At 39.9% G+C, this 144,179-nt stretch overlaps 4 protein-coding genes across 11 annotated transcripts; 3 read left to right on the forward strand and 1 right to left on the reverse strand.

The window, feature by feature from the left end:
* Positions 1 to 55,099: 55,099 nt before the first annotated feature.
* ppp2r2d (protein phosphatase 2, regulatory subunit B, delta) lies at positions 55,100 to 67,372 on the forward strand. The gene is made up of 10 exons (XM_064320770.1): positions 55,100 to 55,311; positions 55,531 to 55,605; positions 60,938 to 61,035; positions 61,210 to 61,375; positions 61,574 to 61,689; positions 62,216 to 62,393; positions 62,841 to 63,005; positions 63,675 to 63,844; positions 64,567 to 64,658; positions 65,328 to 67,372. The coding sequence occupies exons 1-10, from the start codon at positions 55,305 to 55,307 to the stop codon at positions 65,605 to 65,607; spliced, it is 1,347 nt and encodes a 448-aa protein (XP_064176840.1). The 5' UTR covers positions 55,100 to 55,304; the 3' UTR covers positions 65,608 to 67,372.
* A 716-nt stretch (positions 67,373 to 68,088) lies between these two features.
* bnip3 (BCL2 interacting protein 3) lies at positions 68,089 to 72,988 on the reverse strand. Its single transcript, XM_064320771.1, has 6 exons — positions 72,761 to 72,988; positions 71,196 to 71,394; positions 70,829 to 70,907; positions 70,381 to 70,487; positions 69,756 to 69,905; positions 68,089 to 69,301 (listed from the first exon to the last, which is right to left on the reverse strand). The coding sequence occupies exons 1-6, from the start codon at positions 72,801 to 72,803 to the stop codon at positions 69,256 to 69,258; spliced, it is 624 nt and encodes a 207-aa protein (XP_064176841.1). The 5' UTR covers positions 72,804 to 72,988; the 3' UTR covers positions 68,089 to 69,255.
* A 2,763-nt stretch (positions 72,989 to 75,751) lies between these two features.
* jakmip3 (Janus kinase and microtubule interacting protein 3) lies at positions 75,752 to 121,066 on the forward strand. Of its 7 annotated transcripts, none has more exons than XM_064320772.1 (24): positions 75,752 to 75,944; positions 77,229 to 77,972; positions 88,638 to 88,881; positions 95,797 to 96,282; positions 101,832 to 102,047; positions 104,569 to 104,688; positions 106,389 to 106,535; positions 107,170 to 107,301; positions 108,020 to 108,055; positions 108,929 to 108,988; positions 109,366 to 109,485; positions 109,879 to 110,007; positions 110,466 to 110,549; positions 111,843 to 111,905; positions 112,008 to 112,106; positions 112,500 to 112,598; positions 112,701 to 112,754; positions 114,884 to 114,949; positions 115,264 to 115,332; positions 115,425 to 115,502; positions 116,321 to 116,524; positions 119,036 to 119,101; positions 119,831 to 119,872; positions 120,052 to 121,066. In XM_064320772.1, the coding sequence occupies exons 3-24, from the start codon at positions 88,747 to 88,749 to the stop codon at positions 120,130 to 120,132; spliced, it is 2,586 nt and encodes an 861-aa protein (XP_064176842.1). In that variant the 5' UTR covers positions 75,752 to 75,944; positions 77,229 to 77,972; positions 88,638 to 88,746; the 3' UTR covers positions 120,133 to 121,066. The 7 variants fall into 7 exon arrangements, with proteins under 7 accessions (XP_064176842.1, XP_064176846.1, XP_064176843.1 ...); XM_064320776.1 differs by having other exon boundaries at positions 104,575 to 104,688; positions 112,701 to 112,760; positions 119,800 to 119,872; XM_064320773.1 differs by having other exon boundaries at positions 75,753 to 75,944; positions 112,701 to 112,760; positions 119,800 to 119,872.
* Positions 121,067 to 128,601: 7,535 nt separating this feature from the next.
* On the forward strand, positions 128,602 to 143,507 carry dpysl4 (dihydropyrimidinase like 4). Of its 2 annotated transcripts, none has more exons than XM_064320779.1 (14): positions 128,602 to 129,027; positions 133,039 to 133,127; positions 133,999 to 134,183; positions 134,810 to 134,974; positions 136,357 to 136,418; positions 136,870 to 136,950; positions 137,851 to 137,919; positions 138,569 to 138,689; positions 139,069 to 139,225; positions 139,644 to 139,785; positions 140,376 to 140,546; positions 140,881 to 141,060; positions 141,723 to 141,894; positions 142,216 to 143,507. In XM_064320779.1, the coding sequence occupies exons 1-14, from the start codon at positions 128,656 to 128,658 to the stop codon at positions 142,305 to 142,307; spliced, it is 2,058 nt and encodes a 685-aa protein (XP_064176849.1). In that variant the 5' UTR covers positions 128,602 to 128,655; the 3' UTR covers positions 142,308 to 143,507. The 2 variants fall into 2 exon arrangements, with proteins under 2 accessions (XP_064176849.1, XP_064176850.1); XM_064320780.1 differs by lacking the exon at positions 128,602 to 129,027 and adding an exon at positions 130,378 to 130,728.
* Positions 143,508 to 144,179: the final 672 nt, after the last annotated feature.

Here is a 144,179-nt window from a genome sequence, read left to right on the forward strand (position 1 = left end):
ATTTTCCAGTTACACCTATTTGGGAAGGTTTATTTTAATAAATATATTTTGTGTTTTTAAAGATTCTATGGGTTATAAACTTAAGGTACTTGAGATATTTGAATTTAAAAAAAAATGTTCAACAAAATGATTTGCCGGCCAGAGATAGCCTTGTTAGGTTATGTAATGCTTACCTAATTAACAGAGCTGGCTGCTAGCATAAACAGTCTATGCAGTTATTTAGGGCAGCAACCACAGTTTGGCCGCACAATTCAGGTTTATTTTATTTATTTATTTATTTTTTTGAAAGACATTTTAATATTCAGAAGGTGCAAACAGGTTTTTTCTCTCTTTTTTCTGATTCTTTTGTTCTTGTGCCTGTCCCCTAAATCCTAGAGCCGGCTCTGATAATTAAACATGATTGACAATGTTGGTGTTGGAAGCAGGTAAAGAGACTGACGTCTGAATGGCTCACATGCATATTTATGCTATCCACCTGAAAAGACTGGATGGTGCAGTCACAATAGAGTTGGTGTAATGGTTGGGGAGGGGTGTGTGTGTGGAAGGAGGGAAATTTCCCAGGATTTATAACATAAATACCTGTAGCTGTGCACTGTTGGTAAATTATTCTTCTGGATCCTTTCCAACTCACTGCTCAAAGGAAGTTTATAGTGTTTCATGCATTATAGTGATGGTTTTAGGACATTTTAAGGGCTTATGGATTTGTGAGGCTAGGCACTTGTTTGCACCCATTTTCAAATAATCACAGACAAAAACATTGCACTTTAACGCTTATGCAAGGCACATATGCAAAACATGCTGCTGTGGCATGTGGGGAACAGTAAACAGAGCGGGTGGTGATTACGACTGCCTAATGATGGAGGAGGCATTATGGCTTCCAATCTATATGCAAAGCAGTCGGCATGCCACTAGAGGTGATTTTCTAATTAAGAAAATGTAATATTGAGCAGTCATTAACAGGTTAAACAAGAGACTTTGAGATGCGATGGCAATCAGAGCTATTTGTCTTTTATTACAAAAATATTGACCTTTCATGTGAGGAATACTTAAAATAATAAGGGCATATTTTCTTAATGTAGATATAACCCTTTTGGCATGGATGACATTCAATATGTTTTAGTGTTTTGCAGCTTTGGACAGAATTAGAATGGCCTTCTGTACGCATTTTTCTGCTTCCTACATTGCATGACATTTAAGAAGTTGCCTGCAGTTGATAAACTGAAGACTAATTTATATTTTGGTGATATAATTCATAATTCCTTGTGACATCAGTAAAGCCTAGCTGTAGATGACTTTCCGAAAGCTCTCAGCTAAACCAACAATGAACACCAAGCCCTGTGAGGTGAAAGAGACTTTTCCCAAAATATTTATATGCAGTGCTAGAAATTGTAGATATTTAACAGGGGGACTCTATACGTGTACGGGGGGCTGGGGCTTCTTCCCCTGGGAGAAAATTTCCACAACTAAATGCATCATTCTGACACACTTTGAGAAGGTCACCTAAACTTTTTACATTGCTGTATTTAGATTATGTACACACACACACACACCTCTTCCCAATACTCTTAAATAGTTTCCTCTTCTCTTTGCCTGCATGAGCATTGACCTGAAAGGACATGGAAGGTGACAATATGGCACCGACGCTATCTAACTGACTTTAACCTATCTAATTCATTTCAGATCAGTGCTCATGAAGGAAAGGGTGAGAAAACAAAAATTATTATGGGGTATCGGCATGATACCACAGATTACTGCATCACTTGCCAAGTCTAGATAATGAATATTTCCTTTTCAATTATTTCAAGTTTATTTCATTTCATTTTCATTTTAACTATTCATTTAACCATTTTTCCTTTTAAACCATGCATATTGTATTTTATACAATTTAAACTCATTTCACGTCAAGTTCATTCAACAGAGACCAGATCTTTTCTCATTTTCAGTCTCTTTATCTGTTTTTCTGAAGACTAAGTGGTCTGCACTAAGTGGTCCAAAATCTCACATAGATCTGAGGTTCAAACAGAGTCAATGACATTAATAGTTGGCTAGCTAGTTAGTTAGGATCAAATAAAGTTGCAAATAAACTTGCGAGCGTTCGATTGCTAGTTATTGGTGTTAGCTAGCTATCAAGTGTAGATCACCCACATAGTTTGCAAACTAGCAAAAAAAAATGATCTTGGTTTTTACATAGCAGGGACAATATGAAGCTAAACAGTTGTTAATCATCCAAAAACATCACAGTCACCCACAGCAAAATACAGCAGTATGCCAACAAAGCAAAGAGTGCACGGGGAGCAAAAGGCTTGCATTCCTGTGGGCTGTGTGTATTCAACAAAAGCAATGTTGAGACCAACTTACAGCTTTTGAAATGAATAGCATTTCAGAACCTGCCGCACAAGTTGACAAACTGAGCCAATTTGAAATGGAATGGCGTCCACCCTTAATATTTACTACCCAGACTCCGTCCCCTTGTGTCCCCCCCATTTCCAGCCCTATTTATATGGCTCTGATGTACCACAAATAAGAGAGTCGTCCATATAGAGACTATGTAGATAAATAGATAGATAGATAGATAGATAGTTGGCTGCCCCCTTTTTGTTATTTTTAGTTCCTTGAGTTTAACTAAATGAAAGGTTCATGAAATATGAATAATACACAATAACACTCTCAAAAAGGCATAACCAAAGCAGCAATCAGACGGTGGCCCAACATAAAAAAAATATTTATTTATTAGACCTGAAAGCAAAGCCTTTTTATGCAGGCCTCAGTCTAAGCAAAGAACAACTGCCATAATTGAGTACTGGCTACAGCAGTTGCCATGTCTGAGAGTCACTGTCCAGGGTCCTGCAGCATGTCTGCTTGTCAGGACTGCTAGAGGTTCTGACTGGACAGCTCCACTCCGGCACACAGGAGGAGGCCTATAATAATAATAATAATAATAATAATAATAATAATAATAATAATAATAATAATAAATACAACAGTTTTGGCAAGTATACAATGTCAAATACAGTACAAACATACTTAATAAATAAATAAATAATCTGTTGTGCCATCAACTAATTCCCCATCCCTCAGTAATCAAGTAATCAGTGTAGCCCTGTAATCAATATGCTTAGGAATTGTATGTATAAATAGATCGATACAGTGTCACAAACCTACTGAGAAGGCCAGGTTCCACAACCTCTGTGACTGACCAATGATGATTTTATTTTTTATGGTTTGTCTTCTGTATTGATATATGTCTTGAATGGAGAGGGGGTGTCTTAAGAGTTGCAGGTGGATGTTGTAGATAAGAAATAAATAAATTTGTATGAATTGCTTCTCCTGAAAAAAATGACGGAGTAATGTCCTTGGGGGTACATTAACAGTGGTATATTTATTTTTTATGCATTGCCTATCCTCTCCATTGATGTTGATAAAATTTAAAAAAGAAAAACTGATGACAGCTCCAGCTCCTTTGTGGTTCTGGAGATCTTTGTGGGTCTCAGCTATCAAATGATCAAACTACCGATTTTGATTAAAAAATGTGTGTTAACACATTTTCACAGAAAATGTTATATTTTTTTGTTATGGATGTGGATGTAGTACCTAGGGTTAAATACTTGCAAAAGGCCCAGACCTTGCAAGAACACATTTTCTTGCGGTCAAAAGGTAGCACTGCATGGCATTTTTATGTTCATGGTCTGATTCGAGGTGATAGTGCAGATGACTTATCAGTCACATTTTGCTGTTTCACCATCAATATGCTGTTTCACCAGTTGCTGTTTCAGTTAATATAAATCAACATCATAGGCAAAAACTTTAATATAGTTGGACCTGCATAGAACTAGATGGGCCAGTACTACCTTGGTGGGCATTCACAATTGGGTGTGTTGTTTTGGCCAAGATAAATAGGTGGGCAAGGATTCTCTTTAGGTGGCCATGACCCACACTGGCCCAGCCATCCCTATGTGGTCATTGTAAATACACTGTTGATCTTACATCTGAACATATAACCCTGTCTCTCATTTTAGTTTTATGGTAGAGCTAAACTTCACCTTGTGTTGTCTATGTACAGTGTTGTGAAAAAAGGGCATTTGCCCCTTTGTGATTCTCTCTATTATTTCATATTTGTCACACTGAATGGTTTCAGATCTTTAGACAAAGGGAACCTGGATAAACACAAAACACATTTTGAACACTTTAATTAATTTAATGAAATAAGTTATTGAACACCCATATCCCCCATGTGAAAAAGTAATTTTGGCCTTAAACTTAATAAGTTTATCTCATAAGTTGTTGCACCACCTTTATCAGTAATAACTCCAACCAAGCACCAAGCAATACGCAATAATAGAGGAAATCAGAAAGGGGCCAAATATTTTTTTCAGAGCAATGTATGAGCTCAGGTATCTTGAACAAATCAAAATGAAAAACCTTACATCCTTGTGCAAATTAATTGAATCACTGGCTGATTTCTGTTTTCCATTTGGTGAGTTCCTATGTCTACCCTTTGATTTTATATTTTTCTGAAGCCATATAAAGATGGATATACTGTGTCATATTGCATCACCACATTACAGAGAAAAATAAATTAATGTTTTAAGTCAGATCACAGGAAATGGAGGAATCTAACAGAAGTAGACTATAATAATTCAGGAACAGAGGCAAAAAATAAAAGGGGTGCGGGGGGGGGGGCGGGGGGTGATGATGCAATGCATGAACACACCTGAATGAGGATGGTCTGGAATTCATGCAAGTGAGGATGTGTGGAATTTATGGTTGTAATGGTAAACAAAGATGGCTGCAAATTAAAATCTGAATTATGCTTGATTCAGTTGATTTTCACAAGGATGTAATGTTGTGGTGTTGTGGTTTTACAAGTAATCATTGTAGTAACAAATCATTCCATGTGTATAGTGCTTTTCACAGGATATTCATTTAAAACTTTACCGTGAAACTTTGTTCAGTGACCACTGATGTGCAGCACCCTCCTGGGTATCCAATACCATTGGATGGCAATGTGGTAGAGTGATAAAGGGACTAGAGTAATAAACAGAAAGTTTCAGGTCCAAAACCTGGATGGGATATTGCACTTGTACCCTTGAAAAAATGTACTTGACTGGACCATTTCAGTTCATCGCCAGCTATATAAATGAAAAATATAGTTTTTTTTTTCTTTTCCCTTGATAAATTCCCCTGGATAAAAGGAAATATTAGACATGTACTTGGGTTCATGCTGGAGACAAAAAAATGTATGTATATGAACAAATGTGCACATTACAACATCAGGATTTTCTGACACGTTCTGTCATGTGTATCGTGTGTTTACTCAGATATCAGGGATATTCATTCTGAGGCATAATAGAAAAAAAATAAATAAATAGCAATGGTCACTTTATTAAGAACACCTGCATATTAATGCAAATAGCCTGCTCATCCAAACAGCAAATTGTGTGATTACATGTTGCCCATGTTCAGAAATTGCTACACAAGAAAACATCTACCCTTATTAGCTAGCAAGTGAGACATGTGCCAGGCTAATGCAATGCAATTACGTTTCATTTGTGATGGCCTCAGTGGTATAGAAACCACAGTTTTTTGTAGGAAACACTCTGGTAGCCTTGGTAGCACAACCAAGATTGACAGGTGACTTCTTCATCCCGCGCATAAACATGCTGGCCTGTGAAGGGGGGGTAGAGAGAGAGAGAGAGAGAGAGAGCAATGAGACTGAGAGTGAGGGATTTGTGCATCTACCCGAGAACCTATAGGATGCAACTCCTGATTGGGCCATCGATCAATCCAGCTGTGGCCTTGGATACAGGCCAGGCTGGGAGCGTCTGGCTGAAGGGCAGTTCTGGAGCTGCTCTGTTTCTCAGGGAAAACCATGGAAATTAGTTTGCGGTCTTGCCGCATCATCGTCCACTCAGAATCTAAACAGGCCTTCTTGTTTTGAATTTAATATGACTAACAACAACAGCAATAATAATAATAATAATAATAATAATGTATTCTTCTGCAGGCAAACCAAAACCCTTACCTAATCATCAGACATTATAGCAAACTCAGAAGCAGGCCAGTAGTGTGTATACAATAGGCACTCAATCATTGTTAATTTTCATATTTTTATGCAACGCTTTTTCTCCCCAGTTTGGAATGGCCAATCATGATCACCCCGCTGCGCTCGCTGCACACTCCGGTGTCAGTTCAAGAGAACGCATACCGACATGCTTTCATCCTCCGAAGCATGCGATGTCAGTCGCTTCCTATCACTCTGCGGTTCACAGGTCTGGCTTACACAGACATGAGTTGGAGGTCGACAGGGCAACTTGCGCGTGTTTAGCGGGTGCACGGGGTTAGCGGTGTGTAATGAGAACCTGTCATCCTGACTGACTGAAACCCTCCCATACCGCGCGGTGCTAAAGCCAACTGTGCGTTGCCCTGCAGGGTTGCCAGATGCAGTCAGTAACGGCACAGTCCAGATCCAATACCAGACCACGGGGGATATCATCCACTGGAACAATGCATCATCAGGATAACAATGCCTTGAATTCAGCTCCCTTAATAGAATGTTTGAACAATGGTTTTTACACTTTCAACAAAATAAAATTAAGCTATTTCTCTGTGAATACACACTGTACCTAGATCATAGACATACATAGATTTGTAGAAATACGGGAGCTACATTCATGCCTTGCATACCCGAAGGAAATTGTTCCAATGCACCAAGCATTTAATAGACAGACCATCCCGAGACAGTTTCAGCATGATGGAAACCAGAGCGTATAAGTATTAGAGTGCATTCTAAAGCCTGGCCCTGGTGAGCCGTTGGTCACATATCACTGCCAAGGGAAAAAGGGGCGGGTTTGGGATGCAGCCAGATTCACCTATCACTAGGGCACACACTATCCAGACCTATACACTCAAGCCAAAACTCGAAACCAAAGCCGGTTTACAAAAAGCAATTACAACATGACCTCAGAAATCACAAACAGCAGAAACAACAAAACTTTAAACTTTATATTTCTTGTTTGAAATATTGCAAGAGTCACAGTTTATGGACAGTTTTCAATATTATGGCAAGACATAATTCCTACGGGTTATAAAAATTCAAGTTGAAGGCACAAGGTCAATCAGGGGATCACTATAGGTTCACTGGAGGGCAAAATTCACTCACCAGCCCAGAGCCTTAGTCCGTTTCTAAAGCCTGATTCTTTACAACTAGGTCAGGAATTTGACGAGGTACCTGTGCACTGAACTGGTGATGAAGAATCACTTATTAGCTGGGAAAGGAGACATCATTTAGCAGGTGAAAGTCTGCTATAGGATGGTAAGCTAATAAACTCTTATTTACTTCACATTTACTTCACTGCAGAAACAATAAGAGCTTAATTAGTTCCCTTAGCAGGGGAACATTGGTCTTTAGCTCGGTAGGCTAATCATATCTCTTGCTGTGCAGAGCAGCAGTGGTTTGAAACTGGCGGCAGAGCTAGCCCCATTATCTTGGGAAAGTTTCGTTCTGCCGCTATAAATTCACGACAAATGAAAGAGCCTTCATTTGTTTTTTTAATGTTAATGATGATAATTTTTCAGTAAAATGAAAGCGTAATATAATTTGAAACTGTGTTTCATTCCTCTTCAGTTAATGTGAGATCTTGATGCAAGTCTGTCACTGTTCTGGTCATATCTCAATTCAAACTAGCGTTGTTACATTTTACAGAGTTCTGTATACAGAAATGGAATGACATACAAACTCTAAAAGAAGCATTTAGAAATGATCACCCATGAATTTATAAAGTGTATTTATGAAGTATAGCAAGCATTGTTTTCTGAGCATCACTCAGAAGTTAACATGGTATCACTTAAAATATACAACAAAGCATGCATTTTATTTATTTCATGAATTTTTATGTTTGAATTTTCTTTTTTTGACCTTTTTCATTTATTTTTTTTTTCCTTTGCCTTAAACATAATACAGTGCACATTGTTTCGAAAAGCATTGTACTTGAACCAGTACATTTTCTGACCACTTTCTCTCGGTATTCACAGCAGGTGTTCAAGTTATAAACATAGATTTAATGTGACATTACCTGTCTTTGCACTGTTGCTATTTGTGTATGAATGCGTACATTGTTTTGACCTTTAGCTGAAGTCAAAAGCTCCTGGCTTGCTGTTCTTTGCTCGGGGCTTTGGTTGAGGGTATAGATTTACATGCGACCGGGGTCTGTTTTACAAGTAGCTGCAAAAACAAAAGCAATTAAAAGTATAAGGCAGATAAATCAACCTTTTCCCTTGAGGTTTCCTGCAGCAGCAGCAGTGCATTCTGGGGTAATATCACTCATTCTGCTTTGTCTCTTTACAGCATGCCCATCTCCCTGCTTTTCACTCTGTGTTTATAGGGGTGGCATTTCTCACCTTTATCACTGGCATTTGTCACTTGATGACATAGTGATTGGCTGCATGAGTAAAGTATCGAAGAAGCACTTAAATTTTAAATTGGTGGCAGGGGGCAAGTGGGCGAGTTCAATATTTGTCCATTGTAAGCATCGCATTCGTGGAGATTTGGTTTCATTGCTTGTGAGGGGAGAATCACTGACACTCGCCGCGCCCGGGCGTCGAGCCAAAGGGACGGCTGTCAGACGTTTCCCACAAGCCACCTGTGCAGTCAACAAGCCCACCAGGAGACAGCACTAATTCAGGCTTTCCCCTTCGCACCGTCAGCCTAACTGTGGTACAGTACCATGTGGCAAGGCTGAACATTAAACACAGGACTAACTTTCTTCTAATTAAAAAAAAAAAGAAACCGAACCCAGTGAAATATATGAAATATATTGAAAATACATTTTTTTCAGACTGCAAACAACAGCACAGTGGTGTAGGGTACAGCACTGTCACCTTACAGCAAGAAAGTCTTAGAGGAGAACTCCATGTGTGGAGTTCTCCTCTAAGTTGAACTCACAGGGCATTGCGGCAAAGCAGCATGCTTGCTCAGTCAACCTACCTGCCATAAATAACGGTAAATAAATACAATAAAAATAAATACTACAGTTTGTCATTTTTATGAGACATGTTGTGTACCATAGAGGAATATACAAAGCGAAGGCTAAAAACGAGTCCCTTAGCAAAGGATAATATAATATCCAGGAAATAATGCTTCCAAATGCTTTGTGCTGGCAGTGTTATGTATGTATATAAAGGTTGTCTTTAACTTGGAAGCAGTTGCTTTTGTCAGATGAAGCCAAAATGTAACTTTCATTTGCACCAGCAGTGACATTGGCATCAGGAGAAGGACGTGCATGTTGAAAAGGACATCATGCCTATTGTGAAATATTGGGGTGGATTTTTGATGTTATGCGGTTGCTTCACAGCCACGGGCTGTAAGGTTCTTGGTAAGGTCAATGAAATCCAGAGCCCCAGGAAGTAATGGCTAACTGACCACAAAATTATTGTTTTCCACCTCACCCTCCAGACGTGAACCAAAATGTTAAAAAAGTGGGGTTTGAACCGAAGAGGACACATACTGCACTTCCTAAATATCAAGGGCAACAGTGCTTACCTAATATCAATGAATAAAATACATGTATGTATTATTCTCTTATCACATTTTACAATGAATATTATGTCTATATTTTTATTTCAAATACCCTTACTCTTCAGAAGTATAGCACTGGGTCTGAATATATATGCAGTATATTGCTGGCATGGATAATGTACTTGCTTCCTCTAACACAAACAAACTGCATGTGCTTTACAAGGAGAAAATAGTGAATATTCCTGAGAGTCTACATAAATAGAGTATTCTAAGCCAGTCTTGTAAAGGTTGGCCTGATTCCAAAGAACGCATCTGTCAGCTCTCTGTTCAATGTACCTGTCCTGTGTAAAGAAGTCCCTGGAGACGTATCTGGTTTTTGGATGATTCAACCTTGCAGAACTTAGTTAACAGCACAGGACTGACAACAAGAAGATTAAATTTTTCATGAGTATCCATTTTTCATGAGTCAACAGTGAACCTAGTCAATCAGAAACCATGTTATTGTTACTGTTAAAACATCTTGGGGTTTTTCATGCAATAGGATTAACCAGTTAGTCAGCTATCATTTATATTAATAATACTACTACTACTAGCACTACTACTACTACTACTACTACTACTAATAATAATAATAATAATTATTATTATTATTATTATTATTATTATTATTATGAGTTCTGACTACATATTAATGTAAGCCAACATTTACAGACCACAATAACCTGCTCTACACATTCAATTTCAACCTCCCTTCTACCCAGTCCCTCTCTGTTCCTTTGGCTAAGTTAGTTTCAAAATTCCAGTCCGCACACTGAAAAGTGAAAAGTTTACCTTAAACAATCTCCGGGAACCATGGCTCAAGGGGGGGGTTTACCTGCACCCAACCAGTGATGGGCTAGGATGGGATGAGTAATGAGGATGGACTGGGAGAGGCTGCTGGCCGGATCCCTGCATCACCCCCCACCCCCACCCAAACACCCACACCTTCCACCACCCCCACACCCCCCACCCCTGCTCAGATCCCTGAGTCTGACTGCTGTGGTGGCGCTGCCTTTGATGTGCTCCTGTTCTGATGGCTGCCTCCTTCATTTCGCCAGCATAAGCAATGCGCCGCCCCCTCCTTTCGTTTCCCTGCCGAGGGTCCCGGAGTGAGCCGCCTGCTATTTATAGACAGCGTTTGTTCACAATGCGCGGGCCGGTAAGTGAACTTTTCTGTGCATTGTGTCACAAGGCTTCGCCAGCAGAAGTCGGCTGATCCTGAGAGAATGTGACTCCTGCAACCTTTGGCGGAAATAATAAAGGGAACGCATTGCAAACAGCCACAAATAAGCAGGACAAACTTTTTATCATTATTTTGGAAGGTCTCCAGGAATTTCCAGAGGGACATGTCGATGAAATTTTAATACGCAAAGAAAAACAAAATGGCCACGGGCACGAAAAAGAAAAAAAGAAACAGAAAGGAATATATCATCGCGCATATTTGAAAAGCACAGGGCACAATGCTTGCATTCATTTATCCTGCAAAATGCATAGAAAATATAGCAACAGCGAATCGAGTGCTGTGACTCCAGTGAGCTGCTTACTTTGAATGCTCATGTATAAAGACCAGTGTCATTTGGGGATGAACATAAAACAAGCAGCTTTAATTATGGCATAAATTCATTTTGTTCACATATTTTCCAGACATCATAATTAGGCTCAAACACATCCCGACATACTGTGTAAATGCAAATTGGCTCTGTGCTGTGCAGACCAGTCTATGCAGTCTTCCACCATGTATTGCAATTTCTTAGTACCCAGGTAGCACATGCTGCCAAAAGTTTTTCAGCACCAAGATGTATAAAGAGTTTCTTCAAAGTGTAATCTAAAGCTAGGCTTTATGAGACTCTGGCCAATGGTGACATCGGTGCGTCAAAGCTTTTGATGTAGGAATATTGCAATCATGGAAATGTCACAGTCAATATTAGGCGTGGGAACATACCACGTAATTTCAGAAAATGTTAAAGAAACATTTCATTTTGATTTCACGGTGACTACAGGTGGAATATCGTCAGCCTGGAGGCTCTGTTACCCACAGCAGAACCCTTCTCCATATTATTTGCGGCATATGTGGAATTTTGTTCTTTTTTGCAATTATTTTTTTTTTCCATATCTGAGCAATTAATTTCATTAAATGATTAGAATCAAATCACTTTTGAAATTGCTATGGGAATCAATTGAATTGCTAGCTTCGTATCAGCACAAGTGCTGTTCATACTAAGCTAATTCTGCGGACACTTCAACAGAGTACTGCAATGGTTCCAGGTGCAGAGAATCCACAACATCCATGCTGAAAGGCCCGGTCTGAACCAGTTTCCTTATACAGTAGCATGTTTGTTGAGTTGGACTCACCACTAACTGCACACCAAGGGATTTTACTACCTTTGACAATGAAATCACCCCTTCCTTCAGTATCCCTGTATGCTTATCTGTTTCAATTCCAGCATTTTGGATTTGTGCCCAGACTGAAGAATTTATTCAGATGCCGCTCCCATTGTCAAAGAGTGGACGACACATGAGTTGTACATGAGCACAAGTAAACGGCCTCATCAATGTGCAGACTGCTGCCTGTGATTATGTGACATACTGTAGGTGGGTTCTGCGGTTTTTGATAAATTGATATGAGCCAACACGAACAACTAGTGGGACTCAGTTATGAATATATCTTTCTAGGGGGGAAAAAGGTTGACCATTAAATTGCACCGCTACTTTTTCTTTTTGTCACTAGAACCAATTGGTGTGGTGCTTAGCTCAGAGTCCTCCTAGTATTCCCAGGTGAGGAAAGACTTTGCTTGTACTTTGCCATAATTGAACCACGGGATATGAATACAGTGCGGTAGGTTCAAAGCCTATTTTATTTATGTAATTTAGCATGATAAATGACATCAAAGTGTCTAATAAGCAAATTCATAATATTGTTATATATCATATGCGGCGGTATCTTATGTCATATATACTGTATAGCACTTCATAAAACAAACGTGAAATATTCTGCCATCGGAGGTGGGGGAAAAAAAGCTAAATGGAGCCATCTAACTAGCCGTCCATTTTTTTTTTTTTTTAGTCTAGAACCTTGTTGGGCAAACGTTTTATCAGACTTCCCAAGAGAAATTGTGTTTGGGAGAGAGAGAAAAACTGCAATTTCCAGTGCATTTGTTCTATTTGAGATATTGCCGCGTATGAATTCGGCAGAGAGGACAGACAATAGGTGAAGGAACAAAAAAGCCCAAGTGTAATTCCACTGAGATACTGGCGCCTTTAGCAGTGAATCATTGGCCACCACCGATCTCTCCTGGCCTCCCATTACCACTGATAGTTAGAGCTCTAATTTGGGAGTGAGCCATTCGCTGAAGCCAGTATTGTCTTAGGGCATTTATTGTTTGCCATTTGCTTGTTTGTTCCACAGCCACTGGCATAATTACTTCCTGCTCTTCAGCTCTCAAAATGCAAAACAAAAACGAAAGGTTTTTTTTTTTTTTTTGGCAGTTTACAATTTTTACCATCGTTGCAAAATCATTTGGATAGCGGCATTTATAATTTGAGTTACCTTACAGACATTGGAATTTATGCAGGGTAATTTTGGCAACAACCCTCTCTCTCTGTTTTCGGTTTGTAAACAGTTTATAGCAGCATTGAAATATGTTGGAAATAAAATATTCTCAATGCCTGTTAAACGTTAAGCATGCATATTAACTACCCCTCCCCTCTCCTCACACCAGGTAAAATGTTTAGATTACAAATTGTTGCACATTTGTTCAATGCTGTGTTATTAATTTCTGGTCTGTACATATGCAGACTTATATTCCACGAAAAGTACAATGACCCACTTTTATGTGTATGGAGACACTGGTGAAACCCACCAGATGACTACAGGGACATCTGCAACAAACTACCAGAATGCCTTTCAATGTGTAATCCTCTTTACACTATTGCCCCTGAGTGACAATGTCTTCCATTGTGACATGGAGAGCAGCTGCTGGAAATGTATTATTATTTTTTTAAAGTTATTTGATACATATTCTATCAAAATCCAAACGGTTATTTGTATCAGAATCAACATGATGCAGCAACATGGCTTCACAGAGACTCACAGTGAGCTAACATTAAAGTGACCGGGGTCCTCAGGTCATCTGACATTGACAACTACAGCTATTTAAGTATAAAGATTAACCTTTAATATTATAATATGTGCACTCTTGGTGCCTTTCAAAGATCTTTATAAAACCTGCCTTCTGATATTCAGAAATTCAGCTATTTTTTTCTATTAAACTTAGTCTGAAGAGTGTGGCTAATCTTGTGATTTTACCCTTCTTTTGCTCAAATTGAAGTAATTTAATTTCAGCTCCATTTCCTACCTCTCGATTAACACTACCTCTCGATCTGAGAACATGAAACAGCCCTTTTAGAGTGTTTCCACTGCCAACAGAATTCACCGACTTGGAAGTTAAGCTTTTTGCAGTTAATGAAAAAAGAAACAAGTCTAAGGCCTTGAGATCTGAAAGTTTCTGTCGGTGTTTGGCTGCCCAAGATGGCACTCGCACTTGTTAACAGGCCTAATTTTAGGTTTTCATAAACCTGCGAATTAAACAAACTGCGTTGTTTGCTACAGGCTGGATTTTAATTAGAAATAAAATCCCTCCTTGTGTAAGGTCACAGGCAGAGAGAGACGTATCCCAGTTCTGGGCTTAGGCGCTCCGAACTGACATAACTGCTGTACTTCTGCACTTCTGGGAAACAGTGTATACTCAGAATTTCCAAGAAAAAGGCACAAAAAACAAGAGCTGATGTTGAGTAAACATTAACCACAGGCCCCTCCATTCTGATAATATTACATCAGCCACAATACCCAGTACAAACCCCAGACCTGCCATTACTGGTTGAAAGCAACACATTATTTCACACAGGGCTTGCAACCATATAAGAATGGATCGTTATAGTTCATCGTCAACATCAACCACCAGCATAAACCCTTCTGAGCAGCCATTACTGGTTATAAGAAACAAAATACTTAACGCAGGGTTTTCAACCATTTAACCCTTAGATTCATACGGGTCAAAAATGACCAGATTGTGTGTGTGTGTGTGTGTGAGTGTTTTTAATGAAAATATCTCTCAGAATAAACCAGGTCAACAACTTTTGCTCCATAAATTATCTTACAAACATGTCTTTTATTGGTAAAAAGAGTCATTTTTGTTTTATCTTTTTTACAATTTGAGTAAAGCTGAGTTAGGCTGCGTAATTGTTGACCCATATTGAATCCCATTGATAATTTATACATTATATTGAAACAAGTGTTGTGTCTTACTGTCTTTCTCAATATACCTAAAGAAATTAACCAATATTTTATTCAAATATATTGTTTGTGATGTTCAGAGAATGGGCAAGATGTATAATCTAAGCAACTTTGAGCGACTTTTTGACCACGCTGGGTCCCACTCCTGTCAGCTAAAAACAGGAAAGTGAGGCTACAGTGGGCATGTGATCATCAAAACTGGATGACAGAAGACTGGAAAAACACTGCTTAGTCATGCAGATGTTAGAGTAAAAATTTTGTGTAAACAGCATGAATCAATGGTTCCATTCTACCCTGTGACAAAAGTGCAGGCAGGTGGTGTTGGTGTAATGGTGTGGGGAATGTTTTCTTGGCACATATTAGGCATCTTGATACCAGCTGAGCATCATTTAAATGCCACATCAATTCTAAGCATTGCTGCAGAACATGTGCATCCCTTTATGGCCAGTCTACTCTTCCAGCTGGATAATTCACCATGTCACTATGAACAAATCACTTCAAACTGGTTCCACAAACATGACAGTGGCTTCAGTTTACTCCAACGACCAGCACCGTCCCCAGATCTCAATCCAAAAGAGCATCTTTGGTAGGTGGAATGGGAGGTTGGCAACATAAATGTGTGGCTGAAAAAACTACAGGAACTGCATGGTGTTATTGAGTTAGCATGGACCTGAATCTCTAAGGGATGTTTCCTGCACCCTGTTGAATCCATGCTGCAAGGAATACAGGCTGTTCTGGACACAAATAAATAAAGGGGAGGGCCTAAAGAGATTTAAGTTATACATTTCAGTTCTAAACCAATGTCAAATTATACACAATTATACAACAATATACATTGAATATAAACAAATGACATGAAGAAATATAAGTTCATAGTCATTTATGACCCCCCTATGCATTAAAAGTGTATTAAGCAGCCTATACATGTAAGGGTTAGGAATGGTTCATCATAGTTCATGTTTTAAGTCTGCCAAAATGCCCAGTGCAAGCCCCATTATGCCACCACTATTGGTTAAATGTAACAAGGCTTACAACTACACAAGAGTTTTAATATCTGAGAAAAAAATCAGCCACTCTAGACTCGAGCTTGTATTGCCTCACTAGAGGACATCTGTATCCCAACCATAAAATAAGAAGATCCATCTTAAACAATCAACCAAACTGTCTCAAAGTATGAGAAACAAAGGACAGTCTGCAGAGTTTCCTGTAGAGGATGGAGGCTGAGTTTCAGAAGGCACTAGAGAGACAAAGGAAAATCAAGTTGATTTTGAAAGGGAAAGAAAGTAAGGCCAAATCCACTTAAAGCCAAGCCCTTATCCGGCCCAGAACAACGGCAATAACCGCTGCAGCCTTTACTGCCGGCAGAAGGACCTTCCCCTCTCCCCTTATCTTGCAGCGGCACACAGGCAAGCAGGACGGTAATAAAACGTCTGACAGAAACACATGGATCATCGTTCCTCCGGAGAAGAGATGCAACGGGGAGTAAACGCCTTCAGTCAAAAGGCCATATTTAACCCCAACCCCAGCGCAACGCACCGATCGCACGTCATTTTGTTTTTGTTTTGTGCGCGTTTTTTTTTTTTCTCTCTCTCTCTCTTTCCCCTCCCGTCACTCCGATTTGTTTTAAAGATGCAGAAGAGGCGCGGGATCGTATTCGGCCGTTTGATTCATTTCACAAACAAACGTATCTCCCAACCGCAGCTCCGCGCACCCCAGGATGCACTTCAGTCGGCGCCTGCGGGATAAAGGAGAAGATGCGCTCGCAGTCGGCTGCGGGAACCCTTCCAACTCGTGTGTTCTTATGTCGCGAATCAAATCACCACAGGCGGCGCCTATTTACACTCAAATTCCATTTCATCATCATCGTCATTATTATTATTATTTTTTGCAAAGCTCTCTAATGGATTTATGAATTTGCTGTTGTGCAACAAACAAACAAAAAAAGGATAAATGCAAGCTTTATTTCACGTGCAAACACAAACATGCGCGCATAACCGCAACACACCGTGGCTAGAATGCGTTTGCTTTTGAATGCGAATGAACGCATTCGGAATGGCATGCATTGCGAGTGTTCAGAATCCTACCATATGGTGACTTTGGCAGCGGTTATGTTGTCGTCAATACTGGTACCCAGAGTAATACAGCCTGTGCTGTTTGCAAGCATTCAGGGAACAGGCATCCGCATCACACCACATGTTGATCAGTATTTATTTATTTATTTGTTTGTTTATTCATTCATTTTTTGTCCGCATATGACATGCAGTACATGGCCATCACGATGACATTTGTAAACAAGTTTTACACACATCAAAGGATAAGTGAAAAATGGCAAGGAAGACATAAATAAAGTTTGCATGGCACTGCCTACATAAATAGCAGCCAAAGTGATCACATAGTTATTTTCTTTATTTATTATGTATATAGTATTTATAATTGGTTAAGTGATGTCCTTAAATGCAACGCATTTACTTATCATGCTACTATGCACAGAGCACATTATCAATGTCCCTTAAGAAGAACATTTCATTAAAGGATCAATTTCAAATGGTGCCAAGCAGCGATCCATAAGAGCAATCACAATGATGTACCGTATCACTAATTCCCAAAGATGGTCTGTAAGAATGATGCACCACTCTCACATCACACTTCATTCAGATGTGTGGAGAGAGGATGGAGTGTTGCGTACAGAATACGTCTTGCTCGTACATTTACATCACATTTACATTTAGGCATCTGACTCTTATCCACAGCGACAGTTCTCTAGCTTTAGGCAAAGAGCAGAGGCTGTACCTGGTAATTCGGTGTCACGATGGTGAAACTAACGTGAGGTACAAACAGGTTTGCGATTGGCCGGAAGAGGACGAGCAGCGCGGTGATTCTGATAGGTGGGGAGACCTAATGGAGGATGGGCCCAGAGGAAAAGGAACTAGTCTGAGATGTGCACTGTAGAGGAGAGGAGCTGTCAGATGACCCGAGGACTCTGAGGAGAACTCCGCAGTTGTGAGAAATGATTTAATGCTCGAAGGAGACTGCCCCTCGCCGCCCATGTAAGCGATCATTTAGCATAATAACCGACGTGTCATTAAGACAATAGCCCAGAAATCATTTTTGGCACCCTGGGAAGAGGGCTGTCTCTCCCCGTCTAAACAAATAAACAAATTCTTTTGCAGACCATCATAAGGCCAGTGAAATGCCAAAATGATTTTGGAGAGTTGCCATGGAGACATAATAAATGCACTAGGAAATCAAAACAACAGCACAATATTGATATTACAGTGAATATATACGGGGAGACATTTGAACAGTTTAAAGCATATTTTGCTCTCGATTTTATTTATTATGAACAAAAGGTACTTGTCAAGCTGATATGCTGCGCCGGTAATAATGTACACATAGCACCTAGAATTGAAAATAATTTTTTTTAATGCATTCAGAGGACTTCAGTCAAGCTAGAATTGATTATTTTAAAGCTCCCACTACTTTTGTCCATTTTCAAAGCACGGAATATGCGGTCTGAAGATTCCAATCACTTGGTTTGTGAGAGTACTTCATTCCCTGCCTGTGTGAGAGGAAGGAAAAAATGCATAAAGCCACCCACCATCACACAGTGTGGATGTGAGGGGATATGATCTTTCAAGTGGACCACCGCCAAAAAAAAAAAAAAAAAAAAAACACTTCTGATGTCCAGTCCAACAGGTACCTTCCTCAGATAAAGCACAGCAAAGCAGGAGTACAGAGCTACCTGTCAATCAACAGCAATTCAAAAAGCTTCTTTTTTTTAATAAACAACTTACGATCCCCAGTCATTCTTTTTTCTCCAATTTTGCACATACACTCCTATTCATAGGCCCACTCCATTGCTGCAGTGCCAGCTTCAGAGTACAGGCATCCCAGAAACCAGGCGCAGCCAGTCTCCTCTCCCTCTCACCACGCAGTCCGCCGGCCGAGCTCTGCGGCCATTGCTCGCACAGCGGGCACAATCGGGCCCCCGGAGCTCAGTCAAACGGAGGAGTCGCGCGATGAATCGCCGCCGAATGAATGAATCCCGCCGTCCCGGGGAGCCGCGACGCCCAGAAGCATTGTGCTTCGTTCTACGGGACCGCTGGCCCCGGGTCAGCGCTCACACGGTTAGCATTCGACCGCGAGCGGGGTTCCGACGTGGATGATTGCATATGGTAATTAACGGAGCTAAAGCCAGAGTGTGGTTTGTTTGCCTCCAGCCATCACGCTTTCCACATTTCATGATTCCACAGTCTTCTCTTGCACTCACAAGTTCTTCAGAAAAATCGATTACATTCGAAGAGAATTTTGCTTGGAACAAAAAGCCAACAAGGAATTTGATTTGCAATGATGCAGCATCTTCCTTTATCAGCAACATACAACTCACCTCACAGGAAGAAGCTTGTGGGTTTGAATCTGTGGGTTTGGAAGGAAACTCACGTGTTTGCGTGGGTTTCCTTCCACAATCCAAAGACATGCAGGTATGCTAATTGGAGACTCTAAATTGCCCATAGGTATGAGTGTGTGAGTGAATGGTGTGTGTGCCCTGCGATAGATTGACGGGCTGCCCAGGGTGTATTCCTGCCTCTCGCCCAATGCAGGCTGGGATAGGCTCCAGCACCGCTCGTGACCCTGCTCAGGATAAGCAAGTATAGATAATGGATGGATGGATGGATAGATGGATGGATGTCTTGTGAGGGCTCTTCGTATCCCATAAAATAGTTATGAGCAGCAGGACTAGTCTGTCGTTTGTCTCTCTGCTTGATGTACAGCACATTCTGGGTCACTTGTGTAAAGGAGATATTGTCCCTCCTGGAGGGTCCTGTTTCTTGTATATCAGACATCACTTCACCCTATGCACTTATGGAGCTCCTTACAACCCCATGAGAAGTTTAATAACTTACATTTATTGACTCTGCTCAGGGCCTTGTTTATTCCCCCTATAACAAATTCATGAATTCTAAAAATACCCTTCTCTTTATTCCTTCTTTGGGACAAGGAGCTCTATGCTTTAAATATGAATTGAGACTGGGGCGTTATTTGAATTATTCCATGAAATTTATCCTGAAGGGCTGCTATGCATTCTTGGCTGTCTTTTTCCATGAAATTTGAGTCAGTGCATGGTTGCACAAGGCTAGTTGCGGCACATTGGCTAGTCGATCAGGCACTTCTTTCCCAATCTTATTTGTGACATATAGCTCACCTTTCTGGATTTTGTACTCAACTACTTTACCACCCCTGCCCTGCACCCCCAAATATTTGTGATATGTTGTACATTGTGTGAAAAATAACTTTAACTTGTTAACATAGTATACAATAAAATACTTTAAAATAGGGGATTAAGGAGCACCAGTTTTAAAAACCGTCTGTGACCAGATAAAGCAAGGAGTCTGTTTAAGAGGAAATTTATATTTAGGGAGAGCAATAATTGTTGTATGTGGAGCCAAGAATCCAAATGAAAAACCACCTTTGAGTTTCCTCCAACATTCGCATTCACTTTGAACAACAGTTGGGTGCTAAGGTGTGTGCACTTGGAATAAAGTATTGTGGCAATGACATTTGAAACATGGTTTTAGAGCAGAGGAAGGAAAAATATAATTGTTTTGTGAGCTTGTAGAGGAAAATGTCCACTAATGGACTTAATGGACTGAAAAAAATATAAATAAATAATAAATATAGTTGAACTGATAGACAATGGACACAAAGTTATGAATAAATAGAATGCATTCATTTATTTAAATAAAAAAGTTTAACATTTAGTTATTAGCTATTGTATTCTCTTATTCTTCTCATTTTGGTCCTTCTCCAGACAAGAGCATGGACCTAATAGACTGCAATATTAGTAAAAGAAGAGTAATATGTGTGAAGTCAAAGCACATCATTCTTTGATGTGTCGTATCAAAGGAATAATGCATGCCAGCAAATGATTGGTGTGATCACAGTTTGCAGAGAATTAAACAGGGCTGTCTTATCTGCAACCAGAGAACTGCATAAGATTACCATATCATTTAACTGCATGCATCTAAAAATAGTGAAATTACATCTGAAATGTCACACCTTGAAAAAGAACAATTTGAACAGACTTATTAATGAGTGCTTACAGAAATGTGCAGTTTATAATTGTGCTTTCGCTGACAACTGGAATTGTCCTTCATCTTAAGATACTGGTTAATTTGCCAGTTTAACTCCCCTTCCCTCTTTGCATTGATGGATTGTGCCATGTCTTCCATTTTAATAAATAGGGCTCAGCTGATCAAAACAAGCTCAAACTAATTACATTTATGGTTCCCTCTGAAATAACTAGTATGAAAATGTAGAGCGATAAGACGTTACAGAACACTGCATTTTCTACAGCACACTCTCTGAGGACAGAGAAGGCATCGCAAGCTTAAGTAAGGCTTCCATAAGGATCAGCACACTATCTGCTGTTTATGCAGAAAGTGATGAAAGATTAATGAACATGAATATTCATCTCCTTAGAATGATCAAATAAATATCATTCAATTTAAAGTGTTTCCTTCTCCGTTTTTGAAATTGGAGTTGTTCACAAGTAGAATACCAAGTTGGTATCAAGTATCACAGCTGGCTAATCATTAGTTTTTTTTTCTCCCACCAATCCCATTAATTATACATTATTCCATCTAGTTTTTCTACTATTTACATTGTTTGCTTAAATAGAAATCCAATTAAATCCAAAGTAAAACATGTAGTCAAATATGCCCCTGACCCTGTCTTCCTTTGAGGAGTATGTGAAGTGCATATCAGTTTGATAATTATTCAGAGTAAGGAGTTATTTCAGCCATAATATCAAAAACCTCTGGTCTCTTGAAAGCTTTTATTTATTTATTTATTTATTCAGCATATTTTAGGTAAAATGGCAAAAGTTATGGAGTGCAGAGAACCTACTGTGGATCTACTTTTTTTTCTGCTGTTCTAGGAAGATGTACGGCAGGAGAGAAGGGACATTATTCAACTGAGAGAGCTGCCCAAAAGCTGGGAGGGAGTGACGTATTGAGACGGAGGAGAAGTGACAATCAAGGGCTGGAAAGCCGACTCATAAATAACAAAATGTCTGCACCGGGCAAGACACCACAATTCTGCCTTTGATATTTATTGATGCCATTACATGACATCACGCAGCATTATATCATTCACTGGTGTATTATTATGTCATTTAGCAGATGCCCTCGACCAGAGCGACTTGCACAGCATACCATCAATTACAGGAACTGATACCACATCAAGCTAAAATCTAGAGTAAAATGTTACAGCTGTATTAAAGTCATATATTCATATATATATATATATATATATATATATATATCAATGATGATAAAATACCAATATTAAACTTCATGTAAGGACATAAATATTGAGTAATATAACCACTTCTGTGTAAATAAGTCTTTGGAGCATTGAAAGCTGAGCAAAGAATGATGGGTAACTAAAGCAAATGGGTAAAAACCAGTTTTGTGGGTCCATATTAAAATATCTTAAGGCAGGGGATAAACCACACTTGTCATGATATTTCAACTGGAAAACAGGCAGCTTCCATATGTCCAGTAAAGTGCACATTCTTGTGCCCTTTATTTTCCGTGCAGCAGTCGAAAGACTATGATCGTATGAGAGGAGAAAAGGTCATGCTAATTCATGTGGAAATCTGCAAAAGCTCCGTAAAACCAAAAATAAAAGGGGTAAAAAAACACCCAATAAGCCTTGTTATAAACCTTCAGCTTATATAACGTTTTTTAGGACATAAGTTCAAAAGTTCACAAGGCACAAGTTTGATATAATTTATCCCCCTCTCCACAAAAGATTAAGTGATGTGAAACACTTCTTCAGGATCGTTATCCAGTTATTTGTTTTTGTTTTTTTTACTCTCTCTAGTCTCTGTGATGTAGGTCAAAATTTTAAGTCAGTTCTTCAACTCTTAAATGTAATTCTACTCCAGTCACTACATTACAAAAGGCAGGTGAACACCATTTGACTACAAACACCTTTCACCTCATTCACCAAGTACAAATCATGTATTATGAGAACAGACATGGTTTAAATACACGAAAAATAATAGATGAAAAATAATATGATTTCCTAGAATGATTGGCACTTCCTTGGTAAAGATGAGGGGGGAAAACTGTGAGGAAAAAAAAATGTTCCTGTTCATTATCAGCTTGATCTTGCAGTCAGAGTTTGAGAGAAATATAACCTTCAATCAAGGTTATATTTCAATTCAAGATGTTTTTTTTTTTTTTTTCCCCCACAAAACAAATGTGTAACATTTATGGGAATCGCCAGAAATCCTCATGAATAGAATCTAATAGGAGTATATTGCCATTTAAATACATTTTAAAGTTCATCTGAGTCTTTAAGAACTCTTGAGCTGCCATCCATGACTTACTGTTTCACTTAAGAATAAATATGAGGTGACAAATATGCCAAACTCCTGTAGTCATTCGTCAACATAAGGAAGGTCAGATAACACAGGAATGAAATGAGATTAAAAAAAGGTTGTAGACCTTCATAAATCAGGCAGTGGTTATAAAACTAAAATGGCTATGCACCTGAAAATACACATCTCCATTATTAGGACAATAATGTTTTGAACAACCCGAGCTGTCATTAATCTGTCTTGAAGAGGATGCAAGGGTATTTTGTCCCTACGTGCAGTGGGGAGGATGGTTTGAGAGCCAAAAAATTCTCCCAGAATCCCTGTTGAAGAATTGCAAAGCCGGTTGCAGCTTGGGGTCACCAAGTCCCCAAAACTGCAATTAGATGTCATCGCCATGCCATCAAGCTATTTAGAAAGCTTTGCCAGAAGAAAGCCTCTGCTGTCATCAAACCACCAATGTAAATGCCTGGAGCTTACTAAACATCTTTGAAAGGCCGATTGGAACTGGGTTCTACGGCGAGATGAGACAAAAATATAGCTTTTTGGCCACAAACACTAGCGGTGGATTTGGCATAAAATGGGAGATGGTCATAAATTAAATAAACCAATCTGCACTGTGAAGTATGGTGGTGGATATGTGATGTTGTGTTTTTGCTTCCAAAGGCCCTGGGTGTGTTTTGTCTGGATACATGGCATCACTGACTCTGTCAAGATTTTGATGATCCACTGACCACAAAACCAGCGTTTGCAATGGCCATTCAAGTCCCCTGACCTAAGCCCAACTGAAAACCTGTTGGATGAATGGAAGGGGAGACTCTAAAAGCACAAAGCAAGGACTCTGGTGAATCTGAATCATTGTGATCCCTTCCAATGTGTTCTCCCACCTCATCAAGCATTGTAGGAGAAGGCTCAATGCTGTTATATTGGCAAAGGTAGGGTACCCAAAGTACTAAACGCAGGGGTGCCAATGACACAAATGATTTTTTCAAAATAATAATAATTTAAAAAAAACATGCCTTTAAATATATTTTTTGGTTCTTCTTCATGTAATTGGATATGACTATATAATTTCCTGAAATTGCTGAGCATAGAAAACATTTGATAAACAATAAATTGAAATTTTCCCAGCACTTTCTTTTTTAATTGAGGGTGCATTGTATTTGGTCCTTCTAATGTGTCAACACAGACTCGCTAAACAGTTTGGTTTCATTTAAAAAAAGCAGACTAATTACTGACAGTTCACTTAATGCCCATTTAACAGCATTGTGTGTGTCTGTGATACACCCTATCATTCCCTTCCCTCTGTAAATGAGAACATGAGAGAAGCTGCCTAGCAGCCTATGTACTATAATTTCGATTATGTTCTCCTGTGTGCGCTTAATACAGCACTCCCGGTGGACTAAATTGGTAATGGCGTTTTTTGTTCATTATATGTTGGGCCTAATGATTGACCCTTCTGTGTTTTTCACTGCAGTGGCCTGTTCAGCATCTGTTTTATTTGGGGAAACAGGATTTACAAGGACAGGCTTATGTTCCTGTCCAGAACTGTACTCCCTATGTCCACACAATGTGGTAAAAAAAAAACAGTTATTTACCAAATGTTTATTTTTTTATTTATGTTCTATTTATTTTTTGTATTAGAGAAAGAAAGACATATTCTACATAGCGCTCCACATGACGTGTTGTTTAAATCTTTTAATTTTTTTTTTCTTTTCCTGTTCTTTTTTTTTTAACAGAAACTAGGCCGTATTGAACAACGGAGCGCGAGAGTAAAGAGGACAGACCACTCACTGTCGCTCCAAACAGTCCATCAGGAGCTGTAATAAATGCCATCACTAAATATTTATCAGGGGACATGTGGAATTCATCAAGCCTGACAGTTGTTTTAATCAGCAGTGTAGTGAAGTGGGGCAGAATGTAGAACAGTGGTTAAAAACCCCAGGTGGGACCCTGATTTTACACCCTTGAGGGCAAATACTTTACATCAGTTGCTCCAGTGACAATCCAGCTGTTTAAATCCACAGGGTGGAAGGCATAAAATGGCAGACTCTTGCACTGCTGTTCCCTGTTTATGGGTGCCTGTTAAGCAAATGGATAATAACAATAAGAAACATCCAAATAAGCAGCAATCAACACAGAGCATAGAAGAGAAATACGCCCACCCAATACATTACAAGACATATTAGACCAATTATAAGAGGAGGCATGAAATACTGCAGGCTACTTCCGATTTTTCATTTTCGCAGTGAAGGCTTTATATAAAATTAATACCTCCATTAGTAGCCATAATTTGTTCACTTTTACCATTGAGCTTTTTAAGTAGTGTTTAAAAAGTGTGATTCATTCAGTCCAAAGATTGAATGTGAAACTTTTAACAAAATACCAAGATGGTGATATTGTTACATATGAAGACCATTTTCTCTTTGTCTCCACACCACAGAGGCCGAGCTCTTACCCTGATAGTAACCATTGGTCTCATGTGATTTCCTTTTCTTTAGCTTGATTAACAACGGTGCCATTTTCTAAATAATCCAAAAAGCAGAGGCTGAAATCAGTACTAACCGTTGGTCTCACATGGTTTTCTTTTCTTTAGCTTGATTAACAACCGTGCCAATTTTCTGAATAATCCATAACCTTTGTCAGGTAATCTCCTTTGTCTAATTATGCACCACGCACTGCTGTTTTCTTCAAATCACATTAGAGACTGATTGATAAGAGTTTAATTTAGTAAAATCAATTTAACCATTACAAAAAAATATACTTTTCCTTGAAGAGGTAAATCACTCTATTAATCGCTTGTAGCAGCTTTGAGAACAACACACAATAAAAGCTAGCAATTAAACTTCAGAAAATGCTATTGCATGGTAATTTAAGCCATGATGGGTATGGAGAATGATGTGTCTGTTCATCCACAGGTTCAAAATATATTATTATGAGACCATCTTGCGCAAAATTTGCGATGTAAAGGAAACACTGAGTCACAAGGTAATCTACCAACTGGTAAGGATTATTCAGCTAACAGCTCATGCACATTATGTTGGCTGCCTGTCTAATAAAGTTCTTGAATTACATGGGTGTGTAATTAAAACAATGGCACCCCAGAGTGACACAAGAGAATTGTAATTCACTGTACCTGATACAGCAAATTGCAATTATGATGCTAATTCTTAAACGCTTTTTTAATACTAACAAGGCCCTTGAGATAAGATATACTAATGCATTTCGCAGGAGCAATAGGAACAACAGGCACATGGGTGGAAAATAGCAATGCCATGATTGAGTATCAGCCTAAAAAGCACAATTTATTATTTTGCACATACATAAATACATTGTGTAATATGTCCCCTCGTATCTTTAAGGAGGTGTGTATTTATCATACTGACATGCAAATGAGCCTAATGAAAGAGATGCAAGCAGCTCTGCACGGCATCAAGCTATGTTAATCTCTATCACATTTAATATTTTCATTTTGCTCGTGGTGTGATGCATTAATCTCGGGCATGCTCTTGCAGTGTTCTATCAAATGGCAGGGGAAGATATGCCATGCACATGGGATGACATATATGCCATGCACATGGGATGACATAAATTTAGTCCAACTTTAGCCAAAGTATTCATATTCAATAGAGTTATTTTTTCCATTTAATTTTTTTACCATTTCCCGCCAAAACCTGTCGTAAAATCGTCGAACAACTGTTCCGTTCTGTTTTCGTAATTATTTATGTTGTTTAGACTAAGGCCAGAGACAATGCAAGGCAGGCAGAATGGCTGGTTCCTGTCTGAAAATGGTCTAATGAGACTTTGCTTCTGTTTTCCTTTAAGGCTGATATTGGTGTGGAGTCAAACCGATGGGAATAAAGGCCTTGCAAAGCATACAACCAAGAAGAAGGTCCAAAAGCCAAGGACTGCTTGAAATACGCTCATACTAACAGAAATGTAAATAAGCACAGGATGCACTGACTCAGCTTAAATGCTATTTTCCAAGAATAGAGTTCCCTAAAGTGAGGACTCATGAGATGTATTGCTCTGTGCACTGTACAATTCTTTTTAAAATGTCAGAAGCAAGTACTTCACACGGCCAACATAAATCAGATTTTAGGCTTTGATGCATAATTGATGTATATAATAACTGATATAGCTTTGATCTCTAAATATTTTGTAAATTTATAATCATGACTGATCAATTAAACAATAGAGTTTCTAGAATATACAGTACAAGAGGTGCTGTTCATTGAAATGCACATAATTTCCGTGATATCAGACACTTCATAACTAATTTATCAACAATTATTTATGTAATTTCTTAATCGTATTTCAATAATTAATGTCTAGCAATTTGATACAATGCATGCTTGCTTTTATGGCAATTACATTAATTTAACCTAAAAGCAGATTTAATTTGTCTTGCTGAATCACTGAAAAGTCAGTGTAATTAATGAAGTCATTGTGAATTTCTACAAATTTGATGAAAACCCTTAATGTGAATAAAATTAATGGTTGCTGGGTCTTTAATAATGGTTAGGGACATGCACAGAGCATAAATCAAATAAGATTATGTGATTTCATTTCCAGAGGGCTTAATGTGTGTAATATTCATTGCCTCAATCATTAAAACTAATCTAAACCCGTGTTCATATCTGAAGTAATATTTATCTAACCTTTCTCAGATGTGGTCACCCATTACCTGAAATAACCTACTATGCATATCTCTCTTCGCTTGTCATTGGTTTACGGTTGATCGTTATCTATAGTTTTCAAAAACTTCCCAATTCTGAATGCCCAATTAACTCCACAAACCCGTCTCATCACTAAAACTTCCTGTATTGATTTGAAGGCAGCTAACAAGCACACATGCGTTGTTTTTCGTGCTGTAGGATGCTGCTTCTTTTCACACCACTGTCCACCAGCTCAGCCATGCAGTCAGCAGACACACACTGTTCTCCCCTTAAGCAAGATACTTAAAGGTGAAGTTAGCAACTCTTTTTCCAATAAAATATTGTTAAATGACCATGATAAACAGAGAATGAGATTTGGCGGGAGAAATTGAGCTCTTCAGATTGTGTTTGTGTCCTCTAAATTCACATTTTAAATTGGTATATTCAGATCGAATCATTATTTAAAGTGTCTCTGACGTGCCCAGCGCCTCACAAAATCTCCCTGGAGATAATGTTTGGTAGTCCAATCACAAAAGCTGACAGTATGAGTAAGTGACCTCTTCCCATAAAGCCACTGGTTTGTGAGACAAAAAAAAAGAAAAAAAAAAGATTTGTCAAAGAAATAACACAGATAATTATACAGAGCAGCCTCCAAGACAATAGTCAAGTATGGCTTTTCCCAAGATGGCAAAAACTTAGGGAGCTAAAGAGAATGAAGCCTGACAGTAGAAATGTTTCTACTCAATATATAAATGGCAATACAATTTAAGCACCTCAATTTTACAGCTAGATAGGCAGATAAGAATTTTAGCCAGCTTTCTGCCCTGCATTATGCAATCAGAAATTGTTTTTAGCTGCAAACATACAACATTATGGCTACCATCATATATTCATTTTCAGTCTCAAGTCCTGAATAATGTCAGCTAGCAGGGGCGTCGCCAGGGATTTCTGGCCCCACGAAAAGATCTCACATTGGGCCCCACCACCCCTGGCCACCCCATCCCTGCACAATTAATGTACAATTCCTTGAGGGCCCCTGTCAGTCATGAGTCTGAGAATTGTCAAAACTCCCAAGTGAATGATCAAGATAATAATAATAATAATAATAATATAATAATAATAAACTAATAATTAAAAAATAATAATGCATTTATCATTTATGAAAACCCTGGACACACCTCATAAGTGCTCTGCTATCCTTCCTTATGACTTCAAGATACAGACAGTCAAGTTGTGTATGAATCACTCATTCACTAGGACAAGTATGGTGCATTACATTTTTTAAGACTTTTTTTCTGTAAATATCCTGCGATTGTAAATGATACAAGACATATAAGTTGCTTTATGTAAACTACGTATGCTATGTTTGTCAGCTAGGATGCAAACTCTTAACGTAAACTTTCCAAGTTGTGTTTAGGACCTGTGTTTGTTGTGTACTGTATGCTAAACAGGATAGAAGCTGTGTTAGTAAGCTGTACAAGTTGTTTGTAAACTGGGACACAATGTATGCATGCAAACTGTGCAAATTACCTTGGATAAATTATATTTCTAATTCAGTTCGCCCCAAGCCGTCGCAATCTCTGCAATCTCGCCGTAATCACACCTCGTCCCTGCTCCTCCCGGTCTATTCATTACCGGCGTGAAACTCCTCATTCCTGCCGCTCACCTCGTTCTACGTCCTGCAGATTATCAGGACTCTGAATAATAAAGTGCCGGTCCTGCTGCACTCAGCATGCTGACAGCGGAGCTAAGAGTTGATGAATATTTCTCTCTGTCTGTGCTCGGCATTGTGTTTCGATATAGCGCATTCTTATTCTCATCTGTGTGTGTGTGTGTGTGTGCGCGTGTGCTTGTGCATGTGCATAAGACAGAGAGAGTGTGAGTGTGAGAGTGGATTAAAAAACTGTGAGAGACAGAGTGAGTGTGAGAGTGAATTGAGAGAGAGAGAGAGAGAAAGGTCCTTGCTAGACCATCAGGAGTGGAATATCATAGCTGGATTACAGAGGTTTTTCAATGAATATGTTGATATTTCTGCTTTTATGATGGACAATGCACTTTCCCCTGCAGCACCACTCAGTCTGTGCCTTCTGTGCCAGCTCTTGTCTTTTGACTTCACCACGACAGAAAAAGGGCTGCCTGAGACTGTAGAGTCAATCAGGAGAGGAAAACAAATTCCCTGAAGCATCAGAGAGAAGCAATCATAGGTGACACAGAAATGGCAACCTTCAGATGCCACCTGACAAAAGGACAGAATCAGAAGCAAAAGATAGAAAAAGAGAAGTCTGGATACGGTACACAGCACGCACTCTGGGGCCTCTGCGGTAAACATCTGAGGACTGCTCATATTTTTTTTTCATTCTAACAAATTGTTTTATTCATGCGCAAACAACGACGACCGGGCTAAAAACTCGGCATTCCAAAAAAGAAAGAGTTCCAAACGGCTAAGCCGGGCGTCGCGCCCCGAGTCTCATCCCGAAAACCTGACCGCGCGTGAAAAACGCTTTCATAATTTCACGCGAACTACAGCAGCTGCGGGCCCGCCCGGCCTGAGTAACGGTTTCATAACTCCCCGTAAAGCAGAAGGAGCTCCGGATCTTCCCAGGAGAGCAATCCGCAGTCCTCTAAATGGGTACCTAAGAGCGGGGAGGAGATCGCGCCTGGAGTCCCCCCCCCCCCCTCCGCACACCCCCCCCCCCACTGTCGGGAAGCCCATCTGTCTTCTCTCCCCGAGACGGGAGCGGTCCCTCATGTTCGGAGTCCTGGCCGATGCTCGCGCGCTCCAGCCCCGGGGCCGTCGCGTTGTTCACATCGCGGCGTTATTGATGGCTGGAGGCGCCATTGTCTCGGAGAGAACGGCGACGCAGACGTGGTATCAATCTCGCGCCATCTTCCTCGAGATGCCAGGGCGGCACATGCGGGCACCTGACTTTTAAGGGCTTTGGTCTGATCAAGGCATTCAGTCACCTCAGTTCATTATGATTAATCTAAACCAGGGGCTGAACACAGTCTTCAAAGCTCATATGAAATGAACTGAGGTACTGTATAGGTACAGTATGGTACATTTCAGGCAATCTGTATAAGAGGAAGTGTATAATTTCACCTTAATTTACATTTCAAGATTTTGTACAGTGTGGTATAACACCTGCAATTTAAACTGAATTCTCTACAGCATGCAAAATCAGTATTTAAAACCATCCCACTGTATCATTTAAATTTTTGATTTAAACTGTGTCCTCATCTTCTTATATCATGCATAATGTAGGTGTAGTTAACAATGATATATGGTATAGCAGTTACATCATTCATGTCAAAATAATTCAGACGTTCATAATCCTGAGCAGTGAACCAGGTTTACATGCGAGGAGAACTGCAGTTCTTGAGTAACTTCCACTGTGATGTATTTCTTCCAATCCTATCTTCCATTAAAGCAACAGTCACAGATGGATTAAATGAGTTCTGACCCCAAGACAGGCCATTTTTCCAGCCAAATAACGCTCACCTCCACTCTCCCAACGCCGATCTGACCCTTATTGCAGAAAAGCTTAATATCCTCTACTGCTGACAAGAACAGGTTGGGCCCTGAAGAAGAAGAAGAAGAAAAAAATAGGCCTTTTCCTTTTGATGAACTGTACAAAATGAGAGTTCTTGTCTAGAAGGCTGGGACTTGTCTCTCCAGTAAGGCACAACTCCCTTCACTCCATTACTTGTGACAAATGATTACAAGAAAGCCTGCGGCTGAGATGCTCATTTTTATTTATTTATCTGTTGTAGGAAAACAAAGCCAGAAGGCCTCTGCCCGAAAAGAAAGGTCAGATTTCCCTTGACGTCAGAGCACAGCCGAAAGACACCACCCAGACATAGAGGACCCGCAGAGAGATCCCCACAAATTTCTTCATCAAGGAGCCAGACAGACCGAGTATTACAACCACAAATCAAAGACTTGATGGAATAAAATTATCAAAGTGTTAGTGCTTATTATATATTATATTTTCTTTTAATCCTTCTCTGTTTCTATACTCAATTATTTGTACATAAATTATTTTTGTTATAGTTTGACAGTTTATTAAGTGGGCTTTAATTATTAAAATTAACTCACATTAAAAGTATTGGTAGTTTTCTTCTTAATTACTGTATATGGCAATGCTATTAGCTTCTTCCCCGTTACAGTTGGGAAAACTTGAACAACAGCTGAGGTACAGAAGGGTGAAGCCATATTGTCATGTCCAACACCACTTTAATGTAGATACTATTGGTTTTAGTCATTGCAAAACTACATATGTATTTATCTGGTGTCAGGTGATGTCGGAGAAACTAAAGAACTAAAGTTAGAAGTTGTCAGAAATGTCAGCAAGCATTGCCAAAAATCTCCCAATTAATCACATTGCCACTTCTCCTCTTGGATTTTTTTTTTATCAGACAACATATGCACTTTATTCCTACTATAACAACATTATCAGTCATTGATATACTCTAACACATTTGCAACCATTTTGATAATATTAACCCGCTAAAGCTGACTTTTTGTGTTAAAGTCAATTGACAATTAAAAGGCACATATCACAGCTAAACTATAAATGTATTGTGGGAGATGTGGTTTAGTTCTATGACAGGCCATAACCAGGCACCACACACCCATTGATCAGTGAGAGATGACAGCATGTGCACTCACAAAAGTAATGTTTTAACTGATTTCCACAAAACTCGCCAGGAGGGTGAAGGGGATGTATGCACAGTGTTCAATATACAGGGAATATCAAAGGAATTCTCAGCAATTCAACTTAATAGCATGTTCACAGATTGCAGGTTTGCTTTGATATAGTATAACAGGAATCAGAATATGATCAGAAAGAAAATGTCAGCTATAAAACACCATACATTCTGCATATAAATATAATTATCAGATGAAAGTATTCCATGCAGAGTAGATTTTTATTTATTTTATTTATTTATTTATTTATTTTTTACCATTCAAAGCCGTTATTTATAATAAAGAATGAATGGGGAAAACATCTTAAAAAGACAGTGCTGTTTTTGAACATGCAGTTACCCCAGTACGTGTACTGCATGAACATGGGCAAAAAAAAAGATACAGATACATATATATATATATATATCCAGAAGAACTGTTATGATGTAAGATGCTCAAAATCCTCTGGGTGCAGAAGAGGGAAAATGGCCGCTGTGATCAAAGCATCCTAGAGGATAGCTGCTGATGACTTCAAGGAAATCTATCACACAGCCAAGGATATGACAAACAGCACGCAATAGCTATGGGAAGAGTATAAAGAGACATGAGTGGACTTGAGAGTGTAGGAGGAATTAAGGACCTTGACAGTGTGGCATTTTCAGAATGGGGATACGGGGTGGCATTTCTGAAAGGTATTGTCTAGCACACTGACTATATTATACAAGGGACTTTATGAACACTGCACGTGGAAAAGAAGCTTCCTTTGGTATAAACTTAAAATCCCAGGAATCCAAGATGAGACATGATGTTACCAGGTAACTGTTTAGCAACTAAGTTTGCCTTTATCAAAGACAGATAAAGTGTTCAGTTGGTCCAGAACTTTGTGTGCTACAAAGAATGAACAGGATACAGTAATCCCATTTCAAGCAAAAAGAATGGAAGAAATAATTGCAGATGTTTTTTTGTTTTTTTTTTCATTTATTTTTTTTATGCACACTCAGAAAAGTCATGCCTAAACTTTTGCAAACTGGGCCAAACCCAGTGGCAGTGGACCAACAGATACGTGTTGTTTAGCAGTTTTGAAAGTAAACTTGGCTGGAACAAGTTTTTCTTTGCCGAGATATTTATCTTACAGATACTTGCATATTGCTTATGTCTGCTTTTTTTCTAAGCAATAAACCCATCCTTGCATCTGTGTTTGACTCAGCATTCATATGAAAGGCAGTTTACTGTTGCAGTACTAAATAAAACAATAAAAATAGATGCAGTTGTTAATTGAAATGGCATTGCATATTGTAACTTTATTTGGAAAATCTCCGGTTTCTCCAGGTGGGTCAATTTTCATTTAAGCAGCGAAAACTCTTAATGACACCCAAATTGTCACAGCGGTGTCTTTAATGCTAGTCAAATACATGTATTGGCCAGAGGCTGCTGGGTAATTTACACAGTCAAATATTTGCGTAATTAGATGTTACCCATTAATGGTAATGTCGATAAAAGTCTGACTGTGTTGTGCGTTCGGTGACACAGACAGTGAGAACAAAATGATAGTAGCAAATAGCTTATCTGCTGTCAATGCACCGTAGTTTCACATCGTTATCATGTTTGTTGCAATTTGACAGCACACCCCACCCCGATTCAACAACCATCTTTTCCCATCAGCTGTTATGTAGTATTCGACACAGTTCCTTGAATAATTTTGATCATCATGGGAAGTTTGCAATTGCAAAGTACATATGAGAAATAGATTGCTATTGAAGCTTCGATTCTTCTCCAGAGGACTAAAGGAGGAAAGAATTATCATGATTCATAGCCTTATTAGAGTCCACATGTCTATAAGCATTGACACTCAACTGTCTACTTTAACGGTCAATAGATGGAGCCAATATTGTTGCATGCCCTTCTGAACCATCTTGTGTGTCAGCTGTTTTGCAAAAATAGATTTGGTTCATTAATAAACTGAAAATCTTGTCTGAATAAATCCACTTATGGGAAGAAAAGATCCTTGCTGTTCTCTGGATGGTGCCCCACGCTGTCCTTGGATTTTTATTTATTTATTCTTTTTGTAGCTCTTTTGTTTTTACATTTTATCATAGCTATGCAGTTTTTAATAATGTTAGCACTTTCCTCCAGTGGCCTTTTGCAAAACTGGGCTCTGTATAGCAAGCCATTTTTTAGATGTCCCCTGGTACTCATGGTACAGTGTGGAAAACCTCACATATTATTCCACTACCTTAGAAACCTTAACCTTAAAAGATTGTAATGATTTCCAAACTGTGGCTCTTGCCTCAGTGGTGTTAATGAAATCACTGGAGAGTAGTGCAGTTTGTGATCTTCTGAAAACTCGGCAGAGGAAAATAAACTAGACTCAGTCTCAGGTACCAAGAAAATAGTCTCAGGCTAATTAGAAGATGGGGCTGTGGTAAAACGACGCAGTTGCTTTCTGCCTCCTTAACATCAAACAGATTGAAAAGACAAAAACCAACACCAGAGTACACTTTTTCATTTTACATCCATATTTCATAATGCTTTGTTAAATGTCCTTCTTGGTGAGATGCAACGGTTGCATGCCAAGACCCATCTCATCTGTTGGTTCCATTATTTTTTTCACATACAGAATCCAGATAAAAGTTGATGACCGTTTCCTTCTGACTTTTAACCAATCATAGGTCTCAGCGATGGTTTAGCTCACCTATCCTATTGACTGTGTTAGCCCTGTGTGGAATTGCTCTATTATTACATGTCCCCATCAATCTATCTTGCTGGGTCTCATGATATATGGAAAAAAATATATTGAAAAATAAATCTTGCAAAGTGACATCAACAAAATTGAAGGGGTTGTTTTGTGCCCCGGCTCTCAGGCAAAGAATTAATTACAGCCAGCATGCACAATAAGGCTATTAATCAAACCAATATCTAGGAGTGGTGATGGAACAATATCATGGACATATTTTGGGATTATGAGTTTGTGCCAGCAGCCGAATCAGGAAGCTGTGTGTCACCCAAGTGTGCAATATGTAGCTTATGAATCCGTTAATGTCAGATAGGACCAGTAAGTACAGAACAATAAATCCTTAAAATCGTATTTATTTTTAATTAAATTTAATTCATCAACGCTGACATCCACATGTGTAGGGAGGTTACAGCAATGCATGTTTTTACAGAATATGAAAATTTAGTCTTCCAATTCCTTATAATAACTGTTGAACAAATCTGACGGAAGAAGACAAAGACATCTCGTCATAACGTTTACGCATTTAATGATCTGGCAGAAACGTAAGTTTGGATAATAGATTGCACGTAAGAAGAGAGCGCTTCTCTTTCTGCATTACAAACAGGCTTGCATAGATTTCACTCTCACAATTTACTGTGCTCACAGTAAAGTCACTTACCCAGGAATTAAATTGGGTGAGGAGGGAGGTTGCTGAACGCAATGCCTGTTGCAAGCCACACGCATACTAGAATAATAATAAAGAAAAGCATTCCCTGCATCGCATAAACAAGCCAGCTGTCTTGTCTTTGCACAGAAGCCATCCAGTAACTCAGTTGTCTTCAGTCATTTGAAAGTGCACTTTCTCTTAGTTTTGCTTAGCCTTGAAAATCTTGTTGGACCGTAAACAGGAAGTGTTGAGAAAACACAACTAGGAGATCACTAGGAGTGTGCAGAGATACCACTGATGACCTTTGACCAGAGAGTAGACGAACTGTCGGCCAAGGTGTGGCAGAGGGCGGTTATCAATTTGCCAAAATTATCATTGTTCAATTTTCTGATTAATGTTCACTTAATCTTATCTTCAATAATGTATAATCTGTGCATCTCTGAATATTGTATTTGGGTTCAGGCACACCCCCCAGTGAAACATTTCCAGAAACATGGCAACAATAATATTCCATAACATGCAACAATTCATAATGCATTAAGAATTTGGGAATGAAGGGCTGTTCGACTATGGGTTTCCCCTTTATAAGCGAAGAGGATAATTATGCATCTTTTTTTTTTTTTTTTTTTTTAATTTCAATGCCACAAGCTCAGCTTTCATTTTGGGAATGTAGACAAGTATATTTTTCCCTGTGAGGTCAGTCATACTTTCTTATTACACTACCTGTTCACAAGTTAGTCTAGCACAGACATGAGTGAGAGAAAGACCCTTCACGTTCCTATCAGGGGTCCCCTCAACCGGGCGGTGGCAGGGCTGCTGCGAGGCATTGTCTTGCCGACCGGCTGATGCCCGCCTATCCCTGCTTGAGGCTAAAACCAATTGTAAGTCGCTACAGTTGGCACTGGGACAATCCATTTTGAATACCAGACTGTGGGGCCCATCTGCGCACTAAAACAGCACCTTAAGAGGATGAGCTGCCCTAACAGCTCCCTAATCATCCATTTTAAACATTGAACGGAAGCGCTACGCATAAATGTTCTCAAATGCTGACAACTGTCTTTTATGATGAGAAACAGATGTCCTTTCATTGGATGCTCAACTTTCGCGTTCCTCCAGAACTTGCACCCGGGCTGAGATATAGATCATCCAGCAGGCGCACCGAGAGTTGCTTCCATTTGTTTACTTCAATTACTCTCCTCTTCTTTAGGCGTCCTCTAGTTTCTCAGACGCATGAAAAGCAGTAGTGGCACATTTTCTCCCCATAACGTTTGCTTTCAAAGCCGAACAGAATTATTTTTAGTGCCGTGGCAGATTCTTAATAGTTCTGTTGAGCCCTTCTAATGTGTCACTCTTGATTTGCTGTTTCCTGCTGCTAGTTAGGTCCCAGGAGTATAGGTTCATTGATTTAATAGGCGCGCGGAATCTTTAATGCCCTGGTTCTCAAGCGATTCAAAGAGGATAATGGAACACTCTGCAAGAGGTAAATAAAGGAAGAGGTCTTCTGAACCCAGGCCAGGCAGCTACTTCTCTTTAAACTTGGGATAATAATAAATGTACATTACAGTGTACTGGACCTTCAGACTCAAAGGGTCAACAAAGTACCAATTAAAACAACATTCTCTGGGAAACGGGGTCATTTAAAGAGCCAATTGAATCCACTTCACGGACCTCTTCTCATTACAGCATCCTTGGTTGTGACACACCTTGACACCTTTGCTCCCAACAAGTGTCTGTGGAGCTCATAAGCCGGTGCAAGTGTTAGAGGAGCACAAGAGCTTTGTGATAGAAACTCAGACTTGACATGCTTCATTAGAGCGTGTACAGCTCTCCTGCAAAGAAAACAGTGGGAGTTTGCCAAGACATAAATAATGATCTCAGGTTCTCAGTTTAAAAATATCAGAGAGGCCAGATGAAATATTGGTGCAGGTAAAATGGATTTGATTACCCTTGGTTTAACACACTGCAAACTGTGGACTTTCAACAGCAATGCAGAGTCATCTGTCTAGGCCACTGACAATTAATCTTTTTTTCATATGTGTTTTTATTAGAAAATATTTTATTGGCCGTCATGTTTGTAAATACTCGATTGTTCATTTTAGCAAAAATGAAACAAAATAGCACAGTTGAATATGAACATTGTTCTCCTGAGTGTCAGGCTGGTTTATGGTAGAACTTTCCCACTCTCCAGCCCAAGGATACACAGCTTTCTTCCAGGTCGTATGGGGGGCGCGGGGGTATAGTGACGGTGGGTCTGCAGAGTGAAATCACCCACCGCATGGCTTTGTGGGATTGGAACTGCTGAAAACACAGACCGCCCCCCCCCCCCACCCCACAAGGGAGGTGGGTGATAATATCGACACTCACACAGAGCCTGTGGTTGCGAGATAGCAAGTTACAGTCAGATCCAGTTGACGAGCCAAGTCAAAAGTCTCTTTATTATTAATTAGGCGCATCCAAATATAGAGCTCAAGCACATGTTCATCCAAAAAAATAAGTACACAATAGTGTTTAATAGACTGTAATGCGTGAAAATCCCAGGCACCCATTTTGAGATGCTGGCACCAACAATTATTCCACAGTAAAAAGTTATTTAAAACGCAGAACTTGCCCATTTCTAATGTGAATTTGAGCAATAACTAAACTTCACCAAGTCTTCATGCTTTGTATATGGAGTTGCAGCCACACGGTTCACTGTTTGGAGGAGCAGGGTATTTGTGTTCATGAGCAGGTATACCTAATAAAGTGGCCACTCAGTGTACACATATAAACCCCTCTATCATCCACTATGTGCTCTTCCAAGTGCTTGGAATTCAGACAGGTAGACTCACCACCACAGGCCATTTCAGTTGACATTTATGTTATCACATAAATAATTTGGTACATCAAAGCAAATTGTTCTGATATTTCAGAATTCAGCGGTACCTCCCTGTTGTTTGAAAGCCATTTATCACGGTGCCTCGACCCGGTGAATCTGTAACTCATGGATCTAGGAAGCAGAATTCTTGGGCTCCAGAGATGGCTGGACATTTAAAACGTTCAAAACCTGAAGGTTTTACTGGCCACTAATAAAATCCCGGCACCTCCCTCTATGTGTAGTTCTTTCCAGCGGAGCTACCGAACAAACAAGCACAAACTGGATCGGTCGGTGGCTGCTCTCATCCTGCCAGCGTTTCGCAAATTTACACTTTGGCGGTCAGCTATTGGCAGGACCACGCACCTACTATTTTGCATTTTGTTGACGACTGATCTACACCTCCACTGCCTCATCTTAAGTGTGTGCTAATTGACAACGGTAGCGGCAATTTGCTAACTGCTGTGGGGAGTTTCTAGACCCTGTATGTTTAACTGGGTACTGCTATATTGCCCCAAGATGTAGGCTACATTCTTTCATTTCTGTATTTCTTTTAATCGGGCTTATGAAAACATGTATACCTTTATTTTTTTTATTTTTTTTAAACTAGAATTAAGAATTGTTCTTACAAACCTTCTCTCGTAAAGCCTTAATGTAGGTGATTTTTAAGTTTTCCATCTTGGCATAACCTGCTATCTTTCCAGGCCACGTAGTGTAGCAAGTATAAAAACGGAATTTGCAGAACACAGCGAACGATAAGTGCTGCACATTTAGGAGGGAACGGGAGGTGATTTTAGCTCCTCGCCTCTAACCCTCTCCCGCCGGATGGTGAAATGACTGACACGGTAGAGGGAACAGGCAAACAGTTCAGCTGGAACTACAGTATGTAACCCGTCTAATGAAGGCCGTGGGAGAGACTTCCACAGGCGGCTGTTTCGCCCACAATTTGTTTTAATAATTGAGCCTAAATCACTCCTAGGTCTTCAGCGCTGTAAGACCTGCTTGTGCCTGCAATGATGCAGATAATTTGTAATTGGTTCCCGAGAATTGGTGTTAGACAGTGTGAATGCTGGCAGGATATCATAGGCATTTGCTCATCACTGTTAAATTATTCAGTCGAAGTACATCAAGGTTTATGGTAGAAGTGACTCTCTCTGTCTCTCTCTCTCTCTCACTTCCTCATTCTCTAGCAGGTTTCATTATATTACTGCTACAAACCACATGCAGAATGGTAGCCATTATTTCTCTAATTTGCTGTTTCCCATTTGGAAGTGTCAGTTGTACTATATTTTCACATTACCACTATTTCACCTGTAACAGAGGGCACTGCATCTGAAGCGTGTGCAGTCCTCCAATACACAATATGCTATACTAATGGAACTGCAACAAAATTACTCCAATAAACATCACATACTGAATCTGAATAAAATTAAATCTATCAGTTAACACAGATCATTTTATAGTGTCCTCACCTTATGACAGGGACTATTTTTCATAGAGGACTATGACCTTTGCAGTGTACTATAGGATAGTTAGTAAACTGTAGGTACCCCAGTTTACTAGCCACAGGGAGATTATACAGCGGTACCCCGGAAAATGCAGACTGAGCTTAACCCACCCAACCTCACTTGAAGAAGACCCAGTGGGTCCCACTGTTGCATACTCTCAATCATAAGTAATGATACATCCCTTACCTAGCAATGTTCAGGGTAAGAGATTTTACCAACGAAACCTCTCTGGGGCCATCATTTCTGTTCTTAATTGGAACTGAGAGTTAACACAGTACCACTCTTTAATAGTACATCCACTTTAATAAATTACTCTTCCCATCACATTTAATTGCTCTCTGCTCCCAGAGATCTGATGCAGGGGTCATAGCCCAGCTACCTCAGATTCCCATGAAATGGTTATCTCTCAGTGCTCCTCCAGATATGATAAAGGTAGACTGACTCCTCAGAGGGAGTATTTTTTAAAAAGAAGTCCTTCAGATCGTGCAAGCAGTATCTCCATATTCACATTTGGATCTGTGGTTAAAGCAGGTGTGGGATACGGTATTCAAAATCGTACAGAAGTGCTCTACAGCATAATAAACACGACAGCGTGACATCACCACATTCTAAATTCCGCACTCTGACCGCACGTGTGGCGACTGCTAAGCGCCAGGCCGGTTTCTGCTGATCCGGCAGCTCCGCTTCCTCACGCTTTGATCCCGTGGCAACGCCAGCTTCCTGTCATAAATGTTCTGATGAGGCTCCTTGTTGAACCGACTCGCCGCTCTCTCACCGAGCCCTCGCTGTGTAGCTGTGTACGGAGACCTGTCACGAGGCTGACTTGAAGGAGATTTTAATTGCGAGCATCAATCTTTGTCCTTCAGCACAACACGGAGGCAACCCACACACACGCACAAAAGCGCAAATGTAAGCCCACACAGACACACGCGCAGACACACTCACACACAACCATAAAACTGCCAATAATTAAAATGGCTCCTGTCCGAAAAATATACAGTTAAATATGAATGAGCTGTTTTTGTGTACTGTGGATTTCTATCGACGTGGGATAAAAAATAAAAAAAAATCTATTCTGAGAAAAGCAAAACATAAATGGGCAGTTATAATTATTCCAACGTCCTTGTTTGAACTTGATAAGAATAGCACTTAGAAAGGCCAGATTAATACTTTATGTGCTCAGCAAAGAGAGTCAGAATATCAATAGACTATGGCTGATCATTAAGAGTCACTCGGAGTGGGCCCCTAGTGACCTCACGCATAAAAATTGCACCGTATTTTAACAGCGTACGGGTCCCCGACTTCTCCTTTATTTGAGCTCATTTTTGTTTCGGTTGTAAAATCATGTCATGATGTTCCACACAAGTCTGCTACTGGGAACCGAAGGTCAACTATACTGCATTTCTCTTGCAAATAAATTGCATTATTTCGCAAAGAGAAATAGAGAAAATACGGGAGTGAAGACAAGAGGGTTTCATTCAGCAGAATGCCTGTTACGCTGCTGTTGCAGGATGAAGTGAGCTACAGGTGCATTCGGTTACATAAGAGCCGTTGCAAAAGGTACCTTCGATGGCTGAAATCTACAAGCGGGCAACTCAGTACAGCCTGGCAGGTTTCCAAATGCGCTAAGGGTGTAAAGGATGGAACGTGTCATAACCTGGTTAGCTGGCGGTAGGAAGAACAGAGAAACAAAGATCACTGATTAAACACAGGGGGCATTGGTGACTGACCTTTTAAAAGTTAACATTTAAGCAAAAATGTTACATAAAAGAGTAAAACTGACGCAAATATCTCCCTTGAAGAACTTCCACCAAAGCAATTGTGAAAAGGTTGAATGTGCCAAACATCTATTCACCTCAGTGAATGCTTAGTTCATCTGTCCAGAAACTTCCTTTTCAAATACTGTTACTTCAGACTTTTTTTTTTCCTATCACAAAACTCAAAATCAATATCAAGTTCCGATTAGAGGCGTGTGCTGAACGATTACTGTAAGCGAAGGTACTAATAATGTTTTTGATAACGTCCCCATGGGCCCTTAAACACAATCCAAAAGATCAGTCATATTGTTTGAGAGAGACTCCAGCAAATGGATCCATAAATCTATAAACCAATCAAGTCATCAAGTTAAGGCTCCACAAAGTCTAATCGGCTGTCATCAGCTGATTGGCGCAATGGCGACATAAAATGGTAATAAAAACAAAACTGACAAACAGGCAATTGTCGAAGCCTGTCAGTTGGAGACAGGACGTGATGGAGAGTGTTGTTGATATCAGTTATTTTGAGGCGTTTCTGTTGGGTTTCCTCTGCGTCCATCTTTGCCGAAATAATCTGAACACGGCCTTGCCTGTCGGAAAGGTAACACTAGTGAATGTTTTAATCTCTTAAGATAACACAATGAAGAGATTTTCTCCAGACCCTTCAGGGGTCTCCTCTTAACTGGAAAGGAAGATCGGGAGCTCTCAATTTTTTTCACATTATAGGTTCATATTTCCCGAAGCTACACATATATATATATATATATATATATATATATATATATATATATATATATATATATATATATATCTACATTTCAGTCTACATTTCCTACTATATCAAAGAGGCCAACTATGAAAGAATACAGCACTCGATATTGTGTCAACAATGTAATCTTTTCGTAAATGTGTAGGATATTAACAACAGAGTGTGCTGGCTTGGGGGGGTCGGGGAATGGGGTCTGTATGAACATTGTTTGTACAGCAATAATCAGCGCTGCAATGCGTTTCAATCTCGGCTTTACAGAAATAGACATTTCACTGATGAAATGCAAAATAGGCTGTTTATGCTTCCTGTTAATAGTATTCAAAGTATGATTCATTTGTAAGCTAGCGTCTGATGACAGAACGCATTTATTTTGCTATTTGCATAACAATGATACCGTGTGCTCGTTCTATAATAAGGGTTAATGTTAATGAATGAATCGGCAGCATCAGAACACAGAGATTTGAATCGCCACTCCCAGAGAGTTTCAGTGGCTTTCAAGACTAACAAGCAAATTGGACATGGCATAAATAATGTATAGAGCAAACAAAGCTTCCATTTTAAAATGCTGTTATCAAAGCAAACCATAATTAAGTTGGAAAGTATTTGTTTTTCATGTATTGAGCAAAAATAAAACATGCACAAATGGGCATTATCTTTTCAGTTTTGGAGGCTTGAATATAGTAATTTAAACAATTTTATTTGGTCTGATTAGCAAATATGTGATGCTCATTTGGTTGCCCTTCATTAGGGCTCGGGAGCCCGCTGAGAAGAGAGGCGGAATGAGACTGCACAACTCGGCCCTTGCGGTCATTGCCGGCTCAATACTGCCATCTGCTGGCTGCATTCAAGAGCCTGTGCTCTTGCATATCCCATGAAATTTATGTAGGCTAACTGTGCAAGCCTGGCCCATAGTCAGTTAATACTACCATTGGTTCATCTTTAAATTAGTAGGAAAGCAAATGGGTTCCTTCTTTGTTTGGATTTAATTTTATCACTCCAAGGATACCTCATTTTGAACTACCATTTTATTGAGTGAAGTGATTGCTGCGGACTGTAATTACACTTTTTTTAAGACTATGGCTTTGTTAGCTGAGGTCCACTCTGGGAATCAGTCTCACTAGCAATATCTTCCTCAAAGCGTGACTGGTGTTAAGTTCAACATACACCACTGTCTCCTCCATGCCAATTCAGAAGCAGGAGTCATCTTTTCCTGTAGTGTATGTCCCAGATATCCCTCTGTTTACCTCGCAGCAACTTAACCACAATATCAGAAACAGCTCGACCAGGACATGAAGATTGACAGCTTGTTCCAGAATGCATCAATTCCAATGAGGTATGCAGAACTAGTTATGGTTTTCAAATAAATTACACAGCTATGGCCCAGATTAAATCTACATTTGTCGTACGTTCTATACTTGCCGAGAGTTAAGTGAGTTCAGTGTAAACCAAAATTATTTTTTAAAAGCTATGAAAAGAAAATTGACACTTTCATTTATTTGAGAGACAAGGGCAAGTGTTGACTGAAAGCAGGAAAGCCTGACATGTCTTGGCTATTTCCCTGGCATTTACAAAGGTGTGTACACATAAGTATTGAATGTCTCAGAAGACGAAGCCCCGAACAGTGAAATCATTTCACACCACTAAAGCAGCGGGTCAAGAGAGCCAAGAGGAATCTTAGCATGGGTCAGACTCGGCTTTCTGACACTTATTTGTTTCTACTTAATAAAATTCCACATCAAGGAGGCCTTGTCTGGAGTAGGGAGATAACGTTGAGGGTACTGAAGTTGACCTATTCTGTGATAGAGTGTGCGTGCGTGCGTGTGTGTGTGCGTGTGGTTTACTGAAGTTGACTTATTCTGTTATAGAACGTGCGTGCGTGTGTGTGCGTGTGTGTGCGTGTGGTTTACTGAAGTTGGCTTATTCTGTTATAGAGCGTGCGTGTGTGTGTGTGTGTGTGTGTGTGTGTATGCGTGTGGTTTACTGAAGTTGGCTTATTCTGTTATAGAGCGTGCGTGCGTGCGTGCGTGTGTGTGCGTGTGTGCGTGTGTGTGCGTGTGCGTGTGTGTGTGTGTGTGTGTGTATGCGTGTGTGTGCATGTGTGTGTGCGTGTGTGTGTGTGTATGTGTGTGCGTGTGTGTGTGTGTATGCGTGTGCGTGTGTGTGCGTGCGTGTGTGTGCGTGTGTGTGTGTGTATGCGTGTGCGTGTGTGTGTGTGTGTATGCGTGTGTGTGCGTGTGTGTGTGTGTGTGCGTGTGCGTGTGGTGTGTGCGTGTGTGTGTGTGTGTGCTGTGTGTGTGCGTGTGCGTGTGTGCGTGTGCGGTGTGCGTGTGCGTGTGCGTGTTCGTGTGCGTGTGCGTGTGGTCGTGTGCGTGTGCGTGTGCGTGTGTGCGTGTGTGTGTGTGTGTGCGTGTGCGTGTGTGTGTGGTTTATTAGCTCCCTTTTAAATGTCATTTTATCTTGTTTTTCTATCTTCTCTTTTTCTTAATTCCTTATTCACCATCACCCCTGCTAACACCGTGAGCAGCTATAAAATATACAAATAACATGACATGTACTGTATTTACTTAAATGAGTGAACACATGCATAAACTCAACAGCAAAACACAATGGATTACATTATTCTTCAAGTTGGATGAAGAATATCATCTAGCCACTGCATTTTCCACTAACTAGACTTCTACTAACTCAAGGCAGGTTGATTTCAAAGGGACCCTCCTCAAAGGCATAGTTTTTCCTCAACAGGAGGAGAGCTTGAATACAGGTCAGGGCTTGTTTAAAATGTAGAATTATAAAAATAAAAGCAGGTTATTTGAAATATATCTGAAATTGTTCGCAAGTTTTTCATGTGTTAAAGGACAAGAACAAGACTGTTTTTGGGTTACAGCCGATAAAGCCTTCCTGTCGCAATGCGGAATAGCATCCTCAAACATTTTTTTGGTCTTTCATTGTTGTCATTTGCAGATGTGCCATTAAAATGCAGGTTTTTAATATTAATTCTGCCAAATATCGTCAGGGTGACCTTGGAATCATGGAGATAATGATGTGCGGTTTGAACTTTCCACTCTTTCTCTCTCGTGTCGTTAACGTCGAAATCGTTTTATGTTGCATCAATCAACCGGCCTCTCATCTCAAGACCTGCATCAACCCGAATTACGATATGTCAGGCTTGGTGGCATGGCTTTTGATTCTCTGAGCTCCCTGTGTGTATCCTTTACAGCTTGACAATGCAAATTTAAATAAATTTTAAAAAAACATTGACAACCTGCAAACAGGTTGCAAAAGTAAAAACAAATGCAGCGGTGATTGCCAAGTAAATGAATTCTCTGTCAGCGATTCTCGGTCCCTTGTCTGCAGGAACCCTCAGCACGCCCGTCTCCGTGTTCGGCTTGGCGCGGGGAGTCCTTTGCATATTCGAGCCCGGCTCGCACATCCGCGCTTCGTCTGTCAAAAGTGGGCAGTCGAATCCTTTTTGCGGGGGCTTCTTAATTGATTTTCAGCGAAGCATAAAAACGAATTGAGTTTAACTGGCGAAATGCATTTCGCACAACACAGAGGCAATCAATAGGCAAAAGACATTTGATGCTAAGGTCTATTACATCCAACAGAATCCTGCACTGAGCATGGTGTATGGTTTAATATATTTTAAAAAATGATGTGAAGCGAAGTGAAAATACTGTAATGGAACATATAAATATCTCCATCCATTTACTTCACTGGTAACTGTGCTACATAACCTACACAAACAAAACAGAGGCTTTCTACCAAATGGCTCTCTAAATTATACAGTCCCAGGACTCAACACAACCCAACAACCCAGCAGCATGCTTATTAAACCCCATGCAATACTGAATGTAGGAACAGCATAATGTTTCGGCATATAAACTGGATTTTAATTAAGACAAGCATGTGGCCTACTGTATCTGGTTATATATGCTGTGTGTGTGTGTTTGTTTGTGTGTGTATGTGTGGGGGGGGGGGGGTCTGATTGTGTGTACACACATATTCTATGCCAATGGTAATTCACCTTCTGAGGAAAGCTGTGTATTTGCTTATGTGTGCTGTGAGATGTTGATGATTACTTTTGGAAATTACTTTTCTCTAGTGAAATACTGCCTCTCAACTGAATTACATCCTCAAATTTAATTTCATCACACACCAGTAAGTTAACCAATAAATCATAGGTTTGACTGGGAGATACCAACCACAGGCCTGATGGCCAAAGTGCTGAGAATGACACTCAGAAAGAACTGGCAAGAGAAAATCATCTCTCATTGCTCTACTAAAAGCCACATGAACATGAGCAGCTGCACATTGCTGGAATGGAAAGGCCCTCTACATTATCATGTGATTCACAGCTCGCTTAATAACCGTTTACAGACCTGGAGTACATCAGCCGGACATTTTGTGTACCATGTTTCCATTAAACAGCACATTCCGTGTGTCTGAATTGCATGCTTTGTTGTTCATACCTTTTGCCTGGAATAGCATTCTTTGCTGTGCATACTTCTGCCATTTCAGGAGGGGCTCAAACCAGAACCCCCGCCCTATGAACTCTATGGTGTATATTGCCTTTTGACTCGTTTCTTACTCATACCACAGATAAAGTTGATACCCATCTCTGACCCATGGTATATAACCCCAAAAAATTGTCTCAGATGAGAATTAGGCTTTGATGCACAAAATTAAATCTATTTTTCAAAATTCTGTCTGAAGCCTACTGCTTTGGTATGTCTGGTATCGACGGTAGAAGAGGTATAAACTTGTTCCTATCCTTCAGTAGAGTTCTAAATTTAATTTTCAACAGTAAATGAATTCATTTAAAACTTCTGTACAAATGTGACACAGTAGCAGAGGAACAAGTACTGTGGCAGGATTTTTATATTTTCCTCACTTAGAATGTGAGATTGGTTATATCAGGAATTCAAAAGGGGCGGGGAGAAGTAACATGCAGTTTTGAAAATAAATTTGAAGTAATCACAGACAAAAAAATATATTTTTTATTATTGCCATTTGTTGTTTTGTGATTTTATTTGCAGTTAAACTAAAAGGCATACAATGGATAAAATTTAATAGAGGGGAGATCAATCAATTGTATTTTTCTCTTGCAAATATCCACAATGTTACAGTATATGACAAAAATGTCCTTGTGAAATACTGCCACCTATCATCAGTTCCTTAAAAGACAAGTAATGCAGTTTAAGTTTCTGGGTGACTGTCAATGGCTTAGCACTAAGATCAAGTAGCTCACTGGGCATGATACACGTTTTAATTAAATTTAATGTCCTAATGTAAAGTTCAGAGCTGGGTGACCCTGTTGAAGTTTTATCGCTTTAACACTAAAGGATAGTGTTAAAACCACATCCCTAAAAATTTGACTTAAGACTTAAGGAAACAGTGCAGTCGTAGCTCCGTCTGAAATGTGACATGGAAACAGACTGAAAACACAAGGTGAAATCACCCTCTCCATACTTACCAATGGACAAGCATACACAAAGCCAAGTGTGCAAAACTGACCATTATAAGCAGGGAAAACTGCAGCTCCTTTGACAACAGAATGAAATGCAAATGAGCAATTGCAAATCATTTCAAAGTGCACTTTTGCTTTGTTGCACAAAGGGACTGCATTTGTGTTACGTGTGCCACTCTGTGAAAATTACATCAAGAAGTTTTGTCCATCATGAGTGTGAATGCGTTCAATTTCCATTGCCTATTTTATTAAAATACCGATCCTGGCAGTTTGATACCTCAGAGATTTTGTTTAAAAAGAAGTAAGCACCAGTCCAACAACATTTCAATAAAATAAAAAGGTTGAAAGGTCACTAATCATTTAGAATAGCAGATATTATACAATCCTCTCTTTCACTGTCTCCCTTTCTCGCTGATTCCCCACTACCAGAACAATAGAAATACAAAAAGCAAATAACATTTGGTCTGAATTTAGTTGTAACCTGAAACGCACTTTAAATTCCATGCATTATAAACAGGGATTTCAATATTATTCCACAGAAAACACACACACACACACACACACACACAAATGTGCAATGTAGCAACATCTGTTCACTGGTGACATTATGCAAGTTTCCCCAAAGTCATTTTCAGAGAGTAAATGAAAGTGGTAACTGACATGAGTTGGCTCCCTTGAACACACATTGCTATCTTGGAATGCATAAAAATGAACAAATTAATTTGCCAGCTTGAATTAGTGGTGAATGTTAAAGTTTGAAATAAGCCACTGACATTATTATCCTTCCAATCCATTCAGACACCGCTTTTCTTGTTAAGGAGCTATAAGAAACCCATGATTCACAAAGATCAATCATTTGCTCTGTATTATCACCTAATTTTTCCCGTTAAATGATCTTCACAGGGTTGTCACAGAGCACACAATAGCTTACTGGTATATTTGCCAAGTTTTTACAGTCTATGCCAAGTTAATTTCTCCAGTGCTATTAAAATGGCAAAAAGGACGACGATAAGAAAGAATAAAATATGCATTTTGAATGTTAACCTTTAGATACACACGTATCTCTGTCATTTTCTCATTTCCTCAAAGATTTCAGGCAGTTATTACTACATTTTTAAATTTGTAATTGTAATTTATCTTTAAATAACAGGCTGATCTGCTGCAGGCTCCAGATGCTCACGACAATAATTGAGGCCACAGCTGCCCTTAGTTTTGAAGCCAAAGTACAACAGACATAACACTAAAAATATTCAGTTGCACAGAGACCTTAAGGGTATGGGCGTACATTGACAAAACACACATTGGTTAGGTGATTTGATTGAGTATGCTCAGGTCTGTTTTGTCTTATTTTTTCTTGTTGCTGTAAATATTAAAAAAAAAAAAAAAAAGTAACCCATTTGTATACTCAGGACATGACTATTATGGATACAACCACAGATCCATGAACTGGTGCAGATTTTTCAAAAGGCATGCCTAAAGCATTTTTTATATTTTATTAGTGCTTACACCTGTGGTACAAGGTGAAAGCTGGCCGGTAGTAAATGTAATGAATTGAAAGTGCGACAACCACAAATGTGCACTGACTAATCAGGCTGTTTATGGCATTACAGTAGCTTGAAATGGAAGCTTGTCTTTGTGAGCGGATGCCTCCATAACATTTTCAATAAATCTTGTTTTCTCTCCATATTATCACTGCCTATCAACAGGTATGGCATTATTGGCTCTGATGCCCATTTGTGCTAAAACACCATTTCTTGTGAGAGATTGATTGGACCATTACATTATAATTATTATACTATAATAAAGCACTACATTATGAAAGCAAGGATTGAAAGAAGTACAAGTCTTTCTTAAATTAATTAGGTAGTTTTAAATATGTGGTTTGTTATTAACTGTTCAAATATGCAAATGAGATATTAACAGGGATTTCAATATTTTTACACAGAAAACAGAACAACAATCAAAAAACAATCAAATTATAAATAATGTCATGGCTCCCTTTTGTTTTTGAAAGAGGATACATCCAAAATTCTGTCAAACTACATTTTTTGCTTTGGTGTTTTTTGAGATTAGCAATGCAGGTCCACTGTTGTCTAATGTGTGTGCTGCAATTATAAGCTACATGCTGTATAAAATTAAACCTACTGGTGTGCAGTGAATGAGGGACATATAGTTAAACTCTGTCGTAAAGGCTACATTCAGACAGCAGCTAAAAGGGGCCCAATTCCCATTTTTCTCTTTATACTCATACTGTGACAGTTTAGATGTTTATAGAACAGTGTGAACTTTCTTCCCCACATGGAGTCACACCTTTTCAGTTCTGTTTCTGTCCCACATCTGCGTGTGGACATAAATTGGATACATGACCATGAAAATTGGATGCGACTCGTTGTGGACGCTCAAATTAGAATAGACACGGAATTCAGTCCATGAATTTAGCACGCCGGGGAACGCCAGGTGTGTTGGGTATGCTCTAGTCAAGATCAATAACAGGATTGGAACAGAAGGGTATTCCCCGCTAAATCAGAGGTACCACTGAGATTTTTTTTAACCATATTCCACCTAGCAAATGCATGTCTTTTCCCAAATCAAAAAACAAAAAATCACATGGAGTTTTATATGTTAAATATCTGATACCCAGCCATGTTGCTTGTTGGCATGTTGCCTTTGTCTGAAAGTTGTTGTTTTTTTTGGTCACTCCCATTTGACACAGTGACAACTTGTATGTCATGAAAATAAGATGCAATAAATACTTATCTAAACATGTGAGCTCAATCTTTAAAACTTTCAGCTTCCCCAATGATAAGATTTAAAAAAAACAAAGCCTCTTGATTATTAAGATTGGTTGTCTGTACAAATCCCCAAAGTCATTTTTCAGGATATGATTGGTACGTCGTGATACTTCTGTTGAAATTTCTGCCGGTTTTCTACCAGGTGCAAAGCCAATGTGTAGGCTACTAACAAAGATGAGCTTGCTTTCTAAAGGAGTGCTTGCATTTTATGGAATGGTTGTTGTTCTTTCACAGCCACAACTTAGTGACACCAAGGTCGTTGCTTGCTTTTTGGGGAAATTCCTTTGAATATCTTGTCTTTCTTTGTTTTAGATTGATAAGATTTAAGGGGTAGTCCTAGCCTCAACACCTCAAGGAACGTCTCTGTGATACTGTATATAGGCTAAAAGCCCCCCGTTGAGAAACTAAATGTTCTTAACGGGAGTTTGCTTAAGTGATTGATTCAAGTATTGTGAAATAAAGTAGAGCTGCGGTGGTTGGTCTGTTGAGGCTTTTGAGAGCTTAATCCCCAGAGAGTCTAATGCTGAGAATAAAGGAGAGGCATATCAAATGAGAATATGGAAAATAGGACTTCAAAACTTGTTCCACACACTTAACAGGCTTCGAATCCCAGAGCAGTTTATCTTTCTTAACTGTATCTGACAGAACTTTGAAAGTTATTTCAGGAGATGCAAAAAAAAAAAAAAACAAGAAACAAACATGTCAAATAACTTTTTTTTTTTTTTAGAGTAGGAGTTGAAAGCAGATACACTCTATCAATTTGTTATATTTACCATCAAATGAATGCATTGCATATCAAAGCTCATTCTCAAGCCATTTCATCATTGAGGCGAACAGGCTTCAATTTAAACAATTCAAGCGTCTATAACTGGGAATACGTGTGTGTGTGTGTGTGTCTGTGTTGCCACCAGTTTTGGGGTTCCAAAACACAAGTGTGGAATGTGAGCAAAATGATCCAAAGCTTGTCAAGTATTTTAAATCTTAAATCTTAATAACTGACAAGCATCTTCAAAACAAGCTGATGGTCCTCCCTATGTTCATGAATTCCAGGATTGACTATGAAAAAGCAATTTTTGGCTTCAACGCTTTCAGAAAGATGTGTTAATTTCTTTAGCCAGCACCTGTCGTCTAGTTCAAAGTGCAAGCCTCCCGTGAGTAGCCCATCTCTTGGCGCAGTACAAAGCAATTGACCTTAGGCTAAGTTTACTGTTCCAGGGCCCACACTGTATTTAAGAGATAGGATCTAGTGGGTGTTTGGCTGTCTTGGGCCAAGGGAAGAGGCAGCAGCTAACTCTGCACCACAGCCAACAACATCAACCGGGTGAGTACATACAACAGTGTTGTTGTACAAATGTATGCTTTAGTACACTAATAATATCCTTGAGTACACTGGGAACAGCAAAGCATGGAGATCACACAATTAGAGCAAACTGCTAATACTGAATATGAGGACAAACACACTGTGTACTGCTACAGGAAGGACAATAAAGGCAATGTGTTTACCATTAAAGAATGCACTAACAGATATGGAGTGGTGCCTCCAGGTGAGATTCTTAGGGTCCTTCTCATGTCAATTGTAGACAGCAAAGAACATTTTAATTTTTCAGAGGGTATTGCAGAAGCCAATTAAATCTGAATTCTATATGAATGTTACATGTGCTCATTAAAATTCTTTCTTTTTATAGCAAACTTGATATTTTATATAATGTTGTTCTTCAGATAAACAGTGCTGCATTTCGAACCAAACGCTTTGTTGATGTTTATTTGCATAAATGAATAAATGTTACTGTGGCTGTGAAAATGAATAGTAACAAAGGCATATTTTTTGATGCTATGTCAACACTGCGACATAAAATGCTAATGTGTATGCTAAGTGACAGTGTCTGTCATTCTGTTAATGTAATTCTAGTACCACAGTATCACAATTTACTTGTAATTCAAAAGCACTTTAAAAATAAAAAAATTTTAGTAAAAGTTTTGCATAACTGAAATCATGTTTTTTTTGGGAAACAGACTACATGGTTTATTTATTTATTTATTTATTTATTGCCATTCCATTTCAAAGTTGTTGATCTCCATATTTATTCACCAAAAAGTGTTTTTTTAAATGAATAGTTGGTTTAATCGACTGAAAGTAAGGGCATGTAGCCTATACATTTCCATGAATTGACATTTCAGATTCTTGGTTTTGCACATTTGAAAGCTAAAGTGCTTCTGAGCATCATCTGTTATCATGGAAATGCCTGCTGCAACTTAAACTCACTGGGGCCTGATCGTTGCCAATGGCAATAATGGCAATTAGCAAATGGCCACATGTTGTGTTAGAACACTTTCCAGTTCAACTTAATTTCTACACAATTATCTGTTTAAAAAAAACAGTTACAATGACAGCAATAATACAAATATGGAAACATTTCATTTGCAGCTAACTTCATTCTAATAATTATTTGAGTCATTATTGCATCATTGGTGTCAACTGGACATTCAGATATGATCTAACTTCATGTAACTACAAATCACCATGCTCTGGTATTGTTAAAAGGACCTTTTACACTACGCTACCAACATATGTTGCAGAGGCTGCATCCCCCCATTTCCGGTTATGTCATATTCCGTTGCAACTCCTTATTGGATATAACACTATTGTACGTGTATTTATGTGCTTATTCACGTATGACGTCCTGTTATTAGTCTGCTGGCTAAAGAAGTTATTAAAGCACTGCAAGACAAGTAGTTAGCTACTTAACTTTAGAAAGGCCTCCAGTTCTAGTACAAAAAGATGAAGCTGGCAATCTAGCTAACATGCATGTACAGTGAGTTAAGACAAATACTTTTTTTCTTGATTTGGCTCTGTATGGCCCTTTCCATGATTTTACATTTGTAATCAAACAATTCACATGCTGTTAAAGTACAGGTGCTATGTCTGTTTGGTGTCCGTGGGGGTCCCGGGCCTTGTTGATGAGGCCAGCTGCAGTCGGGAAAAAACTGTTCTTGTGTCGTGAGGTTTTGGTCCTGATGGACCGCAGCCTCCTGCCGGAGGGGAGTGTTTGAAAGAGTTTGTGTCCAGGGTGGGAGTGGTCGGCCACAATCCTTTCTGCCCGCCTCAGGGCCCTGGAGGTGTGCAGGTCCTGGAGGGATGGCAGGTTGCAGTCAAACACCCTCTCAGCAGCGCGAATGATACGCTGCAGTCTGCCCTTGTCCTTGGCAGTGGCAGCAGCGTATCAGATGTGTTTCATGAGAAGAGAAAACGTAAGGCAACTAGCCCCTGAAACAAACATGAGCAGAATACAGAAGTAAGACGAGCACTGTGTAAAAATTTGCACTGAAAATTGTTGCCACCATAGACAGGTTGCCACACAGCTTCGACGAATTGAAAGGGTTAAGATACTATTAACTTGAATAGTACCACATTACTCCGCAAGGGAGCGACAAAGCACAATATTGAGTGAAATATTGATAAGATGTCGCAGCTGCTACTTCACTGTTGCAATGACATACAGAACAGTTCAAGTAATTGGTGGAACCTAAAAAATCTCCATCAGCTGAAACAAAATGGGTATTTCTCAATGTTACGATTGTTGGTCAGTGATAAGGAGCAATATGTATACGAAAAGCACATCCCTGTGTACGCAGGTCACTACAACAATTTTCGATACCCAGCTTCTGTGCAACCAACCAGCAAAGGCTGGCGTGGTAGGTGCAAAAAGCAGGAATATTACTAGCACATACTACTATTTCTACAAAAAGCAGTAACCTGAAGTCAAACCTTGCCAAACAGAGTATGGTCGTCTAAATCCCGTAAATATTAACTGGTTGCACTTCAAAAATATTTTTCGATTCATTCTGCCTGCACAGTAACATCGGAAAGGTTTGCCATTCACCAGCCTTAACAACTGCCTGTTCTCTCCAAGCACTTCCCACGCACTCCCTCTAAGCTACAGCTACTACCTTCCTGTTTCTCGATCTCAAGAGGGAACCAAGCAGTCTTTTGAAGAGTGTCTATTAAATGACGTCACCGTGTCATGTCGACTGGCAATGTGCGCCATTTTGGAAAGAAAAAAATCACGGGCAATTCTGGTGGCTCTGATTCCCGGCTCTTTTAATTACTTTCCTCCCCCCATCAGCCGCTTTGCATCCCGAACGTGACTACTCTAACAAAGCTCAGAGGAACCTCTGGTGACACCAGGTCTGCTGCAGGAAGAAGTAATGGCAGGTACGCTAGCCAACTTTATTGTAGGCGGGGGCCCGCTCTCCCACTCACACAAGCGCGGCCTAGCTGCATTGCAAGTTAAAGCTAGCTAGCCTAGCCAAGCCAGGGGCTGGAGGTGCAAGTTGCAGCTAGCGAGCGCACTGGTTCGCTACACAAATCAACCAGAGAGCAAATGCATTTGCGTTAATTCTGTCTAGTTAATTTTATTTTTGTGCATTGCAGGTGTCGGAGGTGGGAATGATTTCCAGTGGTGTTTCTCCCAAGTGAAAGGAGCCATAGACGAAGATGTGGCCGAAGGTAATCTCGTGTGTGTTTTCGTGCATGAAATGACATTTGACAGTGTCGGTGTCATTTGGTGCTTCGCTAGCTAGCTAGATAAATTGTGCGTATGTGCTATGTAGAGTCTGCTGTTTATCTAGCTAAGGGGACAAAAAATTGCTATCTAGCAGTGTTGATTAGTCGCTATGCAGTTAAACTAGCTAGCTACTTCTGGAGTAGCAATGGCCACACAGGTCCAACATGGAACTAGCTAGTTCTGCCTGGCTAGCTAGCTTCTGGCTATCGGAATATCTCTAACATTAGGTAATAACTAACTTGGATTTACCAGACGAAGGCAAGTTTTATCTTGTTATCGATTAGTAATCGCCTCTGCTTCATCCGTGGGTCTGAAACATGAATATTTTGAGAGAAATCGAATCACCCGAATGACGTCTATGTGCTGCGTCCAGTTGTCGTTGTAGCCAGTTTGCTTTTGTGGATAGACAAAACGAGTTGGTCAAAATTATCATTATATTCAGTGAATTCTTTAAATTAATAACATTGATAGCATGCGCTTGAATTTTTTAATGTTAGTTTCCTAAAATTGTGATTGCTGTGTGTTCTGCTTTTGGAAGCCTGTAACTGCTAGCGTGGTAACTAGCTAGCTGCTTAGCAAGCGAGCTAGCTCCGTCCTATGGATTGATAACGTTACTTCCCAAGTCTTGAGTTGAAATGAATGCACTCTAGTTATAGCAGATAGTTAGCTGGGAAGGTACGTTTACGATGATTCGTCGTGGTTGATGCCTTAGGCATTTAATTGTATAACGCTAGTCATATTTTGGGACTTAAAATAGTGAATGCTAGTTATGATAAGGGAAACCGAATCATTGTTATTACTTTAAACTGTTCAGCAAATAAGCCAACCAACGTGCCTTTGCTCCTGTCAGGTAAACTAGTTGTGTAACTAGTGGTTAGCTATATTAACTAGCTTGTTATCTCTTGCCAGTAATCGCCAACTTATTTGGATTGCTCCACGAAACTAAAACACTCAGAAATGCTAGGTAGACATGTAATGGAAAATTTGGGCACAGGCTTTTTTTGTTACACGTACACATGTAAATATGCATTACACCCACATAATTGTTCTGTGAGTACACCAGTTGGAGTTATTGGGTGACGGAGGATATTTTACTGCCCTGCCAGTTTCGGTTGAAGTAGCTGAGATGGGTGCGTTTAAATGTACAATGTCAATGGTATAACTGATGGAACTGCTGCGATAAAGCACAGCATTATGGAAAATATAACCAATCGCGATCAGTTCATGTGTGAATTTGCATCCAAGACAGCTCCTCTATACTATTCTGCGTATTTATTCCAATAAAACAGTAACAACATATGCTCCCGTCTGGAACAACCTGTCCTTCCAGAATGTAATGGAGGGGGAAAAAATCCTGTCTTCCATAGTGGTACTGCTGTCACCATTATTTACTGTACAGGTGAACTGTTAGTCAGTTGAACTCATTTCATATAATAATGAGAGAGTGCTTCTTAACAAAGGTTAGGCTTACTGGGGTTTTATTGAAAAATAAGGAGTTTGGTGAAGCACTATGCTTATTGTTTATTTATTTATTACCTGTTACGTGGTAGATCCTATTGACATTAACAGAACAAGTGTGTATGCACAGACTCTAAAGGTACATGCTCTCCTTTTCCATTTGGCGCTTGTGTAGAGGATGTTCATATTCAGGCAAATTTTGATGGTAGATGGTAGATGGTAGGCACCTAGCTGAAGGATACAATGGCAGTGCCTCAACCCAGGATTTAAACCTGCAGCCTTTTTGTAAAAAAAAAATAATAATAAATTTGATATCGGCTTTTGTCACCCCATGGCTTCTTTATTGAGCAAGTGTAAGTGCATTGTCTCAGCTTGGGCAAGAGAACTGCACCAGTTCAGTCATCGATGAATAGCTGACATTTTCATTGAAGACTGAACCACAGCAGTTCAGTCATCAATGAATAGCCATCACCTTAAAATGAAGATCACGCACTCTTCAATAGTGTGCCTCTCCCTGTACGCCTGCCTCCTGATGTTTATTAAAAAGCCCATTCATCACACAGTAGAGTGAAACAGGCTTTGGTGTAAAAACGTGTGTTTTGGGGAAGGCTCTATTTAGTTCTTCAGATGTATTATTAAAATGTCTAAACGGCTACAGATATGTCCAGTTAAACTGAGTGAACTGCTCGCAAGTTCACGTTCTCACGTGGCTCGTAAGGTCTTGCCTTCATAGAATTCTGGGGGTCACAAGCAGCCATTATGTTTCCAAGAGGATGGAGATATGTCTTGGATTTTTTCTTTGTTCTGTATGTGCTTTGGTTTTAAAACAAAATTCACATGCAATGCAGACTGTCGGTTGAGTGTTTTTTTTTTTTTTTGATTAATCGTGAGAGGATTGGTGTGGTGGCTGTAATTGTTGCTGTAAAGAGATTTTATCTGAATTTAAGATATACGAAAGATAACCTTTGTCCACACATTTATTATTCCTTCTAATATTTAAACAAAGCACATAAATTGCTTGTATTAAATTATTTGTGCTGTGAATGCATGCATTCATGCAACACATTCAATAATTTCCTGCTGGTTGCTTTAGTAGCTTGCTCCCATGGACTGAATATTTGTGTGCATGTATGCACAGGCAGTGCTTCTCTGTAGCTTGGGCTGTGTGCTGCAGATGACTCAGAACTAAAACGTCTAAGGGGCAAAATGAATCTGGATTTTTAGCCAATCAGTCAGACCTGTTATTATGTAACGTTATAAAGCAGAACTGTAGAGAGAGCGAGAGAGTCTTTACGGTTTCTTTTTATAAGATAAATTATTTAAGGCACAGCTAATGATGCACGTTTACAAAGTGTGTAGATGTACGGGGCGCTAAGTGAGAGACGGTATAGATCCTTCCATTCTTGGCTCGATCTGGCATTTAAAACTGCAGCTTGGCGGCACCACGCCGAGGGGACACAGCGAGCGCGCCTCCCCGTCTGCGGCCCGGTCCGAGCGATGCCACGTTCGGGCCTCAAGTTCACTAAAGGTCGCGGAGCTGAAAGATGTAACGCACAGAGGCTAATGGCCGCGCTGCCGTTTGTGAATCAGTCAACTGAAATATCCACTCAGTGCCTCGGGAGGAGACTGCCTTCTGATACTGTACGGTTGCCAGAGACTGGCTTGACTGGCATTTGGGAGGGTGCAGTGGCTTTAAATGCTCTGTGTCTGTGAACGGTAGAACCAGAGCAAAACGTAGAGCAGAAAGGGTCGACTGGTCGCTCTGCTTTGGCACCACATGCGGGCTCTTCTCCCCACGGAGAAAGAAACATCCCCCCCCCTCCCCTCGATTTTAAACCTTCCGCCGCCTGTTCTGACACACGAATGTCTTCCTCATCCGTCCACCAAGATACGATGGTACTACATTTAGTCTCCCCATCATTTGTGCGCATGAAGCCACACGTTCATGCCGTGTTGCCACAGTGTTCGTACTGTGCTGTCTGCACGTTGTTTTGGAGCTGGTCAGCTAATGAGCATCTCCCTTACCAACGTTTCCCATAGGAGAAGGAAGGTGCTGGCTTTGTTCTGTTTTTACCGTTCTTCACGCCAACCTTGTGTGGATCTCACCCATAGCCTACACATACGATACTGTCAGTTTAGTAATGACCCCCGTTATTCCTTTCATCTGATTGGCTAGGGAAATGTATTTATTTCCATGCCAGGGAAAGTATTTGGAGTTAGCAGGCCCCCAATAAGTTATCTTTTTGTGCTCTCTTGGTGCTTTTGTAATCATAACATTATTTGGGAACATCATTTTTTTTGTCCCAGTTTGGAATAGCCAGTCACCCACTGTTGTGTTAGGGGCTGTGCAGACTAGCATGTGCATCCACTGAAACATGTAGCTAGCCAACATGTATTTACATTGCAGTGCATTAGAAGACCGTACCAAAAATCATCCTGATCGACTTCACCATTTATGGAGCCGGTACAAGCATACCGTAGGGACCCGGTCAACCAGAGGAAACTCTTTTGTGCAACAGGGAGAGGAATACCCTGCCAATGAAAACCCTCTCTCACTGAGCAAAGCTATGGCCCATTAAGTGATGTTGTGTGGGCCAACCAGCTTCCATCCTCACTGGCGCGCCAAAAATCTAAATTCCAGACCGCAGGGCGATATAGTTTACAAAGGCGCTAGTGCCGGATACACTACATGGCGAATGTGTGTGGACACCTGACATCTAAAATTTAATTCAAACTTATGGCCATTTAGGCTACATGGAGTTGGTCCACCCTTTGCTGCTCTAATAACCTGTACTCTTCTGGGATGGCCTTATACTAGATGTTGGAGCATTGCTGCAGGATTTAGTTTCCATTCAGCCAGAAGAGCATTAGTGAGGTTGAGCGATTAGGCCTGGCTCGAAGTTGGCTTTCCAGTTGATCCCAAAGGTGTTGGATGTGGTAGAGATCAGGGCTCTGTGCAGGTCAGTCAAGTTCTTCCACACTGTTCTCAACAAAACCATTTCTACATGGACCCCGATGTGTGCCTGGGGGCATTGTCATGCTGAAACAGGAAGCTGTTGGTGAAGCACAGAATCGTCTATAATGGGATTGTATGCTGTTGCATTAAGATTTGCCTTCACTGGAACTCGGGCCTAGCCCAAACCATGAAAAACAGCTGCCGACCAAGGGATGTCCAGGTACTTTTGGTCATATAGTGTACAAAACCCACTAAGACACCCGATTCCAGGGTAAACTATAAAGCCTACAGCCGACATATTAAAACGATCTCAGACCCATTACCTCGAGAGCTTGTCCACAGAGCTGCCCTACATGTTGTCTCCCCACAGTCCCTATATCAGCCTCGCTCAATCCCGGCGCTGAGTTTTTGGACAGTTGTAATGCGGGCTAAATATAACCCGCAAATGAGCTGTCAGTCCTAAGGCTACCGCGCGGCGTGAAGCGGGTGCCCCTCCCCACTTTGCTAATTGCCTCTGTTTCGGCGAGAATGAGTCACCCACGCCTTTCTTCTCATTGTGTCCTCTGAGACCCGGGCCGGGGGGGAATCGAGCGCGAGCAGGAAAAAAAAGCACTATTTTCACCAGCCAGCGGTGTTTACTGCACCGAAAATCTGAAGCTCTGTGTATTTATAGCAACTGCGAAGCTAATTGAGAAAGAGAAAGCAGCCCTAATTCAGATAGCCTGAGGAAAGTGTATTTCATGTTTTATCTTGCACTGCTGTAGAAACACTGGCGACTGCAGTGGTCAGTGGATAAGGAAATGACCAGCAGAATATTGACTTCTGCAGCACCATGTAATGATGCGTTTTCTCTCTTGCAGCGGATATTATATCGACAGTTGAATTCAACTACTCTGGAGACTTGCTAGCTACAGGAGACAAAGGAGGCAGAGTTGTCATATTTCAGCGTGAACAGGAGGTGAGTTTGCTAAAACTGGAGGCCAACTCCATAGCTACTGCAGGATGGATTCCTTTGGAATCTCTGTATTTCAATTCCCTCTTAAATGTCTGTGCCTGCAAATGTTTCTTCATCAAAGGTTCTGTATTATTTGAAAAAAAAATTCTGTTCTGTGTTCGTGCATTTTCCTCCCAGAGTAAAAATCGGCCACACTCGAGAGGGGAGTACAACGTGTACAGCACTTTCCAGAGTCACGAACCTGAGTTTGACTACTTGAAAAGCTTAGAAATTGAGGAAAAAATCAACAAAATTAGGTGGTTACCCCAACAAAATGCTGCTCACTTCCTGCTCTCGACAAATGGTAAGATCATCTCACGACCTTCATGTACGAACTGTCTGTTTTGAAAGAATAATCACACCACTGTTTTGAAAGAATAATCAAGTGGAAGTAGGCTACTTGACTCCGATGCTTGTGATTTTTGGCTGCTTCACAAAATTTGCTGTGGAAGTATCGAGGCGCGGTCGCGCCACTGAAGCCTGCACTATTTCTTTCCCACAGACAAAACGATCAAACTGTGGAAAATCAGCGAAAGGGACAAAAGGGCGGAGGGATACAACCTGAAAGACGAGGAGGGGAGGTTGCGCGGAGATCCTTCTAGAATTACGTCACTACGGGTTTGTACGCTGCTTTCGCACAATCTTTTCTTGTTATACAGCTCACAAACCTAGCTTTTATTAATTTTATTGCTTTCTGCATTATCATATTCATATTTGGCAGTAGTACACTGGTGGCAATTTATACAGTGCTTGGAAAGTTGTTGTGTGTTCCCGGTATGAAACCTATAAGCACAGATTGAGCCAAATTTGATATTGACCCCAGCATGTTGGACTTCCTGGTTTTTTGGTATCTATTGCTGATAATGAAATGATATCGGGTGGTTTTTATTGTTGCCTTTATTTTGCATTCTACTTTCATTCTAGCGATTTGACAGTGGAGAACCAGTCGTACTGTATGATACAATACATGATGCCAGGGAAGAACGCTTGTTTTGTCAGTCATTTGATTAACCTGTCCATAACCCCAAATGAGACCGATAAATATGGCTTCCAGCTAATAGTACTGCCAGGCAGTCCTCTTGGTCCGTGTCCCGATATGCTGGACAGCTTGTTAACGTTTTCTGTGCGTTCTGTCTTTTTGTAGGTACCTGTGCTGATGCCAATGGACCTAATGGTGGAAGCAAGCCCTCGGAGAATATTTGCAAATGCACACACATATCACATTAATTCCATTTCAGTAAATAGCGATCACGAAACATACCTTTCGGCAGATGACTTAAGAATAAATCTATGGCACTTAGAAATCACAGATAGAAGTTTTAGTATCCTTTTAAAAAAAAAAGAAAAACACGATGTACAAATGTGTTGTAGTTGTTCTTAAAGCTCTTCTTAAAGGTAACCTCTGCTGGGGGGGGAAAGGTGGGGGGGCAAAAATGCTGAGAATAGCAAATTAAGAATGTCTCTCCTGTTGGTTTCTGTTTCAGCCCCCCACTCCTGACATGTGTTTGAAAAGGCAGCGGGCTTTGTTTATAAACACAATAGACCAATGCATTATGGGATTGCTGCCTCTGACTCCAGAGTTTCTATTTTTAAAGGGGTAGCTTACTGTTTTTTTTTTTTTTTCATCTGAGGTTCCCTTTAATTGAGCTTTTGGTGTTAAGATTTTGCTACGAAGTGTGGACTGTGCGTGTGTGTGCCTACATGTGCATGCATGTTCAGCCTAATCTTCCTCAGTCTTGAAGCAGGCTTCCTTCACCGCCCAACTTCAGACATTGTAGATATAAAGCCTGCCAACATGGAGGAGCTGACGGAGGTCATCACAGCCGCCGAGTGTCACCCACACCAGTGCAATGTGTTTGTGTACAGCAGTAGCAAAGGAACTATACGGCTATGCGACATGCGCGCCGCCGCCCTCTGCGATAGGCATACCAAATGTAAGTGTCCCGCGGCGGCCCCCAGCCCCGTGTCACAACGCGTCTGATGAAAGTCAGACTTTCCCCGTCTGCTCGCGTGCGCTGCTCCTTTCGACTTTGCGTTGAGCGGTAACTGCTGTCCACGGCTCGGGGTCAGCGCTAACTGAAGCCACTGTGTGTGTCGTCTTCGCTGCCTTTCAGTTTTCCCGTTCCTCATCGGTGTATTCAAAACGATAGGAACTAATATCCTCCTTAAATTAGTATATAAAACCCCCTCCTTTTAAAATGTTTTTGAAAGTTTTAAAACTACGTGCACTAGCCATGTCTCGGCAGCAATGCTGGGTAACGCACTAGCTGGCTGTCAAGTACAGTGTCTTCTTTGCTGAAATATTCCAGAGCCTAGAAAAAAAAACGAATTCCTTGACTGTTCTGTAGTCTTAAGAAACTAAAATTGCTGTCTTTGGGGATTACTTACTCTAGACAGCTGGTTGCTGCCCTGTTGACAAGAAACTCAATTGGATAAATGGTTCCAGGATGAGAGATGGATCCCATGAAAACTATGTTGTTAATGTTTCATTTTTTACCATGCTATCAGTTGACAGTGTTATTGTGTTTTCCAGACACACCACCCAATGTGATCTGAGGCAGTCGTGCGCTTGAATAATAGATCTGTTTTGTATTCTTCTTCAGTCTTCGAAGAGCCAGAAGACCCGAGCAGCAGGTCCTTCTTCTCAGAAATCATCTCCTCAATATCTGACGTGAAGTTCAGCCACAGCGGTCGCTACATGATGACGCGAGACTATCTCTCGGTAAAGGTGTGGGACCTGAACATGGAGAACAGGCCAGTGGAGACCTACCAGGTATGCACTGTTTCAGACCTGTCACCATCATCCTTCAGGTCAGACCAAGAATCCCAGCCACAGTAAAAATGCTCCATTGTAAATTGATGGCTTGAAGCCATGCTAATTTTAGTGCTGCTGTTTGCTGCACGTAGTTTTTCCACATCTGTTTTAGTCTATTAATTATTTATTATTAATTAAAGCCCCCCCCTTTTTGTCCCAGTTATAATGTTCAGTTCTATTAACGAGCAATCTTAGCTGCAACATCTGCTATCGGTTCAGTGAAGTGTGGAAGAGCATGTGCTTTCCTGCAACGCGATATCGAGCTGCTGCCACTTTTGCAGTCCACAAGTAGAGCTTGACGCAGACAGTAAGATACTATGTGCGCTTTGAGAAAGTGGACCGTAGGCGAACAGTTGAACAGCAGTGGTCACTGGTGAACAATTACACTCATCCCCAATGACTGAATTTCTCTCTCACTGTAATGCTGCAGCCAGTTATGCCTCGCTCTGCGGAGCTTCTGGGTAGTATTGGCTCTGACAGCCCTGATTCTAAGTACCAGTCCGTAGGGTCAGTCCACACGACTGGAATTGGTACTTTAGGCGTTCTCTTCCTGACATGTGCACACGTCTTCCCATTGGTATAACTCATCTGCCATTTCACGTTCTCCAGAAGAATTTCTTTCAGCGCTGCACACTTGCCTCGCCCCGTGTAAGCCTGTCATAATTTGTTTCCTGTTCCAGGTGCACGAATACCTCCGTAGTAAGCTGTGCTCATTGTACGAGAACGACTGCATTTTTGACAAGTTTGAGTGCTGCTGGAACGGCTCTGACAGGTGAAGTGACGTTTCTGCATTTAAGGACAGCTCTAAACAAGTTTGAAGAGACACACCTATGGTTTCACAATGCTATGAATTCTCTTTTTTTTTGTATGGGAATAACTCCACTGTAGAGTTTGTAAGTTTTTAAGCAATCCGTTTTTACAAAATTGTAAATGTTTATTTTTAAAGGGAACCCCACCTGTTAAGATCTCCATGCCCACTATGGATATATGTTGCAAAAACCTCACACAAGATTTCCGTTTTTTTTTTTTTTTTTCTTCCAAACCCCAGGCTTTAATAGAAATTTTGACCTATGGAGATCGCCATTATTTTAGGCACGCAGTGCACTTTGGGTAAAACGGCTGCACTGGAGGTTGGGTAAAATGGTTGCACTGGAGGTTAACTCGGTTGTTTTGTCCGGCAGTTATTAATAGTGAAAAATATCAATGCATGCTACATTGCATTTATATAGGCATTTACACAAGTCTTAACAGGCAGGGTTCCCTCTAAAATACTTACGCCACAGAGTCTGTGATTATGTGCTCATGTGCATGCTTGTGGCAGTACTGCAAAATAGCTCCGCCGGTACACCCTCCCTGACTCCGAAGCTGAAGTTTGCTCGCAGGGAGGTCGGAGAACTCTCAGTGAAATTGCTTAAAAAAGGAACCTCTCTCCCCCCCGCAGTGCCATCATGACCGGCTCCTACAACAACTTCTTCCGGATGTTCGACCGGAGCACCAGGAGGGACATCACGCTGGAGGCGTCGCGGGAGAGCAGTAAACCGCGCGCGCTCCTCAAGCCGCGCAAGGTGTGCACCGGCGGCAAGCGCAAGAAGGACGAGATCAGCGTGGACAGCCTGGACTTCAACAAGAAGATCCTCCACACGGCCTGGCACCCCAAGGAGAACGTCATCGCCGTCGCCGCCACCAACAACCTGTATATATTCCAGGACAAAATCAACTAAAAAAAAAAGAAAGAAAAGAAAATCAATTTAAAAAACGAAAAAAGATTACAAAAAAAAAACAAAACAACATAAACATGGGGCTCATCCCCGGGGGCAGATATTCTTGTACTTGCATAGTTTAAAGCCTAGTCGTTTATCTGTAAAAGAAACGGCCTTCTTGTCCTAATGAAGAATTTGATGCACTCGTTTATCTTGTGTGGCCGAGGGAGAAATTAAGCCGGGCCCGTTCCTTTTTTCCGAGTCGGTGGCATGCTTGAGCCCTCGGCGCGGGGGGGGGGGAGTCGAGCGTACCTCCCCGGGAGAAGCTCAACCTCCCCATCATCACCACCAACCCACCCCACCCCACTCCACTCCACTCCACCCATCTCCCCCAAAAAAAGCAGAATTGATGGACAGCACTCAACAGAGGCCAAAACTCTCTGATGTTAGCGTGTTTCATTTTAAGCCTGAGCCTTCATGTTATGATTTAACGACCAAATTCATTGAACACCCATGGAATGACATTTTACTGTCAAAATGTAGTCTCTTTACTGTATTTCTGGGCCTTTCTATGACATGAAATTCACTTGTTACCTGTTGACATTCCGCCCCTGGCCCCTACTTACAGGCCTTTGGTGTTTTACCATTAAGCACTTAGAACAGGTCGCCATTTTTGGTCAGTGGACTTTCTTTTTTGTTTTTTTTAACCCCCCCCCCCCCATTTTGTTTTTTTCTTCCTTCCCCCTCCTCCATTTTTTCCTCATGCATAGTAACATTTACTCACTGACTGTATCTATATAACCACACCGTCTGGTGTCAACCACTTAATAAAAGTAACAAAAACTACAAAGAGACGTGTTTTTAAATTTTGAAAGAGTATGTATAAAATTCTTATGTTCTTCTGTTGTTTTGCATGTGTACATTGTAGATTTAAGAGAAAAAAAAAAGTGGAAACAATGCGAAAAGTCACCCCACTGGCTGTTCGGTAGCATGACTTAGGAAGATCTCGTAATGAACTACTTGAAGCTGCGTTAGCGCTCCATCAGAAACTGGTTGTCAGCCTTGTTCAGTGTCAGTATCTTTATGTTCTTAGCTCCTTATAAAGGCGTAGTCTGGTAACACATCATGAAGCAATAGGTATTTACACAAAGGGAATCTGCAGCCTTAACGCGTACCGTATGTTTTCTGAAAAAGAAAGAAAAATTGAAACCCCCCTGTAACTCACCAATTACAGATATGTCCTGGCCGCATCCCAGATGTTTTACAGAATGACCGTACCTAGCGTGCAGTTTTAACACTGTTCTTAAATGTATTTTTCCCCTCACCATTAAGTGCTGCTATCAGTGGCTCTGTGTCAAAATGGCAACGGTAAAGATTATAGTCATATGTAATAGATATTACACATTAAAAACAGAATGTGAATCAAAACCAAGTGCCGAGTGCCTCCCTGAGAAGTAATCAATCTATTCAGATCAATAAAACTACACACTGCATTATGACATCACTAAAGTGGAATTCATTGGTTCCCTTCACCTTTCTTTTTACTGGGCTACCATTGAGCACCATTGTTTGCTAATGCTAGTATAGAATTCGCAGTAGAGAATATTGGGGTCAAAGGTTCAAAGTTATTGTTTCCATTGTTACGCTTTTCAATTCAGACACTTGAGTCGAGCGGTCTTTGACCTTGTTCCCTGTTTAAATAATTATGCTAACACAGGGGAAATGTACACAGTTGTTTGATTATTTTGACCAAAGTTAAATAAAATCTGAATTGTGTTTATCTGAATTGGAACATTTCTTGAGCACGTTTCTGAAAGATTAAGTTTGGTGAAATAATCTATATTCCCTATGCTACGTGACTCCATGTATTTGAAGCAAACTTGCACATCAATGCTTCCGTGCTTCAAAATGAGACCATTTGGGGCTACCATTTTATTTGTTCTTCTACATGATGTATTTACAACACTTTGCACTGTCCTTACAAAACAATGAAAAAATAAAAAATTACACACCACCTAAAACCTTAAAACTGCTGTATGAACAACATACTACCCCACACGTGAGTAAGGTCTCTTTCCAGTAATGTCCACAGTATTTGAACAGTCTGAACAGAAGTGACTGCCAGTTGTCGCTGCGATTCTCAGCCGAATAAGCACCCTCATATCTTTCGTGCCACAAAGTTTCAGAGTCCACGGAAATTAAATGACCTAAGGCCAGCGTTTCATGACAGCTTGAGTATACTTTCAGCCCTGAAAAATGTTCTCATGAGTATTTGTGAAGCGCATTCATTTTTCAGCATGGCTAGATATGAATTTCCTAAGAAATTTGCATTTAATCATCCAGTGTGATTGATCAAAACTAGCTCTTGTAATCCACAGATGGAAAAGGATTTTTAGCTGCATTTTCTTTTTAAATGGCAGTCAGGTGTGCTTCAGATTGGTTCACTGATTCCACGGGTTCACTGTATGCTTGTATTAAAAATTGTCACCTCAAATGATAAACTCAGTTTATACATTTCATTTATTTGATTCATTTGTTATGTGTTACATTGCCCATGCTCTGACAATTCCATGAAACATTACATATATTACGTATATTAAGTCCTCAAACTTTTTTCATGAGCATGTGGTATGTTCAGCACTTCACGTGCAGTATTTAGCTGAACACATTTAGGTATTTAAAGCACAACCATTTCTTACTATCTTTTTCCAGTGGCTTAAGTCCTAAACTATTCTGAAAATGTGCCGGTCTTAAATTCCAGTGTTACACATGTTCTTATTTACAGAGCTATACAGACAATGTGATGACAGCACTACTATAAAGTGCCATGTGAATGTGTCATTAATATATTTTACATATTGCACACAATCCTCATTCAGTACCCTGACATTTTACAAATAAAATCTGAACACAGATAACTCTTTAGTTTAAAAGATCATAGTGTATCACAACAGCTGTAAAGCAAGAAGAGGATTAGTTTCATAATATTGTTCACGCAACGTAATGCTCCCTACTGCAAATCTAACTCTAAAAACACAATGATGCTTAGTCCCTTGCATTTTGGGTAGAAACAACAACTGTAGCAATTAGTACTGGAAATGATAGCAGGTGTGCCGTTTCTGATGAGCAGTTTGGTCATCTGTTTTTACTGCCCAACATAACTAGATATCAAACCCAAGTAATGGGATTGTTCCTCTCCTCCCCACAGCATTACTCTGTTTAAGAACGTGCAACTCATTTTCCCCTCCCACGAAGGAGACACAACTTCATAGTAGTGAATTATCTTTTTTCCCTGCCCTTGTGCAATCAAAACAGTGAAATCACAACTGCATCAACTCGCCATTCATATCTAGGCTCAACATCTCTGTGCTAAAACGAAGTAGCAAATGACGGTGCTTCAAAGTAGTCTCTTGCAGATATGAAAGCACGGAAGAGTCTGCTATTTGCGGTGGTGCGTATTTAAAGCGGCTCGGAGAACAGGAAGAAATTGAACGGAATTCACAGGAGTACAGAAGGTCTGCCTCCTTCTGCCGAAATGCGGAGGGCGGGAGGGCAGGGGGTGGAGCGCGGAGGAGGCATCACATGACCCTGCCTTTATACATCTAGGAAGCGTGTGGCACGGCAAGCTGCAAGCGATGGTGGCGTCTGACGGCGGTGGCATAATCTTCCTCAGAAGGTATTGGCAGAGACGCTTAGACGTCTTCCAATGTAGATCCTTTGGGAACAGAGAATGCAGAAGAGAGTAATTAGCGTATTTGATTATTCAGGCGCTTGCCACCTTTAAAAAATGCAATTCTCACTTTCAAGTCACTTTCAAGTCAGTCAACTGTGCTATTCTAACCTATTATTATTGCAAACAGTATATTTACAGCAAAGGTAATCTAATATTTGAATGTGTATACCACAGAACACCAATAGAACACTTAATTCCACCCCAGAATGGTGAAAGTCACCCATCATTTCAAATGAAGCAATGAAAAAGTAATAAATCTGTGTTCAACTGCACAGCCAGTCTGCTTGACTATAGCAGCAATGTCCCCATTTAGCACATAGACGGGACGATATAGGGGCACTCCGGTAAATTCCGCAGGAGGTGAAGGTGTGAAATGTCGATTACGTGTTTTATCCGAGAAGCGCACCATCTCACACTTCCCACAATGCCCACTCACCCGAGGCCTACAGCCAGTAAGTGCGATATGAGCAGCGAAGGCAGGAACACCTTCAGAAATTCGGAGGAGAAAATCCCCCCTTTCTTCATGACCCTGGTGTTCCGCATGCTGAGGGCGCTCGAACGTTTCGGGTGCCTGAGCAGGTACTCTCTGGATGGAAAGAGGGAGGTGGGAGGGGGGGTGTCACAACACAGTACAGTTCTATTTCTGTATTCTTTGTCCTTATCTTGGCTGAGTTTGTACACATAATCACGTGGGATGTCCCATAAAAAGGTAAGCCAATGCAAACAAAAGGTGTGTGTGTATGTGTGTCCTAAAAAAATGTCAATGTTTAATTATGTTTTATAAGGGCTTTTATGTGCAAACATTTCCTGAGATGTATTCTTGGGCCAAGATTTACAAGGATTATCCAAAGTATATTCTTGTTAGTTTCAATGTTCTGCTTTACTCCAAGTTCTAGCAGCTACTCCACGACTTCAACTGAGTACATAGAATACACTGTGCATGCTTCAGTAGATAATTTTAGGCATAGGCTCACACAGAGAGAAAACTAAACAGATTTATTTTCTGGTATTGACTCATTCATCCAGTCAACGACATACAGTACTCTACTAAGGGTGCATACTTGGGTGGAAGGTTTTCGGGTCGACTCGACCAGTCCCAGATCCAGTCAGCATTTTTCTTCATTATATTCTCGACCTCTTGTCTTCTCTCAAGAAAATCTTCCTCAGACTGAAATGAACAAGTGAAAAATCTATCTTCGTGTTTTAAAATTACCTGACTACAAGATGATTAAATTCTGCTGCGTCGGGTAAGGTGCTACTTGCCATAACAGTCACTAGTCACAGTCAATGAAAACATTAATGATCCTGGTTACAGTTATTTTGCTCATATAGGCTACTTCATTCAAATTGCAAGTGTGTGACTGGCCCAAGAGGATTCGTTTCAATAGAACGAGAGTAAAACGCAACAGCAGCCTCCTCAATTGAGGTTTTTCAGTCTTAGAAGATTACAGACCGCTTTACATTTCTACATCGATGCAGGTGTTAAACCAAACCAAATATTTGATTTACCTGAGAACTATTCTTCTCTCCTGCACTTTGAACCTCTGAGCCTCTGCATAGATGCAGAGGAGTCTGGGATCTTGTAGGACTGGTAAGAGGGACACAGACCCCGTAAATATAACCCAGTTATGTGATGCATACTAAATGTTCTCATTAACTTTTGTTAATTATATAATGTCAAAACAAGCTTTTATATTACATATCACACAATGTAAATGTTCTCTCATGGACAAAAATTGCCATGGTAATATAACAATGAGGCCTTCATAAGGTTCCCACAAATGCAGGCACCATATTACATTGTCTGCCTGTTAATCAATCACATGGGAGGCCCTCCCACGGCTTTTAATTGGCTGCAACATTTAGGATCCTACACCTGTCGCAAGGCAGGCTTCCCCGGGAGCTGCTCCTGCCAGACTCGTGCTGTGCATCCAGGAGCATCTTCTCCACGTCCCCGCTGTGAGCGGAGGCTGGCACCTGCTCTTCCCCTCCGTGGTGGCCAACACTGCCACTGCCATTGCCATTGCCACTGCTGTTGCTACTGTTGCTTTGGAAGTGCAGCTCAACCCAGGAGCCTTTGAAACACGGGGGGGGGGGGGGGGAACACATATCACTTGTTACCTGATATTTTTCCCCTCAGTTTTACATGCCTTTCATCACTACTATATTTATAATGCTTGTGCAAGGAGTGTTGTGGATGATGTAGTTCATACTTGATGCCATGGCAATTTTTAACACCATGGGCCACACAAGTGAGCAAAGGCCCTGAGAATGATACTAATGTTTGTTTGCTTGTATATATACATGCATGCAAGTTAGTAATTAAGTAAATAAATAAATAAAATATACTCTCACACTAATTGTAGCCGGTAGCCTTTTGGAACCTGGCAATGTTTGTTTGGACTAATGCTGCTGCGGTCCACGGAACCTTGGCCAAATTAATTTCAGCCTTGCCCTGATGAGACAAAGCCAATTGTGTCTCATTGCAAATAACAGCCAATTCTTGAATCTGCAATTGTAAAAACAGCCAGTGCTTCTGGCAAGCACCTTTACCAACTGAGGTCATTTCACAAATTCAACGCAATTATTAAAAATAATGCTACCAGCTTATAATTAAAAAAACCTTTGGAATACCTTCAAAAATAGAAAGCAGAATACCTTCAGAAATAGAAAGCAAACAGTGTTCTTTAATTAGCAGGCTACCAGCCTGTGTCCTTTCCTCACACTGAATATTAAATCAACGCCCTGTGGGCACTACCCAGCACCACGGCCCCGCCTACTTTATATGTCATAGTGACGCGCAGACTCATAGGAAAGGGGAATCGATGCTTATTTATCTTCCTTGTCAACACTCCGTAAGACTATAAATAGCGCGTCGCAGAAGGCTATTCTGTGTGCATAGGGTCGTCTGTGTTTCTGGTAGGATGTCTACAAGGTCAAAATATTGTCGAGTAGAATGACAAAATCACAGTGGTTGTTGTAACGGAACAATAACATACAGCCAACGTTTTACAAATGGCTGGAGCACGACTGCAGAGCAGAACCTTCATCATTTCAATAGAACGATAACATTATTTCTTGTGAAAAATTTAAGTAATCTCAACCGCACATACTTAAGCCTGACAGCATGTAGGTAGGCTGGTGCTTTCAAAACATCATTGTTGAACGGAATAAGTAAATGTAACTTTAACTGATGTTCCGTTTCTACTTAATACAACCCCTTGCTTTAAAAAAAAAAAACCTATCTGTAACCATTTTGCATGCCAATATGAAGTATATTTCCCTTTTGAAATAGCGTTAGATCTGTCTGATATGAATAACAATCTGCGTCTCAGAAACTTAAACTATAGCTCGGCTTCAATTTCCCTGGCACGTTTAAAGAAACCTATCGGCTAATTTGTGTGCTACATTTAGCTACCGTACATTAACCAGTTCACTTACCCTGCAAATTTTCCACGGGACTGTTTTGTTTCTCAGTAGACATGATACTGACGTTTCAGTATAGCTATCTTACTAACCAGTTCGTCCACGCATGAACGTAGCAAGCAAGCTCACAACATGCAATATGTTGATGCTTTTTAAAAATTATTTTTTTTTTAACAAGGACAATTCAATCCCGTTGCTGCACTGTCTGGAGGGGCAATATGGGGCGCAGTGCAAACAATGGCAAGGTGTTTTATAACACACTCAACGCATTTGATTTCATGTGACATCAATGGGCCAATGCATTTGGTTCTTGCAGAACAAAACATTTCGCCCACATTCACTGACGTAACTTGCTGCTGACCTATAGAAACGTGCAATATGATTGGTCCAAAAAGTGCTTGTCACGCTTGAGCCGAAAGCAACAAAACAAGACCATGCTCGCCGTAGGGTTGCCAGATATGGCACGACATCTATCTATCTATCTATCTTTCTATCTATCTATCGAAAGGACAAACTAAATGCATCAATGCATATTATTTTATATAATATAATATTGTATTATTTTTATTATATTATTGGTAGTTGTAGCAGTAGTGGTATTAGAAAAGCTATTTGCAGCCTGAATTAAAGAAAAAACATCTAGATATACATCTAGATCTACCTGATTCACCAGCTGCAAAGGCAGACATGATACTGCATCAAGCTGGTAAAGGGAATAATTGCAGAAACAATGCATTTAGAGCTGGGAATGATTTCCAGGTAAAACCAGCAAGTGTAATAATATGATTTTTAAAGGGAAATGGATAAAAGAGGAATATACCAGGATTCAAGTATTCCATAGTAAACCAATTCAGTAAAGATGCACAATATACTATAGGTTAACTACAGTTTCAGAATAAGATAAATGATGATAAAGGGATATTGAAATACTTTTATAAATAGATTAACAATTAAATTACCATTTACCTCAGAGCTGGCATAAATTCCTTCTTTAGATAAATGCAGACACTTAGCAGGATAAATTCATGCTATTTGTTTCCCATTAAATCTTTTAGTATCAATTCACTCAAATTCTGCTCATAACTGTTCTCTCAATTCAGCCCTGTGTCATAACCAATTCCTTCATTCAATCTCTTTCAATATCAATTAAATAACACCAGTCCTCTACATTATGCAGTCTCTGTATTCGATCTACATAGATAATACTAAGGGAGAATAAATATGCAATATGAATATGAAAGTTGCAAGTTAGTAATCAGAGACTGACAATAGTTATATATATACATATATGTATATATATATATATATGTTGTGTATGATTTTCTGTTTCTGTCAGTAATACAATTTACTGTAAAAAAAAAAAAAAAAAAGTGAAATTATCATTAGCATTTTAAATAATAACCAGTAAAATTAGTTTGAACTGCCTCTGAAACTAATACAAACCAAAAATGGTACAAGGTGTACACGTTTATATGAAACAAAATAAACTGCTACAGAAGAATCGAACATGCCTTTTACCCAAGGTCAACAACAGGAGGGGAAATTCCAAGCATTCATGTAATCCTAGCACTCCACATTCTAATTCATTAATTAAAGCCATTACTAGCAATGTTTAAATGGCACTTTTATTGTTTTTTTGTTTTTTGTTTTTTTCCACACAATTATTGATGTTATAAATTTTTCCAATGTTTCATATCCTCTGCATGCAATGAATGTTTGAAGTCTGTAACTCATAGACATCACCAGGTGCAGAATATATTCTTTGGCGATGCTCTGCCAGGCCTGTATTGCAGCCATCTTCAGCCTCTGCTTGTTCTGGGGGCTAGTTTCCTTAAGTTTTCTCTCCAGCCTATGAAACCCATGTTCAATTGGATTCAGATTGGATAAATTACATGGCCAGTCAATATTTTTTCCAGTTCTGGCTTTGAAAAACTCCTTTGTTGCTTTAGCATTATGTTTTAGATCATTGTCTTGCTGTAGGCTGAAGGGCCATTCAATGAGTTTGGATGCATTTACTTGAACTTGAGCAGATAAGATATTTCTGCTGCTGCTGTCAGCAGTTACATCACCAGTGAAGACAAGTCAGCCAGTACCAGTGGCAGCCACACATGCCCAACCGATAACACCCCCACCGCCATGTCTCATAGATGAGGGGGGAAGAGGGGGGTGCTTTGGATCTCGGGAAGTTCCTTTTGGCCTCCAAGTTTGCTTTTTCCATCACTCTGACCCAAGATAATCTTTGTCTTATCTAGCAAACTGTAACCAGACAATCCTGTTTTTTTTTTTTTTGGCAAGCTAGTGGTTTTCATCTTGCAATGTCTCTGTAGTTCTGTTTGTGAAGTGTTCTGCAGACAGTAGACTCTGACTTATCATTGCTTGCCTCCTGAAGCGTGCTCCTGATCTGTCAAGCAGGTGTTTAGGGGTTTTTGGTCATCAACTGTAGAGGTCTTCCTTGGCTTACCAGGCCATTTGTAATTGCTGAGCTCGCCAGTGCTCTCTTTTTTCTTAATGATATTCCTAACAGTTGATTTTGACAAGCCTAAGGTTTGGCCTGTGTTGCTAACTGTTTTTTTGTATTTCTCAGCCTTATAATGGCTTTCTTAACTTTTGCTGGTACAATGCTGGTCCTTAGGCTGACAAATGGTAACTACAGACTCCAAAGGCAATCTAATCAAGACTAGATACTGAAAACTCTCTTATACTTGCACTGAGGAAGCAGCTTAACATACCTGACTAATCAACTGACTAAGCTGTGAAGCTAATTGTCCCAAACGGTATTATTCCCTGAAATGGGAGGATAGGTATGAGAAGAGGTGTTATTTCTATGTAGTGGAACCAACATGCATAGACATACCCTTTAATAAAAGCTAAGAATTGCATTTAAACCACTTGCGAATAGTTTGATTACAAATCAAAAATGTATATTGCACAAAAAAGGAATTAAAAGAGATAAACCTCTTAGGGGAATTATATACAATCTGGCGACCGTAACTATTCCTTTTTAGCCGCGGAGGAGCTATTCAAAAGTACCATGGACAAAGCCGATGTAACTCTTTGTCCACAGATTTGCCGAAGATATCTTCCCACGGTTTTTGAACGATGCTATAGCCTACCCTCACTACTTTTATGCATACCATCAAATTCTTAAGTGCCACATCATGGCTTAAAACATGGTTCTCTCTTGCTTATTTTCTAAAGGGTAAGTAGGTTTTTAATACCTGGTCTGACCTTCACAATTAAATGTTTTGTCTGTGGTAGAAATTGCGTGCATAACTTTATTTGTACGATTTTTACTGGATATTTTATCGGTGACAGGCAGTAAGACCTTTACCAGTATCTGAAATATAAAATAGCTAGTATTAAACTATGCCTGATCATTTAGGTTCGATTAAAATTGCGTACGGTAGGTTTTAATAAAATGTTATTAACGTGATCTTAATATTAGATAAAACAAATATTTACCGACAAAGCTTAACTTAACATCTTTACATACTGGTGTGTATCTACTATATTACGGATTTCTAAGTCAATTTTCTGGTTGGTTTTTGTTGTTGTACTGTACAACTGGATTCAAGGTAATTACTGGCACAGCGAGTTCATCCTCGGCAGGGGGCAGTATAGCACACACAGCTATAACAGCATTTGGTCTGATCATTAATAAGAATTTGCTTTACCTTTACACGTTACCACAAATACTGAATATATTTGGCAGTACATTTGACTTTGAAATGTATCTGTGTAAAATGTGTCAGTAGTGTGTAACATGGTTTTACTGCAATAAGATTAAAAAATAAATGGTTGAACGCATGATCTTAAATGGTTAAAAAACAAAGAAAAAAAGGAAGAAACACCATTCATTTGGGAAGGGCAAGTTTTGTAAAAATTGGAAGTAATACCTCAGTCTTCTGCCATTATAGTCTGTAAACACTATGAAGTATTTTCTCCTGATTTTCAAACTCTAAATGAAAAATGCTTTCAAACGCAGTGGATTATTGCCCTAGACTAATATGGTTGAAACTTGAATCACAAGTTTATAATCCATATAAATGATAAAACATGGTAAAACATATTTGCATGTAAATACATGAAATAAAATGAAATAAAAGCTGCTTGTCTGCACTTTTGTCTCATATTCATTGATCTAAAATCCAAATGCCTTAAGTATATAGAAAAAATAACAATTTTCACTCTACTGTTCCCATACTTTTGGAAAGCACTCCAAATATATAGTCATATATATACATATATATATATATATATGTATATATGCATACACACAGTATAATCTCTTTTCTTGTAGAAAAAGAAGTACTTATTACCCATAGATCCTTTGCATAACAATGTAGAATAACAAGGCTTGCTCAGCTCCAGTTTCTTCCAGGTCCCTAATTCTGTTCTGTCTGCTTGTGTGTGTTTGTGTTTATGTTTGTGTGTGCGCGTGCACGGGCTCGTGTGTGTGCGTTTCATCTTGCGCTGCCTACAGGGCGGATCTCCTCCCTGCAGCACTGGGGCCTGGCATCCTCCAGCGAGCCGCAGCTCCGCCGCGACGGCTGAGGGGCGGCCGCAGCTGCGGGAGCCTAGCAACGAGCTCCCGCTCTCCGGAGAGAGAGAGGCTGGCTGCCTGCGAGAAGCGGCACCGTGGCTCTCCCCCGCTCACGTGCCCGAGCTTGCGCGCGCGCGTGTGTGTGTGTGTGCGTGCGTCTGCGCGTGCGCGCATGTGTGCGCGCGCTCCGCTTCCGCCCCTCTGCCTCCGCTCCGCTCCTCTCCTCTCCTGCCCGGATCATTTCTGCACTTTAAGGGGGGGTGTGTGTGTACATGGTAAGCACATAATCCTGCCTACTTGATTATTTAAACGCTTCCATGAACTGAATCCTTTTTTTCCCGTTGCCTTTTCTTCATCTTTTAAAAAAAAAAAAATATATATATATTTCTTTTTTTTTTTTGATGAATCATTACCCGGTGCCTCCGTTACTGAGGATTCTAGTACACAGAGCTGGATTGTGCGCAGATTTTTTACCTTTTTTTTTTTTTTTTTTTTGCGTCGGCCTTTGCAATATGATCAGTACGCTGAATGGTGAAATGTCTGCATGTACAGAGAAGCGCAGACACATACATTTTAGGATGTGCGCTGCAGCCGACAGCAAATGGTTCTCCTCCGGATGTTAGGACAGCTACCCAGCTAAAGAGAGCAGACAGCCCTTGAGCCTAACTGGATCATGGATTTAAGGTTGGTCTCAGGTTGTCACCATTTCATTTCTTAGGGGAAAAGAAAAACGATAAAAATAAATTTAATAGCTGCATGTGTGCACATGTGATAGTAATCACATTTGATTCCTTAGTCTGTTTTGGTTTTGCATGTTATGATGCCTGCCCTGTAAATACCTGCTCCTGATTCAGGCCTTGTTGTTCGGTAAACCTGTCTATACAACCTGCAGCTACAGCTAGGGCAACACAAATAAAAATAAGAGGGGAATTATAATATTTGCCACTAGTTGTCTTGCAGAAACTGTGCAGGCACTTGATGTGCGTGATTGTCATTTGTCTCTGCATGGGAAAGGGCATTGATAATTTCATATGCTGTTGACACGATACACAGAACACATAAACAGTAAAGGAACATTTCTCATTATGTTATGCACATGATATGCATGCATGTGTAACATTCCAGGCTGTGGAAATGAAACACGTTGTCCTGTCACTCGCGTTCAGCACTCGTAGAAGCACATTGGGGGTTTTGCCCTGGAGGCAAGCAGAGGGTTAAAATTGAACCTTTTGCATTCTGAAATTTCAACTTGAACCAAGCTATAGTGGACCTGGTTGCCAGAGTAAGGTATGTCATCTTGTACAGAATCTTGTGAACAATGCCTTGTGAAGACCAGGCCATTATTATGACATTGAAGTCAGTTTTCCTAACAGAGGGTATTGAAAGGTCCTTTTTTAACACTTTGTTTTTTTTTTGTGTAATGCCAAAGCTTACCTGGTACACGGAGATAAAGTCACCTAAGGTTGCACAAACATTTGTACAGGCATATTTTTCTGCATTCGAAGTATCCATGTTTGCACCTTCGGTGTCAAGTATTTATAGCAAAATAGATAAAAACAGAGAAGACATAAATTTCTATATAGAGCAGCGATATCTCTGTTGTTTTATGAGCAGTGGATTCTGATCACTATTAATAATGTTCATGACAGCTTTTAGTAGGCTGTGCAGCTGTGGATATATATACATGGATTTATATATATACAGTATATATTGCAACATAGCATGCATGGGCAAGTGACACGGCTATTACAATGCAACACCCAAGGTCTCAGGTCACTGTATGCAGTGGGTGAAAGGGATTTTGGATTGTAGCCATTTGTGCTTAGGCTGATTAGCTCCCCAGAATCAATAATTCTTCGCAAAACTCACCCTTTTTCAAGGAACTGTACTGAAAAAAACATATGAAAAGAAGTCTACACAGTAAGATTGCTGTGTTGGGTCCATCACATTTAGGTTACTGACCTTTCAGCTTATATGCAAATGTGTATCATGACTGAAACTCTGGAATTTAATTATTTTTTGTTTAACACTGTATGTCAAATGATTAGCTGAGTATTAAAGGTTTTCCACGTGTAGAAGGATAATTCTGTCTATCATGATTAGCCTAAATGTATTCAATATTCCATCATGTGTGTCATTTTGGGATTACTGTAGTAAAGCTGTATTTAAGGCTTATGTCTAGAATAATGGGCCTGGGAATGCCAAGTGTAAAAAATGGAGGGAAATAATGGCTTTGATGTGACAGGAAATATACTATGTTTGTTCCTGGGGGTAACTAGTCATTCATAATCAATTTCATACAGTTTATACACAGTAGGAATTCATAGATGTTCAATAAGTGCTCTTGATCAAAATTTCATGATCACACCTTCAGTACAGCAATGTTATTTTGTACATATTAGTTGATATTGTTGCTCATGTTCCGAATACATGCTTTTTGATATTTGTCACTTTGTTGTATTTTTATTGGTATTTTTTACACTGAATCCCTCAAACAAAATGGGAGAATATCTATTTCTGAAGTCATAAAAATGGCTTTTAGTTTCATCTCCTTTTAAGATTTTAAAATGTCAACATCATAACAAAGGAATGGGTGTTATGACCAATAATTCAATTCTTGCATTGTTGTTTAAAAAAAAAAAAACATTGTCGGAATCAAATTCCAAATCTTTTCACGAAGCAGCAATTTAGTTAGCAATTTAGCCATACAGCTGCTTCTTGGCAGCTTTGGATCATTCCCATCCTGGGTACATTACCCTTTACTTAGACTTGATATGCACTTAAAAATCACATCTTTGCAGATCTGATGAGAGTATCAGCTCTTCTCTTCAAGTAGACATTAGCGCATAAGGCCTAGAAATGTAAATTGAATCATAATTGAGATTTTCCACCTGTTCTAAGAGCCGTTCCTGAAACCTCTCAGCCACAACGTTTTCATAACTTTGGACGTGATGTGAGGTCACTGAGCAGCCCAGACAGACTCATCGCCAGTGCTCTGTCTTAGGGGCGGGGCTTGGGATTGAGTGTAATGGGCGCGCGCAATGAAATTTCAAGTTTTTGTATATAGTTTTGTGGTATTATTGTTTTGTATATATTATGCAGCACTGGAAGGGGGGGGGGGGTGGGGTGAGTGGTTGGGAGAGATAGTGATTGTGGACCCAGGGGGATGGGGGGTGGGCGGGTGGTGGAATTGTGTCTTTGCGGTTTCATATGAAAATGATCAGATATATTCCTTTGGGGAGGCACAGCATTCTGACTGAGCCCAGATGGTATTGGACGGTATTTCTTTTAGCTCGCAAGGTGATATCCAAAATTTATTTTTGCAGGGTTAATTAAACAGAGAAATATAAGAAATTGATTAGTTTATCCTTTAAAATAAATAGTGGTGTTATTTTTATCTCATCTAGCATCATGTATTAATGTCAGAAAGGAATGAGAAATATGACGAAAAAGAAGCTTGTACGTGTTAGATTTGAGGAAATTATTATATTGCAGTTAACGCTGAATGAGCCTTTAGAGTTCTGCTGTCTGCTCATGAATTGCTGGTGTTTTAATCTTAACAAATGGTGCACATTTAGCCTGAGAATAAAACTGTATTAATTAAAAACTTTGTAATGAGATATACAGTAAATGTCATGGTTTGCTTGCATTGCATTTTTGAGCTATGGTTTGATGACCATTAAAGCTCCACACCACTAAAACACTGTACTTCTTTTCTAGTTGCACTGCCTTGTCATTTGTATTCATTACTAAATCATGGTGAATTCCTAATGCAGTATTAATAACGTTCCTATGTGAAGCATGTATTCTTCCTGTGTGAACACACACAGACACACACACACCCTCATCTTTCAGCTCACTGACTCATACAAGATCACAGTATATCATATTTACTATAAAGCTTATTATTTATAGCCCATGTTGCTGCATCTGCTTCATGTTGTACCTTGATAAGAAGTTATTTGACATTTTTTGTATCAGAATGTAGCAGTAGTTGTTTGTATATTTGAGTTTGTATATTTGGATAAAAGCGTCTGCCAAATAAATGTAATGTAATGTATATTTCAGTGCTTCATGAGGAAAATCACTGGGATGGCCTGAAGAGCCCTTGAACTTCTAATGGTGTCATGATTAGGCATACAGCTGTTGTGCCTGTCCATTTTCAATTCTACATCGACGCGCACATTGACAGTTTTTTTCTACACTGTAAAACACAAAAGCTGCTTTAGTTCAAACTCCTATAATTTTATTTAATGTGCCAGCTTTGAGTTTCTGCCAAGATCAATAGTTCAGGTACAGAGTGTGATATGCCTTTAATGTATACAGATAATTAGTCGACGGTAATATTTTGTTTTTCTTGGTGTATTATGTGTTAAATAAACACTGTTAATGCAGTATTTAAGCATGGTTTAAATGGGGTTTTACTTGGCTTGTCATAACATTGTTCTTCTTTCTTAATTGAAAGTGACATTGATTGAAATGAAATGTTTGTTTGGTGCCCTTTCAGAACTGGAAAAACGAATGATCTGTTCATATTCCAAAGTTCAAATGTTTTCCTTCTGGCTTTTAACTGTCAATGTAATAAAGTAAACACAATGACTACATGCTATTTACTTCTGTTACAATCCATAGTGAAAACTGTAGCCTTTGATTACAGATTGCAGATATATAATGACAGATTTCATCAAGGTGCAACGGCAAGCATGAAACATTCACTTGTACAAGTCGGACCTCTCTCTCCAATGTGGTAGAATGTCACCGTACACTAAGCCACGTTGTACTTTGCTTATAAACCAATGGTTGTTTATTTGATAAATTACCAGTAGTAATCCAGTTGGAGGTAGGGATTTAATGCCAGCACATTCTTTCATGGTGCTTTGGTAAATTATCACAGTAGTCACATTTATTTTGTGCCAGCAAGTAGCAACCATATAATTTTTGTGTCTAGCCCAAAAAGCTGGTACAATTACTTAGCTTTCTAAGAATGAATAATGTTGGCTACCATTTAATAAATTGAGACTTGCCACTGATCTGCTGTGTAACCTTTGTTCATGGCCACACCAAAAGTGTGCAATGGTTTTCATGCAAACTTCATTGACTCAGAAACAATACAAAACTCAATTAGCAGTATCTTATAATGTGTTTATATTTTGACCAGCTTTTCCACTAGAAAAACACTGATAAACGCATCACATGTTCCTACCTTACACAAAATGAAGGGTATGTGATCAAAATAACAGCATTCGCTCGGAATTTGCTGAATAATGTTTTGATTATTGAACATTAACATTAATTCCGTAGGCCAGGTGTTGTAGATGGATCAAACTTCTCTCATATCACATTGACAGGCAACCAAGAACATCTCTATTTCAAACCATTTTCAAATAAAGACACTCTAATCAGATTACAGGAAACCTAGACCTGAAAAGTTAAAGTTTTACAAACACTATCAGAGATTGGGCATATGGAGTTGATAGAAAATACATGTTAAAAGTGATCATCTCCACAGTGCATTCTTGAATTTGGAGCAGATGGTGAGCAAATGAGATGGAGAACGCTCAGCTACAATGCAAATTTGTGTAAGAAATATTCATATTTTCACCAAGAGAAAATGGCTTAGATGTTCATTTGCTTATCCAAGAGATTGTCCCATAAATGCATTGATTTATTATTATTATTATTATTATTATTATTATTATTGTTGTTGTTGTTTTTATTTTATTATTAATATATTTATTTGCAATCCCTGGTGCATGTCATAGCACTGCTGAATGCTATTCATTCAGAACTCTACGGTAGGTGCTTCAGTAAACCTCAAGACAAAAAGAGCTGCAGTACCATGGACAGTGTCTGCCTAACTCACAGGCTGCATTTCATTGCTAATAATGGGTGCTGCTGCCTATTGCTTCATACATGGTTTTGACGACAGTGTACCGTAGTGAGTAAGAAAATGGGCTTGTAACCAAAAGGTCATAGGTTCGATTCCTGGGTAGGAACTGACGTTGTACCCTTGAGCAAGGTACTTAACCTGAATTGCTTCAGTACATGTCCAGCTGTATAAATGGATACAATGGATACAAATGCTATGTAAAACTTGTGTGAGTCGCTCTGGATAAGAGTGTCTGCTAAATGCCTGTAATGTATGAAGGCCCAGTTCCCAGGTCTATTGGTGGAGGGCTTCCGTAGATTTCACACTGGGTATGTTATCCTGTTTTACGATATCTTGATTTATTTTATGTCTTCTACAGTACATTGGCTATACAAAGACAATGTGTTGGTCTTTAGTTTGGAATTCCTTTGCTAAAGTTCAATTTATTAACATGTACTTTGATTTGTTTGTGCTACCTGGCAGCTTAATTGGGCTATTTTATTATTAAACTTAAATAATATATTTATAGCTGCTTTTTACTTGACAGAGTTGCAGTGTTTTGTTAGCTACCTAACTGCTGCTCATTAATGGGAGTGACAGTTGGTACACTTCTGAGGTTATTTCTGGTCATGGCGGGGCAGCAAAACCTTGGCTGGGGGCAGTGTGTATTCCTTGTGGCCTTAGACTAAACAGTGATGTGGACTGAGAAAATCTGCGATTGCTTCCACAGTATCTCTTACCATATAAAAGTGTTCTCATGTAATCAAAGATAGCATAAAGAACTTTCCTCCATCGGCTGGTAAAGGTTTTTTTTTTTTCTTTTAGGGGAAGGGTGAAATGCAATTTAAAGCACTTGACCAATTGGATGGATTTTTTCCTTTTCCTTTTTTTTCTTTTTTTTTTTGAGAAATGTGGTCCTGGAAGTCAGTGATGGATCTTTTGGATTTTATTTTATTTTTTTCATCAAGTGGACCTTTTAGGACATTATTTATGTTGTTGATATACTGTATATGTCTCCAGATATGAAATGGATATATGGATTTTAAGATGAGCGGCTCCCTGAGTTAGCAGTATGATATGTGTGCAAGGAGATAGGATGCATGTTTATGGCAGAAAAATACTGAATATGTTTATGTAGGGACTTATCATAAGATTTTTTTCCCCAAACATTGCATGCAATAAATATGGGGATAATCAAAGTCCTTTCCATTTATACATCAATATCATTTTCATTTTAACTGTTTTCCAATGTTGAGCTGACAGTTGAAAACTAATCAGTTATTCTGTGTATTATATTTAAGTGATAAAATAGCTGCAAATAAAATAATTAGTTTAATTATTTGGCGGGCCAGCAAAACCTTGGCTGGGGGCGACATAGCTCAGGAGGAAAGACCAATTGTCTGGTAGTCAGAGGGTTGCTGGTTCAAACCCCACCCTGGACATGTCGAAGTGTCCTTGAGCAAGACACCTAACCCCTAACTGCTCTGGCGAATGAGAGGCATCAATTGTAAAACGCTTTGGATAAAAGCGCTATATAAATGCAGTCCATTTACCAATTATATATTATATCAGTAGCAGAATCTCATAGCAGTGTTAAATAAGATCACGTTCAATAGAATGGCATGGATGTATAATCCATTTAATTAATATTTATCTACATTTCATTTCTTGTGTCATCATATAGTGATGGAATATGTCCCCTCCCTCTCTCTGCTACCTCATCTCTCTCGCTCTCTCTCTTCTCTGTGAGTGTGTGTGTGTGTTGATGAATGCAAACCCTGTGACCCCTTGTTTAAAGATCTGGCTTTTTGGAGAGTGGATGAGTGAACAGAGCTATTAAAGTGCAACACAATAGTATCTAAATTATAAAAGTTAGTGCAGTTCATTGAAAACCAGAACATTGATATGGTCCCTTCTAGTTTTCCATGTGGCAAACACAATTACCTTAATGATTTGAAAACCTATTATTGTGATGCAAATCTGTTGTGGTTGGGAGCCTTATTTGTGATGATCACCCATTTTTTACTTGTGTTGAGTACTGCACATCTTCATTCATGTGCAGTTCACATTCTCTAATTTTTCCCATGTTGTCAGAGGTCAGGGTCTGAAAGAAAGTCACATCTGTTATGTGACCAAAATTATGTCTCACCTTTTCTCAGGAGAGTGTTGAGAATATATTACACTTTTCCTTGGAATAATAAGTGTGTCAGGTTTGCTGCACCATATCAGACTAAACTAGAAAGACTACGATAAGTTGCGATTATTATTATTTTCCCCTTAAAGTGTTCCTCTCATTTTTTCTTGACCTTTCTTTTATTTATTTGAATGTTTACATCTTGAGAATTCCCTTCCTTTTTCATGACGCATCGGCTGATTAGCAATGACAAAATGCATGGATCTACTCCTTTCCCGAATATTAAATTAACCATGAAAAATTCTACCCTATCAGCCCGCGACGAGCGTATGAATACTTAAATGCGTAGCGCTTAAGCAAAGAAAAAATGACCTCAACCGCTGTGCTCAAATTAATATTTGTTCGGCGTTACGGTGTCACGGGGTCATGCGTAGTTTGGTCAGGGGGCCTCAGGCGGGGTGTTACCCAGAGAATAACTAGAGAAATCAGACAAATGGTCCCATGGGGACATGATTGATGGGCAGCCAGGCTGTAGGAACTGATCCAGTGTAGAAAGCAAGCCAGCAGGCCATGCTTTGGAATCGTGGCCTCCACAGAGAATGGCTCTTTGTAGATACTGGTGTAACACCTGCAGTGGCACCATCGTCAGCACAGTAAAATGCAACTGTGTTTGAGAGCTCTGTGTTTTCAGGTTATTAAGATTAATTAATATACTTGGCATATAAAAGAGATAAGTGCTCTTCTACTCTGTTACTCTTTATTGTTATCTGTATATGGTTAAACTGCATATGGTTTGGAAAGTTCATTCCTCTGTATTTAATTGATGTATTGTTTTTCAATTCCATCATTGTTAATTCATGTATTCTGTTGGATCTTTGATCCAGTAGCTTTTCAATATTACCTGTGACATTTCCAAAAAGTGTACTAAATATAGTCAGCCTTAACTGACCTTGACATTATTATTTTTATTATTTGATGGATATAGAGTGCTTGAGTTAAGTGATTTCATGAAACAAAAAGTGCATTCTATAACATGTACTGTGATGTCATCAACCCTTTGTTTTCAGGGCCTCTGGGACACGTGGAGGTCAAAGGACTACATTGATGTTCTCATTTTTTTTCTTTTTCGAGCATTGTTGTGGTTGGTCTAACATGAACCTGCTTTACATGGCTGAGGCTGCAGCATAACTGAGCAGTGCGTTGTTGTTTTTTGGACAGCATCCAGACATTCTCATTTACCATTCTGACGCCATCCTGTTCTGTTAGAGGGCTGTGGTTCTCAAATCTGTGTCACTGTATTGGATTTCTCAACACACACAGCAAGCAGTACACGGCAGCATTGTGTCCGCTGAATGTTTTATTTAAATGGCCTCTGTGACAAGAACACTGTGGGAAATGGGGGTGGTGCATTAACTTCCTTTTTAGTGTGCTGACTGTAGGCATCCTTGGGTTCTTGTGCTGAATGCATCCCCCAGGCCTCTGATAGGTTAAACAATGAAGGGACCCAAGTGGCTCTGTCAGTAAAGGTTGTCATTACAGACAAACAATTTGGGGTGGGGTTGGCCTGGCATCAAGCAACCATGACTGCAATGAAAATTAGCTTTGTCCCACTAGGTACAAAGTAAGTTCAAAGGATATGCTTACCCAAAGGTCTAATTTTCAAATTATTTTAATAAATTTGTATAAGAAAGAATGTGTGAATGTACAAATATACAAGAAGAATGTGTGAAGGACTTAATATGTAATATGTATACACTGGAATAAAATATATTACATAAACCATGCAACCCTTCTAAATTTCCTGTCCGCATATTCCAGGTGTAAAGAAAAAAAAAAAACATCACCACAAAAATATATGGAATTTAATGTGTGCACTAGTTGTGTCTTCTCTGTGGTGAGTTTAGAAAGAGTGTTGCAATGCACAAATTTTTGTCCACAATGCAATAATAACGTATTTTCAAAAAAATAAAAAATAAATAAAAGAATACGGGTAAAATTCTCATTTGTGTTGACCAGGCTTTCTTGGGTCACTGCTGCATTTGTTGCTCTGAGTTACGTGCCAAGCACCCACAAGCTACAAGCTGTCACCAGTGAGCAATAGGCTTCCTCTCCAGTTGGCACTAGCTCTCATGTAGAACTGTGTGGCTTGTGTCGAAAATATACTGTTGCATTCAAGCATGTGCAGTGTATCAAAAGAGAGCACTATGTATATGTACATGAACCACATGGGTTTGTGCAGTTGTCTGAGCTCAGTCTCTATGTTCAGCCACATTGTCCATATGTACTTCAGTGCTGGTGAGATGATTAAAAATAAAACAAACAAATATCTTCATTTAGCTTTTTTTTGTTTTACATTTTCGTAATGGTTAACATTTACAGTGGTAAAGAGCCGAGTTCAAGAGGCAGGTTTATCATTGAGAAGTCCATATTATGTTTTCAGATTGATAGCCGAAGAAGTGCTTCAGACAGTTACTTTCCTCAGAAAATTAAAGTGCTCCTGCAGACACGGGGGAATTAACTCTCGGTGAGATTTTCTGGACTGAGTGCAGCTTCACTGGTTAGCACCACTGAATGCTAATGAAAAGGGGACTACAATAGAGACTGTAGATGTGGAACTTCTCCACTTGACTGTGTTTACAAGTGTAACATGTGTACCTTTCTTGGCCTTTTGAGTGAGAGAAAGAGAGGCTTGTGTTTCACAAGTGACTTTGATTACCTTTTCCTGTGAATACAGTTTTCATTCAGGGAAGAGTGTCGAATTCTGTTACTGTCTTGTTGTATTAGAGAGGACTTGTATTTATCTAGCACAAGGCCGTCAGAGTACAATGTACAAACTGGGTGTTTTTTTGTAGCGCGTAGCAACAACAGCCTTGTTCACATGAAGTCAAAGTGATCCCCAGCCTGTGGTTGATCTCTTTCTTTACATTAAGGATATTATTTTTCACCACTGATATTTTACTTTGTCAGGTCCCTTCCAAATGGGATTTAATAAACAAAACTGGCATGTCCTCTCATAAATCTTATCTTAGAAATCTTACAAATCACATGGTTTTTAAGCCATGTTAAATGCGCCTACTGCAAGTTGCCTTGGCTAAAAGTGTTTGCTGGGTGCTAAAATTGTAAGCTGTAATTCAAGCTGAAACAAAATAAATGATAATAAGTCCAAAAAGAACTAAAACGTGTTATAGGCACTCATATAGTAATCCAATGAGGAGAGCAGGAAAAGGGTAAATTTAAAAAGCCTTTATTACAATGAGTTTGTCTTCTGTGTGCTTTCTTAGCCAGGGGTCACTTTTCCAGCTGTGATGGCTTCCCTAAAACCCTTGTTTTTTATCCATTCCTTCAGGTGGGAGAGAAGATGTAGCTGAGGACAGGAGGAGGAAGAGAAGCCTGACACCTCCCAGCCTCAGGTACCTCCTGTGGGGGCGGGTCGGCCTCGGAAGCACCGCCTCACCATGTCCAAGAGGCCATCCGGCGGCCGAGCCAAGGGGGATCGACCCGACGCTTTAGCCGCCCTGCAGGCAGCCAATGAGGAGCTGAGGGCCAAACTCACAGACATCCAAATCGAACTTCAGCAAGAGAAGAGCAAGGTAATGCCCTCGTCTCTTTCTCTGATCCTCAAATGACTGCCATCTAACCCCTTTTTGGTTATATGTGCTATGTTTGGTCATATTTGGACAGTGAGATGAATTACAAGTTCAATTTATTAGTGCTAATCTTCCGCAACGGTTGAGCCTTGCCAGAGCGTTGTTTGGGCATTTACTTAAGAAATTTAGGGTGAGGACATTGTTAAAATGCATAATAGCCATGCCCCATCCAGCTAAAACCCATGTTCCCTAATCACAAATGTACAAATGTACTTTACACAGAATCTCACTGAACAGCATCAAATTTAATCAACATTAATTCTAGCATCAGTTTTTTTTTTTTCAATAGAGAAAAACAAAGTGACGTTCGCATGTGTTAAATCTTGCTGAGGAAGCTCTGAGTTGCATAATCAAATCATCGGAGCTCCAGAGATATGAAGGACAATCTGCCCTATCCGCTGCTGCCCGGCTCATTTAAATGTATTTGCCTTTAACTGCTCGTTGTGGCTGAAAAGATCGGATTTATGGGCGCCTTGAACAAGTAAAACAGAGTGAATGCTGGCAAAGAAAGAAATACAGGATCCCATAAAAGAGAAGAAAAACTAGTGGATGGGAAAGTGACATGCCATATATAGTCAGGGAGTGAAAAAAAGAAGATGTAAAGGACAAGTCCCCCAGTAGCTGCATGAGGAGCATGACACTGACATTATTCATATGTCAAGGCCTTGTCAGCGACTAAGCCAACACAGCAGAGAGAATCTATTAAAATGTACAGCAGCCATCTTGCTTGACCCATACCATGATAGTGTTTCCCGGTGCACACTAGCTTTCAAAATGGTGTCATACTGTGTGTGACTGGGAAAATGCAAATGAAAATTGATTATCTGTAATCTCGGCTTGACAAAAAAAGTAGTAACCACTAACACCACGCTACAATGTGCATTTTATTTTATTTTACTGAAGTGTAATTCTTAAAAGTTAGGTGCAGGTGAAAAACGGAATCTTCATCAAAAATATCTTTGGCACATAAATTGAACAATTTCATTTCACCTGACCCATATACCACTGAGATACTTGTTAAAATCAGCTGTGGGTACCACAGTAATAATTGTAATCAATATAGCCAAGCTGAAAACTCCATCACTGTGCTGAAGTCCATGGTTGGAGCAGTATGGATTGTCAATAGACACAGCTGCCAAAATAATCGGTATCTTTCTTAGCCCTGGTTCAATGTTGCTTTACCCCCTGAGTGATGGCAGCGGGGGGTAATGTGTCAGTCGTATTGAAGGGATGGCTGTCAGTGGCAGTGGAACTGGGGGGTGGGGCCTTTCAGATCAATTGACAGAATGTAGTGCAATGGTATTTGCAGTTAGAACTGGGAGACTGCTGTAATCTTTCTACTCAACATCCCAACTTGCTTCCCATTAAGGTTCAGTACAGCCTTGTAATATAGATGTTGGATTTGCTGAAGTACATCATGTGGTGCATGTGGTGCTTTCAGTCCGAAGTTTAACCAATTTCATCTGGTGCAAAAACCTACATAGACATGGCACACAGAATGTACTTGATAGCCCTGTGGTAATTATTTTGATTTGAAGATATATATACAGTGCTTCATTATGTTCCAGTTGGTTGCAGTATTATGTGCCAGAGGTAAAACTGAGAGTCATTTATTTCAGAGACATTCTGAGATTCTGAAATGGAGAGGAATATCAAATAGGGAAGTATATCATTCAGTTTCAAAGACACCCACTGGTTGTCAGTACTGGGAAAGAAGCAAACATGCATAGTGTGTAGTTGTTGGAGCCTTATGATTATTTTAGGTGGCATACCTGTGTGATTTATTATTGTGTTATAATATTATGATTAATGTATTATTATTATTGCGGGTTGCATGTTTGCTGTTTTATGTTTAAAAAAAAAATAGCATACTTACCTGGCATATCTAAATACTTCTACTGTGCATAACGGTCACTGCACATCACCAAACCGGAACTAGGGATTAAGGCATGGTAGACTAATTAGACTAATTATGTGTTCCAGCTAGTATAAGTAAATGGCGTTCACTGCAGTGTGTGGCTGTTCATTGAAATGTATGTTTTTGGTTTCATTTACTTGGCCACCATTAGTTACTTTTATATTTGATTATTATCTAAAGGTCTCGAGCCATGGCAGTAGATTTGTTTATCATAATCATGAGGTCTTGTTTATAATAGGTTTTGAAGAGTGTTAGAACTGACAATTCCTAAGACCTGACTGAGGGCTGCTAACTAAATACTGGATCGGTATTTAGTATTTGTTGCGAACTGGGCACTAGAGTGTATCCGTGTATATAACTGATTGCACCGCACCTGGAGTATAGCATACCATATAAATGCTATATTTCTATGGCTAAAACATTTATTCTAGCTAAATGGGATTTGCACGCTTTTGTAGGTCTGTATTCCATAAGCAGTGTGACTGTATTTTCATGCAGCTTGCTGGACTTTGATTAAACTTTTCACCACAGGTGTGCATCCTTCAGATCCTTCACCTTTTTTTCATATTTTGGTCAGATTGCATTTATGCTTAATTGTGTTGCTATCATATATTAAATCACACAAAATTGCTGACCATTTCATGAATATAAGAGTATGGGATTCTGTGCTATCTGTAAAACTGCTCATGTCAAATAGAATTTTATTTGCATAAATGTTACACGATTCTTTTAGCAAGAAGTCTTTATTCAGGGTGACTTGTATAGCATATTAAAGACCAAGTCCAGGTGCCTTGTGCTCAGGTGGGTGTGTATAATGCTAAGTAAGGCTAAATAACATTTTCAGGAGACCTTTAAGCAGTCTTGTCCCAATTAGGATAATAATTTACATCATTTAACAGCCACTCTAAAAATGGTGCTGTAATGAAAATGGGAAAATCTGGTCAGAAGATGGCTAGGTAAAGAGACACCTGTTCAGTCATCCTTAATAGATCATACTGGCTGAGCCATCGTACAGGCCCCTGTGAATTGTGACCGCTCTACCGTTTAACGACCGTGACTAACCAAAGCATTGGAGGTGATGGTGAATCTCTTTTTTCCTTGCATGAGCAGAAGGGGGGGGGGTCTCTGTGTGGCACATGAGGTGTGACAGGTGCCTCAACCGGTTTCCCCCTGAGGGCAAAACTCTGCATTCTGCCCACGCTGTCTGCCCATTCTCCAGCACTCCTCGTGAGCCCTCATCACTGACTCCGATCGATAGCACCGGCCCGGCAGAGACAAACTCGCAGAGCATTCTCTGAATAATAATGCCACTCCACTTAAAATACCAGCAGTTGCCTCAAACCTCTCTTGCTCCCATGGACCAATGGGAGCATTTCACAGCGATGTCACATCCATAAGGTCACCCTTCAGAGTTAGGTTAATTTAGGAGACACTGGTTCTACATGCCCTATGTCATATTATTGTGTAATGAATACATAAATACATTGGCCTGGATACAGTCAGCATTTTCCTTAAATTTGTCTCACTAATAAAACCATGTGTGAGTGAAAGAGAATGGAGAGCTACCATGAAAATTGACACTGTGCATTTTAATGTTGTGAAACATATTAATAACATGTTATGTAGTGTAATGATTTGAGGCATACTGGCATGTAGTAGCCTACATACTTTATTTCATGATGTTTTACAATATAGGATGCATTGTCCACCTCTGATTACCCTATGTAGTTGGAGTGTGCTGTAGTGAAGAATGGAGTAATGCTTGAGCCTGTATATTTACTCGTGGTTATAAGCCTTGTTATTCCCCTCTTAAACCACCTCAAAGACTGTGTAAAAAACTAAGAATTCCTCTCGATGATAAACTGTGGTTTTTGGTATGGAAAAGTTGCTGAATGATTATCTGTTCATTCCGACAAATCAATAGAGAAGCCCTGCATCTCTACACTAGTTCCCGTAGCACTAACAGCATTCAGCATTCAAAATATTTCAATATTTGCTGTTTCCTGTCTGCAGCCAAGGATGTCTTGATTTGTGTCCAGTGACAGAACATTTTGTTGTGTAGTGTGTTTTGTTGACATGCAAGGCTTCAAACACAGCAGTTGATATACATTTTCAGAGAGCTATGGGATATTTTAATCTTCAGCAAGAGAGCAGGAATTGATATTTCGGTGGACATCTTACCCAGGGGCCTCTAGATTTTCATATCCAACTCACAAAAAAGGCCGTGACTTTAAAAATGACTGTAGCGGTGGTGAGTGAGTCTGCTTTTAGCAAAGGTTATGTTACCCAGGAAATTGCAATCGTCTTGAGATGTAACGGCCACACTTTCCCTCTGATCTCGGGTGAGCTGGAATTGAACCTTTCCTATAGCCTGCTGGTATTGAGGTTAGAGCTCAGAACATTGTTTTTGATAAATGCTTTGTACCATATTGAGTTTCATTCGGTTTTCACACTGGTCCGTCTTTTGTTCCAGTATAGCATTAAGTGACAAAGGTTAATGCTGAGAAGTAAATGTCATGTATTGATGTTTACTGAGTATTACATTGCTTTCTATTTCCAGGACTGTAAAATAGCAAGTTTGAGTCATCTTTTTCATAAACATAACATAACCATCTAGTATTCTGATATGAATAAGGAAAGGTCAGTTTTCACTCCTATTAACTGCCATTTCTTCCCATGTTAACTGAATATTTCCTCCATACAGTATTAATTGTGGTTAAGAGACTAATTACCTGGATTTCTTTCTATTCGCTTGAAGCTGCTATACTGTGGATGTATGTAATTCCAGTCTAATGTCTTGCTGTTCTTTCGACTGGACAAACATCAATGGATTTTTGCATGGAACATATTTTTTCAAACTTTTATATGCATTATATTCATTTGATAACTATGAAATTGACATGTCTGCAATTACAATGGTGCGCCTTTTCTTTCTCTACTAAGAAAGTTGCATTAATATCATCTTGTCTCTTCACAACAATTCTGTATGATTAATGTCATAACCGATAAGACATAAAATATTTTGTAGTCTGGTTGTCTTATATGTCACTGTGATGAAATGCATACAGTAATTTAAGCCACTAAAATGGTGCATGTCCCTACTCTAAGCTTTCCTAACACATGCAAAAGAGCATCCGTGCTCAACGAACATACCCTGGGTAAATAAAGGTTAATTTTTTTTTTTTTTTAACATGAAGACAAAAACAGATATGTGGTGATTTCTGGACTGCAGTAATGAGGACAGTGCCAATTGTGAGATGTTCAGGATTAATGGCGCCTTTTAAACACTGTTTGGGGATACATCATGAAAAAGACAAACTGTGATGTGATTAATGGTAAGTGTGAGGTAGGGATCATAATGTTATGATGAGCAGCGACTAGGAACAAGTCATCTCAGGGTCGACAGACTCTCGCTTGCCCAGCGGTTAAATTCAATAAAGCCATTGTATTTTCCCGTGTCAGCCTCTCTGTCTCCAGCTAGTATGGCTACAGATCTTTGTTGTTTGACGAGAATGAACGGTGCACAGTACGTATGACACAAAACGAAAATGTATGGATCTAAGTCCTTTGTGTAAGATGCATCACAAACTCAGCAGTTTTTGTTTTTTTCCCCCCTTTGTTGAAACTGGATCAGAAGCTCCCATGCATTGTCTTATATTATGTGGTGCAGTAGTAATTTGGAAATGTTCAATTTAGGCAATTAGTGGAATTCAGTGAAATTATGACTTTGGTGATTACTTGATCAATATACTTGTACTGTTTACTATTCTTTACTTAGAAAAAACATTTGACATTTTTGGTGTTTTTTTGTCTGTTTCATTTTTGTTTTCATTTATTTCCACAGCAGACAAAAGCAATGCCTTTTGAGAAGTGAAACAAAAATATCTTGTTTAAAATGCATTGCAGGTAGGTTGAATAGAGGCTTTCTGTACCACAGCAGGCTTTTCATCCAGTAGGAGCAGAGCATTTTGCTACCCAAGATACTGTTTCCTTTGTGAACTACTCCACAGAGACATGCTCTAACAGAACTCAAGTACATTGCTCTTAAGCATTCAGGCTGATATTTTCCATACTTTGAGGAATTACAATATTTCCACATTTTCATCCTCCACATTATTTAATTTCACAATAGCAGTTTTATATGCTGAGACTATGTGCATTTTGTTTCAAACCTGTCTTATGTTTCATCATCCTTCATAGATGACATCTGTGTCAAACAATAATACTTTGGAATTCAGTATTTCCAGGTTTGCAAAGGGTACTACAGTTAATTTGGTGTAATAGTCAAAATCTTCCACCTATTTGAGTGGAACCATAATTACAGAGAGTGTGTCAGAATGTGTGCTGCTTTTGCCTGAGCTATTTTTAGTTCTTCTGTCCCTCTGGGTCCTGCAGCCATGCAGGGAGCAGATTGGCTCGCGCCTTGTTGTCACATTAACAGTTGTCCTGCTCTGAGTCGCCCTCCGGCATAAACGTTGGTTGTTATTGTAATGGCGCAAAGAGCACTCGATACCCTTGAATATACTTCACCAGACTGACGACAGCCAGCGTTACTGTTGTTCATTATTATCGGATTTGACAAGAATTTGGCCTGAATTCCAGCGCATCTCAGACTGCTTGTGTGTGACATATCCCCCAACAAAAAAAATAATTAAATAAATAAGATATACAGTACGTATAAAATACCGGATAGTAAATAAAACATGAGTATGCATTCAATGGAGAGAAGAGAGGCAGTGAGGGCTGCATTCCAAAAATAAAAACTGAGTCATCAGGGACTGGTGGGCATGGAAGGAAGTGACAGTCTGTAATGAAACTGAAACGTTATTTATTTGAAGTGACTTGATTTGATTTGATTAGGAGGGCGTGGGCGGGGCCGTTGAGCATTGAGACCACGCCGCGATTGAGACCTTTCCCCTGCTCTTGCCCCCACCCCGCAGATCAGCAAGCTCGAGCGGGAGAAGTCACAGGAGCTGAGGCACGAGCAGCACAAGTCGACGGTGGTGGTGACGGAGCTGAAGGCCAAGCTCCACGAGGAGAAGATGAAGGAGGTGCACTGCGTCCGCGAGACGCTCCTGCGGCAGCACGAGTCCGAGCTGCTGCGGGTCATCAAAATCAAGGACAACGAGATCCAGCGGCTCCAGGCGCTGGTCAACGTCCTCCGCGACGGCTCCGCCGACAAGGTCAAGACGGCGCTCTTCGCCGAGGCCAAGGAGGAGGCCCGGCGCGGCTTCGAGACGGAGAAGACCCGCATGCAGCAGGAGATCTACGAGCTGAAGGGCGTCAAGCGGCAAATGGAGGAGGCCCTGACCCTGGCGGTGCAGGCCGACAAGATCAAGGCGGCCGAGATCCGCAGCGTCAACCACTTGCACCAGGAGGAGATCAACCGCATCAAGAAGGAGTGCGAGAGGGAGATCCGTAGGCTGGTATGTGTCTCCTTTCTGTACTTCTGTAATATTTTGTAATTTGCTGCTCATTTTAATTGTGTTCATTACTGTGCTACGTACATATATACATACAGCACGCGTTTATGTACATATGTGTGTTGGGGTCATTACTGAACATCTGTACTTGCATCTTACTTGTATATTGAGATGCAATTAAATTATTGTGTGAGAGGTCTACAGTCTGATATGCGAACATTATCGAGCTTGTCCCACTTATTTATATTACAGCATTCCATTTTTTCCGCCATTGTCAGTTGCGTTGTAAATTGAGCTGCATGTTAATCTGGGGTCATTAGAGAAAATCTATATCTCGTGTCATTCTAGTATGATGAATTTAAAATGAATTGACGTGAACTGGATTTCTGAGGCCTCCTTCTCGTGTCACTGGACAGCGTTAGTCTCACTGCATGGGGCGTGTCGCCGTATCAACAGAACGTGCAGACTAAGTGAGCCGTCTGCGATTGTGACATATTAAAGTGTGTGAAAATCCAATGCAAGGCAGTCTCAAAGGTTGCAGGTTTCACTCAATGGAGAATTGACAGTTTCCAAGCTTACACAAATCTTTTTTAAGTAGAAATGAGACCCATATATACATTAGCCATTGCTAAAAAAATCTCAAAGAGTCGTTAACTAAAGACTACAATGCATATTTCATGGGTACAATGGACCGCAATAATGTTTTCTTCCTTATAGACACTGGGAACTTGATGGCCTCCTAATTGCATCTACAGTTCATTAAACATCCATTACAGCAGTTAGACGGTGATACAAGGCTTCTCAGGTTCTTAGCTGTCAAAATCCATTAAAATGATCAATAGGAACTACGTTGGGCCTTGAGGTTCATTTGAGCAAACATTCATTATGGGATGATGTCCACTAACATGCCAAATGGAGGCGATTACATGAATGCAATATAATAAGTTTATTGCACGTGTCTGAACATTCAGATTTCATTATACCCATGAAAGTGTTCAATGAAATGCTGGATATAGTTAGCCTATGGGGTCTATTAAAAGGAATAGTCTTTCTCACCAGCCTAGACCTACTACCTACTGCCTGTGAGAGACAGAATCCCAGATATTTTCATGTCCCCCATCTCACTTCCTTCCTTCCTTCCTTCTTTCTTTCCTTCCTCCCATCCTTCCTACCTTCTGTCCTTCCTTTCTTCCATCCTTCCTTCCTTAATTCACAAAAAAAAACACAATTCTCTCTCTCTCTTTCTCTCTCTTTCTCTTTTTCTTGTTACCTTGCCACTGTGATTCATCATCTATCCTCACAAAAAGTTGAATTAATATTAGCTGTTTATTGTCATATGTGCCGGGGCAGCAAAATACCTGAATTAACAAGAGCCATATCATTATCTGGGTAACAGAATTATGATCTTATTGATCTGACTAATGTTCACTTTTATGTTTGTTCATAAAATTTTCTTTTAAAATGGCCACCTTGTTTTATGTTCATTACCTTGCTGTAAGAGCTAGCTGCCTAACAGCCTGATATGGGAACTTCTCAATTCCCATGATGCTCTCTGCTGAAGGGCATAAATAGAAGAGCCTCTTTGAGATGCATCTCTTCTCTGGGGCATGAATGCCTGCATTTAATAAAATGTAGTGCTGAGCATGACTAAAGCCTGAATGATCTGGAGACTATTGAAGTACTGTATACATCTGCTCAGAAAGCCTTGATGTATTATAGTGCATTTCACAAAAAAAAATGTATTCAATAAACAAAATAATAATAATAATAATCATCATCATCATCATCATCATCGTCATCATTGTTTGGACAGTGGCAATGCCATGAGAAATCTTGTTCAAATTCCTGTAATTCCTCAAATTCAAGTAACTGTAATTAGATGCTGTTTCATATCATAGTAATTATAATTATGCATTTATTCTATTTTTTTTCTTTTTTTATTAATAGCATAGTTGTATCATTTACTGCCAATATTCAAAAAGATTCTACCAACCGGAGGCACCATTCTAAACACACAACACCGTTAGCCCTCTCTGTGGTCCCCCCGTTTGATTTACGTTCAGGCAGGACTCTGATACACTCCTAATTAATGTAAATAATGCCCCCCGCCCAATCCTCCCACCAATTCTGACAGAGAAACAGCACAGCACAGCACAACTGACTGCGCATGTAACAGAACTGCACAGGCTTAGTTTGCAGCATTGACAGCTGACTGCATCATCACATGCATGTAAGGCATGTAAGTGGTTTCCAGTGCTGGATTTCTACTCATTTAAATCAAGTGGATTTGCAGGGGAAATGCCAGAGGAGTCTAGATCAGTGTTTGACCCCAAATGTTTCTCGAGGTAAAGGAATTAGCTTTGGTTTCACCCCAATTTCTCCCATTATAAATGATCCACTGAAACATTCTTGCAGACACACATTGGTTTATTTAGCATTATAACAGTTTGGGGAAGGATAAAGGAAACTGCACACCGGCTCAAGACAGGAACCGTGACAGGATTAGTTGAACCGTTTAGCACAATGAATTACATATGATGTGAACTGAAGGAATCTCTCTGCAACCCAGATGTCCAAAGCCTCAAATACAGATTTATGATAACGTTATGCATAAGATCACTTTTGCAAAGGAAAATAGGTCAAACGTAAGGAATTAATTGACCATCGAGTAAACACTGCACTTTGAAATGAGCATTCATAGCAGCAGGATACCATATCAGTGCATATTTAATTGCACAGTAGATGCCAGTGTGCTGGTTGATGTATACGATTCCACTTTAGATATTCTAGTTAGTTGTAATACTGCATATTTACTGAAGCACGCTGGGTTTAGTTCTTTGCCTAAGGGAACAACAGCAATGCCCCTTTGTCATTGGAACCTTGGTACTTCCTAGATGAAAGGCCAGCTCACCATACAAATCTGAATTTTTAAAATGCAAGAAGAATGCAAAGTTTCTTTTCCTCATTAATTCAGGATTGAGTGGGTTCAGCGACAGTGCAGAGGACAGTTTGCGTTCCTGCCACGGGCACTATGTGCTCAACTTCATCAGTCACTAGATAAACCAGCACCTCACCTCCGGAAAGAGCCCAGGGATTATCCACAAAATTGAAGCTGAGTAGGAGGCAGGGAGCTGGTGTCTACTACGAATCGGTAGCGAAGCTCAGTGTACAGCATAGAGTTGAGAGGAACGCCTCCGGTCGCCATGGCAATCGGTGCGGCGGCAACCTGGAGATGAGGCCATCGCCTCTAAGCGTTGTGTAGAGGTGCCCTGGAGTGATGGACGACAATAGACAAAGAGGGAGGCTGCTCTGTGGACGCAGACCCTGCTTTCTTTCCCCTCCCGGCCCTCTGGCGTGGACAGGCGGTCCCCTTGTCCAAAGCTGCGTCACCATCTCTGGGCATAGCGTAGCTCTCCAGATTCGCTGAACTGCATGCCCAAAATGGGCACACTGAATCATGAATCATATTACAGTCCATAGAGATCATGAATCATATTACGGCCTACAGAGGGAATTTTCTTCTAATGACAAGATGCTTCTTGATATGTTACACAAGGCGAAGTAAGTTGTTCATGCCCACAACATGGACTAGTCCTGTGTCTTGCACCCCACTTTTTGTTTCCTCCTTGTTTTCTGATATGCTGGATGTATCTTCGCTCTGAGGCAGTACAGACATAAATAAATAATGTCAAATACCATAAATAATGCTACAGTATTTTAAGAGTAGCGGAAGTCAAGGTTCCAGTGGTCAGAGTGGAATCTATGGGTTGTGAAACCAGCTGCTCTGTTTATGCGGTAGTATATACTGAGACGTGTATTTCACTACCTGCCATCGCTTACGGCCTCATTTGCATACCATTTCCATAAAATGATCTGATCTACATATGATTTATTGCTGCTAGACAATTCCAAGTCGTTTAAGGCCTAAGTATCATAAACTCTGCGTGCATTTTTTCTGTTGCAGGATATTCACAAGCGTGGTTAAAATCCCAGTGTAATTGCAGCCCGTAGGTGGTTAATATCTTAAAGGTCCTGGCAATTATTATTGTTTTTCTTTTTTTACCGGTGGAAATGTGCAGGGAATATTAAATTGGGTTTATGGGCACCGATCAAACGTGAATTACACGGGCTCATTTCCATACATCATGTCATACTCATGCAAATCAGGAGTGCGCACATGCCAAGAGGACAGCGGGATCGATTTCGGGATCGGCCTGTCACGCGCCGCAGAATGCTAATACCAGGGGAGAGAGAGGCGGTGGACATGTCCGTCGATGACGGGCGGGTTGTTGATAGCGCCCTTGGCCACACTCCGCGTGTGTCCAATCGGGCCGGACCTACCTGGAGCTCAGAGCATCGAACAGCGCTGCCGTCTGCCAGTGACGGGTTAGGTTAGGTTTGCTTCTGCCGAAACTTCCCTTTCATGGGGTTATCGGGAGCATCACCTAGTTTAGTACACTTGGAACACGGGGAGTTGAGGACACTGTGAGACTCATCTGTTGGTCATTGATCGCCCTGGTGACTCATGCTGTAGCCTGTGTGAAGATCACAAAGGTAAAGGAGCTGCTTTGTCAAATATAAGTAACAAAAAGGTAACTAAAATGTATATATTTTCTCACTGATTATTATTATTATTATTATTATTATTATTATTATTATTATATGCATTTATTTATTTATTTATTTATTTACTCATTGATTTATTGGAAAATGTAGGGCAAGAAATGTGCAGTTTTGAACAAAAGCAAAAAGCATAGAGCGCAATTGTGCATTTCCAAAATTTCGTAGTCCCATCAGTTTCATACCGCAGATCCAAGTGTGGGTGAGGGCGAGGGGGGATGAACACATTTGTTATCATTTGCTGAATTCACCCTGTAAAAGCTCTCATGGCTGTACTGTTGTTGCCACTTTCCAGCAAAGAAGCCGCATTAGAAGTTCCATCTGTGTGGGTGGATGGCACATGAATTGAAAGGATTTCATTCTGTACGCGAAACTGCTCTTGATAGGATGGCAGAAATCTGTATTCCCTTCACGCATACATTTAATGACTCTATTGTGATTCACTGTATGAAATATGAAACATTTGGAAATATTTGACTATGTGAGTAAAATATGGAATTAGAAAATGTTATGAATAAGTATGTTCCCTGTGGTCATACATCCATTTTTGTTTATTCAGTCAGAGTTCATAAAATTAATACATACAAAGGGTGTCAAAGATAAATGTAAAAAATATAAACTTATACAAATAACTGGCAGTGAAGAACTGCTAACAATTTAAATTGGTTAAGCGCTGGTTTTATAGGCAATACTGACTTTGACAATGGCCTATCATTGCAAACAACTGGCCAGAATTTATTTTGACTCATATCAAGATCAAAACATAGCCGACAAATCCCCTACTGTCAGTTTCACCATTTAGAGTGGGTGCGACTTAGGACCAGCTTCAACGAAAGGTTTCCATGGCGACCACCGACCTGCACAGCGCGTGTGCGTGCGTGTGTGGTATGTGTGTGGTGTGTGTGTGTCATTGTGCTCTGTTCTCCTTGTAGATGGATGAGATTAAGGTAAAAGACAGAGCAGTCTACATGATGGAAAAGGAGCTGGGCGTCCAAGCTGGGCAGACTCAGAAGCTCCAGCTCCAGAAAGAGGCTCTAGATGAGCAGCTTGTCCAGTTCAGGGAGGCTGAGCGACATCTGGCCAGCCCCAAACGCGAGGCTCCTTATGCGAGTGGTGCAGGAGACGTCTCTGATCATTCAGGAAGCCCTGTAAGCAATTTTTTTTTTTCCCCTGATCTATCTTTCACACAGAGCTCATAGCTGCTGCTGCTGCTTGATCAGTACTGTAGTCTACTGGGCCATACCCAGCTTCCCATCTGTGATTTAAGACAAGCCAAGCTAAAATGGCATTCCAGCTTTTTTCTTTCTTTCATTCTTTGTGATTATATCTGGTATTATTCATTTTGGTATGCCACTTGAGTGACTTTGCTTGGTCTTATTTAGTTTTGCTATCTAGAATAATAAATGTACTCATGCAATCCATACATGAGGTTAAAAATGTACTTTCTTTGGTATTCAGAAGGAAACCATTTTCTACCTGTATGACATAACTGATCTTTCCTAGAACTGTTTTTAATTATTATCTGGTTACTGGCTTGTAAGACCAGATAATTGATGCAAAGATCTGATTTGTCCCTCACTTGAACTCAGTCACTGGTTTGGTGGTGTTTACTGCAAATGGATTCTTGACAAATACAAACTTCCACTGCTTGTCTAAGCCAGCGCAACCCACTGTGGTCCCTAATGTTTCCGCTATAGGGTGGAAAATAATACCAGATAAATTACCAAAATACCAAAATACCAAATAAACTTGTTATAAAGCTTAAAATGCATTAAGATCACATACACCATTTTGTCACTTCTTCTTGGCCATTTAAATGAAAAATAAATAAATAAATCAAAGTAAAACATCCTCTTTATCATATTAAAATAAAATTAAAATTCTTCACTCCTGACGAGAAGAATTTCACAAGATTTACTGCTGTTCTGATTAAAAAAATAATAATAATGTGGCCTGAAGAAAGTGACATATTTCTTGTTATTGCATTGCTTTAACAGTGAGACGATAGCTTGAGGTCACTTAATGATCAAACTACATGAACAAATTGTTGTTTCTAAGGACAACTAACACTTACATAACTCTTCAGTAAAAGCTGTCGGCTGCCGCTGTTGCATTTCTGTTTTTTTTTCTTTGAGTAAAATGTGCCTTAATGCTTCTTTGCTTACTCATTTTTTTACTCATTTTTTAGAGTTTACGTTAATGTTTAAGTATGTGGCTCATTGGAAATAATTTCAAAAGAGTTACACATTGTAACTGAATTAATTTGATTCTGAAAAAAATTTAGGATATCATGACGGTTGTTAAAAACGTCTCCTGCACCCATTGAATAAGGAATTCTCGCCGTGTCTTTGTATTTTTATTTTTATTGTTTTCTCTTATGTTACGTGCTCTTTAATTTTATGATTTTTATGTGACCCATGACTTCATTTTCATGATACAGGGAAGTGTATGTTGTCTATATTCCAAATAAGGGTTAGTTCACTTCCTGAATATTTATGACAATACTTCAGTTTTGATGTTTTTGATTGGTCCAGACAGTTTTTGTGTGCAACGAAGGCCATTTTAGATATTTAGAGAAGTTTCTAATGACCTGACCACTTTACAATGGCAGATATGGGAGCATTTGGGGGGTTTGGTTACTAAAGCAAGAAAATAAAAGCCACTTTTACAGCAACATTATGTTTCCAGCAGTTGTGGGATTAATTTTATGGCATGTATTCACTATAATAAACATAGATATCAATTTTTAAAATGTGTCATAACTTCTTTCCTTGAGTGCAGTAGTTTCAGGTTACATGTGCCATGGGAATAATTTCAATCAAAAATAATATTAAACATATTACTTTTTAAAGAATAATCAGGTAATAAACTTTCATACACCCCATGGAGGCATAATAGCACCATACTAGCTGCAATAGAGTTACTTGAAGTGTCTTTTCCTGCTTTAGACCATGATCTGGGTGGACTGAAAACATGCAATAAAACTAAAAAAAAGAACAGAAAGTGAACTAACTATTCACATAAATAGCACATTTTGGATTTGATAAATTAAATGAGATTGTTTGGGAATACTGAATTCAATGTTTCTCAGTGTTATCCTGTCAATTCATGAGACACCACCTCACTCCCCTGTTACATATGTCTTTGTGCTTAAACTATATACAAATATATAAAACCGCAAAATCAACATGCACGGTCACACACACACACACACACACACACAGACACACTTCCAGGCATGAACACAAAGGCCACTATATTAAGCACTCTCAAATTTAAATACATGTATTAGTCTGACAGTTGTGCTAGTATGTGTGTAAAAAAAAAGAAAAAGAAAGAAAGAAAGTTAAATTGCGCTGATAACATTTGGTGTTGATAAATCGAATGCATTGAAAAACACTACAGATAAGTAGTTATTTCATTTAAATGGGAGTTGGGGTTATGTTATGAATTCCCTGAGTGTCATTCAGTTCATTTCCATTCACTTTCAGAGTAAATAAATCACATTGTGATGATCATTTGCATCAATTTGAGATCAGCCCCTGTGGTGTTCTAAAGTCGACAGTCTTTGTGGAACTCTGTGTCACGGTCTGAGTCAGGGTCTTCCCGGGATTTGGTGATGACGTGTGGGGTGGGAGTTCAGTTATTTGCAGTTGGTCTTGGTTTCAGGAACAGCAGCTGGATGAAAAAGACACGAGACGCTTCCAACTTAAGATCGCCGAATTGAGTGCAATCATCCGCAAGCTGGAGGACCGCAATGCTCTGCTTTCGGAAGAACGCAATGAGCTGGTGAGTCAGAAAGCTAACTTCTATGGTAGGGTCTGTGGCCTGAATTTAATCAACATTGCACTTCATTTATATTAATTATGTAACTGGTATTGAATTATGCACTATAATTCCTCTCTGACCTTGGCTAACCCATGCATAAAAATTGCTTGCTCGCTGTGATAGAATACATTGTATTCCATAAATCCTTTCATTTCTTTTGGGGGTTGGGTGACTAGATGTCCCGTTTTTCCTGGGACGTCCCCATATGTCACCCCCATATCACACGCCTGACTTTTGAGAAAATCTTAATTTATTCCTTATTTCTGTCATATCATATTTCAGGCTGTAATTGCCATTATTGCACAATTCCTCCAGGGAGATTGGTCACCCTAGTTGGAGAGCTACTGAAAACATGTTAAAGTGTGCTATTGTGAAATAATGTTGCAAATCAGCTGTCCTGCAGATCACTGTGAAAGCAACATTCGGTGAAAGCCAAGACGCCATCCATCCCAACATGTGCTGAGTGCTCACATTTCTCACTGCAATGAAGCAATAAGAGAGTTATGCTGACTTTCAGAGGCACAAGATACAGCATTCCGTTTTTTTACATATTCCTGTCAACCTAAGCACAATATGACATTAGTGGGGTGGAAACTATCCCAGAAACAGTCACAATTTCTCTGTCAACATTGATTGATTTATCATATTTCCCTGCAGATCACAAGTGATGAAATGAAATGATGAATTGTAAACCTGTACAGTTCTGTGCTGCATATACCTTGAGCATCCAAATTAATAGCCATTGTTGTATGACCTAATAGATCCATTGCTTTTTGGAATTTCAGTTGAATATATGGACAAATGTAGTCTTGAAGCCAAAATGTAAAGGACCTAATTTTATTTTATTAATTTTTTTATGAAGAGGATATTTGGGGAGATTATTATTATTATTATTATTATTATTATTATTATTATTATTTAATAGACACCTTTTATCAATTAATTATACATTTATACAGATGGATGATTGCTAAAGTAGTTAATGTTGAATGCTGTGTTCAAGGATGTACAACTTACAATTTGTGTATAATTACAATGTACAGATTAGGTCATTTAACAGACAATGCCAAAACCAAAGTGATTTACAGTGGGTGTGTTTAACATGGGCATCAAACTAACCCTAGAGCTAGACATCAGTAATGATACCATCAAACCAGTAGTATCTTACAGATGTACATAATATTTGATTGCAGGCCAGGTCCCATTCATTATGCCACACAAATTTGTTTAAATTTGGCTGCAAGTTCTTGGTAATTTCAGGAACTGGTGCCTCAGGAAACAGATGGCTCTGAAAATTGTACCTTCTTTGCTTTTGAAACTGTGGCCATGTGCTTGCTGGCTCACTGCCGAAAAGCAGTCACGGTGAGTGGTTTCATCTCCACAAAAGATGGCGGGGATTTTCTACAGAAGATGATGGTGATAGTGAGCCCTTATCTTGGCTCCCCCAGTCAGATGAGTGACAAGTCAATCTCAGAGAGTGCAGCAAGTGACATGAGTGTGGTGTAGGATCCACAGAGATTACAACAGGTGGTTTTGGGTCGGTGATAGTATCTATTGTTATGACCTGTCTTTCTGAGCCCTGTGCATGTGTGTGTGTGTGTGCGTGCGTGCGTGCGTGCTCGTGTGCGTGTGTGTGTGTGTGTGTGTGTGTGTATCTGCAGCTCAAGCGCCTTCGAGAAGCTGAGAGTCAGTACAAGCCTCTCATGGACAAGAACAAAAGACTGAGTCGTAAGAACGAGGAGCTGCTTCATGCCTACAAACGTATGGAGAACAAGCTGAGGTTCCTCACCCAAGAGAACATTGAAATGGTACACTGTTCACCAGCTGCCATATACTGTCGTAACACACTGATTTATATTAAGGGGGGTGGGGGTATGTCGGCAGATTCTGGTTAAAATTTGATGCCATGTCAAACTGTCTGGCCCAGAATGGATGGTTTTTCAAAAAAAAAGAACAAAAAAAAATAATACAATATCTCATATTTTGACCTATTCCTCATTAACATACTGTATCATAGTGTGGGATCGGCATAGTCAAACATGTAATGATTTCATTCGAAGACAGAACTAAGCTTTCTTTATAGGTTAGGTTAGTCCTGCACATAGGACTCTGTGTGGGTTATCAAGGTCTTCAGTGACACAAATGTTAGAACTGTTCCCAGTACCTGTCAGGTTTGCAGATGAAGTGCTTTATCCATGTGTCACTGCCTTGGCTTGCTAATGCCTCAGTCGTCTCCTTCCGGCTCTCTGTACCTGAGCGACGTCGAATAAAATTCATTCCGTTCACAATCACAGGGACACGTTTCAAAACTGCCAAGTAAGCGGCATGGCAGGTATTGAATCATAGGCTACACTCACTGATTTACTTCAGTATTCCCAGATATGTTCCCGGAATGTCACTCGTCATTCCGAAGTGCGGTTGACCTTTTAACTGCCTCCGCAGAGAGAAAAAGTAGGAACCATACGGCGCCCAAGCTCTCTGAACGACCTGGACCAAACCCAGGAGGAGAGGGAGATCGAGTTCCTCAGACTGCAGGTGCTGGAGCAGCAGAACATTATTGATGAGCTGTCGAAGGTACCGTGCATCCAATGAGACAGCCCCCCTGTGCCTGTTCTTCCCACCGCATTCCTCATTAGCCAGTGCATCACCCTCACCTTCTGACCTCAAGGCCTGGAAAAAGAACTGTCATAATGAAACATTCAGGAATCCAGGGAGGGAAAAAAACTATGTTAGGTTCAGATCTCATGGATTTATCCTGCTGTTTTAGTAGAAATTACAGAGAGCTACTTTCTTTGTGCAGTCACATAATTTGATATGTTTGGACTAAAACAGTGGAAACTCCCAAAACAATGGTGGGAGTTGAAGTGATGGGGCCGGCCTCTATTTAAAATCAAGAATTAAAAATTGGGGAGAATTGTGGGGAATAAGCATATTTAGAATTTAAAAAATAGCTTTCTGAATGTTATTTGTGATCATGCTATTCAAGATTCAAGACATATGTTTCTATTAAGGAAATTACAGTTTTGCCTTTATCAAAAATGTGCCTTCATCCAGTGACTCAGTTGGAAAAAATGCACAAAATGTTCTACATGTAGTGGCCTTCAATGTTGTTTTCTTTGCAATGATTCTACATTTCATTTTCTGCCTCAAAGGAATTGCACTTGAGTACAAAATACACAAGATTTAAATGTGCTCTTTATGTATATAAAATGACACAAGATATGCTGCGATATAAATACAAAATTAATGAAAAGGATATTTTATCTGAATAATTTCATCTTTTGTTTTTTAGGCACTGGAGACAGCTGGATATGTGAAAACTGTTATTGTAAGTAAATGTTGAAAATTAATGTTCCAATTTCACAACTAATTTTAAAGAAATTAAAGCAGAAACATTTAATTGAACATTTTGCATTGGTACTTCACAGTTTCACAAGTAAGTTGAGAGCAGGGGAATAAGTGTCCATTTTTAAACCTGATAATTAAATCAGTAAACCTGAGTGCATCTCCTAAACCCTATTAGCATTCAAATTTTAATTTATACATTTTCAATGCCATTGAGTGTGAAGTAGTTAGCATATATTTACTGTAGTTTGATATGGTCATAACTTTCCCTGTGTCGTTGGGAATTTACCAGAACAAAAAGATAATTTTATCCTTACAGCGGAATGTTTGATGGAATGGGTTTCTTACGCTAGTTATGCTATCAAAAAGGCCTTGTTACAGTGCTCCACATTCAACTGAGTCAATTATAAACCTTGCCTTAAAAAGTACTGCCATGGCTGCTTTAAGGTGGGATATGTAAATGTAAACAAATACTACTATGCCACCAATATATAACGTTGTATACGTAATGTTGACAAAGATTCTATAGCCTCACCAGTTGGTTTGCTCTATATTCTAAACATTGAAAGTTTTCTCTCTATAACTGAAGCTGGAATTTTGATGAATCTCATGAATATTCATTAAGAGGCATGGTCAAGGACAATACAAGTACCGAAGGCATTTTTCTGTCCTTTGGCATGCCTCTTCCTGAGTGTGCAAAAACAGCAATAGAGCACCAGAAACTCTGGTTTTCAAGTCCAATGACATACAGTAAAATGAAGTAGAGAGGAATGCATAGTTAACTATCTGGTCTCTGTAGAGAATCTATGTTGTCGACGAGCAGCATGGCTCTAATGTGGGCGTGGTTCTGTTTCAGGAACGGGACATGCTTCTGCGCTACAGGCGACAGAGGAAGAGGATGATCAAGCCCTGTAAGGTAATCATGAGAGCAATATGGCTCCCAAACCCAAATGCGCATTGAGGAAAGCCTTTCCTCATAACCTTCATTATCACACTGCATCTCCTTCCCTGTTTGTCCACAAGCACTGGATGAGTATTACTTTTTTACTTAACATGGTAGGTTAGTTGTGATCACGTTCTCATTTTCTATAGCAACGCAGTATATGATGATCTATTCACCCTGAGGGACAACATCCTAACAGCCTAACTGAATTTCACAACCACCTTGCAGTCATTAATACAGTATATGTATCAGAAAAAAACAGGCAAAACCAGGTTTTCAGTATTCGGAAAGTGCTAGCCTGTACACTTGCATCATCAAGGCAAGGAAACTGATCTCTTCCTGTTGCCCAGAAGCCGGTCGTGGAGACATTCTTTGGGTACGATGAAGAAGCTTCTCTGGATTCCGATGGGTCCTCTATCTCCTACCACACAGACAGGACGCCCTGCACACCAGACGATGACCTGGAAGATGTAAGTACATACGTATCTCCCTTAGTATTAGAACGGCAATAAAGACTCCATTAAATCAGCTGCAAAGTAGTTATGGTACAGGTATTTGTAGATCCCTGAAGTGTTACTGCGCATGTTATTTGTATAAAATATAGATTGTGATTATTCCAAACAACTAACAGTAAAGTACATCGCTGTGTCTCTGTCTCTTTGTATGTTTGTGTCTGTGCATTTGTGTGTTTGTATGTCTGTCTCTGTGTCTGTACAAACTCGGCATATGTGTGTATGCGTCTGTGCGTGGCTGCATGCCTCTTTTTGTGTCTGTGCATCTGCATGTGAATAACGTGTGTTTGAGTATGTGTCTCTGTTTATGGGCCTGTGCATCTGTGCATCTCTGTGTATCTGACGCTGCAGGGGATGATCAAGGAGGAGACGGAGCTGAGGTTTCGCCAGCTGACCATGGAGTACCAGGCTCTCCAGCGGGCCTACGCACTCCTGCAGGAGCAAGTTGGAGGAACGTTTGATGCCGAGAGAGAAGTGAAGGTACGCCGACATGTGCTAACACCAAACTACAGGGGGAAAAAACAAACAAACAAAGAGAGAAACAGACGTCAACCTTAATTCTTCAGTAGATTATTTGTGACAGAGCGTAAATCAAATTTGACTGTGGTCCAACATCATTTACTGAACAGAACAGGCTACTGCGGGTTCCTGAAGACAGGAAGTTGTGTTTTTACTGTGATCTGTGTCTCCCAGAATCTCTGCAGAGCTGCAAATACAGGATGGAGCTACATTACAGATGATTCAATGACAGAGTGTAGAGAAAGGTTTCTCATGAAATGCATTGCAATTTAACATGTGTATCTTCAGTATATCCAGCAATCACTCACACTTTCAAACATTTACTGTATATAGAATCCTTCAGAAATGATAGATGCACTAAGTCTGTTGTTTTCTAACAATACAGCATGTTTTATTGTATTTGTTTTTCATTTTATCAGACTAGAGAACAACTGCAAGCAGAACTCATTCGTTACCAGACCAGAATAGCAGACCTTGAATGTGCATTGTGCCAGCAAGGCCAGGTAAAGCGTGCTTTGAAATATTCACATACTGTAAGAGAACTGACAATTATGCCACTAAGAAAATATCACCTGCTATGCTATGGTCTCTTTCATGTGTCCTCATTTTTTAAGGTTCTTTTATTTTAACCTTGCCCAGCGAAAGATGGTTTGATTCCAGATAGTGTATCCTTAATACAAAACATTATTTATCATTAGAAACCTTTGAGAAAGAAGGGTATTTGTTTGGACCCATTCTCTTAGTTAATGCATCTGTCTCCCTTGTGAACTCAGTACTGCTTTCAAATTTGGCCTGTTAGCTGCATCTCGCTAATGTGTTCATTTTGAATATGAATTGCGCCTATGGCAGCGTCCGTTGGACTGAAAAAGCTTTTAGGAGGTCACTTGTTGCGGCTGGCTTTTCGACTGCGCAATGAGCTGGCAATCACACTGGGGAACGTCCATCATTAGCATCGTGCTACAGTCCTGCCAGGGAAACAAATGTGCAACTCTTGTCAAAGTGCTGCATGGGCAGTGCAGTGTAGGTATCATAACCATTAGAATGCTATTGGTCTAAGGGGACTGCATTTGCATAGAATGCCCTGAGCACAGTTTTACACATGGCATGCAAGGGTCTTTGTGTGAGTAATTGGTGTACTCCTGGTAACTCAACAATGATTCCTATCCCCACGTTTATTGTTATTAAGATGGCTCCTCTGGCGCAAGTCAAATACGCCATTTTATGAAGATTTATCAGGAGATAAATATGCTGTAGGGAGCGCAACACTATACATGTCCCCCTTAGAAAGGCAATCCACCCACGTTATTCCAGATGAAAAAAAAAGTGCGTGAATGGCTGTCAGGATTGACTGAATTGAAAATGAATTGTAGGCTGTCAGTTCTGACAGTAGAAGCAGGTTCATTGAACTGCCTCCACTGTTAATTCTGAGTGACAATGCCAGATGGACTGAGTGAAATAGCACTTCAACGATGGACTAGAGACGCTTCCCTCTTCAGTAATTTTAAACCTCATGGTTTTGTGGAAGACATGCCCATAGACTTTAATTCCCAATGACAGGAAACAGTAGGGTACAGACCTTCTCCCAGCTTGTTTAGAGACAGGGATTAAACCATTGCGATGCCTGTGCAAAATGGCTAATGAAAATAACCTTCCACGTGATGTGGCACTGTGAAATCAGGTGAAGTTTTAATTTAATATGAAACCTGTTTTGGCATTGCTTCAGTGTAACCCTGTCATTGTGGGTGAGAAATTGTTAATTTAATGCTTATTAGTGCCCCTTTTTTATGCACTTGAAGGACGTGAAGTGGATTGAGGAGAAGCAAGCCTTGTATCGCAGGAACCAAGAACTCATAGATAAGGTCAGTCTGGCGTGAGGGTTGTCATGGCAGCAGCCTAAAAATGTATTCCTTCAAATATTCCAATTTCTGAGTTAAATGCTCGCGTTGAATATTTTCTCCCAGATCAAAGTTATGGAGACGGAAGAATCTCGCCTGAAGCACGACATTCAGGACGCCAAAGACCAAAATGAACTTTTAGAATTCCGTATTTTAGAACTTGAAGTAAGTAAAAGATCACAATTCATAATTTGGTTGTTCTGTCTGTTTGGTTGTTTTGGACTTAGCGGTTTTGCTTTTTCAGCTGTTCTGAGCAGATCAGCCAATAATCAGGACATCTTTGTAAACATTATGCTGAGTCTTCATAATTATGAGGTGAAATGCATTTCGAATGGATTGCTGACTTGAATTGATGGCAGTGTTCGGTCATGAGGTGTTAGTTCATAAGAATAAGCTGCTGACAGCATGTGAGATTGTTTTTTTCAATAATGTGGTTAATGAAGCCTCACTATCCCATGGCTAATTCCAATAGGCGTACGTCTCAGGGTGATGAAAGTGGGAACGCGTGTCGTCTGTCTGACCCACACTGTGTAACAGGAACCTTTATCTCTCCTACAGGAGCGGGAGAGGAGATCCCCAGCCATCAACTTCCACAACATCCACTTCCCGGAGGGCACGAGCCCCCTGCAGGTGTACTGTGAGGCAGAAGGCCTCTCGGTGAGTCCACCTGCCTACCTCCCCAGAGTCTTTGGTGTGGAAGTTCCCCCTCTCTGCACAGGACAGGGAATGATCCTACCCACTTTGCTATCCTTCCAACAGGATATCGTCATCACCGAGCTCATGAAAAAGCTGGATATCCTAGGAGATAACGCCGTAAGTGTATGTTGCTTTTCCTATGTACATGTGCGTACATGTGTGCTTGCGACCGCTTCACTTAATTGTGTTGTTGGGGAATATAAATGTGACCATCCTGTCTGTGGATTTAGGGCCATATTTACTAAGCATACTGCAAATTACTGCCTGCTCTGCAGATTCTGCGTCGCCACGTTTTCAATTTAACAGGGTATTTACCAAGACTGGTTATGTAAAAGAGCACAGCTGTAGCCGGTTCATTTAAATGCACTGCTAGTATTTAAGATGTGTCTTTTGCATGTCAGGAAAGCAACATTGTTATACCACTCCATCTCTTGTGAAGTTGGATTTTGGACAGATTTCGGGATCCATGGATACAATGGACAGGCACTGTTGCCTTTAAATCTTCATCCGTCTCATTAGTAAAAACTTCAGAACACAGTTTTAATGTTTCAAGTTGTTTAACGCCGACCAATAACTAACCATCTCCAGAGTCACCGTCTCTAACAGGCAACTGTTCCAAAAGATGAAAGAGTCATGTGGTTTAAAAAGATTTTAAAAGTTTCTCTCCTTTCGCAGGAGGACAGTTGCCATAAATGCAACACTTGATAAATGTAACACGGTCAATAACTTAATGTACAATGCAGCTACCGTAGCCATTCCAGGTTTGTCCTCTACCACCTCCCAGAGGAATGGAGCAATGTGATACCCTTTGCTGGAAATATTTCCAAAAAAAAACATTTTTTCTAGCGGGAATTAGATGCTAGGTGACCAAAAAAACATGGTGTCCCCATCTGTATAAATGTAACAGCTGTTACAGTTATGCCACCTCTGAGTTGCTATAACAAACTGTGTGTGTTTTTTAGTGTTATATGTTTGCAGAATGCCAACTAAATAGTATAATGAAGAGGACTTCAGATTTGGAGATTCGGGACACTAGATGGTGTTATAAACTTGTAGTGTCGTTTTGGGGAGACCTCAGTCATTTTAAAAGGCATTTAATTTATATTAAAGAAATTAATTTTACTCATCAGTATGTTTGACTTTAAGTTAGTTCAGTGTTTAATGTTAATTGCATTCAGCAAATCTGTTTGCTAGGTTGACATAGCCTCATCTTCTGGATTAATGAAAATGAAACAGTTACCTGGTCACAGGCATTAAGCACGTACCAGAATGGTCTGTATTGTCAGCTATTTGCATTGTAAAAGCTTACCTGGGTTTTAAGAAACAAATAATAGCAGCTTTCCTCATCTATCTGGACATTACCACAACTCACTTCACAGTAAGTTATGAATTTGCTTGTGTGTCAATGGTTATGCAAGTATTTTTGTTCATGAATAAAGGCTCATGCTTTATAATCTGAGAATGTGGCTGGTCTCACGTTGCCACTGGATATGTGTTTCCTTGACTAACATTAGTATGTGTAGATAAGAACCTGCATACACATATTATAGGGAATTTTCAGTTACCATTACAATTATTCCACACCCCTGATACAATTATACCGACTAGGTGTTATGAACGTAACATCAGACAGCATTTACCTTGTTTTGAATTGTATCCGACTTCATTAAGTTATGGATGTAACTCAAACAGCTAATGACTACTGACATGTCAAAGCTGTTTGAAATAAAATATCATAGTGTTAGGCTACATATTCTGAATAAATAAACAAAATCCAAAAAACTGTTAAATTTATGTCAACTCTTTCCTGCTGAAGCTGTCTCCTCTTAAGAACGGCCATCCTGATCTTGTGCTGGAGGAGTCGACACACGCTCGTCACAGACCTTAAAAAACAAACGCAATTACCTTTGTCGCAGTGGCCTCCAGCCATGACAAAACAGCTGTAGCAGGTCATATGCATAAATTTCCTTTCTCTCCTCCCACATTTTTCCAGTCTAACATCATAGCAACCTCAAATACATATGCATTAACCCAAATTTTAGGGATGCCACATTTCTCCTGTTTCCACAGCACAAACCCCTGTTTGCGGCACCTTAGCGAATATGGAAAAACATTATTTGTCTCGTTAGCCTCTACAAAGGCAGCAAAAATCCTTACGAAATATGGCCCATGGACTGTATCTTTCTTTCTACATGAGTATGTTTAATGTGTGTTGATGTATGTTCTATTATACTCTTAACACGCAGAATCTCACCAACGAAGAACAAGTGGTCGTCATTCATGCAAGGACTGTTTTGACCTTGGCAGAAAAGGTATTACTCTAGATTCAACTAGGGTTTATTATATTTCAATTTTTTAAGTCCGTTGTTTGGTTAATTATCTGTTTATTGTGAAGAATTGTTTCTCAATTGCTATTTATTATGAGAAAGGAAGCAGACAATGTTAATGGAAATGACTGAAACGTTTTCACAATGCCTTGTATCTGTTTGTATTGAATGATTCAGAGATGAACAACATGATACTTCTCGAAACAGATTTGATTATGTTCTATTGTGGTTTTTAACTAAGAAATAGTTTTCCTTCGTGCCACTTATGTACCCACCTGATTTTCATTTCCTGCTTTCAGTGGCTCGAGCAAATAGAGGTCACCAAATCAGCTTTACAGCAGAAAATGGTGGACATTGAGAATGAGAAGGTAAAATGACTTCCAGCAAATCTTTTGTTTCATGTCAAGTGCCTACTGCATGAAAGACTGTAACAATCATTTGCATGACTTTCGATCTAAAGGATCTCTTCAGTAAACAGAAAGGATATTTGGATGAAGAGCTGGACTATAGGAAGCAGTCAATGGATCAAGCACATAAGGTAAGTAGTTTAATTTTATGTATGTATGTACATATATAATTTTAGGCAATCAAACCAATCTATCCTCACAAACATAATAGGGAACGCCACATGAGTAGTAGACTAAAAAATAATTAGTAGTTAAATAGTAGTTAAAAAGTGAGTGGGGAGAGCAATTATTCTAGGACAGGGGTTGCCAACCCCCTTAGTAAATAGTAGTTTTCATTCCAAACATATTCGCCATTCCTGATGTACAACCAGTTGTTGATTGTTTAATTATACACTTTTAAAGTCTTGTGAGGAATGTTTTACCCTTTTGCTGTCAGGATATATCAGAAACGTTAGAATTAATGTTCCATATTCATCAAAACACATTTAAGCAAATCAGTTCACAGGCAGTGAATGCTTTCATTTTCTGAAATGGCAAATAATTCCTTTTAAGGCATTTCATAATATTCACTTAACCTTGATTGATAGACCAATAGCTGTCTAAAGTGTTGTCAGCAAAGTCATAAATGTTGTTTGAACACTGGTTCGTTGAAACTAAACCATGTGTGGAAAATTATGAGCTCAGATATATAGCAAATGGCAATTAACCAAACCTGCATTGTGTTAAAAGTCTGTTTAAGCACAATATTGTGAGAGAATATTAGCAGATGTTTGCAATAACCTTCACTGATCATGAAATGACATCGAATGAAAGCCCCCATACACTTTGGCTCCAGGGCTGTGGTTGGATGTTAGGAAAAGTGTCCACCAATGCATGGCAGTGACAGTGCCACCCTGTGGCCACTCTGTGTAACAATGCTCCTCCCTCCGCCACTGACTCTGGCACACAGAGGATCCTGGAGCTGGAAGCCATGCTGTTCGACGCCCTGCAGCAGGAGGCCGGGGCCAAGATGTCGGAGCTGCTGTCGGAGGAGGAGCGGGAGACGCTGCGGCAGGCCGTGGAGCAGTGGAAGAGGCAGGTGATGAGCGAGCTGAGGGAGAGGGACTCCCAGATCCTGCGGGAGAGGATGGAGCTGGTGCACCACGCCCAGCAGGTAGGAGGTCCTCACAGCAACAACGCATTCCATCAGAAAACACTTCCGGGTGGCCTACAAAACCAAGTGTGTACATGCACTGCAAATATTTTTTTTCTGGGATTCCCCTGGGTCAATTGCTGCATGTTTAGCTGGAGTTCATACCCCTAGACCACAGAACTGAATTACCACTCGAATAGTCAATCCTTATTTCACAGATTGGGACTAGCTGTTCCAGTTGCAATGTAGTTCTGTGCTCTGGTGGTTCAAACCACCAGAGTTTTAGGTTTAAACATATAGGTTTAAACTCCATCTGAGAATGCTGCAATTTACCCACAAACATTTTATATCGCTCTATTTAAGTCATATTTAAAGACCCTGTACAATCATGTTTTCTCACATTTAGTGCCACAAGATATATACTTACTTTTTCATAATTTGTACTTAGCAACTACATCTCAATCTACATATCAATAGCAACTACTTCTATAAAGGACAGTATGAGAATTTATAAAGAACTGTTGTTTCCAGGATTAGAAAATCTCAACTGAATAAATTGGCTCTATGTATTTCTCTTCTTTGGTTCTGTATGTTTATAACTATTAAAAATGATGATTTTGAATGCACAGTGTCTCTAATCAATTGGTTATAAATCAACAAAATCAACGGGAATGGGAAAAAGCTGAGGACCCAGTATCCAACCCATTTCCCCTTCCACAAGAATCCTTACATGTATCATCATAACTAAGGTTATGCACTGCAATGCTGCTTTTTGCCTTGCTCTCTCCTTCCTGAAATGACTCCTTTGGAAAAAAGGAGAAGGGATCCTCCCCGATGTCTCGAACGGACTCTGCGGCTCTACAGCGCTCTAATGAATCACGCAGAGGAGGCCTGCCCTGATCAATAGTGCATTAAAAGGGAAGGCGATGAAAGGTCACCCTGTTGCTCGGTGCCAGTTAAAAGTGAGCTCCGTGAGCCAGAGAAAGGGCCCTCTCTCCGAGATAAAGAGAACCGCCCTGCCATGTTGAGACGTTCCCTGGAGGGAAATACTCTGAGCTGTAAAGCCCAGAGTTTCTATGGCTCAGCTTTAACCACAGAGAAAAGGGCATTATCATGTCGAATGTGACACCTTAAAATCTCACAAAAGATCGTGTGATTCCATCTTAGCATTCTTGTCTTCTTTAACCCCTTACTTGAATATAAACTGGCCCAATGCTTTTTAGGACCCCCAGACAAACTCCAGATAGTGATTCCACACAATGTAGCGTAGGTTGCTATTTATAAGTTTGTAAACTGCTTATAATGTATTGATTTATGTAAATCCATTAGAAAATGTATATATATATTTTTTCCATATCCTCTAAAGACATTCACAATTAATTGTTGTCCCCTGTGCAGGTCACGGGTCTCTGGTATTAATCTCAGGAACAGTATACTCTATTGCATTCTGGTTGCACTACACGGGACATTCAATAAAAATAAAATATATTTTTTAAATTATTCACTGTCTTCACTGTAACATTTTTGTCAACCAAGTCTTGCAGTATGTGAAAATATCATACTTTTCTTTTTCTTTTGTTGTGGGTATCACAAGGGTATGAACACATCATACAATTGTATAATAACTGAAGCATGGCTATTTCTGACCGGTTAGAAAACAGTTCTTAGATTTTATTATTAAAATCTGTAACATCAAAGGTGACATTGAAAACACTGACTGCTTTGACTGATTTCATGCAGATTTCATTACCAGTGAAAATGTAAATGTTTGGACCCCCTTCCAGCCCCCTTAACTGATCCAGCCTTTCAACAAGTCAGCTGTTCGTTTGCATATAACCAGTGTGACTGTCTCCTCCTTAAGCCAGCATGCCTTTCTGCCTGTTTTAGAATTCCTCATGCCTGGTCATGTTTTGTGGATAAAAGCCAACATGCTTACAGAGGATTCCAGTATATTATCATAGACTCGGAACATGACCATAAGCCTCTGACATGACTAACCAGCAGCAAGACTAAGCCCCCCGCCAAAGAGGATTGGCCACGGTCTGCTTGCAGAAGATATGTCGTATCATGATCTGTTTGAGCTGTCTGAATCCTCAGACCTCAGTCACATGAAACAGCTTTGCTTGGTTTCCTGCTGATTTCCAAGAAATGAGAAAGCTATTCACCGCGGCAGTACATGTGTCAAAAATGCACCCCTCCCCACCATACAAATCCATATATTCAGATGCAGTCTATAGACAATTCATCAAGGTGGTCTGACTTTTGGTTAGGGTTTTTACCCTCTGGCACCATAGTTATAAGGCATCAGTGGCAAATATGCTGCCCAAAGCATTAAACTTCTGGTTCTTCTTAATGCACTGAAGATATTGTGTTATATTATATTCACTCAGCTGTGGTTCTTTTATAACAATGTCTATTTCCAGAATTACAAAAACAATGTCCAGATGTACTTCAGTTTCTCAGTCTACTTTCTGTGGAATTTTCTGGAGTTTTACCATTGACTAATGACTTTTCTCTTCAACTCTTTTTCAGAGAATAAAAGAGCTGGAGGAATGGATAGAAGCACAGAAACGACAGATAAAAGAATTAGAGGAAAAGGTAAAATAGTGTGATATATAAGTATAGAAGTATGAAATATATAATTGAATGACTACCATATTGAGCAGATATCAGATGACTTAGCTTGGATCCAAAAGCATTTTATAATATCCATTCATATTAATTTTAAAGGGTGAAGTATTCATCTTAATCTCAGTCTCACAACAGTGTGAGATAATGAGTGCTTCCACAGAATATGAGGCTATGCATTAATGCAAGTTCATAACTGTACATGTTTTCAGCTTTTTTGAATGTGAGTATATTTCCTTCTGTTTTTAGTATAGCAATGTCCTGCTTTTAGTGTGGAGTAATTTACAGGCATGTCTCAGGATGCTATCTATAAAAGTGGGAAAGCAACATCATAAACTGATTTAATTTTTCCCAAAATGGCTACTGTATAGAAGACATAACATTGTGTCCAATTATTACTGCTATATGTTCACTGTTTTGGAAACAAATTATTCTACAGCTGATCCAGACATACGCTGACTACAAAATTCTGTCAAACTCTGCTATAAATGAGTTATTTTTATAGAAATAATGTCTAATAATGACAGTATACAGTTTTAGTATTTACAGTTTATTTCTATGGCATGTACTATATATTTCTGTCTTACATTCTGTTTTGGTTCCTTGGACTTTGTGGGAATGACCCTCTCTTCTCTGTTCTTTCTTTTCCTTTTCACCTCCATCTCCAGTTTTTATTTTTATTTTTGTTTTTTTCTTTAGCCTTCATTCTGTGGTCATAGTCCCTCTGGCACCATAGAGCAGGTGTGTATACTCGGCAATATAAATGTTTTGTGTGGTGCTAAATTCCAAAGCAATGCCAAAGCATCTAGCCTAGTCCCAGCATTAATCAATCAGCTTCAGAGTGTAAATAATATGGCTCGTTATTGTTGATTATTTGGCTTCTTGTGTATGATTATTCTCTGTTTTAATCTATTCTCCAGGTCTGCGGGCAATTTTATATATTTTATAAAAGAAGACAGGATCATCCAAGATATCTCCTGGTATCCAGACCACGCTTGTGAAGATGTGTATTTTTTTGTGTGTGGAAAAGCCGGGAGACAGTGTGACGAATAGGAATCTCCAGTACTGTGGATATAAAACACCCTTGCCGAATAATAACACTGTTTTGCAAAATAAGCTTATGAAAGGTTACGTCCCCGCTTGGGAAGTTTCGAACTGGGAAGTACTGAATTCTTGCGCACGGAATTTAAGGACTCTTAAATTGCAGATTTCTTTTGTTCGTTTATTTGTTGTTTTCCCTGCTGAGCAGGCGATGCACTTGGCTGCTTCCCTGTGGAAGCATGAAGATCGAGAGACGCACTGTATCCTGCCGACACCCCCTGGTTTACACGCGTGTTCTGCCTCACACTTGGGGAGGGGAAGGGGCGGGGTCGGGACATCTGAGGTCACAGAGCAACATGCTGGGGTCCTCAAGTCTTAAGTGTTTGAAAAGAAATATAAGCTAAACGATGGAATTATGTTTTTTTCCCTCAGTGTATATGATGAGATTTCAATATATTGCTCAGAAGATGGAGGTGCAATGGGTCCCATTTTTGAGTGGATGGAGTCTCAAGCAAAGCTTTTTAAAAAAAATTCTATTCGACCAGATATATTTACCTCAATCACATGGTGCTTGCTAGACATTGATGAAAGCACTGTGGGCAGGACCCTTGAATTGTTCTCAAACCTGACATTGGGGAAAAACACAATGTGTCTCCTCTGCAAGTAGACCAGAAAAAAAGTATTTCAACCTGCAGTGTCATTTAAAGAGGGTGCGCAGAAGAGTTGAAGATAGTAGGCAAGAGACACTAAGGCATGTTTGAATTCTTGAATGAATGAGATGTTATTTCCTGGTGTTAAAACCAAATAAACAAGAACCCAGTCTCAACAAATTGAGAAAATGTTAAAAAAAAAAAAAAGAAAGTCTCAAAGTCAACATTGAGCTCTCAGTATGCAGTAGAAGTGATCATATTGGCCACATAACAACACAGTCCACAGGTGAGAAAATAACAACATGCTAAATATCACACAGCCTCTTTTCATTGACAGTGTATCATATAACTTATACCTTCAATACAATGCTTGGTGTACAGTGACTGTAAACGTTGGAATACAAATATAATACATTTTTAACCAACTACAACAATCATAAAACTACTATTAGTGCCAAATAATTTTGACAGCCTGAATGTGTATTAATTCATGCTAACAAATTGAAAACTTACTTTTGCCTTAACTTGCATTCAATTGGGAAAAAGTCAGTGTTACATATGTTTTAGGCTGCCTACTTTCAGTTCTCCCATTCTAGCAGTTAACCTCGCACATATGTTCATTTTTTTTAACTGTTCGTTGTCACCAATCTATTGTACGTAACATATTAAAACTGGCAAGCCTACCAGCGCTATAATTACCGCACTTAAACTGGTGTTCATTGAAAGGCTTCAAAGCAATGCACCCAAACATTCTGAAGACATTCAACTGTTCCATAGTGGAGAGGCTTTGGTTTTCAGCTGTGGTGATGTGTTTGATTATAAAATGAAATGTATGTTCCCCCAGCAGAATGGCCTTCCGTTTCACTTCAATCATTTTCAATTCGAGCTCCACGATGGGACTGGCTAAGAGGCAAACTGTGGTGCCATCACTTGAACTTGGGGAGACTAGCTAATACATGCCAGATTGTTATTTTTTTTTTTTTTTCTTTCTGGAAATCCCCCTCCTTGAAGTAAATTGTTTTAAAAGGCTGACTATAAAGTTTAGCTAATAAGTAGAAACATGTATATAGCCACAATCTGAATATATTTTACAGTGGAATTATGTCATGTTTCTGTTCTAATAACTAATTGGCTCATATATTTGAGATTTAGGCTTGTTCATTTTTATTTTTTTATTTTAGTGCAGAATGGAATTACAAGCTGTGTCTCTTAAGTTTTAGCTTCTTTTCCGTGTACACATGGAGCGATGCAGCGCATCATGTGGTGCCTTTTCATGCCTGCCAGTGGCTATTTCACATCCTACAGGCCGCACATTACTAGGAGAGTAGGAGCTGACAGAAGCCTTTATGGCCATGAGCCTGTGGGATCTGCTATGTTATTGGAAGACAGTGATGTAATAAACTGAGGCTCTTTGGTTAGCTTACACCCTGCCAAACCATGGTATGAAGACCGTTGTGTCACATGATGTCATCACATTTGTCCTCTTAACCTCTCCAGTACATTAGAGGATTCTAGAGATTCCATTGTTTTCCAGGCCCCAAGGTCCACAACAGACCATTCTGAAAACACTTGGTTTCCGGATCTGATGCGGTATCTGTCTGTCCACACTCTGTGTCTGCTCTGAGACTGCATTCTTTGAATTCTCTGCTGTGGCTGTAAAGGTGCTACTCATTGTCTTGTGGGAAGTGGACAGAGGGCACTCTCTTTATTAAAAATAAGAGGAATCTATGCATGAGAAAGGGTGTGGTCCCTTGCTTTGCAATCAAGAAAGGGAACATTTTTTTAATCAAAACTTAGCAACCAACATACTTTTTTGCAACCTGTGCCAGTGCCGCCCCGATAGCAATAGTGTTCTGTCGAGGGAAGGGTACTGACATGGGCGGAAAACCTGGCCTGCTTAAATTCAGAAACTGCCACCTTTATTTTGGCCACTTCGTTGTCCTCCATACAGACAATTAGTTACACCAAGCCCTTACTGTAAAATGAGGAAAACGTTCTCAGTCGCTCTTTCTTGTTAAATAAATTCTTCCTTTGTATAATTACAGAACCCAAATAAATGCCTGTTGAGAATTAAAAGATTACCTAAATATACAGTGCATAAATAAATACTTAACAATCGTTCATCTTTGTGGAGGAGGTAAGGTAAAGTAATGCAAATTAATTAAGATGTATAATGTAACTGATAACAGTTGTAAATTAACGTTAAAGTATGAAGTGAAAAGTTACACAAGTATGTTCTACTTTCATTAGCCTTTTTATTATTTTATTAAATGCATTATTTTATTTTAACATTTTAAATACAGAATATATCCAGGACGCAGCTGAGCCCTTTCCTTCTGTCTATGATCTTTCTGAACCAAGGAAAACAATCCTAGCATATGGCCGCGAGGAAATCGACACTTTTGAGCAATGTACATGGACAGACAGCTAGCGAGTCTGAAAAAAAATTACTTTTGTTAGACGTAAGTGATTCTAGTTGGATCGCTGTTCACAGAAAAAGCACCAGTTGTAGCACAACAGGCGGTGCCCGCCTGAACAACGTCGCGAGAGGACAAAACAATATTTGTCTTCTTTCACGATTCCACATCGACGAAAAATGGTTACGTTACCTACCGTTAATCATAGAATGTGCGTTGCATTGATCTAATTTCAAAACCCAAACATTCCTCTGTCACAAACTATGCGCACATTACGAACTGTAACATTTACTAAACTCTAAACTAAAATATTCTGACGTTTAAGGACGAATACCAATTAAAATCGAAATGGTATCTAATTTGAGACAAGCGACAGGAAGGGTGTTGGCTGTCTTAAATAAAGCCCTCTCATTCGTGTCCGCAAGAGGGCGTACTACACTGCAAAATAGGTTTATCAATGGAATACATAATTATTCTCAGAACAAATACAAATGCCAATAAAATACAAATAAAGCCATAAACCTAAACCAGCGTAGATCCACTTTATTTTAGAATCCTTACCAACTAATAATTAATACAAATATCCAGTTCAAGTAATGTATGTCTTATGAGAAACTGTTATAATAATAAGAAAGTGTAAAGGGAAATTCATTATAAATATTTGTTAGTCAACTATTCATTTTAAGATAACTTTATTTTTTTAACTTTAATTTATAAAATGTTATATAATACATAATGTTCACTGTGCATATTCAAAATGTTATTTTTAGACTCGACATCCAATTAATTTAAATGTGTTAAATGCTTTTGGAGCTATGTTTTTATATCACCTTGATGAGCCACATTTCTGACAGGATTACTGAGGAAGTCCCTGTAACCAGTGTCCAGACATCCCAGGAAAAGCTTACTTTCACAGGTGAGCATTGGAACATCTGTAATACAAGAGCCATGGACTGCCATTTTCCTAGCTTCATTCATGTTTTACCTCAATGTCTTGGGCTTCATTTGCAAATGCAGTGTGTCTTGCCTTTAACTTTGCATTCCTTTTGAACAGCCATTTTGAATTTGACTTCATTGATTCTGGTCATAAATTATTATTTGTAATGCTTTGCGATCAAAAATCATTTATTTATTGCTGTTTAACACTGCTACTTGTGCAACTTTTGCATGTTTTGCCGTGGTTTAACAAATGGCAAAAAGGCTTCACAATGCATTAACAATCCCTGATCATTCAATGACTGTGGTAATGTTACAGCGTATCTGTTGTTTATCTACATGCAAAGGGCCTAATGTGCAGCTGCCCAATCACGTCTGCTGTGTTCCACTTGTGAGCCTTCAGTTTATGGGCAGACAGAATTGATTGATCTTGTCTGTCACAGATTCTCATTGCCTGTGAAAACAATGCCCGTAGCAGCACCTTATCTGTCATAAACCATTCACCAGCACCACATGCTTTTCTGGTTTGTGATAAACGTCACATGAATATCTGGATTCAGACAACAGTGATCTTGACCTACAAGTAAAAATTCAAATGTCTCTCTGGTAGTTTAGTGTGTGAAGGAAGTGGCTGAACTGTGTGATGGCGAAAAAAAAAACACACATTTATTTGCGTGAATGGAAAGTGCATAGGAACTGGACAATGTTTATTAAAGGCTATGCTAAGAAATTAAATATCTATTCTGACATGTATGCTTCGTGGTTTTGCTCTGCAATTGCGTAAAAAATTGCTGCTCAGTGTTGGGTGGTTATGAATGATAAGTGCATTTATATTGACTGAAGGCCTTTTTGTGTTTAATTTGAGCTTGTGATATATAGTTGGACATTTTAAGTGTTATATCTTTCCAGTTTCCTATTAAGAGTTCATTTTCCATGCACACTTGTACTGTACTGTATATCAGACAGTGTGTCTTGTGAAATGTAGGACTTTTCTAAAGGGTACTGCACTTTCACACAGAATGACTCGCAGCCACAAATATCTCCCTCGTAGTCAGTGAGGGAGAATATCACAGCATTAAGATCTAAGTGGTAGCTTGCAGAGTGTAATGCCCTCGCCCTCCTGAGGTAGCTTTATAGACTGTGATAATTACAGCCTTCAGGTATGTTTTGTGGAAGAGAGCAGAGATAAACATTGCCTTGTTTAAACTGTCCACAACCACCCACCCCCCTCACAGAAATGTATACAGCTGTAGCTGGAAATTCATCTGAAGTCTAATTCAGATGATTCATCATTAAACAGAATTCTGCAAATGAGGCATGCTACACTATATAAGTGAGATGTTCCAGCCATGTCTGACCTGCTTGCCTAATTAAATAACAGCATTTCCATTTTGTCCGAACACATTCTTTTACCGCTGCCATGTCCAAAGGGCATATCACATTTCTTTAAAAAGGCTTTATTTTCCTGGTACAAACCAGTTTCTTTAAATGGTGCAATATCAGGCTTGTGTGGACAAATTTCAAGTCCCAAGATCCTTTGTTTGTTACTTCGCCTACAGCAGTTTTACTAACAGCCCACACGAGGCCATTAATGTTGGGGCATGAAGCACTGCTGTGATTTTATTACAGTGCTGTGGCTGACTGTACCCTATGCAAGCTCTTGGGACATCATATTTCTGCCCTGACTTTAAATCCGACTGAGGGAGAAATGCATTGTGTTTGCGTATGTGTGTTTGTGCATCCACATCCTGTATCAGACCTGGGTCAAATACATATTTGTTTTGGATTCAAATACTTTTCTACGAGTTACTGATCTTGTTTGATATATTGGAACCAACTAAATACTCTCAAAAAGTGCAAACCCTGCCTTCTGGCAGGTTCAGTTACACCAGGCAAAATCAACAGAGCACAGAAAAGTAATCCAAAACTAATACGTATTTGACCCAGGTCTGGTCTGTATGTGCCGGTGTGCATATCTGGAGGTTACGTAGGTAATGGACGTAACAGGCATTTGTGTAATTTGTTACAGTACTTCTCTCGCTTGTTTCCCAGTTCAGCAGCTATACACAGATATTTAAATGATCTTTAAAACATCTTGGCTTTGACCAATTTTTCCTGAGAGCTTTGAGACCATCTGGTGTTTAAGTACCTCCTGCCCTTTGTGTCTATTCAAGGTGGACCCCTTCTGTCTAATAAATGTTACTGGGAAATTTCTTTTGACACCAGCTAATGTGTCTAAATGTTAGCCATTGGTGGACAAATGGGTGGAGAGGGTGTTGTGTGTCACACATGCTCTCTGAGTGCTGAATAAGAAGCAGCTTTTAGGTTTGGTTACCCTGTTTGGTTCCCCATTGGATGATGTAGAGATGACTCCACAGCCCAACGGGGAGTTGTGTGAGTGTGCGCATGCCTGTGTGTGCATACATATGTGTGTGTCTGCCTGCAAGCAAAGGACATGAATCTTCCTGAAGAACATAGTACTTTTTTGTTGAAATCAAAATGACAGACCTCAAAGTAAATGAAAAGCAAATTGCTCGCTCTAATCTAAGGACAAGGCCTTGAGCGTTGTGTGTACAGTATGTGACACTTTACTGCTGGTGCTTTCTGTGCTTTTTCAGGGAGGAAATCTTGGAGGTTGAACCATTCTCTAACCAGCTATGCAGCACTGCCAAGCCTCCCCCAGACAATTCACACCTGCTACTGACCAGATTCCACATCTGTGCTTTTTCTCCTCATTGGGATTATGTTATTTTGCTAAAAATGTACAGGAGGACAGCTTTGAAATTATGGGACATATTTTGGGACAGAAAAAACATTTTGTTCATTGTGCATTGGGCTAAACTGAATTTGTCTAAACTAAATTCCATCCAGCACCAGACTGAAACAGCTAACATTAGTTGTGGTTTGCACCATACAGTGTACTGAAGAAGTGGACGGTCAGTGATCAGGATTTGAATCATTACAAATTCATTCAGAATGATAACCGAAATCTTCACCAAACCTTTGAGTGCCTTATCAAGAGCTGGATAACAAATACATGCACACTTTATGTCAACCTGTGTATGATGTATCTAATGTAGAGGGATGTTCTTTTACACCCAAGCAGCACTCATATGCTGGTTATCAAAAAGATATGAATTTAGTTTAGACTCAGGACACTGTGGTATATATGCTTTTATGAAATATATATATTTTTTATATTGTATATGTCATCCAAAATATTTCATTGAAAATATCCATGGGTAATAAATAACCACAAGTATTATTTAGTGTATTATTTAATGTATATTCATTTTTACTCCAAGGAACATTGGCCAAAATATTTGTTTAGTTTTTGCAATCCGCAGTATCTATAAATGCCAATAGCCTAAGTGATGCTTAGTCCTCTGACAAACCAGTCATTTTGTACCCTTAAATGTGATTAAAGCATGATTTCTTTGTGTGTGTGTTCAGTTACAAATTATGTTCATATTTTTTGTATTGTGATCCATGAATATTAGAATAATTTGTAAGATAAAAAAAAAAAAACTGCTTTAAATGTGGCTAGTTAAATTACTGATGTTAAATGTTAATATAGTGCATAGTGCATACTGTAGGTATATAATCTTAAAGTAGAACGTCTGACAAAGTAACAAGACATTTTGCAAGAGAATGTCAGGTTGACTCACTTGATTCTAATCACAGGCATAATTATCTCATGCAATGTAGACAGATAGTCACTCAAGTGCAAGGACGAACCAGGATCAAATGTAAATCATCTAATTGCCCTGCATTACTGCTGCAAACCAACTTTAGCAGATCATTGCTTTTCTTTAAAACACTGAAGTACTTAGCAATATAACAGTAACTACAGTAACATTGTTTCAAAGCTCTCATGTACAATCCCTAGCAAACAGAAAGCTGGGACTAAACTGATATCACGTACCTCATAATAATAACAGCAAATATTACTATATGGTTTATTTACAGAACTGCATATTCTTTTGTCATATACAATAATTGTGCAGATATGTATTACTAGTTAAAATTGTTTCGCTTTTACTTAAATCTTTATATTCACCATTTTCACATCACTATGTCAACCTCTCGTAAATGCGCATTTGTTCTGAGTTACAGGGAAATTTTCTTCCTTGGACATCACGTCCTTTCAAGCTGTGGTCATGCAATAAAAGTTTTTAAATGTGCCAAACAAGGTTCACAAAGTTAACACAGGCGTGCACATGATTAACTTGTCTCGTGTGTGTAGTATGACAGGACAGCTTTCTCGAGGGCTTTCCATTTCAGCACCACGCCTCTATGGACAGCTCTTACTCTGCATTGATAGCAAAACGTCACCTTTAGGTGCCACAAAGGGATACCACTACATGGCATCTACATGTGGGAAGTCATCGGTCTGTAATTTTCATTATTGTTTTGAATAATCTGGTTAATATTTCAGGAGAAACTGGCTGACCAGAAGAGGGAAAGTAATCAACAAAGGATGGCTGAGAGAAAACTTCTTCCGAGAGACGATGATGAAGGATCTCTGCTATCAAAATTAGGGACTGATAGTCCTAAACCGCGAGTGAAATTTGGAGGCATGTTTTGTAACGTAGAAGGTGCTTTCGAAAACAAAACTTTAAATTTTGAGTCATTCAGTCCCAGTTCAATGAGAAGAAACACAAAAACTCGATTCGAGGACAGATGCATGTCATCCGCGGATTCGGACCGTTTCAGTGAACGAGGGAGTGAAATAAGCAACTTCTCGAGCGCCAGTGCGACTCCTACTCGAGCCGAACCCTCTGCCAGCACGAGGGGGCAAACCATTGTCTTTCCCTCGGGACATAAGCGCGAGCGCCACGGCGAGCACCAGGTAAGTTTACACCGAGATTACTGTATCACTGAGTCATTACATATCTGCTGTATCACATATTCAGTGTGTAATTATTAAAGTTTGAAGTTGATTTGAATGTGCAGGGTTATCCAGGCAGAATATTACAGTAGAGTATAGTACAGCTGCAAGAATTTATTAATGTATAAATTGTATTTTGTGTCAGTCAAATTCAGTACAAAATGCAAGGCCAGCGAATAGCCAATAGGTGTTGGGTTTGTGCAATTATATACCATGCAATGTCATTCTGAATGACATGTTTTTATATTGCTTGAACATTCACAATTAGTGGACCAAATAAAAACCAATGCGTATAAATGTGTAATTACGTTTACACGTGTAGCCTATGTGTTGTATCTAGTAATTAAAATGAGGATTCTAATTCATGTAAAGTCTCCAAAGCATGAAGGTAACTCAAAAACATCTAGTTTGGTACAGTAATCTAAACAGATATAATCTAAGGTCTAGAGTTCGATCTGGTTAACCAACACCAGTTCACAATATAAGTCAGGGGTGTCCAATCTTATCCGAAAAGGGCCGGTGTGAGTGTTTTCTGTTTTTGTTTTAGCCCACCACTAACACACTTGATTCTACTTGGCAAGGTCTTGATTGAAGACCATGATTATTCAAATAGTTAAATTCGGTGTTGTAGAGCTGGGCTAAAACAACAATCTGCACAGACACTGGCCCTTTTCGGATACGATTTGACGCCCCTGATACAAACCAACCCTGTTTAGGGCTTCTGTGAAGGCAGTTGCCTAACACTGGCATCAAATAAAAGGGTAATTATTTCCTAGTAACACCTTGATTCATATTACGAAACTGTTAACTTATAACACCGCCAATGAGAGAAAAACCTAAACAATGAATATAATGAGAACTGGAAATAAAGGCCGAGGAATATATCCTTATACACAATGCATAGGATACTGAGCCGGTCTTAATAAAGCATAATGCGTACCATAAAAAAAGGTACGGAAAGTGTCTAAAAAGGTACAACGCATGTCACTGAGGCGGTAGCTTAACTTATATTAAATTGTAGCTATCACTATTGGTTTAATAATTTGTACCTTTTTGGTTTTCAAAATGTAGCCCTACGTATTAGTACCGAAAGAACATTACTATGCCTTTCAGCGTATATTCAGGATTTTTTTCTCCCCTCAAGAAAAAATGCACCTTTATTTCTGCGTAATGTTAACAAAGATGCACGCAATCTCCCATAAGTACGTAGACTCCTGCTATAGCGTCAATGCGCTAAAAAATCACATACAATGTAATATAATTGTATTATTTCGCTGGGATAGGACATAGAAACAACACGGATATTTTGGGTGCCAATTTAAGGCCGAAGGGGCGTTCGGAGAGGCCTGTCTGCCCTCTAATAGCCGCCAGGACGAGTCTGGAATACTAAGCAGGCAGCTGGTAAGCGAGGAAGTATTGTGAGGCGAGGGGGGGTTTTACGGTTGTCTGGCACGACAACAGAACAATAATAAAAAATAAAGCATATTTACCTTTTTATAATAAGATTGCACTTTTACTCGGCGACATTGCACCACATCCGCGGAGATTTCTATCAATACCGGGGATACACGACTGTGATATATTTCTGACGCGCAAATCAAAGCTTCGCCTGAACCGGCCGGCATGTCTTACCAAGGCAAGAAGAGCATTCCTCGTATAACGGTAAGAAGCCATTGTCGCCTCGGTGACAGCCATGATTTAGGGGTTTTAATTCGATCACAGGACGGTGATGTGCAAGGAATATATCTGGGAAAGAGTTCGCCAGTCAAATTGTTGAATACACTACAAATACCCAACCCTAACGCTATGTTATGTATTGCTTAATGCTTTGCGAAGTACTAGTATCATTCCAATACGTTTATACCGATGGGCAAATTTATGCGAGTGATATTTGTGTAACCAAACGTAAATTTCGATTAACCGACAGACTACGTTGGATACCATTAGTAAGCAGCGTGGACTATTATTGACAGTATACGTTCAGGGCACTTAAAGCACAAGCCCTCAGGTCATAATAATGTGTACAGTTGTCTAAATTGCCAGTAAGTTTGCTTGATCTGATGAAGGGCAAACACTGTGGGCTGCTGTTTCCGCCCCAGGCGCAACGTGTTGAATTGCAGGGAACCGGTATATATATTTACAGTAGCCTACCGTATCGTTTTCCTTTGTGTATTAGTCGTGTTTAAAATGGTGTTTTCTTTAGGCAGCCGAGTGACTTGGCCAAAGGACGCACTAGGACCCACCCACCCACTCACTCATTTTCTCGACACGGATGTCTATGGCCAAAGAAATCATAGGCCTACATTTGGCGACTGAAATAGCATGTTGGAAATGTAATTTTGAAGCATTCGCTGTCGGCTATGCACATATGCACGGGGAGGATTTGTTGCAGGCTTCACTACAGCAAGCTACATCCTTCATTAGAAAACGCGTATTTGCCCGTGCGGATTAATTTGCTGGCCCCAGCCCCTGGGATAAATCGCTGTTAACAAGCGCAAGCAAAATCCTATACCCTTCCGCACAATTTGACACAGTTGCCCGCCCGTTATTCTGCCGAAGATGACCTATATTCATAACAGCGGCTTCGTTTGAAACAGTTTGGAATGCAGAATATATACAATACAGCCTACTGGGAAGAACAACAAAACTGTAGATTTGCTAGGGCTGAATAGTAGTCGTATATCACAGTATTTCTCATATAACCCACCGTTAGAGCAGGTTGGGTTCACGTGGAACTATATAGACTTTACTCATAATGTTTTGGTGAAAGCGGCCACCTTCGCGCCACTTGATAACGAACTCCTGCATTTTCGACTGATCGTATGATTCAGGCGCAGTCTTAATACTCCTCCGACATCATCGCGTTTATATTCCCCTACCAGTGGCCAAAACACATTCACTGCCTGGTTTGCACATGAATGCATAAACGATGTAGCCACGTGTCAGGAAGACCATGGTGTCTTTTATATTAGAATTTGCGCAAAACAGAGGGCTGAATGCACATTATTATTATTATTATTATTATTATTATTATTATTATTATTATTATTATTTACCAAATAGATAAGCTGTCCCATCCATAAATTGAGCTATACAATACTTGACAGTTCTGACAGTTAGTCCAGTAACTTCCAGGTCATAGGGTTGTTTGCTTCATGCTTGCTCATGTGAGCTCTCCTCAAGGGGCTAGTGTGGCACTGTGCCTGGGTAGTCTGTGGCCTGGTGGATTCGTGGGCATGGTAAATAGCCAGTGTTGACTGAACAGGTACCTGCATCTTTGCCTTACTTGTGCTTTCCAACTTTTCTGCATTATCACCCCTGATAAACATCGCCCCCTGACCATAGACCCCCTGACCCCTGAATAAAGGACAAATGAGAACAAATAAGCCATGCATTCTATACTGCATTTATTTATCAGACTGACATTAATATATGGCCTGGGGTACATATGTTGGTTTATAGTATTGATATGAACATTTTACAGCCAATCCACTCATTAAGGAAATATGTATTTTTATTGCTATGTCCGGAGGGAAAGACAATGCTTTTCTTTTTGCATACTGACTTTTTTGCATATGCTTTTGTCGTTGAAATAATGATAACAGCAGTTAGATCCTCCATAACAATAAACATTTGAATGTAATGAATAGATGACATATGTAAAGGCCCAACATAAAATAATTGACCATGTTTGGGCCTTTACAACATGTTGCATATGCATAGCTAATTTCATTTTGCATCTGCTTTTTTAAAAGATCCTTCTGAAATCCTTCACAAGCCATTCATATCACCTTTTTTTAAGAATAGCAGAAAGAATTTTCATAAACACATCAGTTGCAATAAAGTGCATCATACAGACAGGATCGATATGAATTTGTGTAAATGTTTTCAATTAATGTTTGTACAATCCCTCTGAATGCGTTGGTTAATTGATGTCACTGTAAATTTATAACTTCCGTCCTTTCTTTGCAGAGTGATCGTCTGGTTATCAAAGGAGGAAAGATAGTCAACGATGACCAGTCTTTTTATGCCGATGTTTATGTGGAAGATGGAGTTATAAAGTAAGTGCGTTTGTTTTCTTTATTTGCCTATGGTTGATGATTTAGCGCATTAAAATGCAAGATAACAATGCTCAGATAAAAGAAATAAAGACGTATTGTGGTGCAATAGATATAAAATTTTAAAAGTGCACTTAAAAATACACTGTCTTGTCTAGAAAGTTATACACACACCACACCCATTGGCCTAATTTTTTTATCATGTACAGTACTGTATTTTGATGAAGATATTTAGGCTACACAGCAAGACTCTGACACAAACTGATGGGAAAGAAGAGTAGTAGAGGCACTGTGAAGCAGTTATTGTTTGTCATATCTTATTTACTGAGTAGGAAATGCCAAATGTACAATCTGAACAATGAAACGTCCATTGCTCAGCCCTCCTGCGGAGCTCTGCTCCAGTTCCCAGTTTAAATTAGCTATTGGCTATGGCTGCACCGAAGTGAACCTTCAGCCTCCAATTTGGCATTCTAATTATAGGCTGTGGCCCACTTCCCTGGAGTACAGAAGCCTTCTTGGCATTTCATTGTGGTTGTTTTTTATTTAAGGCTGATTTTCCCTTTCATTTATGTTACTTTCTAATATTCTAACATATATCCGTATATTTTGACATTTGCTTTTTATTAGTTTTTGTTTTTTTGGTCAACTCTACTGGGAGTGCCGTTCTACTGCCTTGTCCTGTGGTCGGGGAATTGTTTTCCCTGTTTTTTTCCCCAACTGGCTGTTTTGTGATTGTTCCATTTCCTCGAGAAAACATAATTTCCTCTTTCATTTTGCATCAACAGAATAAAAAAAAAAACAAAAGAAGTTCCATAAAAATATTTTGTGTTTCTCGTTTGCTTGCTTATGGTCTGTGTTTGTTTTTGACCCTCAGGCAGATTGGGGAAAGCCTCATCGTGCCCGGGGGGGTGAAGGTAATCGACGCTTACGGCCACATAGTCATCCCGGGCGGGATAGACGTCAACACCAGCCTGCATGCCCCCTTCCTGGGCATGAGCCCGGCCGACGACTTCTACCACGGGACCCGGGCTGCCCTGGCGGGGGGCACCACCATGATCAGTCCGTATTACCCCACTCCAAAATGCATTAGTGGGATGAAGGGGGGGGGGGGGTGGCGGGGCGGGTGGGAGGTGGGAGGGGGGCATCAGCTTCTGCAGACCAGGGAGGGGGAAGCATTTTTGAGCGAATCAGTCGAGCTGGAGTAAAAGGCTAGGGGAGAGCTTGTCTACTGATGTTAGATCAAGTGAAACGGGGTCACTGGACTGTCACAGGAGTTTTACATTAAAGATGATGACTTTATCTTCTTTTTGGTAAACAGCCACATAGCTTCGCTCTTCTCTGTGTAGTAGATGTAATGCCAATGCAAGCTTCAGGATTTATTGGCACATTAAAGCCTGAAACTGGCTTGCTTTTGCTTTGTTATTGATCTTTCTTTTACAGTACTATTAAAGCTTCACTAATACGGTCTTATTTCCCACATGTGGAACTTTGTATTTAACAGTCTGCTCAAAATCGGTCCCTAAATCCTGGAGCTTTCTATCATCTGCACATTTACCAATTTTGCTACTAATACTACTTTGTCAAGGGAATGTATGTAAATGAGGAAGAGCAGAGGTCTCAGTATTATTCCCAGGAGATATGACCTCACTGTTCTGTCTTAACTTCACTTGTGCTTCCTGCTGCAGTTGACCACGTCGTACCTGAGCCTGGGTCTAGTCTCCTGGGCACGTATGATCAGTGGCGGGACATCGCTGACAAGAAGTCGTGCTGTGACTACTCCCTTCACATGGACATCACCCGTTGGCACGAGGGCCTCACTGAGGAGCTGGAGACCCTAGTCAGAGACAAAGGTATTGTTTTTTAACTCCTCCCCCTTTACCTTTACCTCCATTTGGAATTGTGCCGAGTCACAGCTATGTCACCAGTACCCACACACTAGGAATTCTGAAGCATGCGCACTCCCCTAATGCACTTGCAAGTAAACAACCATTATACATCCTGCTGTTAACATAGAACTACAGGAGAGCTAGCACCAATCAGAGAGGTGTGTCATTCACTGGCGCATCTGGTAGCCTGTGGACACTGTTGGGAGGAAACAATTTAGCGGTGTAATGGAAATGTTGAAATGGGACTACAGTAATATCACAGTCTCTCCCCCTCTATCCTTAATTACCCTTGGATCAGCATCTGCTGCTTGGTACTTGCTGAAGATAGCTCAGTTGATGATTGATGGGCAGACTGGAATAACAGGGAGCCACATTGAAACTAAGATTTTGTTTAAGTCTTTACGCTTTCAGTCTTCTGCAAGATTGAGACCAAATGAGAGCTGTGCCTGACAACATCAAAATGTGATTCACTGTATAAAAAAGAAAGCAAAGTTATTTTCCCAGGACTTCCCATGGTCCTGATTTGGAGATGCAATTTACATCTAGGGTGTCTTTGCAAATAGAAGTATCTTTGCTTTGATGTTTTGTATTTTTTCTGTTAGGGCAGGGACAGATCTAAACATCACTTCGCTGGATGCCCCCTCTTTTCATCTTCTTCATTTCCGTCTTCTCTCTTCTCTCCTCACTGCTCATCATCTCCTTCTCTCCCCACTCATCTGCCCTCTTTTCTTCTACCTTCTCTATTCTCCTGGGCTCTCCGGTCCACTCCTCACCTCTTCATCCCTTGCACTTCCTCTCTCTTTCCCCTCCCCTCTGGCTTTATCTCGCTTTGCATGCACCATTTCATCCTCTCTCTTCCAGCGGGTTGGATTACTGCAGGGGACAGGGCCGTAATCATGATGCCCGTGCTAAATAATCTGCCCAGACAGCTGCCTTCCACCCCCATCCCACATACCAGCGCAGACATGCCCGCCCACACAAATACAGACACGTTTACACGTGCCAGACCGACATCATCGCCATCAGCGGAGCGACCACCAGAGCTAATCTCGCTGATATTCACAGACATGATGCTAAAAGTGGTGAAGCATGACACTTAAAGCACGAGGTATGCTGTGTTTGAGGGTTATTTGAAGAAAAACAGAAAAACAAAAAAAATATATTTGTTTTTTTTTGACAAAATACATATCCTGAAAACCATATTTGTCTGAGAAAAGAATTATAACATGTGTATCTCAGTCTACAGTATATGCCCCCTCAGCAGTACAGTACATAATTTTGCATTGCAAACTAATTTTTTTAGACAGAATTTTTAAGATGAAGTCTTTTTAACCTTTTTTTCACAGGGGTGAATTCCTTTTTGGTCTATATGGGGTACAAGGACAGATTCCAGAGTTCTGACACCCAGGTAAGATTTCCCTTAACTGTGGATTCTAATCTGAATCTATAATTATCAGTATCATATAATGTCTGCAACATGCAAAAACAAAAACAAAAATAAAACACGGTATCTCCATTTTGTTTTGTTTTTTCCACACACTGAAAGCAATACAACCATCAGTTTTGTTGATTCAATACTTTCGTGCTCGTTGATTGCTGTAATTAAGCTGCCATTGATCGAAGCAGTTAGCACTATGAGAGTAAGTCATTGTCCAAACACCAACAATCGTAAGCGTAGAAAAGTATTTGAATCCAAAACAAATACCTGTTTGACCCAGGTCTGACCACAATGCTCATTGGTAACAAGATAATATAAGCAGTTTTTAGCTTTTCCTGTGAATTCTGTTTCTTTGGAGATGTCTTTATGTACAGCACACATGCTAAATGCGGGCCAGTAACGCTGGTATCCCTCCGCGCAGATGTACGAAGCGTTCAGCGTCATCCGGGATCTGGGGGCCGTCGCGCAGGTGCACGCCGAAAACGGAGACATCATCGATGAGGTGCGCCCGCGCTACCTCACTCACGCCACACCCGCAGATTCAGAAGCGGAAAATTCCGCCCGTCATTTCGCCGCTGTAATGAGACAGCGGAAAGGAGGCTGTGCTTGCCTGCCAAAGCGCTCCCTCTCCTCCTACGCGGCTAAGCTTTATTGATCCCTGATCGACGCTCGGCAAATCGTCCGTGGCGCTCGGCCAAGTCCTCAGCTGCTGAGCCGTGCTCTAACGTTAGGGCGGAGGGAGAGATCTGATATCCACGGCAACCCCACGGCAATGCAGGCACAGCTGTGCTTCATCAACGTTATGTTACAGCTTCAAGCCGATTTGAGAAGAATATGGTTTTGCAGCATGTACACATTTATACAGATAAGTCGTATTGAGTGGTGAAAAAAAAGAAAATTGTTGGCTAGTCGTTTTACTGAAGTGCTGCACATCTCTCACATCTAATGGTGGTACATTGGCAGGTGCCCAACCCAATGAGAGGAGTAGTTATTGAGCAATGAGGTGGGGTACACTTGGCCAAATAAAATCACTGATCCTATGGTCAGTTATGCCTCAACTTACAGGATTCCAGCCACAGTTGACACTGATATGATCCAGATCTGACCTCAACCTTAATGCACATATCAAAACTACGTACCACTGCCTAAAAATACAACGTCTGTCCTTCACGAGTTACTTTCTGATTATCATGTCTCCTTATAGCAGGAAAGATATAACTTACATTCGGTATGGTTTTTATTTTTACAGTCAGATATTTGCAGAAGCAGTTTTTTGAGTACAAGCCCAGCTCTCTCACACTCTTGCCCTGATTGACCTAGATGAGGCTAGCCTTCTCCAGAGAGGTTAACAGTATGAAATTAAGGACGCCTCAGTTTGGTGCTGTGGTTTTTCTGTTCGCAGGAGCAGAAGAAGTTGCTGGAACTGGGGATCACAGGCCCCGAAGGACACGTGCTGAGCCATTCTGAGGAGGTACGGACCGCAAATCCCCTCTGGACCTCCCACATTGTGAGGCAGAGCCAAATAGGACATCACACCAGAGTGACGGAGGCAGTGTTCAGATTGAGCGTCTTTTATTGTGTCCGGCACGTTTTCACTGTCAGAAAACAAGCATCGGGGATCAGCCAGGCTTAGACTTTGTTTAAAGAGAGGGAGTATTTATTTTTATCAATAACCACCCATAATCCTCTAGGTGAGAGGAGCATATGATCTGAGTTGCTGGAGTCTACTAAATTTGTGTGGTGTTTCCACAAAACCTACAATAACCAGACAGTCAGCGCCTACATTCCGTCTGTCCTCTTCACTTCCTTGCTTGCTGTCGGTAACAGGAATTCTAGTGCTATATTACAGTTTATAAAAAGTCAGAACGAGTTGTGCCCAAGGACAAAACGTGCTGCTACCCTATGTTTGTAAGCTTTACTTATCCAAGTGAAAACTGATTTTTAAAAGTGACTGAAACAAAAAGAGGCCTGGCACTGTATTTGGTCACAAGCCTTCATGAATAATGCATTAGACACATTAAACTGGAGCATTTCAGCTTCATGTTAAGAGTATGTAGCCGTTCACTTGTTCAGTCAATGGAATCCTCAGCGCTTTTGACTGAAGGTGTGATGTCTTCCAGGTTGAAACGGAAGCTGTGTATCGAGCCATAACTATCGCCAAGCAGGCCAACTGCCCCCTCTACATCACCAAGGTGATGAGCAAGTCTGCGGCTGATGTCATCGCTCAGTCCAGGAAGAAGGGTAAGAATGTGTCAATGAGCGTGTTTGGTACTCACAGGGTATGGCACAGTGCTGAAATGCATAAGCACCATTCCTGATATGTCAAATGTATGCACAACACTGAAGACTAGAGATTGCATCAATGTAAGATGGTATGAGAACAATGCAGTCCACTGGCCATGCCATTCACAATGACTGTATTTGCAAGATATTAAATGGTGTGATTGGAGCACAGCTTTGTTTCCTGTTTAAAACTACTAGGCCACCATTCTTCCCTACTGTTGTGTACTAGTCTTACCTGAATTAGAAAATGGTGGGAAGTATTGCTTGTATTACTTGTTTCCTGCTTATTCAAATGAAAGGTTCTTAATCTACCCTGCTTCTTGGCTTTTCATTTCAGGCATTGTGGTTTTCGGGGAGCCAATCACCGCCAGCCTGGGCACTGACGGCTCACACTATTGGAGCAAAAACTGGGCCAAAGCCGCTGCCTTTGTCATGTCCCCGCCCCTCAGCTCCGACCCCAGCACTCCAGACTACCTCAATTCACTGCTGTCCTGGTGAGAATGAGCAGCCTAACCCTAACCCTACTGCAAAACAAAGGCATGATTCAATGTGATGCTGTGACAGCTGCTAGTCGCTACAGTTTGTCAACCTGAGGCATAATGGGATTGCAAAACACAAAGACAGAGAACAAATATGACCTGACAAAGTCCGGGGCTTGGCTAATGTTTATAGTCCCCAAACACTTTTAACTGTGTGACACCATTTTGTGCGAGCAGACCTTTGTCAGGAGCTGACATGATAAAGATTCGCTAGCGGCGAAACATAGCATCACGCAATTATAGGTTAGTTTTGGGCTTGTAGGTGATGTGAGAGTGCTTCCATTTATTTCTGCGAAAATGGATACTGCTTTGTGAAGAACAGTCGCGGTCTTGGGCGTGAAGTTTTTCCCCATGTCCGTGCCTTTTCCATCAGCGGGGACCTGCAGCTGACGGGCAGCGCTCACAGCACCTTCACCACGGCGCAGAAGGCCGTCGGGAAGGACAACTTCACCGACATTCCCGAGGGAACCAACGGGATCGAGGAGCGGATGTCCATCGTTTGGGAGAAGGCCGTGGTACGCAGATCTCACATTCTCTACATAAGTGTGATAGTGATGTCATTTCACTGAATTGTCTTTTTTCTTCTTCTTCACCTTTTAGCCGTGAAATTAGCCCATGTCATAGCCTTCAGTGATATTACCATGCTATTCTGGTTTATCAAGCCATGGTTTATCAATTACTACATTAGAACAACATCAACAGGTATTTTATCAGACGCTCTTATCCAGAGTGACTTACACAACATGTTCACATAGCATTTACATTGCATCCATTTATACAGCTGGATATATACTGAAGTAATGCAGGTTAAGTACCTTGCTTAAGGGTACAACGTCAGTGTCCTACCCAGGAATTGAACCTGTGACCTTTAGGTTTCAAGCCCAGTTCCTTACCCATTATACTACACTACCGCCCCCATACCTACCTCATAAATGGTGACATTCCCTAGGACAGTCTGCCAGTTGGCAGAGCCGCTTATGAATGTTAATACAGTTCTTATGGTGGTTATATTTTGTGTCCATGAAGGTTTTATGCAACTCTCAAATAGGATCCTTCATCGCAAGTTTTATAGATTTTTCTGTTACTGAGCTTATTTTATCAACAGGCGACAGGCAAGATGGATGAAAATGAGTTTGTCGCGGTGACCAGCACAAACGCCGCAAAGATCTTCAACCTTTACCCTCGCAAGGGTCGGATCGCGGTGGGCTCTGATGCCGACATGGTCCTCTGGAACCCCAAGGAAACCAAGATATTATCTGCTAAGTCCCATGCTCTGGTATGACTTTGAGTACCTGAATCATCACACTCACCATTTGCGATGCATCGTTTTTCATTTACATTATTTATGTACTCAGCTGGTATAGAGTTACAGTGGCATCACAGGATGCCTGGTTATGAAACTGGCCTTAAGGAACCAAGAATCTATTTGAGTTAAGCAGCTATGCCCCACAAGGGAATCAAACCTGCAGGTCCCGCTCCTTAACCACTGCTATGCCCATACGCTGTGGTACAGATCAGTCTAGGGAACACCAGATCTCTGCAGCCACACCGCAGAAACAATGTAAGGACTGTACCTTATCGATGTGGACATGTCCGATATCTCATTGCAGACAGTCGAGTACAATATTTTCGAAGGGATGGAATGCCGAGGGGCCCCGACGATGGTGATCAGCCAGGGGAAGATCGTGCTGGAGTCCGGGGAGCTGAACGTCACCGAAGGGTCCGGGCGCTTCGTCCCCAGGAAGGCTTTCCCAGACTACGTCTACAAGAGGATCAAGGCCCGGAGCAGGGTAAGGGCCGGCATGCGAGCGTGTTCACAGAATTACTGGGAGGTTTTAATTCATCTTAACCCGCGTGCCAGCTCTCACTCAGAGGATCCTGTTTGCCTGCTTCAATGTTCTAGCCAAAGCCCAATCTGAGGTTATTCACATCCTTCAGCAAAAGGACAGCTCAGTGTTGATGGTGATATTATTATTATTATTATTATTATTATTGTTGTTGTTGTTGTTGTTGTTGTTGTTGTTGTTGATATTTATCATTATTTAAAAGAAAAAAATAAATTTTGTAGAGAGAATTTGTTGAGAGCAGAGTCTGATATGTACACTGAGAAGAACTGTGGAAATGCCAATGATTACATAAATGTGCTTTCACAAAGTTCTGTAATCACCATGGGAAAATTGCCCATGACCTTGACGGAATTTCATTTAATTACACCACTACAGTGCTAAACTCTATCTGAACTTTAAAGCATGTTTCATGCTTAATAGAGATCTGTGGTCTACATTACATAACGCTACATTCAAGGTTCATATGTATGTTAAGGTTATTGCAGTTGGTCCAGTGAGTGTAGAGAAGCATTTACTTATGTAAAACCAGAGAGGTTCTACGGTGTATTTTTGTTTTTAACACATTCAATTTTTGACTCATATCATTTTATGGTTTGTCGTCAAAGATGGCAGATGCCCGGGGTGTTCCAAGGGGGCTTTACGACGGCCCCGTCCATGATGTTGTCAGTGCAACAATGTCAATGCCGCCAACTCCTACCTCACGCGGACCAACATGCCCAGGAAAGGCTCAGATAGCCCCGGCACGGAACCTCCATCAATCAGGGTTCACTCTGTCTGGTAAGCCCCACCCACAGTGCAATATACATTGCGCCCATCTGTATCTACTTTGTCTATTCTCTTTCAACACAAGTTTTGCCTAACCCTGTGCTGTAAACACTGCCTAGTATTTGAATCAGTCTTTTTTTTTTAGTTTGTTTAATATGATATTCTCGCACCCAGGGTGTGCTACCTGTCTGTCTGTGTATTATCAATAATAATAATAATAATTATTATTATTATTATTATCTTGTTTTGGCGTGGTTGATATATTTTAAAACATTTACATTTACACAGCTTTACATAGTGTAACTCACATTACATCATGTTTGTGTATTTCAGGTACTCAAATGGATGACCACATTCCAAGGCGCACTGCACAAAGGATTGTGGCTCCCCCTGGTGGTATATCCAATATTACTTCACTCTCGTGATCTTTGTCTCTGCTGGAGAAAACAATAACTGTAGCCTCTGAATCAAACTGTTTTGACTTCCATAGCATACACGGAGTTACAATAAAGTATCTGAAAAGCAGAAAGTGCAAATAATGTATTCAAATATGCCAACAGTCAAAACATCCTGCATATCTATTCTAATTTACAATAAATCCACTTATGTTTACCACCTTTAACTTCCGACGACATCCATCTACCATCAGTCCATAGCATGTGCGGAAAACAGATCATTCATAATTGTTTAGAAATATATTATCTCAGCTTCAGTGTAGCATTAAACTTCTGAGACAAATTAGTTGGAAGTGAAATTAGTTCCTGTAAGAAAAAAAAAAACCACTGTGAGAGGATATCAGTGTAGTGCTGCTTTCTGACTGAGTGCATTATTAAAATTAATTTTGTCCTTTGTTTCATGTTTTGGACCTGGGTTGTACCTGTATTTCTCTCCTCTGTCCTCTTCCGGGCTGTACATTTAATATGTATTAGTGTCAGTGATTGATAGAGAGCAGCTTTAGTTAGAGTGCTTGTATGTGTGTCACTGTAAAACATAAATATAATGAATGACATAAAGGGTTTGCACCCAAATTTTAAGAAGCAACATCTTCCATGACAATTACATCTTCTCAGCTTCTTAGAGCCATAGGTATGCCTACACGCTCATCTCTGTTCTTAGTTATTTTATCTTTACAGAAAGATAAAATATTTCACCCCACAGTTTGTATTGTTATTATTATTATTATTTAAATATAAATTATGGTGCTCTTAAATCATATACTGTAGGCATGGCAACATGAAACTGTCATGGATTTAACAAAATAAAACATGGTTATAAAAACCTCTTTTTAAACCTGGTTTGAATTTGTAAACCCCAGTGGTTCACTGAGATATCATTCTTATGTCTTTGTAAACTTCCTGTTTTGTATTTTTACAAGATCTGACAAAAAGGCAATTTTTAAAAAAACAAACTAGTTGAACAATGTTTAAGTTGTGCTGTTCTCTGAAAAGGTCTTTATTAAATGGTGTGAGATGTACTCTGTTGGCAGTGTTCATTTTAAGGAAATCTGGTTGACTGGTGAATCTTTTTTATACCTTTTTCTGTGTCCTGTCTGTCTGTAAATACAATACGTGTTTCAAAATATGCATGGTAAGCATGTCTGGAATAAAGTTTGTGAAAATGTATAATATTGTGTGTTTATTTTCAGATATTTCATTGTCATATATTTCATATATAACAGCCAGTGTCAATCATATAATCCATGAAAATGTGAACACATGGCAGTACAGTACTTTTCCTTGGCAGCCATATTCTTCTTAAAAAATGGTGCATATGGGCATAACATTTTCCACATGCTAGTCATGAAGCAATATATGAGTAAATATAAAGTAGATGCCTTCCTAGAAAATGCAGTTATTACTTATTATTGTCACTAGTGGGGAGCATGTTGACACTCAAAAGGTGCATAGTCGCAATTCTTAATAGCTCCAAATAACACATATTATTGAAGTGCCCAAACTGTATCTGGGATAACAACAATCTTCTTTGACAAGTAGAATCATGTCACGTTCTGACTCACGCAATACATATCTAGAAGGCTATTAGAAGGTGTTTGATACCCTGCCCGTTTAGGTTGTGTATGTCATGCTATACATCTTTCTTTACTACCCTCTACTGGCTACTATGTAGTTCTGCAACTGTTTTTTCATCACTGTCTTCCCTGTGGTTATGATGGATGGAGTTAGGGTCAATGAGAATGGAAAGCAGTAGTCAACGCTTTTGGAAGATGTTACCAGGGTTCCCTGGGTATTGTTTAAATCAGGAACTGTGCTGTGCTTAAATACATTGAACCTGTGACT

Source organism: Anguilla rostrata, chromosome 2, assembly GCF_018555375.3.
Source record: "Anguilla rostrata isolate EN2019 chromosome 2, ASM1855537v3, whole genome shotgun sequence".
NCBI classification, from domain to species: domain Eukaryota; kingdom Metazoa; phylum Chordata; class Actinopteri; order Anguilliformes; family Anguillidae; genus Anguilla; species Anguilla rostrata.

Excerpts from the sequence above, each read along its gene's own strand:
- bnip3 (XM_064320771.1), bottom strand. The coding sequence starts at position 72,803 with ATGTCTACTGAGAAACAAAACAGTCCCGTGGAAAATTTGCAGG. Across the intron at positions 70,908-71,195 it reads GGAAGCCTGCCTTGCGACAG|TCCTACAAGATCCCAGACTC; the intron begins GTGTAGGATCCT and ends CCCTCTTACCAG. Across the intron at positions 69,302-69,755 it reads TTACTGGCTGTAGGCCTCGG|GATCTACATTGGAAGACGTC; the intron begins GTGAGTGGGCAT and ends CTGTTCCCAAAG.
- ppp2r2d (XM_064320770.1), top strand. Across the intron at positions 55,606-60,937 it reads AGACGAAGATGTGGCCGAAG|CGGATATTATATCGACAGTT; the intron begins GTAATCTCGTGT and ends TCTCTCTTGCAG. Across the intron at positions 61,036-61,209 it reads TATTTCAGCGTGAACAGGAG|AGTAAAAATCGGCCACACTC; the intron begins GTGAGTTTGCTA and ends TTTTCCTCCCAG.
- jakmip3 (XM_064320772.1), top strand. The coding sequence starts at position 88,747 with ATGTCCAAGAGGCCATCCGGCGGCCGAGCCAAGGGGGATCGACCCGAC. Across the intron at positions 108,056-108,928 it reads GATATGTGAAAACTGTTATT|GAACGGGACATGCTTCTGCG; the intron begins GTAAGTAAATGT and ends GTTCTGTTTCAG. Across the intron at positions 109,486-109,878 it reads CAGACGATGACCTGGAAGAT|GGGATGATCAAGGAGGAGAC; the intron begins GTAAGTACATAC and ends CTGACGCTGCAG.
- dpysl4 (XM_064320779.1), top strand. The coding sequence starts at position 128,656 with ATGGCTGAGAGAAAACTTCTTCCGAGAGACGATGATGAAGGATCTCTG. Across the intron at positions 134,975-136,356 it reads GACCCTAGTCAGAGACAAAG|GGGTGAATTCCTTTTTGGTC; the intron begins GTATTGTTTTTT and ends TTTTTTTCACAG. Across the intron at positions 138,690-139,068 it reads CGCTCAGTCCAGGAAGAAGG|GCATTGTGGTTTTCGGGGAG; the intron begins GTAAGAATGTGT and ends TTTTCATTTCAG.